Source organism: Pituophis catenifer, unplaced genomic scaffold (assembly GCF_029215685.1).
Source record: "Pituophis catenifer annectens isolate HBS135680 unplaced genomic scaffold, rPitCat1.0.hap2 SCAF_6, whole genome shotgun sequence".
Classification (NCBI taxonomy): domain Eukaryota; kingdom Metazoa; phylum Chordata; class Lepidosauria; order Squamata; family Colubridae; genus Pituophis; species Pituophis catenifer.
In genome coordinates this window covers 54,310,562-54,444,743 of record NW_027256886.1, presented here as the reverse complement: position 1 = coordinate 54,444,743, position 134,182 = coordinate 54,310,562, and the positions used below count along the sequence as shown (strand labels likewise).

Here is a 134,182-nt window from a genome sequence, read left to right as displayed (position 1 = left end):
TTTCATTAACCCTAGAGGCTATAGGGAGAGCAACAGATATTTACAATATATAAAAATGTGATATGCTAGAAGTAGTCAATGAACACATGTTTTTAAGCAAGAACAACCCCCAAAAAAGATATACAAGCGTAATGGCTTTGAAAAAAAAATCCAATGTTACTTCCATTGTGCTGTAGTATGCAACAGCATGTAATTACTTATGGCAATTCCCATACTACGGTAGTTTTCATGCCAGTATGGGACTTAAATCTATGGTAAAACCTAGTAAAGTCACTGGAACTAATGGAAGGGAGTTGGAGGGTATCTTTTTCTGATACTTTGTAAGATGATTGAAGTCCCAAGTAGGAGCAAAATGAAGTAAAAGTTTCCCATGGTTAACAATAAATCTAAGATACAAGTATTGGCACTTCAGGAAAAATAATTGGTTGCTGTCTCCAAATTTCCACAGTTTTAGATTCCCTAAATAACTCTTATTTTGAGGAAAACATATTACATTTCAGTGGCAGCAGCAGCAGGCAATTAAGTCTCTCTGGTAAAACAACTCGTTCAAAGATCAGGGATTATAGAGTAAACCATTAGTACTCAAGGGCTTGAGCAGATGTATTAATTAGGCAATGATGCCATATATTATATTTTAACACAGTTCATTTGGAATACACTTGCAGATGGGTCATGATCAAGATTAATTGTGTAGCATCTGCCCTATAAATAATAATACATAATTTTCTCTTGACAATTAGATCAAATTATAGTTTGAATATTTAAAATCCAGTTATTTTCCTTTTCATCTGGTTAAAGTTACAGTGAAGGCCAGCAGAAACAGATGAAAAGGATTTGGGACAACACACAGGGATGACAATGTGAATTATGTCTGAATCAGGGGTGGCTTTACTACCGGTTCACATCACACCCACTTCTACGCATGCGCAGATCACCTATGATGATGTCTGGTTCAGTGGGCGGAGCCTTCCGCTGGTTTTACTACCGGTTCTTGCGAACTGGTCCAAACCGGGGGCAAACCACCACTGGTCTGAATGGGTAGTACCCTGTTCAAATATTAGTATCTCCATTTTAGAACAAATGCACACAACAGAAGCCAACAGAACAAGGAAACAGGCTATCATGATATAATCCGACTGTGGACTACAAATTCCACAGTTTTAATAAACTGGAGCAAAACTTCTGAGAATGATAAGAACTGTAATCCAAGTTATTTTAATATTTGTTACTTTATCAGTATTTAAAATGTATTAATGCTGTCTTAGTTTAAGATATGTATTTTTAATGTGGCAAGCCACTTTGATGGTCAGATATAGTGATAATAAATAATACATCCAATAATAATATATTTAGAGAGTGCCAGCTAGAGAAGAACATGAGAAAATCCAGAATGGATAAAAGATAAAGAATAAACATGGTTGCCACAATCTGGATGACCATGAGATTAGTTTTCTACTCCTTTCCTGTCATCTAGTGGTTGTCCAGATTTTTGCATCCCTAGAACTGGTGGTGTTATATATATTTTGTAGTATTGAATCTAAATATTCGTTCCTAGGCCTTTTTTGAGAAAACATGTCTTAGAAAGGGGGCATAGCACTAATGTGAATGTGATAAAAGCAGTCCTCTAGGACTGAATTGCAAAGATGTGCAATTTCCATTAGCCAGAGGGATGCAGCTGGCTTTGTGTGGCACGCTGAGGAGCAAATTTAAAACAGGCTGGTTCAGTACCCATTTTGGAAGGAAGGTTAGGAAGTTAAAGGGATGAAAGAACTGCATTAAGCATCTGCAAATCTAAAGGTACCAAAAACAGCTAATATTTTTAACACCATTCTTCTGGGGCTACAAAAGGAATGCTTGGAGGCTGCATTTTTTTGTACTGCATATCAGATATAATGAAACCAGAACATGCCAACACTTCCATTTATTTGCTTGTTAAGTAATTCCCACCAGGTTTCCTTTTAACTAGATGGTACATAAAGCGGAGATGAGTCAAACTGTAGAACTTTTATGTGCTAAAGTAAAATGTGTGCACTTTACTTTTGTTAAATTAATTCCAACGCTTATTGAAAAACATTCCCAAGAGTTTTGGGGATAATTTACCATTAATAGCTTCAGAAATGCTTAAATAAATCTGGCTGACAGCTGATGCAAAAGCATAAAATATTCCATACGACAGGGTGTATCTGTTTTGAACCATTATCTCACATCGCCCACAAGAATTTCCAGAATTATTTTTTTTTTCCAAAAAAACCCTTTAGTTTTATGTTAGACTTTTTCTTTGGGAAATTTTGTTCTGAAGTATTACAAGAGATCTACAAAGTTAACTTCTGAATTAAAGAATATAAATCATCTAGGTCTCTCTCCCTCACTAAGCATCAAATGGCTGCTTTGAGAATGTTTTTGCATAACATCACTAAACATTTTTCTTATTTTCAAAAGGGAGAACAGAAAGATTAAAGGAAAGCAGCTCCCTCTGAAATAATTTCACTTACTCTCCAAATTGGAATCGCTAAACACTATCATTTTTAATAATTTAAAAATATTTACCCCAGTCATTTATTATATATAGCCATGTCCATAACCTTGGCAGAGGGATAGATATACCTTTGCAATTATCCGAAAGGATTTAGCAACCGAAAAAATCCGGCAGTATGTTCCTCCTGACAATGTGACCTTGAGTGTTATTTTTGCTGTCACAGAAGTATAATAAATGAGTTCTTTTCAAAGCACCCTTGGCTTTTATCCTTCCTTTCACTCTTGAATTCTCAGTAAGAATACTGGGCTACCTCTCCCAAATTGGTGCATTTCTCTTTCCTTCTATCATCCACACTGCATCATATAGCAGCTAATGGATAAGTGCAAAGACATAGCATAAGGGTCACCCACAGTTTTATGCAATTAAATCATGGAATGATGGTTGATTAGGGAAGCCCTGTACAATTGTCCTTCAGTCTTTGGGCAAAGACTGTAATTAGAAATAATAAGTGATGATCCTAGCAAGATAGAGATAATATGAAGTCTCTTACATTTAAGAAAGGGGCATAAGAATTTGCCAGTTTCTTCTTTCTATATTCTGTAACATAACCATTCATTTCTCACCTTAATAACAATGTAAAAAAAAACCAAGGATGGGACAAATAGATCAATCGCTCTTGCTTTAAATACTTCAATGATGGCATAAGAGAGAAAGGCAGAGCAGCCTGTGTTTTTTGGCAGTTAGCCATCCACAAAATATGAAGACAACCTTCATATTTTGCATAGGAAAGTAGCATTTCTTCTCTTTAAAGTAAAACTGCAGCTAAAAAGATTTCTTAAGAGTTTTAGTTTAGTCAGTTTTAACAGTTTCTATTTAAAAAGCACAATTCAAGACCTTTGTCTTTCTCCAGCTACTGATTTATCCACTGCTGATTTCCAGAAGTTAACAGCTGGTATGCCCTAGGCAGGAATGCCCAATATTGTATGAAACAAAGTACAGTTTATGGGAAGGTCAATATATATACCTATGCCTTTTAGAGCAAATTGTATGTTTTTAATCTGTTGGATTTTATTACCTTTTTATTTTTATGTTTTTATAAACCACCTAAAATTGTGAAGTTTGGATAACTTGTATATTCATGTTATTTTTAAACAAATAAAATAATAAATATGTAAGATGAAATAATTTAGGTTCTATGATCTTTAGCTTAGCTGAGTTTGATCAGGATTTTTCATTTTGAAATGATTTTATGGTAACAAAAACAAATCTCTTTCCATCCTAAATTAAGTGACTAAATTGAAGTAGGTTTCAAAAGATAAAATAGATACGAGTAAAATAATGTATTTATGAACTTCAATTTAACTTTATTAATTTAAATCTAGAAGCCACAAAAATAATACTTCTCCTCATACTTCCAAATTAATTAATACTTGGTTCATAAATTTATTTTGTCAAGCATAAAAGTAAAGGTAAAAGTATAAACATAATTTGAATACATGAAAAGAGTAAGTAAAAAGGAATATTAGGACAGGGACAGTAGGCACGCTGGTGCACTTATGCACGCCCCTTACTGACCTCTTAGGAATGGGGTGAGGTCAACAGTAGACAGTTTAAGGTTAACGTTTTTGGGGTTTGGGGAAGAAACTACAGAGTCAGGTAGTGCATTCCAGGCATTGACCACTCTGTTACTGAAGCCATATTTTCTGCAATCGAGTTTGAAACGGTTTACCTTGAGTTTGTATCTATTATTTGCTCGTGTATTGTTGTGGTTGAAGCTGAAGTAGTCATTGACAGGAAGTACATTGTGGCAGATAATTTTATGTACTATGCTTAGGTCAGACTGAAGTCGCCATAGTTCTAAGTTGTCTAAGCCCAAAATTTGAAGTTTGGTGGCATAAGGTATTTTATTGCGGTTAGAGGAATGGAGGACTCTTCTCGTAAAATATCTCTGGACTCTCTCGATTGTATTTATGTCTGATATGCAGTGCGAGTTCCAGACAGATGAGCTGTATTCAAGAATTGGTCTAGCATACAAAAGTCATCCTTTGTAGTCTTGGGCAGTTGTGATATATTTATATAATTGCCATCTCTGGTTAGGAATCATTACTTCCAGGCCCAGTAATTATATCAATTGGAAGTTAAATTCAGTCCATGTCCTATTCCAAAGCGGGAGACAAACACAGCAAAGGAAACATAAGTTTGAGGCAGGCTGCAAATGGAAAGGAGGTTTATTGGCCCAGTAACAGTGACAACAGCAACAGTTTATTGGCCCAACAGTGACAGCAGCAAGCATTTCTGGGGCACCTAGCAAACTGGTCTGGTGAGTAGATGAATTTTTATATGTTTGGGGTGCTTTGTAATTGAGATGTTTGGGTCTGTGTGTCCTTTATTATTTAACTGTGTTGCAAGATTTCTATTATGGTCTGCAAAGCCCTAAAGATAAAGAAGAAATGCAAATCCTAGGTATTTGTCTCCCTGATCTAATCCTGTCAGCCAAATCTTGTAAATTTCAGCTCCTGGTCTATTCTGCCATCTATTTGGAGATTGCTTTAGCCAAATCCGGTTATACAATGTTTGTATATATTATTTTATGAATGAAACTTAATTTCCTTAAGCTTTGCTTGCAGGCTGTTTTAGTGGAAGAAAGACTAGGGCTGCTTTCTGCCTTTGTTAAAGGAGACTTTTCTCTTCCTTTAGGGGGAAATATTGTATTCTGCTTCTTTTCGTATTCTGTGGAATATTTCATTCTGGGGAGGGGCGGCCTTCCTACATATCCAATACTAGTAACCAGTTTTGAGTCTATTTATGTATTTGTGATCTGCTTAAACCAGGTAGTTGGGTTGTAACACCGTGCATAGGTCTGAAGTATGAGGCCTAAGAGTTTGAATGTTCTTAGGGTGATTGTTGATTCTAAATGCAAACAAAAAAGTAAGCCCATGAGTTATCTCATTTTTTAAAAGTCTATTTGAAAGAACACAGAAAGGATCTGGATATATAAGGGAACTGTCTGTTTCCAATTATCTCTGCCTGTCCCACAAAATCCAGCAGGGTTGGCATGTTCTGGGTCCTATCAATTAATGTCATCTGATGTAATCCAAAAGACATGGTTTCTTGTTCCACCACCTGTCCTTGGTAACAGTATCTCCTGACTTCACCTGTTGTTGAAAAGACTGTGAAGACCTGTATCTCCCCCAAGCACTGAGCCAGACTGAAATATGTGAATACGAGGATTTTTGTTCTTGATGCAGTGTGTGACTCGTTTTTCTATCGTTATCTTGTAGGGTGAGGTTTTTAAATCCCATTAGCTGCCAGGATGGCTCTGCAAGTGAACTATGAATTGGATGAATGGGCAGACAGACAGATAGTTAGATATTGGCTTGCCATATGACGCAGAGTGGCAGAGAAGAGAGATGATATTCAAATTGTACAAGCTAAAGACTAACTTGGGCACAGTAGTGGGAAAAAAAGGTTCTACCCATTAACCTTGTATTATGGTTTTTCAGTTTATGTGTTCTGACAGATCACTACAAAAAAGAACAACTCAAAATTCATAATTGCATAATCACTTGTAATTTTTCTCTCAGTAGAACATAATTGTTTTTGTAACCAGCAAATCCTACACACACAAACATAACACAAACATCGTTTATGACACACTTTTCTCAGACTTATTTCACAATGCATGATTCTGGATATCCTAGCATTCTAAACAATCAAATAACTTATTCAACTTGTGATTTTTGTGGTAAAAGATTCAGATTTTAATAATGTATTCCTTTTCATAGAAAACCCCCAAAGTTAATAATTTAGAGACTTCTTTGGAGTTGTGCTGGGCATTATCACTTTTAATTTCTAAAACAGATTTCATAAATCTGTCTATTCACAGTACAGATATGACTGTACAACTTCAAGATACAACTGTTCTATTGCTTCTCAGATCTTTTTTCAGATCTTTATGCTAAACAGACTGAACTGGGAAAGTTAATTGCTTTGCACTTTTGAGATGTTAGAGTAAATAATGCTTCTATTCATTTTTTCTGTTCAAATGCTCCTTAAACTCTGTCGATGTGTGTGTATGTTTTTGTTTTTCCCTCTGACATTTTATAACTAAATTATAATATATTTAATATTTGCCTTCATTATTACATCTTAAATGTGACAGTGTTTAATAGTTCCCATGCAGTGATTTAGTGGTTGACAGCATTTAAAAGCAGGCTAACAGCTGTATTTAACAATTCAGGTGTTAACCTTTATTTCAAATTAAAGTTGCAGCCACTAAGACCTTACATTATTTATTTTGAATTCAACAGTTGGGTTCAAATATTTGAACTCGAGGTTCCCTTTTTGAGAGGAATCCTTTTTAATCAGAATGTTCTAAATAAATTGTTAGTAAGTGATCGTCCTGCCTCGGTGCCTTATTGGAGTCTGGGAATATCGGGGCCAGAGTCTAAGTCATATTTGGCGAACACCAGAGTGACTTTGATAGAAACTGGTATTCTGCATTAGACTGCAAAGGATATAACTTTGAAAGAGAGAAGAAAATTACATGAAATGCTTTTCTCCTGTTTGTAAATTGTTTGCTGAAATTTTGCTGCAGGATATTTTCATAGATAAATAGTTATAATGTTGACTAGCCTGCAAGAAACTCTTATTACAGTTTGGAAGACAGAGAAGCAGAAAGGAGCAAGGAGAAGTGAAGGTTTAATTCACTTACATACATGGTGGAGAAATGCCCTCTGCTGGCAAAGGCAGTGAAAGATTCATTTTTGGTTAAAGAGCAGCTGCACCCAATTCATAACTACAATCCCATTATTTGAGGATTGCAACTTCCCATCCATGTTGTGGGAGTTTTAGCCCTAGCCCACTTGGAGCTACAAATGGGGAAGGTTGTTTTGTCTAATAAAAGGATTGTACTTGGAAAAATTTTGCTTGAATTCAAAAGACCATGACCTTCGCCACCACATAATGGGCAGATTAAGCCATCCTATGCTGTTTCGTTGTGAAGTTGGTTCTGGGAAATGTAAATGAAGAACTCTGGGAAGAACGCTAAGAGGCTACACTTCCAGTAGGATCACCTAGACATGAAGCTCATTGCAGCTGGTCAGCTAAAGCAAGTCAGCATCTATAATAAATTGGGTAGCAGCAATATAGGAAGATGCAAGAGGCAGACAATCAGGAGATGAGCAAGAGAAGGCAGTGGTAAATCTTTCTGTATTTTACCAAGAAAACCCCATGGATAAACAATGTATAATTATTTATGAAATTGTGCCAGATGAAGTGCTTCTCTAGTTGTCTGGCATTCAACATGTTGCAATCACCATTATGACAAATAAACACATCTTATGATTCTAAGATTATTTTTATTTTCCCATAGCAACGTTAACCACAACAGTCAGGTTCATAATGGATAAAAGGTATAATCCCGACTGTTTTAAATACAGGGAAGAGGTGGAAGCAAAAACAGCTATCTTGTCTAGCAGGTCGGTTTACCACACAAGGTCTGGGATCATATATACATCAGAGCAAGCTGCGCTATATGGAGGCTTCTTAGTTTGAGGATTCCTCTGTTTTGTAAACCTAGGCATTATTTAAAAACAACAACAACATGATTTATGGCTTGGCATGTTGGGTGAACTAAGCTAAAACATAGCAAAGTAAACCACAATATGTAAATCAATTTATGAAGCACTGTGTTTTTGCTTTTGTTGTTGGATGGATGAGTCAGTGACCAACAATGCTTGTGTGCATTTGCTGAAACTTTGTGAAAATCCCTAGACACTGCGGATGGGATTTCAAAAGCAATTTATTTCTTGTGAAATTCTAAAAGGTTGCTTGCTCATTTGGAAATGAACAACATCAAAGTCAGAATATTCCATTCAATTGTTTCATGAAATATATCTTAATATTTTTCTTGCAGCAGGTATTAATTTTATAAAATACTTACTGTGTAATATGAATATGCACGCTATAGCAGCAGCACTCAAGTTCTGGCACTAGATTAGAAGGGCCAAAAGGAAACAGTTTGACCTGTTTTTCTGCACTAGCAAGTTTGCTGCTACATACATTTATATGACAAACTGATAAAATTGAGATTGACATTGATAAGACTGAAACTCAGGACTCTGATTATTATACTAAAGTACAGCTAATATTCTGAATTATTTTTAATTTATTATGTTTATGTTAACTATCAGTACATGTGAATAACGATTGTCTTGGTTGTTCTGTATAATGGAGAAATGAATATTACATGAAATTTATTTTTCTAACAGCTGGCAGAAAAGAATGCTTTGGCTTTACAGTATTAATGGGCTAATTATTGATGTAATGTAATGTAATATCATATCATATATCATATCATATATAAATATAGCTGGTACTGTCATTTTTATGATACAATTATACAATATTAAAATTTAAGAGAAATCTAAAACAGTCAGGTTTCTTTGTTTATATATAATGTCCTCTAAATATATTTCATAAATCTATGAGTATAGTATCTAGACTTTAGCATTTATTTTTCCAATATCATTTAATTTTTTAACTATTAAAAATACAATATTTGTAAAGTTCTGCCAAGACATAAAATTTATAGCATTATTCCATTTTTCTGTATGTACAGCAATGGAAAAATATATATTATAGTGCCTCTCAATTGGCTACTCCAGCCTGCTTCATGAAATTTTCAGTTGGGCAGCATCCATGTGGGTGTGGGTGTGTGGAGGGGCAATAGAGATCAGACTCACAAAAATAGTGTCACAGCAGTTTATGCCAAGCCAGCCCTTTTCTGTATCACAACATCTCAGGCATGGCCAAAGGAGCAGAACTTGAAGCACAATATAGCAATATTGCTTCCATCATTCTGACAAAAGCAAGAAAGTCAGATAATCATTTCACTTGTGATCCCTAGTTGTTTTGTCTGCCTAAATGCTGCCAAAAACCAATTTAGGAAGCTTGATTTGTGTTTTGAAAATCCTTTCCCATCTATTATAACACTGAATAGCAATCATCTCAATATATCTTAGTATCGGATTACATTCGGTTTACTTGTAACTCATATCTACTTCTTGGGAAATTTTGACACACTAAATGATACCCTTGGATCATATCTTTATACTGGTGTCAAGTTCTTCACAAATTTTAAAAATGGGTTGGTTATGACTTTCCTTTAATGACTTTAGTTCCATTAGTGATCCTTCTTCACTTGACATAAATTTCCAGCTTGAACTTTTCCAGATGTGTAGGTGTGTGCATGTATACATATACATACATACATACATGTGTGTGTGTGTGTGTGTATCCTTCATCTTTTTGCACACTTCTCCCCTAAATGTCCCTGTAACTGTGTCAGATTAATATGCAACCATATATAGGCCCACCTATAAGTCAGGTCCCCACTGAAAACAGTGCAACTTTATTCACAGGTGCCTATGTGTAGAATTGCATTTTCTATACACCTCCACAGACTAGTTGATGCACTATATCCCCACCACCTACACAACTAGTTTCCTACTTTTGAATTTATTAAAAACAAGCATCACCAATTGTGCTATTTCATAAAAGTATTCTTCTAAACTGCCAGAGTTTATCACCCATTTTACCATAACAGAGATTTGTATCTATATCATACATGCTATATGACACGCTAGTACATTGTGTCTTTTAAATTTCTTAATGGGTGGACATTGTTAGTGGACGTTTTCAATGGCACTTCTATTTTGGGACTTAAGATACGTCTGTTTAGTGTCAACCTTCTGTTATATGTCAAGGAATGCAAAAAAGCCATAGTCTTGTTTTTTAGAACAAAAGGGCAATGAAGGTAATATGATCACATAAACCAACCATACAAGATTTTCCCAATCAGCCATAAAAAGAAAAAAGTAAGGAGAAACCCTCACCTTTTAACTGGGTAATCTTGTTTTCTCTCTTGAGGAAATGAAAGCTTTCTGTAGAAAACAATGGAGAAATCTGAGATTTTACAGTATTATAATGTAAACTGCAGAAACTGCTTAAGCTGGTCTAGTGTTACACATCAAAATGATTTTGAAAAAACATCTTAAGGTTGCAGCAAATTTAATTTGCTGAAAATGCCCTCTCTGACTTCCACCCTCATCCAAATCCAGAACTTATCTACTTATGGGATTCTGAAGGCAGATTTGGTGCATTTTTAAAACCTAAAAACCTTTGTTAGAAGAATTATCCTTCTGGGTTCAGCTCCAAGTGGGGAAAAGGACATTGGAAACATGGAGACTGCTTGGAAATATGGTTTAATGGTGGAGAGGATCACATGGTTTGAGTTCCTGAACAGAAAAGGGGTGAGATGCTGTGAGTCCCCAGGTTGTATGCCCTCTTTGGCTTTGAACTTCCTGGGACCCAGAAAGAGTATCCTGATTGGTTGTCAGATTCCCAGAGGGTGAGGGTCTTAGCTAGCCTTGCTGGCTGATGTAATCTTCCCTGGTGCCATGTGGTGAGTTTCTGTTGCTAGATGGGTTCTATTGTGTTAGTTTCTATTGCTAGATGGGTCCTATCGTGTTGTAGATGATGATCCGTTGATAAAGATGGGAGGGAATTGAGTTTCTGCTTCTGGTCAATTGACAAAGGGTCGGGGGCAGGAAGATGGGAGCTGCTTCGTCTTTAAAATATGCTCTTCCATTTCTCATCCAGGGAAACATAATATTCTGCCTTTTTAATATTTCCCAAAATATTTCATTCCTCTAGGAAAGGGATGGGTGCTAATTTCCTACACCTTGAAGTAGAAATGTAAAAAAAAAAAAAAAAAAAGCCACAAGGCTTTACAAAATATGATTCAAAATAAACACTGGATTCTTTTTATGGCTTATATTTGAGGAAACTATCAGTTATTGTAAAACTTGGATTTCAGATTTATCTTAAAGATTTAAAAATGGCCTTTGGTTTGGTTAATCAACATTTCTGTACCCACTAGTTATGGGGGGGGGGGTTTGTATAATTTATTTAAAAAAACCAAAATACTCCATCTGCTGTTGCTATTTGGCCTTTAAAGTTATATGGAACCCAAGATTTAACAATGATGTATTATAGAAAAGCGATAGTCTATATTTTACAGCTTTCTGGTTATTGCTACTATTATACCTGTAGCTGAAATCAACTTTTAGAAACTAGAAATACTACATAATATAAACGCCAAGAATAGGTTTCTTTACACAGTGCATGGTATAAACTTACTAAAAAAATGTTGGTTCCAAATTGTAGTAATAAAAGCTGAGCTGATTAGAATTGTGGTGTGGCGCAAGCACTCCTGCAAATATCATTCTTGCTTAAAGAATTATCCAGGATGCAAGGGATCAACCTAAATACCATCTCGTTAAGCAATGGGTTACCTTTTGTTTTTGGAGGTTCAACAACGGCACACCCGCCATCATCTTGTTGAAACAGGACTCGCCCAACACCAGCAGCAGTGTATACTGTAAATGATTATCTAAATAGACTTGATCTTCATCTTGCCCTGGCTTGTGGAAATTAGCCAGGGGTAGGTAGTGTAGGCATTCAGACCAATAGATTATATACTGGAAGTTCATTTTTCTCTCATCTCAGACTCATTCAGCATTTCACGGGCAAAATTCTATATTTCTACCTGATTCTTGTCTTTTTCAACTCTGATTTAAAGCAGGACTATCAATTATTGGCTAGGAAATTGAATTGAAGTCTGGGCAAAACAATATTATGTAGCCAGACTAGCTAAGTGAATGTCAAAGAAAAGGCAGTATCGTTTTTTAAAAATAAAAAGATTGTAAAGCAGGAAGGTCCACGAGTATATAGAACCTGCAGACTATTATTATTGATTAGTTGCTCTGCGTTTCTCTGTAATGTCCGTCGAGAGGAATAAAATATGCATTCCATCTTATCATGTGGTTGTTAGAATATTTACTTACTGGTATTTGATTTTTATCCTGCTTTTATTTCAGTACTAGGGTGCTCCTCTGCATGAATTAATTTCCCTATCCCAACTCCCTCCATTTGCAAGCCCTTTCAGAACAGAGTAAACTTCCTGATATTCATCTCATCAAACTATCTTTCAAGAATTTGCTGGGAGGCAGGGAAGAAGCTTATCCAGTTCTAAAGCTCTGCACTTTGAGTCATCCTTTCAGCCTTCTTCTGACACATGCATGCATAGACAAGAATGGGTGTTACACATGGTTATAATTTTGATTTCTTTTCTCAGTGTGAAACTCAAAACGCATTTCAGATGACATTTAAAAAAGTTCACCTGGGAAAGGAAGGGAGGAAGGTTTACTGGATTGATTTACTTCCAGGAAAAGGAGAATATCAATAATATTCTTGTGCTACATTCATGTATTAGCTGTAATTGAAGGAGGATACATTTTAAGATAGACAGGGCATAATATTATGGAAGTGGCACAAATACTAAGAAGCTCAATGCTTCCCAGCAGAAAAACAGAACAATTTAAAGATATCATAAGCTTTCTTCTAGTCTTTAAACCTAGAAATGTTTCTAAGCGACTGCTATCATAGTTTCAAAAATAGGATAAAACACCCTACATTTCTGCTACTCTAAGCAGCCTTTTGTCCACTCACTACCTCCTTAAATGAATTAAAGCATGCATTGCTTAGTGCCTAGTAAGTAAATGTATTTTAATTGGATTTGTTCCAACCAGGAAAAGCAATCAGGAAAACAGGAAAGTCTTTTAATTACAGCACAAGAACTTCTGCAAAGTATTTAACCCTGATAGTTTTTAAACAAGTTCAGCACCTATCTACATGAAAAATGCCTTTTTTTCCCCTTTCAAAAATGTACCTGCTAAAAGCATTTCAGTACATGCCATGACATAAACTGTGAGTTACAACATTCCTACATGTTCTTACAACATTCTAACTGGTATAGAAAATATCCTAATCAGGAAGCTAAATGAAGTTTTTTTTTAAATTCCAAAATAATAAAAATAACAAGTGAATAACAAATCCATGAAGTGAAATCCAATGTCATCTATAGTGCCCATACCTCTCACATTTTCTTCTTCTTCTTCTTCTTTTTGGTAGTTCAGATAGGGAATTATGGTCTTTCACTGAAACTGATCAATATGCCTTAATTGTCTAAACCAGTGGTCCCCAACCCCCGGTCCGCGGACCGGTGCCGGGCCGTGGAGTACCTGGCACCGGGCCGCACAGCGGCCGGGGGACATGAACGCTGCAGCGCAAAGGCTCCTGGGCCGTGCGCAAAAGCTCCTGGGCCGTGCGCAAAAGCTCCTGGGCCGTGCGCAAAGGCTCCAGGGAAGAGAGCCCCGCGCAGGTACGCACGTGTGGCCCAAAGTCCCCACCCCTGCGCGCGCTCAGCGGGCCACGGTAAAATGATCAAAGGCTGATTGGTCCGCGGCGATAAAAAGGTTGGGGACCACTGGTCTAAACTATCTAATAGATATAATTTACTAGGTAATCAATGGCCTGTTGGGTCATTGTTTCAGAGATATTTCCTTACCAGATTCCTCAGTGTTTGATACCTTCAACAATGGCAGAGCTTCTAATGTATTGGAAAAGTGCTTAAAATTCCAGCAGATATCCACAGATGTATCTTCCTTGAAAGTAGCTCATGTTGAACTACATAGCGTAGTCAAAGATCAGCAGCTGATCTCAGTAAATGTTTTATGATATTTATAATTTTTATGTCATAAAATGTTTTATAACATTTGCCAAATCCACAGGTCCTGGATTTTGGAGGCATCCTGTAAGAGTCCATTTGAGGTACCTTGGTTGAAAAGCTTTTGTCCTATGATGCACTGTTTTGTAACCAATTAAAGGTTACAGAGACAAGAGTTTTAATAATATAAACCATAGATTTACAAAACGTTTGATTGTTGATAAGGAATCATGTTCTCATGGGCCCAAATCTTACCATTTTCCACTTAAATGTATTATGGGTTTCTAGGTTGGTGTCTGATTCTACTATTGAACTTTTGAGAGGCTATTGTTTAAAAATGGACCATGTTATGATGTTACTAATCCCCCCCACATATCCTTTACAACTTGAGAAACTAGGGAAGGTCTCTTCTGAGCCTCTTGCCCTGCCTTCTAGCCGGTTGCGAGTGTACTGTCTCTTATCTGACTGTTCCACTGGCAGCCTCTCTTTGCCCAGTGATATTATCCACATCATACATATTAGTGGTATAGACCAAGATACCGTTAAATTAAGAAACATAATAAAATTTGTAATTAACTATTATAGAGCACTAATATATATTTTAGCTTGATCAAATTGCATCAGAAATTAGTAAAAGAATAAGTAATTATCTCTATATGGAGAACTTGATACTAGTGAAAAATCATTAGTAACGAAGCTTTGATTAAAACTCAAATAAATTTGCTGTTTCTTACCACCTTTAGTGTCTTGTGTTTTCAATTAGTTTGCCTCAATGTTTTAAGTATTTCAGTAGTTTGTACTATAACCTTTCACAGTACAAAAATACTTTTTTAAATTAATAAAATATAACATTCCCCCTTTTTAGATAATCTTTAGAATAACAATAATGAAATCAGCAATAGTCCTCCTAGTACATATTTGTTTCTTTAAAAAATGCTTTAGCAGATTGCCATTTTAGAACTAAGATGAAAACATTCTTCCAGAATATATTTAAATGAATGTATGGAGAGAGGAGGAATAGGTGAACAAGCAAGCAAGCAAGTTTGCACCTTTCCGCAATATTATTATGGCTGACACCCCCATTTTAACTATACTGTCAATTGTCTGATATAAGCTCTAAGTCCTCAGCCAAAATGGAATCTGCAAGAGAATTATGTGATTGACTTCATACAAAAATTATTCAGGGACATACACTATTCATTAGACCACATATGTATAAACTCCAGTAATTAAATTAAATAATTAACGTTAAAAAACCTGATTAATTCTTAAAGTGAAACTATAATAAATTATTTTGTTCTGTGGATTGACAAGTACTCTAAACTTTAGGTATAAGACCCTCCAAGTTTTCCATTGACTGTACATCTTTTTACTGATTTCCTCACATATGTAATCATTTGAAGATTGCACCAGACTTTTTTCTTTTCTGGTATAATTATGTTCAAGCCAGAATTTACATGGGCTAATTTTCTTTAAGGTTTGTACACAAAGTCTCTTGATCCAAAATCATATAACAATCTCCATAGCAGGAATGTTTTCAGAACCCCTGGACGACATCTTTTAGTATTGTTGGAATTGAGGGCTATAAAAGAAACAAACATCACTGGAGGAATTGAGATGGAATTTGGAGAGATTTTTTATTTCTTGAGTTGAGAAGGGAGTTACTACTAATCTACAATTTTGTTACTTTGGCTAGAAAACTGTCTATGTGACAAGAAAACTCTTACGTGTAAAAACTGTCAGTTGGGATGCATAATTCCTCCAGCAGTGCCAATTATCTTATCAAAATGCCTATTATGTGTTGTTTTGGTACGCAACTGAGCAAAACATAGAATTAAAATGTGTAATTTGTATGGGGTGGACATGAAAAACCAATTGCCGCAAAGTGTTGATTAATAGACACAAGTTTTAGCATTTCTCGCTTTTCCTTCCTTCATATTATCACCCTATATCCGTGATGGCGAACCTATGGCATGCGTGCCACAGGTGGCACGCAGAGCCCTCTCTGCAGGCACACTAGCCACCACCCCAGCCCAGTTCCACCGCGCATGTGTGCACACCCTCTACTGGCCAGCTGGTCTTTGGATCTCTACTGCACATGTGCAGGGGGCAGGACGCATGCAGGGATGTGCGTGCACATGTGTGGTGGACGTGGCACATGCGCCGGGGGCAGTTTGGTGCAGAAAGCTTTCCGGGCCCCAAATGGGGCATGGGGAACCTCACACGGCACCCCTGCGCGCTGTTTTGAGTCTTGAAAGGCTCCTGCACCAACCTGGAAGCCAAAATGGGGGGGCAAGGGGCATGCGTGGGGGGTGCTCGCATTGCATTTGGGGGGTTCAGGCACGTACACACAATTTGGGTACTCAGCACCGAAAAGGTTAACCATCACTACCCTATATCTTTCCAACCCAGTTAGGAGTGAAATATTTTACATAGAAAACACACAAAAAAAGCAGAATCAGCAGGTATCAACTGATAATAGGAAGTATCTAAACAGGCAGGGGAAAAACCTCATCAGCTTTCTTTGGGTATTTCTGACAAGTTATATTTACTGGGACTGCCTTTTTGTGAACAGGTAGCTAGTAGAAACCTGTGAGTATCAATACGTACAATATTGTAATGTACCTTGTGGTCCAAAAATATTGCCTCAGTGCAAAGAATTGTCAATAAAAGTTAGCTTTATCTACAAACTTTTCACAATGGAGACCTGCTAATCAATCAATTCATTTCTCTGAAGTCTTTACTATATTTTTCATTGTTTCAAAATTGCATAGATAAATGACTGAAGTCCTTGATGCTCTCTGAGCTTGATTATTTGCTTGGAGACATTTCTGTACCCAACTAGGTAAAATCATAAGTGGCAGTGCGAGTAAGTATGGGATTTATTCCATTTATATACAGTAGTTTACCCTGCCAGGTTTGATGGGATGTGTGTGGTTTTCTCCTTAGTAGTTCCTTGATTATTGTTTTCTGCTTGTTTTCTTGGTATTAATCCCTGCTTACCTGGCTTCTGCTGGACATTTTGTTTCCTTAACTTTTTCATTGTCTCTTTTGAAAAGTGTGCAAATATGGTTTATTTCAATGTGTCTATTGATGGCGGATTTGTCTGAATGTCAAGCTTCCAGTTTTCCTTTTTTTGGATTTAACTCGGCCTAAAATGGTTCCCCAGTTAAAACTATGGTTGAGTCTGCCATGTGTTGCAAGATTAAGTTTTCATTGTATCTTCCAACTACTACTTAAATGTTCATGGATGCATTCTGCTAGTCTTCTGCCTGTCTGTCCTGCATAGTGGCTGTTAACAGTCCTTACACTGTATGATACAGATGATTCCTGTTTTGAATTCTTGGGTTACTAGGTCTTTTCATTTACCTAAGATTTTTGGAGGGCTTTAGTTTGTTTGTGTGCTACAGTGATGCTGTATGGTTGCAACAGCCTGTTTGTTGTTTTCAAGTTTTTTTATGTATGGCACATGTTCTCCTTTTCATAACTTACGTTGGTTGTGCTGTAGTTGGTACATTTAGTGTGGGATTTGTGTGTGTGTGTGTGTGTAGACTTTCATTTCTAATTTGCCATTTTTTCCTCTGTTAAAGAGGATTCCAGGAAGGACAATGTCTTGTTTTCTTCTTCCCTTGTGAATTTTATTCCTTTCAAGATGTTGATTTGTTTCATGTGTTTTTTCTAATAGTTCCTTTTTATGATGATAAAGGTGTTATCTACATATCGGAACCATACTTTTGGTTGCATGTGTGGGAATGCTATAGTTTCCAGCTGCTGTATTATGGTCTGCACTATGAGTTCTGAGAGTAATAATCTCATGGATGTTCTTCTGATTTATTGGTTTATTGTCCATGAAACTGGAAGTAGGAATGGGGCATCAGTTGATGGGGTCCATGGTTCTGGGAATTGTAATGTGTTTGGCTAGGTAGGGTGTGTTATGTAGTACTGCTGCCATGGATTTGTTCACTAGTTCTGGATCTAGGGACACAGAGTGCCGTGACATTAATAGGTACATAGAAATAAACCATATTTACACACCATTCAAAAATGACAGTAAAATAACTAAGGAAGAAACAAAAAGACCAGAACAAATCCTCTCATAACGAACATCCAGATAACAGGGATCACTCATATTGAAAGGATTAGCCAGTGACATTACTGTTGCCCGGGAGACGCCCAGTTGGGGGCTCCTTTCATGTCCCGGTCAGGAGCTGGAGCAAAGGATGGGAGCTCACTCTGCCCCACAGCAGTACCTGTGTCTCAAACGTGGATTTGCTAACTTCAAACCTGGCATCCTAACTATATGAGCCACTGTGCTCCTTGGAGAGCAGAGATTTACAGCAGGAAAACAATCAAGCAGAAAACAAAACTCTAATCAAGGAACTACCAATGAGAAAACCATACCTTCTACCACCAAAACTGGAAGAGCAAGCTATTGTATATAAACAGGGAACAAACTCACACACTCACTCACACAGATGATATTGCCTAGTTGGGTAAATTTGAAAGGAAACAACAAGCTAAGAGCACCAAGGATTCCAGAGTTTAACCCTAAACTACATATATTCTATTCTACTGAGGTAAAAGTAGGCAATATTCCAGTTTCGAATACTTTTTCTCCTCATTTACCATATTTAATTAGGCTGGGTATAATTTGGCTGAAATATGATTCAACCTATTGAATGGAAAAGTAGTTCCATACTATATTTCTGTATTTTTAGTGCAACTGATGTTGAGATTGTTGAATATTTTACATGTCCACTTGAACCTTTCAAGAAATTCAGGATTCACTATATGTAAATTTGAAAAATCATAAACTTACTAGAGAGCCCTTGTAAGTATTCATTTACAAAGGAATATTTATTTTAGAAGCAAACAAATAATATACAGCCATCTTTCTCATTTATTAACCACACAGGTTCATCAGGCTTCTACAGTCTGTTTTATTTCTTTTCTCATTTAAAATATAGCACTGAAGTTCTCAATACAGTACATATAAATATCCCTATAGTTTCTTAACACACTTTCCAGACATCATTAAAGTGTCTAATAATGAAAACATTTTCCCTAAGAGTGTCTGTTTTTAAAAAGGATGTCTTTAGATGTACATAGGTAATGATTTTATGAAAGTAATTCTAACTGAAATTGACAAAACATTTTTCACTCATTGTGTTGAATTGAAAGCAATCATTTTACAAGATATTTTTCAAACACATTATTTGAGCAAGATACAGAATATAAGCTAAACATTATTTTTATGCACCCATTTCTGCCCCCCAACTGTTTTCCGTGATCCAAGCTGTTGATTAAAAACCAACTGGTGCAAAGCTCTGGAAATGCATGCAAGTTAAAATTTGCTTAACACACATTTAATTTAAGGAGTCCAAGGACTAAGTGTTGCCTGTCTTTATGGTTCAGCCAGAGTTTTAGCTGTGCAACTTTCTTTAGCAAGATTTGAGACTATGTCTTCTTTAGATCCAGGTTGTTCCATTTCTATTTTGGTTTGCTCCTTGACATTTTCATTATCTATATCCTTAGCAAGATTTTCCACCATAGGATCAATCTCCATTTTTTCCAGTGACAGTGGACTACTTTCATGGAAAGATGACTGAAATCCATCTCCTTGAGAGGTCTCTGGAACTTCCTCTGCTTTCTGTTCAAGGCTTTCCAATATATTCTGGACTTTTCTTACACCATCTCTCCTGGCCTGCCGAACATCTGCACGACCCTCAGGGTCCACAGAGTCCAAGGCTAACAGCTCTTTGGTCAAGTATTCTTCTATCCACAGGTACTTTTTGTCATTTTTCTTTCCTTGAAAGGAATCAACTTCATGCTGTAGGATCTGTACCCTATTTAGAATAGCTTCAACCTTCAAGACCCCTGGGTGTTTCTGAGGCTCTTCTGCTTCTGAAGTCTTCTCTGACTCATGTTCTTCTGGTAAAGCTGTCTCTTCTATTGGAACAGCTTTAACAGGGCACGGAATCTTGTTATCAACATGTTCTACTGTAGGAAATGGTACCTGTTGGGGTGGCTTAGTATCTACATCTGGACGTATGACTTGGATGGGAGAAAATGGTACCTGCTGGGGTGGCTTAGTATCCACCTCTGCACGTATGACTTGAATGGGGATACTTTGAACAGGACTTTCTGTTGTAGGTGAACCAGCCTTGTTTTTAAGCTTGGTATCAGGTGGCAGAGGTGGCGGTGCTTCTTCAGTTGGCACTTGTTGCTAAGGAGGAGGAGAACAAGCTGCTTATTATTAGGAAATGCAAATTAAGAAAATGTACAGGGACTGATACATCAGAAATAATTATAATGCTGAGTTCAACATTTCCAGAAACTTGGAAATTATTCAGTATGTGGTGCTATGTATATATACATTGAGAATCAAAGTAACAAGTCAGAATTCTGAGAATAACATTCTATGATGAAAAACAAACAAGAGAAAAGGCAACAGAAAAAAAATCCTGTTGCTGAAAAATAATTAGAACAAAACAAACTATGAGAAAAGCTGTAGTAAATAGAATATTAGAAATATGTGTCCTATATTGGAAATCTTCAAATACTAGTTACTACTTAACAGAGTTTATTATATCAAATCAAATGCTTTATATCAGAAGAGTTTTAAGTTCAATTATGTCTATGTAGCGTTAGGAAAATGCTACCAATCAGGATTGATAATTATCAATACAGACCAAGTAGTCTGGCTCAGTATAAGATGGTTTTCATAATCCTAGGCCTCAATAATAAAAGATTATCATTACAACTTTCAAAAGGTTCTCCTGAACAGAGAGAAGTAACCACAAATATTCTCTTTATTATTCCTATTCTTATTCCCCTCTCTTTTCCAAAGCCAGGATGCAAAAGTTTGCAGAAATGAAAAGACTCAGAAAATGATTATGGTACACAGTTGAGATAATCATAAATTTCAATACAAATGGAATTTTAATTTTTAATGTAAACTCCTTAGTCAAGAGATGATTATGGCCTTTGTCACTACTCTTTAATATTATATATGAGTAATGACTTCAACATAGTAACTAAAAAGGGGCTTACAGAAGTTAACTATACTTACTTGAGGTTTGACTGACTGTAATCTGATTGGTGTTGGTGACTGGATTCTTCCGGGTGAAGTTTCACGACTTGTTGAGCCTCTCTGTGTCACTCTGAATGGGGACTGTGCCCGCTGTGGCTTCTGATCCAAATCATCAACTTGAATTTTATGGTACACTGGCTGATGAGGTTGGTAGTCGCTGGGCTGGGCTGGGCAAGGCATCTTCTGTGCCTGATGATAGACTTGTGATGGCTGCCTTGGGACATTTCCCTCATGGATCACAGGGATGGGAATATATCCTCGAGGGAGCTGATGACTTCCTGAACTATGCCTGCTGGAAGACTGAGGGGAAATTGTTGGCGATTCTGAAGATGGAGGCTGCTGGAGGAAAAGCGATTATCAGATTTAGTTGCCATGTTCCAAGAAACAAACATTTCAGATAAGATTGTTAGTTTCTAACCACATTGCTAAGCCCAACCTATTTACTAATAGCTATATATACTGTTTTAAAAAGTTTAAACCATTGCCTCTGTGGTTTAATATTATTTAAAAGTTAGCTATGTTGAAGCAATTTACTTAACATTGTATTTTAATCACTAAAAAACGTCATTAAGAAAAATATTCCTACTGTTTATACCCAATTTGTTAAGTGGTTAATAAAGTTGGAAGTAATTTAACACCATCGACTGAGAACATTTTGATTCAGCAGATTGCATTGCTTTAAGTACGGAATAGCTTATAGCATCAGAAACCAATTTAATGTTTGACAGAATTTAGCAAACTGTTCACTCAAACTTTGTCCCTCATGGCTTCTTATGAGAAGCAGGGTGGGGAGGTCCTGTTGGATCTAGTAGGTAACAAATTCCTTTCTCCTGAAATACTGACTCCAGCCTTATAAAAAAAGGCCTCAGTGAAATTAATTATGAAAAAGTAATATCAGTGGATCCAGAAAATTGGAACAGGTTTGTAATCTGTTTTGTGGATCCATTTTGTGAGCAAGATCCTTAAGAAAGTAGTGCTTGAACACACCAGACATTCCTTGACAAAACAAATTTTAAAAATCTATTTTAACCAGGGGTTTTAAGACCTGGTTTGAATAATGAAGCTGCCTTGGTTACACTGTGAACAGGAGAAAGATACAGGGTTATGTTCCTACTGATTCTTTGGATTTCTTAGATGTTTCTGACATGATTGACTATGGTATCTTTCTGCAGAGGATATCTCAACTAAAAGTAGCTATGACAGTTTTGCCATGGTTGCATTCATTCCTGGAAGGTCATCACCAGAAAGTGGTGAGTATAATTCTGCTCAATCTCTTGTTTAATCATGGGATTTAACAGCATTCTACTGTATCTTCTACACAAACATCTATATAAACATTTGTATATTTAAAACAAGTGTATATTTAAAAGCATCATCCGCATGCTGATGATAGTGCAGCTCCTTATTATCAGATACAGATAGTCCCCACTTACCAAATGCAGTTAGAGAAGACCCATAAGTCTGCCACTAAGCAAAGCAATGTAAAATGAAAAACTCATGACTTATTATGTCAGTTCATCACTTCTAGCTGTGACTGTTAAGTTAATCACTGCAGATCATTAAGTCCAACATCATGTAATTGGGACTTGCAATTTCCTGCTGGCTTCCCCATTGACTTTCCTTGTCAGAAGCCAGCTTTGAAGCTTGCAAACGGCAATTACGTGACCACAGGACACTGTGTCCATTGTAAATGTGCATTATTGCCAAGAGCCAGATTGTGATCGTGTAACATGGGGGCATTGCAACAGACACAACTTTGAGGAACAGTTGCAAGTCACCTTGTTCAACACTGTCTTAACTTGAAAGGCTGCTGAACAAGTAGTTGGTAAGCAGTACCTGGATAGAGGCGGCAGATGAAATATTAAAATATTATATCTCTAGATGAGATGGGTGGCACACAAATTTAATAAATAAATACATAAATAAAACAATCTTTTTATTTATTAATCATTAATAAATGAGTATTTTTGTCACCCATATAAATCTAATAAATAATAGCAACAAAGTGAACCTGGTCTAAATAAGACCAAAATGCTGTCTGCAGATGCTTTAACTGTCAAAGTGAGTGTTCAAACTAATCTGGAAAGGGATCTCCCAAAGGACCACATCTATAACTTGGGAAAAGTGTGATTCTGTTGTATTTATAATAATGTGCAATGCTCTTCCTTCAAAAGTGATCCAAATGCAACACCTATTAACAAAAGCCTTTGCATAAAAGTACTTATAATTCAATATGCAGGAGAATAAATAGGGTCATTATATTATCATTCTCATAATGCAACAATTCTAACATAAAACCTGCCAAAGCACTTCTGTAAACTCACCTCAGATCCTGAGGACTGGATTTGGATTGGGGTTGCTGCTGGTTGTGCACATGGCTTATCTGTCTGGGCAGCTTCTGCAAACCCTCTAGCAGGAGACTGTGAACGGATAAAGCTTCCTCTTGGAGATGATGGGGCCCGAACTTGGGTAGGAATGGTTTCTGCCTTGACACGTTGAATGCCAGGCTGATAGCCAGAATTGTATGAGTAATGCTGTCTGTTTTCTTCACCTTCGTGTACAACTGGAATTGGAATATAACCAGCCCGAAGCTTTGGATATCCCACGTTGCCATCTCGGATTTGGGCTTGATTCACGCTAGTTCGAGATGGGCCATTTGCTGACGCACTTTCCTAGATAAACAGATTATACAGTGTAGATTTAGAAATTAAGATTTTTAAAATTCAAGACATACCATTTCTAAGTTGTGCAATTCCAGCAGGAGACTAAACAGTGTGTTTGTTCATTGGTTTAATTTATGGCCTCGGAAGCTCAAGGTAGCATGTACAGTGCTCCTTATTTTTTCAGCAACAAAAAGCCCAGTGGAATCAGTTGGACTGAGAGAGGCCAGCTCAAAGTCATCCAATCAGCTTCTAGACAAAGGGTGGATTTTTTAAAATTATACTCAAGAAACAAAATCTTGCATAGAAAGGTTCTAGAAATAATTTTTTGAATCTCCAAGCCAAGCTAGAACATATCTGAATTGCTATCTCTGTCAGAAATCACTAAGTTAAATGGGCCAGAAATCTGAGCAGCAGCAGCTTCCAATAATCCTAAAATAAATCTCTGTGTTTTACCAGCCAAGGGGCAACAGGAGATTGTTTGTTTCGCTCTGAACTGAAGCCCCTTCCAACACTCATTTCTCAAGTATGGGCTCGAAATTACAGCATTACAAGATATCAAGGGGGCATACAGGAAACTACAGGAACCTTCTGTTTTAATTTGCAGATGAAATGAATTACCCTGAGAGCTGTTGTGCATTTAAAATACAGGAAACATTTGTTACATCCCAACATTAACTCAAAATTGCATGTTCTCCTCTGGCTTGTGAAAAAGTCTGAAGTTGCAATTGCACTAAGGCAGCATTTATTACTGCAAGTGCACTGGGCTTTGGAAGCTCCATCTAACTGTAGCAATAATTTCATTTTTCACTTGAATATGAAGATTGACCCAAACTTTTGCCAAAACATGGACAAAGACTGAAACAAAGAGAAAGGCAAAGTCCTGACAAACAACAGTAGCCCAAAATGGTTGACTCACACATACTACAGGTAGTCCTCAACTTACGACTGCAATTGAGCCCAACATTTCTGTTGCTAAATGAAACATTCATTGATTTTTGCCCCATTTTACGAACTTTCTTGCCAGAGTTGTTAAGTGAATCACTGCATTTGTTAAGTTAATAACACGGTTAAGTGAATCTGGCTTCCCCATTGGCTTTGTTCATCAGAAGGTCACAAAAGGTGATCACATGACTTCAGGATACTGCAATTGTCATAAATATGAGTCAGTTGCCGAACATCTGAATTTTGATCATGTGATATGAAAGTGCTGCAATGGTCATAAGTGTGAAAAACAGTTATAAGTCACTTTTTTCAGTGCCATTGTAACATTGAACAGTCACTAAATGAATAGTTATAAGTCAAGGACTACCTATATCCTCCTACCTAGACCATTATTAAAGGATGCAGTCTCCTTTCCAATAAACCAGTAAATTATACTCTTCTGGATTAATTGTAACTGATTTTCATCAGTGAGTATATTCACAAAGAACGAAACAAATCTCTGTTAGACTGGAAGCAAAAAATCCTCAGAAGTTTTTTTTTCCCCAAAGAACCAGAAAAGTAGAGGGAGGGAAGGAGAATGGATCAGATGGAAGAATACTAGAAACATTACAAAACAGTGGTAGCACTGATAGTTGACTACAACAAATTGTTACTAATTGATTGCTTAATGTAGGGGTATCAAACTCGATCGTGTCACGGGACGTATCATGACGTATTGTGATGCTTTTTGCCTTTGCAGAGCTGGGATGGGCGTGGCCTGCATGTGATTTATCTGGGCTGCGGGCTGCCAGTTTGACAGGCCTGGCTTAATGCTTTCGACATTAGTTTAAAAGCATTAGATACAATCTAGTTTTAAGCATTTAAACTAACATAGTCTTCTCCAACTTAATTACATTCAGATCAAGACTAACATTTGTGTTTGCTAAGGATTATGGAAGACAGTAACAAATTCAGTAAAAAAATGAAATAACAGTTTTGTTTAATAGAAGGTAAAAATAATTGTATTCACTAGGGATTTGGAAGACAATAACAAATCTAACAAATCTGTAGGGTACTGGTCTGGAAGACAGGCCAACATTAAACACAGTTAAAATTTCTGCATATTCACTTCACTAAACATAAGCCATAGTTGAAGCAAACATTTACATGAATATTTGGGGAATCGACAGGTAAATGAACACAAAATTATTAATCCTCCCTTCTGAAGAATTTTCATTTCTGGTACCATTATATTTTCATACGTTCAAACAGATATGGGAAGATATGGAAAGAAAAACCAAACAAAAACTTGCAAAAATCAGGAAAAATTTAAAAAATATATATCTTTTATCTGTCATATTTGAAAAAGGAAAATTGGCTATAATAGTCCTTGATAAAATTAACAGCATAAAAATATTTCAAACACCAAAATGAACAGGACATAAACAGGGGACAATGTTCTTTTTAATGCTATTTAAAGAATGTCATTGGCAAAGGAAACAGATGGATCCATTTAATATCAAAGTAAGGATTTATCAGCTGCAGTAATGTGAAAGTGTGCGGTGAAGTTTGGAAGGAAGGGTGGGTAGATCAAAAGAAAAAAGAAGTCAGAAAGAATGGAAGATAAATGCTACAAGCTTAAGTATGTTTGTAATATGATATTTAGACTGTGAACAGGATAGAAACAGAACTTTATGCAAGAGATTCCCCTCCTAAGTCCTCTAATGAAGCTCTTTCTGCAGTGGTAATTCTATTTTGGGAATCACATTCTAAATAAATCTTCCAGTGAGATCAGATAGCAACTACTGCTCTTGCTCACAAAATATCATTCAATAATGCAAAGTTTAAATAAATAAATAAATAAAATAAATACCATATAAGCAAATTTATATGGCTGCCCAACTAGCACACAGGTAGACGTCCGGCAGCTTTCGATATTAAAAACCCTCAAAATAAAAACCCATAGCCCCCACCCCCATGGCAACAGCAATAATATCAATCCAAAATCTTCCTCATAATATCAACCAATTACTATGAATTTACAATATATGGAAATGCAGCAAACCTGCCTTTTAAAGTGACAATTGTGCCATCACATTATATAATTTGATATCATGTCAAGCTTTATTATTATTATATAGCATTTTCACATTTTGATGCTGCTGAATATTTAAGAAAAAAAGTTTCCATAAAGCATTTAGCACAGTTTTGCTCTTCTCACAATTACCCTTATCTAACAGCTCATTTCAGTAAGTGAAAAGATAATAAGCAATCTAGGATATCTGAAAAGGTTGAATTGGCATTTTTTCCATTGACTTAAACAGAATGTGATCTAATTTAAATGTTTAACTTCTATGTAGTAAATTGAAACACTTTTCTGGTTGGTTTAGTCACAATTCTGATTTTTACAAAATTCAAAATTGGAAACCAGCTAAGTGATACTTTATTAGTGTACATGATGAGAAAAAAATCTAACATTATTAGATATCCAATAGTAATTGTTTATAATAACTATTACCAATGCTGTTAGATTTAAGAAGTAGCAGCAAAGGTAATAACATTGCAGAATCCAATCCAAGTGTCTCTGGTCATGGTGACCAACCGAGCTTGGATCTTGCAACATTATCCTGGGACACAGTTATCTGCCTTCATTCGTAAAATGCTTTAGCTGTCATATTTTATGAAACAATGCATTGAGGAAAATATTCCTAACAAAAGCTGAACATTGTACTATACGGGACTAACAAGCCCACATTAAAGCTATATTGCACAAAAAAATAAATTTAACAGTGGAAATATTAATATCACCTTGAAATGTCAACAGTTATTCTTTAGTTCACAATTTTTTTCTTACAACTATTTGGATTTACAAACGCACATAACGGGGATTCTATTTATGTCTCTATTCGTTACTAATCAGTGAAGTTTATAAGAGAGAGAGAGAGAGAGAGGAGAGAGAGAGAGAGACTATGCACTCATACACACAAAACAGAAAAGCATATATACTTCTCATTTAGCAATCACAAATCAACCACAAATCAAAAGCTACATGGTCGCTAAGCAAACACATGAAAAGAGAAACACGAAGATTGCTGGTTGCTGCGTCTCATTTATATAAAGTTCTCCCAGAGGGCAAACTAGGCATTACTATCACTCTGGTATGTGCTGTTTGTCAGGCACAGAAATTTGGGCCTAAGTGTGTACATTGATCAGAAAATCCTGTTTAAAAAAAACTAACCCTCATATTTGTGGATGGTTGCTAAACATGGCATCTACTAAACAAAAAGTAGCTGTACGCTATAAATAAATATAACCTCACTTATAAGGTATCACTTTCTCAGCATGTCTCAAAACATTTATACATCTAACAGTTGTAACAGACTATTCCAACTCAGGAAAAGATATTATAATTTAGATAACGATAAGCATAAGCATTTGGGATCTTGGAAAAAAATCCATTGAGTTATTCTGATTTCTTTGCAATTTGTTGCCTTCCAGATGTTTTGGAATACAACTCCCATCGGCTTGTGTATGAGCAAATATTGCTGTGGGCCAGGAGGGCAGCTGCTGTACAGTAGCTACCATATGTAACTCTGTAGAGGAGTTGGCAGCACAAGACAGCAGTCTGCACTGAAGCAGACAAATAGTAGCAAATCGGGGGGGGGGGGTGTTGTGTCATTTTGCCACAAAGATCTGGGAAACAGCAAGGACTTGTACACTATAATTTCTTGTTCTCTTCTAGCTTTTCTTTTCATGAAAGAAATATTGTAATTGATGTGAGAATGAAAGGAGCCTGGAATATAATATGGCATACTTTACATACGTACACTACGACTATTTCCAGTGACGGGCTTACCCAGCTTACTACTTGCCAATGTCTAACATGGTTTACACAGCAAGAATGGCTCAGTAAGCTAATTTATTAATTTATTATTAAGAGTCCTGGTGGCGCAGCAGACTAAAGCATTGTTATTAACACCAGCTGCCTGCAATTACTGCAAGTTCAAATCTCACCAGGCTCAAGGTTGACTCAGCCTTCCATCCTTTCTAAGGTAGGTAAAATGAGGACCCAGATTGTGGGGGCAATAAGCTGACTTTGTATAAAATATACAAAAGTATGAAGGCTATTGCTTAACGCATTGTAAGCCGCCCTGAGTCTCCAGAGAAGGGCGGCATATAAATCAATTTTTTTTAAAAAAAGTACAAATTATTTTTAAAAATAGGATTGCAAAAATGAATAATAGGCATTCATCAGACAACATGAAATAATTTTGGCAAAAAAATTGCCAAAATCAAAGTATATTAGAAATTTGGCATTAGAGAGCAATTAAAGAACAACCAAACATATTCAAAAGCCAGTCTGTTGTAGTGGGCTAGAGACTAAGAGATAGTAAATCTTAGTCCTCCCTTAGGAATGCAAACTGGCTGATAGTATAGTATAGCCTTTATTGTCGTTGTACATCATGTATACAACAAAATTGGTTTTAGCCTCACTGGTGCAATCCATGGCAAAAAATACAAATAACATAAATAGTATAAAGATTAATCCCTATGCAAGTAATTTGGGGGGGGGGGGAGAAATAGAAAGAAAAAGAAAAACTAGTCATACGTTTCCACGTGTGCATGGAGTGATTGTGGTTGTGTTTAAGAGTCTGATAGCCCAAGGACAGAAACTATTTTTAAACCGATTTGTTCAGCTGGCTATGCTTCAATGTCTTCTGCCCAATAGTAGAAGTGCAAAGAGACACTGACCAGGATGTGAATCATTTCTGAGTATCTTTCTTAAGTCTGTTAAAGCAGCGAGACCTGGCAATGTCATCCAGTGGTGTTAGAGGACAACCAATGGTTTCTTGTGCCGAATTGAGTCCGCAGCAGTTAAACCAACGTACCATACTGTAATGCAGTATGTGAGGACACTTTCTATCGTGGACAGATAGAAAGAGGTCATCAGCCGTTGTTCCATCTGATTTTTTCGCAGGACTCTAAGGAAATGAAGTCTCTGTTGGGCCTTGCCAATCACCAGGGATGTGTTGTTTTTCCAGGTGAGATCTTGACTAACACTCTCAAGAATTTAATAGGAAACCCTCTCCACAAAGCCCCCCTCAATATACAGTGGGCAGGTTCCTCTCTGTGCTTTCGGAAAACTAGCACCATCTCCTTTGTCTTACTAGTATTTAGATGTAAGTTGTTTTTTGAGCATCATGCGGATACCTTCTGGACTTCTTCTCTGTATGTAGTGTTGAGACCCAGCACCGTTGTCTCATCTGTGAACTTTATTATGATGTTGGATGGATCAGAGGATATGCAGTCATGTGTATTCAGCGAGTACAGGTAAGGGCTGAACACACAGCCCTGAGGAGAGCCTGTGCTGAGTTTCAGGGTGGAAGATGTAAAGGAATCAACCCTTACTGTTGTGGATGATCTGTCAGGAAGTCTTTGATCCAGTCACAAGTGAGGGGAGGGAAATTCAGGGCAGTCAGTTTTTCAATGAGAATGCCTGGTAAGATGGTATTAAAGGCCGAGCTATAGTCTATAAAAAGCATTCTGACATAATTCCCAGATTTCTCAAGGTGGCTCAGTGCAATATGTAGAGCAGTGGTGATGGCATCCCCTGTTGCCATGTTGCTTCTTTAAGCAAACTGGTGTTGATAGAAATTTGGTGGAAGACAGGACCTGAGGTGTTGTAGGAACAGTCTCTCAAAGCACTTCATCACTTTAGACGTTAGTGCAATAGGTCAATAGTCATTCAGGCTGTTTATGGCTGCTTTCTTCGGAACTGGGATAATTGTGGCTGCTTTCAAGCATGATGGGACTCTAGCCTGTTGCAGGGAGATGTTAAAAATCCTTGTCAGGACTCGTTAATTGGCCAGCACAGGTTTTTACCACTTTCCCCAGCACCCCATCTGGACCTACAGCTTTGTTGGGATTTACAGCCTTCAGCACAGCTCTCACTTGATGTTCATCCAGGCTGAGTGGCTGGAGGTTAGAGGGCCTTTGGGATAGAGGCACAGAGACAGATCTTTTGACCTCAAAGCGGGCGAAGAAGCTATTTAGCCCCTCCGCCAGCAGGGCATCAGCATTGGCTATTTTTTTCCTATTGCCCTTATAGTTAGTTAGGTGTTGTAGCCCCTGCCACACCTGTCTTGAGTTATTATCTTCCAGATGCTTCTCTACCTTTTGTTTGTATTTCTGTTTAGCCACCTTAATGCCTCTCCTCAAGTTTGCCCTGGCCTCGTTGTATTCGTCTTCATTTTCTGCCTTGAAGGTGGAGTTTCGGGCTCTCAGAAGTGACTGTACCTCTGCTGACATCAAGAGTTTACTATTACTGTAAACTCTGGTGCGTTTATTCACTGTAACATTGTCTGTGCGTGTTTTAACGTAAGAGAGTACAGCATCAGTGGATTCTTGCAGTTCAAAATGTTCAAATATACTCTGCTCGGTAGTCTCAAAGCAGTCCTGCAACTGGCAGTGTTCCCTCCGGCCAGATTTTGACAATTTTCCTGATTAGCCGTATCCTTTTCCTAAGAGGAATATACTTTGGGCATAGTAGCAGAGAGATATGGTCAGACGTACCCAGATGGGAGAGGGGGATTGCTCTATGTCTTAAGATTCAGTACATATGGTCTAGAGTGTTCTTACCTCTGGTGGTACACTGCACATACGACACAAACTTAGGGAGAACAGACTTTAGACAAGCTTGATTAAAAACCCCAGCCATGACAAAAGCGCATAACATTCGGCCAATTACTCTCACCCCAACAACCCACCACATGGGGTTGTTGTCATGGGGAAAGGAGGCAACAGCATTATGTAGACTGCTTTGAGTTGTACAAAATGAAGGAAGGATATTATTACTGCTATCAAATCTCCTGCCAATCTCTCAGCATCTCCTTTACAGCCTGAGACACTAGGGAAGGGCCCTTCTACACTTCTTTCTCCACCCATTATGCAGAAGACTTCCAAGGGCCCTTCCAACTCTGTTATTCTATTCTATTCTCTAGTGTGATAGTGGGAGGGTCCAAGATTAGGATACAATGATGTCCTTTCTGCCCAGACTGAGAGATAAATTGAAGCCACGCCCAGGTCCCTTTTCCTCTGGCTCAGTTTTCAACTCAGTCTTGCCCAAGAGAGACGTTTTGGACAGTATGGAAAACATCAGTGAAACCATTCTTGGACTTCTTCTAGACAAAGTACCATTGGCTTTTGAAAAAGCACTTTTGGGACAACCATGAATTGGATGACTGAGAATCTCCATAGACATCTTTATCTACCCATTATGCAACTCGGGCTATGCCCTTTTTTACCTAATGATCCCTAGACAGCATTTCTTTGCCCTGACTCTCAAGGTTTTCACATATCACTACAGAACCCATAAAATCACATATTTCATACTTTGATCTCTTATAATTTGTAGCACATTCTTTTTCCAATCTTCTGATGCTACTTTATTCAATTTGATGTTATCACCATATTTAGCTTCTTTTGAATGTAAATCTATTTACACTGGAATTGCGGGGAAGCTAGAATACAACACATTTAATATATTCCTTATGTGTGATTACCTTGGGCTTTGTCACCTTTTCATTGGTACAATACAGGCCTGAGCATAGTTAATTAACCTTGGAAATAATCAGGCCTCACAAATACAGGTAATCTGAGGCATGGGAATAGGGCATGTGTGTGTTTTGTGTGTGTGTGATAATTCCTTTTTGGCAATTTTGAAAATTCCTCTGCTCCCCAAAATCAGTAGTACAGTTTCTTGTCATTCTTAAGTATAACTGTAAATGTAAATCCAAAGAAGTTTAAAAAAGAAATTATCAAAGTTATTGGTAATAGACAAATATTCCAGGCCTGCTCACATGTGTGACAAAGCCTTATTCACTTTGTAGCCTTGCCCTCATCCTCTTTGGTTCTTAGCCACTCCCCAAAATATAAAAGTATCACCTTCACCAAAAGTTTGTTTTAAGAATTTGTTAGGACTCCCTCCCACCTTCCAGCATCTCTGTGCATTTTGTATACATAAAGGAAGAGTTAGCATTAAGTCTACCTTTAATAAAGATGCATGTTAGATAAATAGAATATGCTAGAAGACTTGCTAGAGCAGAATTACAAGAAATATCTTGTTAAAAAAGATATAGGGTTGCTTTTGTGAAGTCATCAGTACTGTAGATAAACAAAGTGCTTCGCGCACAAATTATGCAACGGAGAAAGAAAAATCCTTCATATGATTTCACAAGAAGTTGTAAAATAGATATGAAAATAAAAACTCTATTTGAATTTATGACAGTGCTGAAAACAGTGAATTAAACTAGTCCCTGAAGTTAATGGCCATTTTTTTTTTTTAATTTGATTTATATGCCGCCCTTCTCCGGAGACTCAGGGCGGCTTACAGTGCGTTAAGCAATAGCCTTCATACTTTTGTATATTTATACAAAGTCAGCTTATTGCCCCCACAAACTGGGTCCTCATTTAACCTACCTTAGAAAGGATGGAAGGCTGAGTCAACCTTGAGCCTTGGAGAGATTCGAACCAGCAGTAAATTGCAGGCAGCTGTGTTAATAACAGGGTGCTTTAAACCACTGTAGTACCAAGGCTCTTTACAGAACCCCCACTGTCACATGATCAAGATTCAAATACTTGGCAACACGCCCACACTTATGACTGCAGCAGCATTTCAGTATCCACCACCTGCTTATCTTCCCTACATCTATGTCCTTCTGGCTACCCTGGCTTGTAGGTGGCACACGTCGGCAACAGCAGCAGGGCTGGCGTTGAAGTAGAGACCCTTCAGCAAGCTCAGCCAACTGCCACTGCCTCCAAGCCTCTACTTCAACCCTAGGGCCACCACTGCCACTGAGAAATGCCACCTCAAGTCCCACATCACAGCCAGCCAGCCCAGCCTCACAATGTAAAAACCCAGGTGTTCCTGCCACCCTGCACTCCACAGGCCCTGCTGTGCTCAGCTGACCTTTGCCATCTTTATCCCATTTGACGAGGCATGCCCGGCCTGACCCTATGCAAGGAAGCTGCTGGCTGCACCAGGCTTTCTTCTGTAGGCCTCTCACTGTGTTCTCCAAATCTCACACAGAATTCTCCAAATAGCATGCCCCATTCTTTTGATGCTTGGAAAGCCTTCAGAGAGCTTTGAAAGTCTTCCGAAGCATCGTGAGAATGGAGGGCCTACCATCCTCAACGGTATGCCCATTCTCACAACACCTAGAGAAGATACCTCATTTGGCCAGAAGCTGTGTCATGAAAGAGCTGGGACAGAAAAGCCCCATCAGCAGAAAAAGCAAGAAGATGATGAACATCAGTTGGGGTGAAGGAATACAGGACAGTGAGGGGCAGGCTGTGCTGGGCTGCAACTTTGTGCCATGCTGTTTATGTTCCCGGACTATGGCAGATTTGTGCCGCATTGTCAATACATTCTTTGGCATGGTGGGTTTGTGTGGCAGTTCCTGGGGTCTACAGTGTAAAGCTGTTGGCCTAGGCTGGGGCAGCTAAGACTTATAGGCATGGCTATGGCTTTGTGCTGTACTACTGCAACTCAGGGGCTTCTTGCAGCCCCAGAGCTGCGACGCATCAAGAAGCCCTCGAGTCATAGCATATTCTTTTCCCAGCACTCCTGTGCTCACACACCTGCACCCCGCACCCTTTCCCTGACCTCCATGAGCTTGCATCACACACTGCAACAGCCCCCAACTCACATGTAATCGGTGATGGACTTCCCCCATTCCCCACTGCGGCACCTCTGTGCTCTTACCTGGGACTCCCTCTGCTTCCTGCTTAACAATCCATGTGTCTGGATAACAAGGAGTACCAAGATTGCCATCACTAAGCAATGCAGTCACATGGCATCCTGCTTTATGATCTCATCACTTAGCAACAGAAATTCTGGTCTCAGTTGTGGTTGTAAGTTGAGGCCTCTCCCTCTCCCTCTCTCTCTCTGTGTATGTATGTGTATATATATATATAAAAAGCACAGCGCTGAGAATACTGAGAGTGCAGATTACAGAATACCAATTATTCAAACATGTGTACCTTGAAAAGCTGAGGATTTCTGAGCTGAACCATCCCAATGTTACAGCAATATCTAGGCCCGTTTTTGTCTCATCCCATTGCCTCATGCACTAAAAATTTTCCTGGCTAGGGTTTTGTTTGTATAAACAAATGGAACAGATAACCAGAACAGAAGGAGAGGAAGAAATGATAGTGCAACTCCCAGCTGACCTAGTAGCAGGTGTAACCTGGCATAACCTGCTTTTCTCTCCTAGTAGGAACTATTCAGCTTGTTTAAATTTTGTTTTTGGTACTTTCAGTTCTGATTTCTGGTTACTTGTTTTATTATGGCTAAGCTGTTAATTTATAATTGTCTTGCCACATTTACATGCTTAAATATGCTGATTGGAGAATTCAATCAATTTTTTTTAAACCACTTCAACAAACTCAATTTGATTTATTAATCATCTGATTTCATGCTATTATCTTTATGGAATCCTTTCTGCATCCCTTCTATTTAAATCCATTAATTTTGTATCCAGCTGAACTTACACAAATTAGTGATTCCCCCCCCCCTTTAAAAACTGGCAATGAGTGCATTCTGGCAAGGACAGGACGAAGCGGCAAGAAATTCTGAAAAACTGTGCACTTTCCTCTGATTAATTTCATTTAAATAATCAAAACAGAATTCAACTCTGCAGGGTGATAAGATCCTACTAGCACTGGCCCTGAACTTTCTAAAGCATGTGAAGCCATACACCCTCCATGCCTATAAATGGAAACTGGACTCAAAGAATGCATCAGAAGGTGATGAAAGCTGCAATAAAGAGTACTTGCATCGTTGCTTGATCTTACTAAACTTAAAAGCAAGTTGTTTAAAAAAATCTATTAAAGAGTACCACAAAGAATTTTTCAGCTGAAGAGATACACAAATGTGCATTATTTATGAAACTTGTAAATAAAGATGCATCATGTATACTCTTGAAAGCAAAACAATAGGTCTATATATAATTTTAATGTTATATGGATCACAATACAGGCAGTCCTCGACTTACAGCAGTTTGTTTAGTGTCGGTTCACAGTTACATCATCACTGAAAATAGTTTTTTAACACTTATAACCATTATAGCATCCCCATGGTCATGTGATCAAAATTCTGACGCTTGGCAACTGACTCATATTTATGAGAGCTGCAGTGTCCCAGGGTCATGTGATCACCTTTTGGGACCTTCTCGATAAGCAAAGTTAATGGGGAAGCCAGGTTCACTTAACAACTGTGTTATTAATTTAACAAGTGCGGTGATTCACTTAACAGCTGTGGCAAGAAAAGTCATAAAATGGGGCAAAACTCACTTAACAAATGTCTCACTTAGCAACAGAAATTTTAGGCTCAATTGTGATCGTAAGTCGAGGACTACCTGTAATAATCTTATAATGTCAGAGTGCAAATTGATTACCGATAGTCCTCGATTTACAACCATTCATTTAGTGACCATTTGAAGTTACAATGGCACTGAAAAATGTGTCTCATGACCATTTTTCACACTTATGATTATTGCAACATCCCCATGGTCATGTGATCACATTTCAGAGTCTTGGCAACTCGGATTTATTTATGACAGTTGCACTGTCTCAGGTTCACATGATCACCATTTGTAACCTTACAAGCCGGCCTCCAATAAGTAAAGTCAATGGGGAAGTCAGATTTGCTTAACAACTGCATGATTCACTTAGCAGCTGTGGTAAAAAAAAAAAGGGGGGGGGGTTGTAAAAGGAAGGAAACTCATTTAACAACTGCCTTCCTTAGCAACAGAATATTTGGAACATAAATGTGGTTGCAACTTTTTTTTTTTTAATTTGATTTATATGCCGCCCTTCTCCGGAGACTCAAGGCAACTTACAATGCGTTAAGCAATAACCTTCATACTTTTGTATATTTATACAAAGTCAGCTTATTGCCCCCACAAACTGGGTCCTCAATTTACCTACCTTAGAAAGGATGGAAGGCTGAGTCAACCTTGAGCCTGGTGAGATTCGAACTTACAGTAATTGGAGACAGCTGGTGTTAATCACAATGCTATCAGTCTGCTGAGCCACCAGGCCCAAGTTGAGGACTACCTGTAGCTCAAAACATCTCTTCCCAAGGGTGTTTATTAATTTATGTTCCACCTTTCTTCCAAGAGCTGTAGGGAAAATATAGAATACTCCTCCAATTTTATCTCTATTAACAATCGTATGTGAGGCAGGTTGGACAGAGAAAGAATAACTGGCTCAAACTTAATAACTTACTCAGTACCGTAAGCTTCCATTCTGAGATCTCGATCTCCCAAAATCTATCCTAACGTCTAAACTTTACACATCAGCATAATATAGTGTAAAGTGTAGTTTTAAATCTCATCATAAAGAGTTGTGAAGAAACAAACTTTTGAATAATATCCAACAGAATGCAATATGCTGAAAGGCTTTTCTCTAGAAGATCTAGATACATATTTAAAAAAAAACAAAAATAAAATAAAAGTTACTATTTCATCTAATTTAGTAAGGTGAGTTTATCTGAATTTTTGTATTATAAGAGATGTATACACTCCTCTTTTTCTAACACATATAACTTAAATTCGTAGACAAACATTCAGACATGTTTGGTCTAAGCAAGGAACTGTACAAAGCGATGGGCAGAGGGAGGGAACACAATTATTGAACACAGTGGTTTTAGTTAAATTGGATGCACAGCATTTTCTACTGATGTGCTGGGTGAACTCAATGCCACTTTATCCCATATTCTTCTGACAATCTATCAATTACAAGTCAATGCAAGAAACAACCCAACCAACTGGTCAGATGAACAAAATGCCACTATGTGTGCAATATGTTACTAAACAAACTTGAAAAGTGGCTAAACCCTCAATCCCTGGCACTAATCTATCAGGTTCGCCTGATACGCCAGTTGCGCCCCTTTCTGGATCGGGACTCCCTATGCACGGTCACTCATGCCCTCGTTACTTCCCGCCTCGACTACTGTAACGCTCTCTACATGGGGCTCCCCTTGAGGAGCACTCGGAGGCTCCAACTGGTGCAGAATGCGGCCGCGCGGGTACTTATGGGGGCGACATGGCGCTCCCACGTGACACCTCTCCTGCGCGGGCTGCATTGGCTTCCAGTGGTCTTCCGAGTGCGCTTCAAGGTGTTGGTTCTCATCTTCAAAGCGCTCCATGGCTTAGGACCCAGTTATTTACGAGACCACCTTCTGCCTCCGATAACCTCCCACCGGCCAACACGCTCCCACAGAGAGGGTCTCCTCAGGGTGCCGTCTGTCAGGCAATGTCGGCTGGCGACCCCCCGGGGAAGAGCCTTCTCTGTGGGGGCACCCGCCCTCTGGAATGAGCTACCCCCAGGGATACGACTAATCCCGGACCTCCGGACCTTCCGCTGGGCCCTGAAGACTTTTTATTTCAGCAAGCCGGGCTGGGTTAAAATTTTGATTGGGTGAATTTTATGGGTAACGGGGTTTTAAATTGGAGAAGCCTAAGATAATTTAATTTTGTTTTAATATATTTTAATATTTGTATTGTGTGTTTTTAATTCTGGCTGTTCACCGCCCCGAGTCCTTCGGGAGAGGGGGCGGTATAAAAATTTAATAAATAAATAAATAAAAAAATAAAAAATTTACCTCTCCCTTATTCCTCCTACATTAAGCAGAGTACTCTGTTGATTTTCATGCTAGCTGCTGACTTTCAGTGAGAGGAGAAATAAAGCTGGAGAACCTACTAATGCATTATACCTTAACTTGTCTTGAATTAAAAGTTTCTTGAATCTTTAGACTAAAATAAACTATTTAATTATTTATTTAAGGAGTGTAAAGACAGTGACACACATACACCGTCCAAAGGTTCAACCATCGGGGCAGAGCAATTTATCCTACATACTCAATTCAAGGGCTGGAGGATCTTCTATAAATGTGGCTGCAAGGGATCTTTTACAATGTGCTGCTTTTGACACTTTTCATATTTTAGGACCAGTCCACATTATACTTTGGGAAACAATGTGAGACTACTGCTAAATAGAACCATTACATGTGACTTGGTTTCAATTGATAGGTGACCATTTGAGTTAAATTAGATTACATGATATGCAATGATAGCTGTGATAACCTCAAAAAAAAAAAAAAAGTCAAAATCACAACTTCCCACAACTAAAATTTTTGTAATGCTGCCAAAAATGTTGCTAGTTTTCAAATTTTTACAAAAGATTCTTCAGGCAAAATAGTTAATGCCAGAATGCAGAAGGTGCAGGAATAGTTCTTATAAATTGTGCAATTCCACACAAACGTTTTTCATGGCTTTAACATTTTTGCCTGAGGAATAATTTTTTAAAATTCAAAAACTTGAAATTGACGTTTTGATTAACCTAATAAAAGTATTACATCTATAACATTTTTTTAATTAGGAAAAAAGCCCAATTTTTATCATGTTTTATCATGTTAACATCTTTTTAACGTTTGTTTTAAATAAATTAAGATTTATATCACTTAAACTATAGCTAATTTGCAATTTAACAGCAATTTTAATGTACCACCAACAGACTACTACAACCATATGGAATCAGCGTAGCACGCAAGCCATCTAAAGCCCTTCAAAACATCTTAAGTAAATAAAAAACCCAGCAGCCCCAGAAGAAAAAACAGAATCATCTACAACATACAGTGTAATGACTGCAACAAGCATTACATAGGCAGAACACTGGCAGAACACATCCATGATCACCAACTGGCAAGTCAGAAGACATGTTCAAAACTCTTTCATTTCATAATATATGGACAGACTTAACCATAGTTTCAGTTGGGAAATCGTGACAGTCCTAGACCAAGCCAAACCCAAAAATTTTATTGCTAGGGAATTTCTAAAAGTCTGGCACGCTGACAAATTAGCCATCGATAGACGTAAACAATATTTATAAACTATGCCAAAAAGGGAACAAAAAGACCTAAGCACCTTTCCACCAGCTATTAGCACCGAAATGAGCATAGATTAACTTCAACATCAGACCAACAATCTAGAAAACAATATTCCAAACCAGGATCTGCCAAACAAGCCAAAAGTAAACAGCCCAAAGAACCTCTAAAACCTCTCCCACCAGCAATGTGGGGCAAGCCACTAGAATATAAACTGAGAGCAAACCTCACTCCTCACTAGCACTGATAAAGTTACTTAGTTTAGGTAATGAAACGTCTGCAAGAAAACAACCAAGCTCAGAGAGCACCAAGGAGCCCATTTAGAAAGTGACAGTCATCTAAATTATTTTAAAGAATAATGGTTATTTTTTGCTATTCTATTTTATATCTTTCCAACTATCAACACTGTGCTACATTTAATATTCAGGCAGGAAGCTGTTTTCCAGAAGATCTAGAATCTTTCTTTGCAACTAAAGTTATTAGCTGTCAGTTTAGTTCAGGCAAGTCATTTAAGTATCTTTAATTAAAATTTTGAGGATCTGCCAGGGCCAACCCTACCATTAGGGAGATGAGGATGTTTCCCTCAGGCAAGATGCTGAAGAGGGAATAGCTGTTTGTCTTGAATTCTAAACTATTTGACATTTGTTGAAACAATTCTTTGTATTACAGGACTTCATTTAGGTCCCCTAAATCAGATAGGAAAAAGATGCCTAATGCAGCAGCCCCCAATCTTTTGAGCGCCAGGGACCAATTCTGCAGAAGGCAGTTTTTCTGCGGACCAGGAGGGCATGGTTTCTCATGCTACCTGGATCCTGCACATTGACAAAGGGGCTTTGCTCGCTTGCATGGCCCGGTTCCACTGGCGGGCCACAGACCAGTGGGGATTGGGGACCCCCGCCTAATATATAGTTGACAGAAACCTATGTTTGCATAAATTGTGTTTCCCCCGTTGCTACTTCCTATTCTGTCCTTATGAAGATATGAAGACAAAGATGTTATCCTTCTGTACTCAGAACAAGACAAGTCAAAGAATGAGATTCCCCAAATTCCACTTCTCCCCTATTCACCAGTGGAAAATAGCCACCTATCACTCTTACTAATGTGGGGTGGGGCAAGTCTAGACAGATGCTTAGAATGGCAGGTTTCGCCACTGTTAAATTACCAGGGTGGATGGGTGCATGGGACGAAGTGGAAGATAGTATTTTCAGTGCTTGTGTTTTGTGTGACCCGTCTTCTATCAAGTTATTTCTCAACACGGTCCACATCTTCTGACAGAGCACTAAACTCATGCCCACAAATGCCCTGAGAGATGTCATAGAGAAGTAGTATGAGGTAAAGGGAGAAGTAACAATGGAATGACAGTGCTTGAAGAATGTGACCAAGGAAACTAGTTCTAATCTTGTGGCAGCACCCAGAAGTATCAAGTACAAAGCCACAGAGTGCATATAATGATACCAAAAGCAATAAAAAAGTAGGAGCACGTAAACTCTCTCCCTCTCCCTCTCTCTGTCAAACACACACACAAATATGTGGCCAGACCTCTGTGTTTTTGAGGAGTTTTTTTTTGAAGGAACATAAAACCGGTGATGAACCTAATGGAGATAGAACTAGCGTACCCAACTGGCAGAATTAAGTTTAAATTTATTTTATGGATTACAAGCACTAAATCCTTGCTTTAAAAAAAAAAAAGGCCCATCACTTTCTCAGAATAAGTAGATGCCTCCTGGAAATTAAGGATCTGGTCTCTCTAGCACCCCAAGACAAATGGCCATGAAAAGCAGGTCCCAGGGTTTAAAAGAACGGCGACTATGCCAATAGCAGTCTATAGGAGTGAACTGGGTAGTTTCCAACTCCTAACTATTTCAGCAACCATTATCACTTTATAGTACGTCAGACCATATACAAAGCCAAAACTGTATTGGAAAAAAGGGTTACAACTAGAACAGCTCAAGTCTCATGAGCTATCATGAGGACCTGGAAGAAAAATGCAGTTACAAGGCATGCTGATGAGGGAGTGAGGAAGAAACTTCAATTAAACTACTTTATATGGAATAGTGAGAATGCCATATTTTCAGCAAAATATTTTGGGATAGGAAAGCCTATCAAGATTCTACAGAATACCAAAATATAATATTAGGAATGTTTTCTCCAAAAGAACTATAGATGAACTATGCAAAATATGTTACTTCTAAAGCAGTGATGGAAAACCTTTTGGGCTCAGCATGTCAAACATTCAGAAAATGCCTAGCTTGATATTCTGGCATGTCACAGCCCCTCTCCCCCCCAACAGAGGAGAAGTAATTCTTTAAACTTAAAATATATATATACATATATACATACATACATACATACATATATATATAGTGTCCAATCATGTGGTGCTGCATATTATACAAAAAAAATTCCAATAATTACAAAAATGAAATACAAGTAGAACAAAGACATTTTTGCAGTTGTGCTTTTGACAGTCCTACTTGGGTATTGGTGCCTGCTGGCGTGTCACCCAAAATGGTGTGGTGTGTCATCTTGGACACATGCGTCATAAATTCACCATCACTGCTTTAAAATGAACACAAGCAATTATTTTAAAATCTAATCATTATTTTGCATTAGGTCGTTGATTTTCTCCTTCATCTAATCATTGGATTGTTATATAACCAATAAGCATTTTGGCAGAAATGGAACTAAAGTACTAATTTATGTTCCTAAAAACAATAATAAAAAAAAACAACAAGAATTTTAAAGAAGGGTGCAACCTCATGAAGTATTTTAATAAGTATCTTTCCTTTCCTTTCTACCTTTAAAAAAGAAATCTCTGTAGGTAAGGAAACTTTCCTCTGGATGTCTTAGAATCCATTTCATAAAAACCACTTGAAAAACCGATTATCAACAAAAAATTTACATTAAGGATAGCAACCTAAATCGAGCCCTCATTATACACCAAGACAAGTCTATGAAAATCGTACTGTTGGGAGGTGGGTGAACTTTCGTCGTCTTTGTAATTAGCCAGGCTAATTACGTTCGCCTCTTTACAGTTCGAGGCGGACTTCGCCAACTTTAAATAAACGTCGCAACGGCGAAGTATCAAATGATTTAGCGCACAAAAACGGGGGGGAAAACGACTGCAGTGCGTCAGAGACAAAAGCCAGCTCTTAGCCTCACTGCATAGCCATGTAGTCGGGGGGGGGGGGGTTGGAAAGGCAGCGAGGACAGACTTTTCCTGGCACTGCCCCGCTGCATCTTATTGCTCCTAGCGCCCCAGGGAAGTACTCGGCTCCCGTCCTTCAAGCGGCGCCATCCGGGAGTTGCAGGCAGAGCAGAGCCCACCCACTCACCCACCCCCGACGTTCCCACCTCCCCCGTTTCCCCTGCCGTCCACTGAAGGCCTTTCAACTTTATCTCTGGAGTCACCACAACAATGCCATATACTGAGGAAAACTCTCGCGGCCGACACGGGCCGTCCCCTCTGGGCCGCTCGACAAGAGGAACGTCCCTCCTCACGTACACACACCCAAGTCTGGAGAGCGGAAATAGTGCGCGTTGTCCTTTAGCTCCAGCGCTGGGCGTCCGAAAGAAGACTCGGCTTTCCACTTGACCTCCCCAAAGCTACGTTGCAGGGAACACGCGTCCCTTCCCCTTCCCACCAGAAACTACCGTGTCCTGTGAAATCTTCCCTCTTGTCCCCAACATGCATGCGAGCTATGGAGCGCAGCAAGCGGGACAAACTATTAAAAGTCATGGGAAGGACGTCTATGGAGATTCTCAGTCACGGGAAGGACAGAAGCCCGAATTGCCCAACCTCCGTCCCTTAGGCTCCGTCCCTTAACGAGACGGCAGGAGAGGAGCCTAATAGCGTCCCCAGTCAATCCCCCTCCACTCCACGGTCCCAACTAACGCCGGCTTTCCCACGGCAGGAAAAATCAACGTAACCCGTGGCGGTACCTTCAGGCGATCCTCCTGTAGGCGCGGGTCGTTCCAGGTGGTGGTGCGGCTGTTATGATCCACAAAAAAAGGCCAGCCGGTCTGAGGGTCTATCTTCACCTCCCAGCCCGGAGGCAAAGGCTCCCGCTCGCCGCCTCCGGCCTCCACCTGCATCCGCGTGGGAGACTGAGCAGCTGCGCTCATTGCTGTGCGCAAGAGAGAGGGAGGCGAGGCGCAAAAAGGCTGGAGGAAGGAGGCAAAGCGGGAAGAAATTGCCAGCCGCCGCTTAGGTCATCCGCTGGAGTTAAGCGAGGCAGCTCTTGCCGGCCGGGCACCTTTATCCAGAGGGAGGAGACATAGAAGGGGGTGGAAGAATCTGGAAATAGCAGCTCCGCGCCAAAGAGGAGGGGAAGGTGGAGGGGCAGGAGACGGAGGAGGAGAGACGCGGGGCAGCTGCCTGGCTGGAAACTTCTGGGCGCCTCCAGAGCCTTTGGATAGCCAGGGCGGGAGCTCCTCGTTTGAGTCACTCTTCCTCGCCGTCATTATTCAGCAGTATATCAGTTAGGATCTTCGCTCCGCCTGCTGGGCGGCGAGTTGAAAATCGTTTTCATTCTGAAAAATTACGTTCCCCTAAGTGAGCTGTTTCTGAAATTCAAGGTGGGTTTCTCTACCCTGAGAGCACATTTGTTGGAAGAGGCAACTGGACTTTCTTGGTTAAAAAAAAAAACGTTTCGCTTCTCTTCCAAGAAGCTTCTTCAGTTCTTCAGAAATGAAGAAATTTCTTGGATGAGAAGTGAAACAAGAAAACAACCGAGAAAGTCCAATTGCCTTTTGGAAAAGCACCTTTGGGACAGCCGTGACCTGGGTGATTGAGGATCTCCATATTACGTTTCTTAAGAGAGGTACGGGCCTGGAAAAACAAGGGAGTCTGCTTTATTACTACTGGCTTTTTAAAAATAGTTCAAAATAGCTCGGAAGGCTAAACCTCTGGTCTTGGTGACCGACCCAGATTGGAACCTGCAAATAGTTTATATTACAATTATGGCCTGGCAGCATAGCTGCCCATGTGAAAGGATGAAGTAACTTGCAACAAGTGTTTCAGAATAATGGCTGCTGCTTAGATTAGAAATGCTGCAATCCTAAAAATATTTTCATTGGATTAAACTGAAATGGTGGTATCCAGTTTCGGGTATCTTCATTTTCATCAGTGGCACTTACACTGTGCAAAGTTCTGTACAGAGTTTTTCGATTATTGAAATAGTATAGTCTTACCAACCCATACCAGTACTGCATTATACTAGCCCTACAGAGCAAAGCTACATTTCTGCCCTTATATTGCAAAAAGAAATAATAAATGCATGTCACAGACTATATTGCCTAGCTCAGATTTTGGGCAAGAAGCCACGATGACTGACTCAACAAAACAGCTGCAGTAGCATTAGGAAAGGCCTTGCCTTAATGAGAAGGAAAATTTGCTTTCTTCTCTAGACAAAGTATTGCATCCTCCATGTCCCAAAGTAATCAGAGAATGATGACATCATAAATCTAACTACTTTTCCACTATAACTACATGTTTTAATATTGTCAGGCATTTTTAGTGAGTGGAACAGTTCCTTTTCCATTTTTCCTTACTATACGTTTTAAAAAATGAAGTAGCCCATCTGAATGCAAGAGATCATCACTCTTCATAACATACCCAGCATATGAACTCTTCCTAAATTTAGGTGTAGAATAGATAACTGGTGGGTGGTTTTGAGCTGGTATTTTTATATGACATGTCCTTACTATGTTCATGTCATTCCCAGCCCACTGTGGAGGCAGTTTAAAGATTTCTTGACCTATTTCTGTTTGAAGTTATTCTGGCTGTCACACAATACCTTGCTGTCTTGTGCTGGACAGGTAGCCCTCAACTTACAACGGCTTGTTTAGTGACCATTCAGAGTTACAACGGCACTGAAAAAAAGTGATTTATGCCCATTTTTCACCCTTACGACTATTGAGCATTCCAAAAGTCATGTGATCAAAATTCAGTTGCTGTGTTCCAAGGTCACTTGATCTCCTTTTGCGATCTTCTGACAAGCAAAGTCAATGGGGAAGCCAGATTCACTTAACAATCAAGTGACTAACTTATCAACTGTGCTGATTCACTTAAACATTGAGGCAAGACAGGTCATAAAATGAGGCAAAACTCATTTAACAAATGTCATTTGAATGTCAAAACTCATTTAACAACAAATTTTGGCCTCAATTGTGGTCGTATGTTGAGGATTTCCTGTATCTTGCTGGACCTCTTGCTCTGTTTCATACTCCCATCACTTTGTCTCTTGTTCTCCTCTTTGCTCTGTCTCCTGCCCACTTCACCTCCATTTTCCTCTTCTTTGCCTGCATTACTATCAGCTATGCTATTTTTGGACATGGATTCAGTGTTCCTGAAAAGAGTGTTAGATTGCCTGTTCAGAAATTACATAGGTCACAGGCAAAAAGAGCCTTAGTCAGGGCAATGTTTCTTAAAACCTTTTCTATGTCGCTTATCTCTTGTTAGGCTATTTCTGAACCCAAGTCCTTTTAACTAACTAACTAACAAACAAACATACCTAAATCCACATCCATACTTAGCCCAATTGAGAGGTCACAAATGCAGGATGATAGAAGAGAAAGTTCTTTCTCCAATTCTGTGCTCTATATCACTTGTTCTTGATTCTCTCTTTCTCTTTCTCTCTCTCTCTCTCCTTCTCTCTGTCTCTGTCTCTCTCTGTCTTTGTCTCTCATCACATTACCTGGTAGACCTGATCCAAAGAGCTAAACAGTGAAATAATTGCATTGTAGCTAAAGCACTGAGTAAAAATTTGTGCCACTAATTAATTAAACTAACTAAACTACTCACGGACTTTGGGCTGCGTGCAAGCAAAATGGGCATGGCCAATGCAGCACTACATTATGAGTTTATTGAAACTTGCAAGATTGATGTCTGGATTTCAAGGTAGACCAGACTAGAAAACCAAAGTTATGAATGGTAATACTATTTTTATTATAAGGCTACATTAACCAACTTGCAAGTCTGAATACACTTTCCTCTTCCCTCCCTTTATCTTTATGAGAGCTAGGGAGAGTCCAGGCTGAAATGCTTTCTCAAATTACATTTCTGTCCTAGATTCAGATTTCTTTTGTCTTGATTGCAGCTCTTTCTCTTATTCCTCAAGGTTATTCCTTTTTCCTATTACAGTCTGACCTCTCCATCCAGATCCTAATAGCTTCAAGACATCACGCATCCCCCCATTCAGTCTGGAGTGGTGATATAAAACTGGGTATGTTCCATAAATGTATGATATCTCACTGCAAATCAGGATAGAGCCTCTCCTAGTAGTTTCATGTAGATGTTAATCAAGATGAGGAAAAGACCCAAATCCCAGACAGGCAATAATAAAGTGTACGCAGTCCAGATCTCTGTCCAATGCAACCACTGATTAGATATTTCTAGATATTATGCCCATGAATCATGTGTATGCTGCATATTTTATTTATAGTCAGATCAAATTTTTAAATAATATAAAAATGCATACAGAACAAGTAAAATAAGTTAATGAAACACAAAATTAAATATCAGATGTGTATAAATCTAAACAGTAAAATAATAAAAAGTGATAAGCAATAAGGTAGTAACAGGTTAGAATGGTACAGTTTTGGTTTCCTAAACAATGGTAATATCACCTTCAAATCTACTTTTGAAAGTTCATCACTGTTCCCCAGTACTTAAAGGATCACCTTTCAATCAGACGGGGGTAGAGCAGAGGTCCCCAAACCTCGATATGTGGATCGCTACTGATCCGTGGCCTTCTGGAAACCAGGCCATGCAAGCAGTGGGCAAGCACACAAAGCTCCATATGTGCATCCTCCCCCCCCTCCCACACTGCCACCACCCACTGCTGCTGACACTGGTCCCCAGAGCCAGAAAGGTTAGAGACTACTGGGGTAGAGGAATTTTGATTATCTAGCACCAAAACATGTGTTTCACAGCTAAGTCATACAATACAGTTTTCTTCCCAATAGTACAAAAGTGTTTTCCCTTATTCCACATTTGAAGTTGAATACTTTCTTCTGAGTAAATTGGCTTCTTTCAACACTGTAGAGCCCTGCCAATACTCACCCTGTAGTGGAGTACTATTAGTTTCACCCCTTTCCTTTTAATCAAACAAGCAAGGTATCCTTGGCAGGAGCTCCTTCACCTGGTAGTATTGTTTTCAGGGCCATTGGAACTATTAAACCCTTTCATTATGTCAAAGTAGTAATCCCTTGGCACAGAAGCCAAACAAACAAATCAAATAATTATGAATAAATGTACTCTGTGATATTAAAAGTTTTACACAAATAACATATTTCTTTTAAATAAATAACAAACAGGATCATTGTTCCTTCACTAAAACAAAATCATAAACATTCTCAAAAGAAATGACACTAGAATCTTAAAATTCCTTCTTGCTACCGGTAAGTAGTATTGTGTATTCCATATTCTCCGTTTTTTACATGGCACTGTAGCAGTTTGGTCTACTATGGAACTAAGATTTATGAATTGTTACTAACTCAAGTTGCTTTTAATAGATAACAGCTCAGACCTGGCGATTAGAATACGTAGTTACTTAATACCTTTATAGTTTGCTTCCATTCTGGAACTCAAGACAATATTTGTGGGCTTTCTAGAAGGTTACCTCACTCCATTCCTGCCCAATACTTTTCAGATTCAAGCTATGTTGTTATCTCACAAAAAAGTAAGTATGCTCTAATACAATCCAGCTCTTAATTAGCTGTGATCCTAACTGCTCTATTGGTGAAGTTAAACTCTGTTTGTATTAGCATAGTTCAGTCTATGAATGATATTTAATCATTTAGTAAAATACAAAATTCAGTCACTTCAAGTCAAAATTTCTGTAATATATATTAATAACAATAACATAGAAGCCAATCCACAATAAGCAAACATAAACCATAAAAATCATCTACCAAGTGCCCAATTCAATAATATAACCCTCACTTGCTTACAAAATTCTAGCAGTAAAGGTGCAAAACTTAGAGATCTGCTGAACAGATTGGCTAGTAGAAATGATTGAAGGAAAAAGAAATAAAACTAATTTAGAGAAGACCTTGTGTTACAATGCCCCTCTCCTTTTTTCCATCCTTTCAAAATCCTGTGACAAACCCATATGCCTATTTGCTTTTACATTTATTCCAACAGCGCCATCACAGACCCCAACTAATAGACACAGGAAAGTAAGAGTGCCTTCAATGCTCTTTCTCTAATGTAATATGTGCCATCATCTGTCAGTAGCGCCTCTCTGGATTCTATATAGGCCAAACAGGCCAAACTTTGCCCAAGACAATTGGGATAAGCCTAACATCAAGACTCAAAACAAGGACAAAGTAATATCAGAGGTTTTTAATCTCTAATCTCTAATATTTGATTACACAGATTTCAAAGTTACTCTTTTGGAACAAAGAAACTACACCAGGATTATTAGAACAAGAGACTGCCAAAATCACAGATATTGAACTGCATGAGGGTATCTCAGAAGATTGTAATTGCTAATCGAGGATATAGTTCTAATTTGCCTCCCCTGTAATCTGCATAACTGCCTTTTCTTCCCCACTTTGCCTGATCTCTGTTTAAATTGTAACTACTCCATGCATTTGATGAAGCTTCAGTTCACAAAAGTTTAGTCCATTTAATAAAATTCGTTACTCTGAAAAGGTGTTATTATATTCCTCTTATTAATGCATTACAGTAAAATGAGTACACACACCCCAGTAGATTCTATACTGACTTTTAAAAACTTAATATGCAGTTATTATAGCTGTTGCAATATAAACAACCACAAAAACAACTCCTTATTCTGGCAACACTTGTCAGAATATTTCAGAGGTCTCTCTTTTGTAACCCTATCCACCAAAAGAGCTGGCTAACTATATTTTTAGCTCGTCTTAGGCAAAAATACTGTCAGGAGAAACCAATGGAAGAGAAACAATACAATGCCGAACTCTGATATGGTCACCTTCCACAGCTTTTAAAGCAGGTTTTTATCAGCCAGGATACTTGGTTATCTGCCATAAATTATTTTTTTGATAATTTTATGTATTTGTTTCAAAAGTTAAAATCCAAAAAGAAAAGAACCAAAGACAAAAAATGTGTATAAAACAAAATATCAAACATACAAATAAAATGGGTTTATTATTCAACCCCCCCATGGGTTGAATACTGGTAAATATATTTCAACGATATATTTTTTTTGTCTTGCAAATGGGTCCACAATTTATAAATGTATTCATCTAAATTTGCTATATTACTATATAACAAAAATATTACAAATATCAATCAGCCAATTTGACCTACCATTTATTTACTGTAAGCAGCCAGTAATCCCCAAAATGCTAAGCCTTCAAAGCCCTCTGTTAATGATCTATTATTGTATTTAACTCGCAGAAAGTCCACAAATAGCTTCTAATCTCCCATAAACCTACTGCAACCATTATCTCTGATCCGTCTAGGATCAAATACCATCGATTGATACTTAACAGTAAAAATAACTTCTTCCATTGATCGTCTTTACTTTTCTTTAAAATTATAACTGTGATCTTTCCAAACAACTCTATCTCACTCCTCAAAATCATACGTCTCCGTTGAGAATATCTCCGCATCGCTTGTTGTTTAGTAGATTGTCCTACAAATTGGAACTCAGTATCTCTCAACAATTGTTTTTTGGTTGCATATAGTAAGTCTATTCTGCAAACTCCATCCATTTTCCTAAAAAGGTCCAGTTCATTACTCATCCATTCAATCATGTCTGTAATAATTGAATCTTTTGAGTTAATGCCCCCTTCAACTTCCTCTAGCAAGCCTCCAATTCTCAAACACACCTCCTTTTCTTTCAAATCTGTTACCAACAAATTAGTTTCTGGCCCACCTGGTTGTGTGTCCGATTTAACTGATGTTATCTGTGCCTGGATGTCTTCTTTAGGTTGAATTAAGATTGTTATTAATTCATCAAATCTTTTATTTAATTTTTCATTTAGAATTTGTAAATTGAAGTTCAGTGCACTATTTTCTGGAGTACCCTCTGCCATAAATTATTTTTCTAAGACTAAGGAGCAAAGCTTAACAAAAGTAGGCTTACTCCATCAGATTACTGGGAAATTTATGGGTCAATTGGCTAATAACAGTATTTACAACCCAGAAACTCTTAACTTTGCTTTATTTGCAAGGAAAAAAACAAGAAGATGAAAAATTATTTCAACTTTTATCAATTAGAGTCATATCTCCATATAAGAATATCATTATTTATTATATATTCAGCCATTACTGTGATGCAGTTCTACCAAACTTAACGCTTACATGATACAGTAAATGGTTTTCTTTCAGATGAGAAAGGAAGACTATTTATCCTTCCATTTAAGCCTTTGCTCCAGGCATTCTTTTCTCCAAGGTCTATGATAGTTTATTTATATTCAGTGGTAATCATGCTGTAAATCTTTCCTAAAGTTTAGCATCAAATCACAAAGCAAAATAAAGTAGAAAACCTTGATTTATGAAGTTTTATCCACACGAATGCTTATTGCATATTTCATATGCCTTATTAATTTCATTTTTATTCTGATTCTGTAAATAAAGATAGAAAAAATTCATTGAAATTGTATCTCTTTCGTAGATGGGTCATCAATAATTTGCTAAAATGAATGCCTGCAAAGGGCTAGAAACAGGAAGCTATTATATTTGCCTACAGGAAAGAAAGTTTTCCCTTCCTTCCCACTCCTTAAGTTAACTGTGAATAAGGGAAAGGTTTATTTTACATTCACTGATGAGAACAAAAGCTGTACAAGGACTTGATAGAAGAGTCAAATGACAGGAGAGGCACTGCTGAAAATCTACCATGTCTATGAAGATGAGAGACTAATTGCTTTTTGTTTGATAAATTTAATCCTTTCTTACAGGATTAAATGAAACAGGATTTCTCCGAAGACTCAGGGCGGCTTACAATGCACTTATAACAATAGCCTTCATTCTTTTGTATATACCTGCTTATTAGGGCTTTTGGCCCCCCATAAGCGGTGTTTCTATAAAGTCAGTTTATTGCCCCCACAATCCGGGTCCTCAATTATATGTATGTAGTATAAGACTGGTTTGTGAATGAGACAATAGTTGATATATGCAGATAGAAAATCAATTATATAAATTATGTACCTTATTTTAAAGACAATTTTAATTGGTTAATATAAATATTACTTCAAGCCCTGGCCACAGATACAAAATTTTGTAAACGTATTTTTTTGCAGCTTGGTTTTTTAAGAAACAGCAAATTTATAGAAAAATGAAATACATATTTAATAATGTTTACACCTTTACCCAGCTAAGTTTATTCTCTCTGGTATTTTAAAAACAGTCAGTGCCTAGTCAAGAGTACTGTAGAACCACTCTATATAAAAAATCAGCAAAAGAGAAGTTCATAAGAAAATTAGGCAGTAAACCCTTTTTCCTTTGCTGGTGAATATAGCAGCTTCTCCAAGGGCAGAAATACATCTTGCATTTTATTTATGAGCTGATTCTTTTCTTTCCCCTTTATATACAGGATAGAGTACTGATACTCTAAATTAAAATATTTAGATTACAAATATTAAACATTGTGAAATAAGAAAAAATATGTGTACCTTGTTTTATTGCATTTATTCTTCATTTAAAGAAAATCATTGAGTTATTTTACTCTTTTCAAAATTATTAAACATTTTTAATTTTTGAAACCAAATTAAAGATTGAGAATAAAATAGCATTTACTGATTTGTTTTTTCTAACCCTCCCCTTTCCCAGTCCTCCCCTTTTTGGAGTGTGGCTTCTAGAAATTATTATGGGGGGTGGTGCACACCCCCACATGCACAGACATTCCCCCACACAAAGTACAAATACACTGTATAAACACATCCACCACTCAGACTTACTAATGAGGATTCTTATGCTTGGTTTTAACTGGAGTTAAGAAATAGGAGAATTTGTATATTATTCAAGACTTTTCTCCATCTATTCTTCCTTTGGAATGGAGGGTCTTAAATTCAGGATCATTTTTCTTTCAGACATATTCCATAATACCGATACTTGGTAGATAGGAGACAGACACATGAAGAAAAAAATGAAACAGGAAATGAAACAACAAAATGAAACAGAAAACAACAAGAGACAAGAAAGCAGAACATTAGGAAAGTACTGAAATATATGACTCAAGGCTTGAAGAGAGGAACAGCTGTATGTTTCTGGCAGTAAGAGCTGGAAAGAAGTAGGATACTTGGCAGGCAGGAAAGACTATGCCAGGCTTATGAAGGAAGCCAAGCAATGGCTCTCGGGAAGCAGGTTGCAGACTGGCTGAAGAAGCTGAATGCAAAGCATTAAGTTGAGAAACAAATGCTCAGGAGAAACTTTGGAAAAAGCATAGGCATAAGCAGTACTACTGGAAAGTAAGGAACAGCTAAGGAAGGGCATTTTTGTAGTTTGATTATCTATGGAAGTAGCAATATATAAAATTCATGTACTGAAATGACTAAATCATTCAAATTTTTTATCAGTAGTGTTGTAGTATTTATCATAGTAACAGAACCTGCATTTATGTGGTGATATTTGTAGAAGACATTATCTGCCAATGCCATATGGACAACGAATATGATTGCTTTGCTGCTTTGGCAGAAACAGGATGATGGTGTGGGTAGATCTTTGCTCTGAACCAACATGCTCAGTATCATAGAATGACTCAGATTAAAAAAAGAACACAAGCATTCTATCAATGATTTCTTCTTTAGAATCACTCCAGGCATTCATTCACGATGCATAAAAGTTAATTTTGTACTACTGTACTGTAATAAAATAATATTTTACCACTTCTTTAATAAAAGGATGTTGCATGCCGGACTGGGAAAGCAAAACACATAGCTTGAAAGTTATGTTTAAAAGAAAAGGTAAATAAGAATGTGAACATTCATAAAGTAATAGATCCTTGCTTCAAGGATAGGCTACTTATTTATTTATTTTTTTTAAGAAAAGCCGTGTGACAGTTCTTCCAGTTAAATGATCAACAGAAAAGAACAGTAAGCTTTTAATGAGAAATAGAAGCAATAAATACAATTTCACAAAATGGCAAACAGATGCTAATTGCAATTGGATTGCTAGATGAAATGCTAGTTTTAAAGTAACAAAATATTACAGCTTGGGAAGTGGAGGAACAATAATTTTTATTTAGAAAAATATCATTTTGGAAGGCTTTTTTTGCCCATTAAGCGGAGCAAGAAATGCCTATTTATTGAATGAATATCTATTGTCATAATGGTTCTTAAAATCCTATTTAATATGCAATTTGGCCAATACTCAGTTACTGAAATTAGTATGACAATATTTCAGCTGCTATGGCTAGGTGCCTGCTTAGATAATTTGTAAAGGAAATCATGTTCCAATGCAATATTCTGAATCACTTTGACTAGTTAAAAAATAAAGAGACCATCATTCTAATTCTTCTATCATCTGACAATTACAGAGGGAATGTAAGCTATTATTTAAATGCACACATACAATATATGGACAATTTGCAAGACCCAGAAATTTCCCTTTAGTTACCACAAAAGGAACAGATACACTGTCTATTACCACAACTCACTGATAAGACTTTTGGAAGACATGTTTTCATTTTGTTACCTGCAAAACAAATTACATTGTTGTTATAAAAGGTCAACACCTCAATTTCAAGGATAACTGCTTTCATTTATACTGTATAATTTGGAACTGAAGCATTGTTAAAAAATACAAGTAGTCCTCAACTTAGGATCATAATTGAGCCCAAAATTGGTGTTCCTAAGTGATCACATGACTCCAGGACACTGCAACTGTCATAAATATGAGTCAGTTGTCAAGCATCCAAATGTAAATCATGTGGCCATGGGGAGGCTGCAACAGTCATAAGTGTGAAAAATGGTCATGTCACTTTTCAGTGATGATGTAACTTTGAACGGTCAATAAATGAACTGCTGTAAGTCGAGAATTATCTGTAGTCTTTATTTAAACAGAGAAGGGCAAACAGTTCAATGTTTTCTTTGCATATATCCTGTTTCCCCAAAAATAAGACATCCCCTGTTAATAAGCCCAATCGAGCTTTTGAGCGTATGCGCTAAAATAAGCCTCCCCTCGAAAATATTTAAATGCAGAGCTGGAAATCAGGTAAGACGGCAAGAGGAGCCCCATCTTGCTCCATGTGCTACAATATAATAAGACCTCCCCCAAAATAAGGACTAGCGCTTATTTCGGGCTTCAAAAAAATATAAGACAGGGACTTATTTTCGGGAAAACATGGTACAAGGTCTAGATCAGACCTGCACATCTTGTGGAAGAGAAAAGGTCATATTGATACATTAAAAATCATAGCAAGTTGCAAAGCAATACCTGGTGCCCCAATCAGCTGTTTGACAGCACAAGAGTTCGCAGGGGTGAAGCTTGGAGGCACTCAGCAGCTTGTGTTTTGGAAGCAGCAGCAGTGTATTACATTTTTTAAAATGCTGGTTGGACCTGAAAATATATTCCATAGGTATTGTTAGGAAGTAAAAATACCAAGAGATTGTAATCCAATGACTTGATCTGCATAGAGATCATCTACCAGCTTTCCTATTGGCTTTGAAAGAAGCCAGCCAAGGTTACACATAACCATGACTGGGATGTTGCAATGTTGTAATCATGAGCCGAGTGCTTGGCGGCCAGATCATAATCGTATGTCTGCAGGGATGCTGCAATGGCTGAAAATTTAAGGACCAGTCGTAAGCACCCATTGTTTAGCATTGTCACAAGTTTCAACGGTTGCTGAACAAGTGATCATTAAGAGCAGGGGTCCTCAAACTTTTTAAATGGGGCCAATTTGCGGTCCCTCAGACTTAGGGGTCCGGACCAGCTGGACGGGCATGGCTAGGTGGTAGTGTGACTGGGTGGGCATGGCCAATTTAGCAGTCCATTAAACAATGCACACAAATTAAAGTTTAATTTGTTATGCTCCTGGAGGTGTTTTATTTGCTTTTGTTTGCATGTTGCTCTTTTGGTTGACTTTTCTTTTTACTAGATCATTTTTTCAGTTGTTTAGGAGTCTAGTGGTCCACTTCAGGAAACTTCAGTTTTGCAGCAATTCTTCTCAGCCCCAAGGAGCTTACAATCAACAAGTCTGTGTGTGTGTGTCTTGTCTGTCTGTCCGTCTGTGTGTGTCTAGTCTCTTTCATCTGTCTGTCTCTCTGTGTGTCTTGTCTCTTTCCCTCCCTCTTTCTCTCTCTCTGTATGTCTCTTGTGACTGTCTCTATCTCTCTCTGCCTGTTCTTGTCTCTTTTTCCCTCCCTCTGTGTCTTTCTCTCTCTGTCTTGTCTCTTTCTTTCTCTTTCTCTTTTCTCTTTCTCTATCTTTCTGTCTCTCTCTTTCTCTTTCTCTATCTTCTGGAGACTGGGGAGGTAAAAAATGGGGCTCGCGGATGCCCAGGGAGACTTCCGTGCACCCCGTTTTTGGCCTGCAGAGTGCTACTGGAGGCGGGGGAGGCCAAAAACAGGCACATTTTTGGCCTCTAGGGGCATCCACACACCCCATTTTTTACCCCCCCACCTACAGAAGCATTCTGCAGGCCTAAAATAGGCCCATTTTTGGCCTCCCAGGGCATCCGTGCATCCCGTTTTTCACCTCCGCCGCCTCCAGCAGCACTCTGCAGGCCAAATATGTTGAGCTTATCTTCCAGTTCCAGCCTGCAGGGCTTGCGAAGATAAGTTCTGCACTCAGCCAAAAAGTAGGAGCCAGTGGGTGGGCGGGGTAATGTGAGCGGGGCAGCCTCATGGTCCTGCACGGGCAGGATTAATGGCTTCAGCAGGCCATATGCAGTCTGTGGGCCGTAGTTTGAGGACCCCTGATTAAGAAAATATCACCTGTACTGGACACCAACCATTATCAGTTTGCTTTGGTAAACGTGTGCTTTGCATTTCCATAAAATGTTTCAAAACTCAGCTGTTTGACAGCACTAGAGTTCACAGTGGTGAAACTCATAATGGGATAATCGATCCCTCCAAATAGCTGAAGAGCTCACATTTAAATGAAGCCCAATAAAGTTATTCTAAGCAGGTAATTGATTCAGTTATGTTATACAGCTAGGTCATAATTAGGGTGGTTAATGAATCCCATGAAATAATCATAATACTTGAGTTTGCACTGTTTGAAGTGATATTTCCATGGGGAAAAAATAATTGGTTCCAGAGCCAAAGAAATAGCCAAAGAACATTTTTAAAGTTAACCTTTTTATATCTTTTCAACAAAAAACTATGTAACAGTAAACGAGCATAAAGCGTACCTGTATATTAATCTGTATTCTGTGCTAGTTCTTCCAATTGAGCCTATTCTTTTTTTTTAACTTTTCTCTAACTGAACCTTCCTTTTCTCCATTTTGCACAAAAATGTTTAGCATTTAAAACCCCAGCTGTAGTTAGGCATGCACCACCTTCAATTATGCATGCATGCTAAGTTAGCCACACATCTGTAATTTGCGTTAAATTGAATATTTTACTATTTGAACTTGCTCGAATTGTGACCTACCTGTACATATTTTTAAAGTGATGGGATTTAGATTTTAATGATTACTAAAATAGAGCCTTGAAAGGTGAATTTAAAATTCTTAAGTCTATTCCATGCAGGAATACAAATTAAAATATCCCGAAGAGATGTTTCTCTTTGAACTAATTCATGAAATGTGGCTCATTACCACTTCCCTCGGTAATTGATTCAACTATCAAAATATTCTTCCTGCTAGAAATCTCTTCCTAAAATTCAGCTGTAGTTTAGAAAAAATCATTCAATGCCTTGTAGCCCAGGATGGCAGAGAGAAACCTGATTATGGCCAAGGTAACTTTTCAGATGCTTAAAAAGTACCGTATTTTCCGGCGTATAAGACGACTTTTTAACACATGAAAATCTTCTCAAAAGTCGGGGGTCGTCTTATACGCCGGGTGTCGTTCTCCTGTAACCAGGCTCCTGTAACCAAAAGACTCTGACGAGCCTTAAATGGCTCTGGCGATCGAAGCTCTGACGATCCCAGCTTTGCTTGCTAATCAGGCAACTCAGCTGGGATGCCAGAGCCATGTTAAAGGAAAAAACTTTTTTCTTTTTACATGGCTCTGCAAGCTCTGACGATCCCAGCTGAGTTGCCTGCCGATCAGACAACGCAGCTGGGATCGCCAGAGCCATGGATCCAAGCTCTGACGATCCCAGCTGCGTTGCCTGCTAATCAGGCAACTCAGCTGGGATCGCCAGAGCCCAGAGCCCTGTAAAAGAAAAAGTTTTCCCCCTCCAGCTTGCTTACCTTAGCTGCTAATCGCAACGCTTGCCTTGCTTCGCTTGCCTGAATCCATTCCATCAGCAAGCCACTCCCTGCCTGCAATCATGCAGGCAGGAGTTGTGGACTTCAACTCCCAGAATTCCTCAGCCAGCAAAACAAAGCTGGCTGAGGAATTCTGGGAGTTGAAGTCTACAAGTCTTAAAGTTGCCAAGGTTGGAGATCCCTGTTCTATTGGGTAAGTTTTTTTCCCCTTTGGGAGCTTTAAAAAAAATAGTCAATTGGGGTTTTTTTTAGTTCTTCTTTTTTAGACCTAGCCATTTAAAGCTTAGGAAGTTTTAAATTTAGCTTTCATATAAAAATAAAAATAAAATAAAATAAAGTAATATATGTGCAGCTTTCTGAGATTTAGTGTGTTTCTGTAGTGTTTCACTCTAACTACACAAACACACAAAATCTCACAAAGCTGTATGTGGAATTTTGTGTGTGTAAAGTGTGAAAGTTGGTTTTTTGGGCTTTTTGTGGCTGTGTGAGGTTCCTGCTTGTTGCAGGGGCCATTTTGGGTCTAGCACAGCTGCTTTTACATTGTGGGTGAGCCAGTTGTGTTGTGTTGTGTTGTGTTGTGTTGTGTTGTGTTGTGTTGTGTGTGTGTAAAGTGTGAAAGTAGTTTTTTGGGGGGCTTTTTGTGGCTGTGTGAGGTTCCTGCTTGTTTCAGGGGCCATTTTGGGTCTAGCACAGCTGTTTTTACATTGTGGGTGAGCCAGTTGATGTTTTTTAATTTTTATTTGGTGTGCGTTGGAAGAGGGGCAGTCTTATATGGCGAGTATAGTCCAAACCCTATATTTTAACAGGAAAAGTCAGGGGTCGTCTTATACGCCCAGTCGTCTTATACGCCGGAAAATACGGTATGTTGGTATATACTGCTTAGTTTTCTCTACTCAGGGTTAAATATACTCAGCTTCATTTTTTTCTCAGATAATTTTGTTTCCAGTCCTAAATTCTTAATCATATTTGCTTCCCTCTGAATCTATTTGAGGCAACGCCCTCTGAACATATTCCAATTTGCCCAAGTGTAGCACCGAGAGTTAGACACAGTATTCCATATTTAATACATCTCAAACTGAATTGACCTTTTCTGTACTCATCTCATATTCTTGACTATTTAGACTCAGATTGAAAAGAATCCTGGAAATGTATTCAAATACTATCATCAAACTAGATGCTGCTTATGTGTGCCTCTGGATCTGACTTGCATTTGTGGGAGCCATCCTTCCCATGTTTGCATTATCTATAATGGTTCTTAAAAAAATAATATAATCTTATTGTCCTTCTCCCACTGGAACTTAATTTCTGTTTTTATAATACAAGCAATTGCCCTTAGATCACATGAAACCAATAGCCAGATCCACATCCCCAATAATATCCATGATAATCTGATTGCAGTTTAACCAGAACAAAACAAAAAGATTGTTTTCATAGTCCAAATCATACATTTCTCAAATTTAAATATACCCGTAATCTTTTGAAAATGTATTATGTATACATGCATATTACAATAGGCCTGATTGAATATACTCAACCATTAAAATTGTCATGTTAAAGAATTTAACTATTTGTTATTAAAGCAAAACACTCTTATAGTTCCAAATTATTGCTAGAAGAATAAAATTGTTCTAGCCTAGAGAATGCCATAGTTGATAATTCCCGTATTACAATATTAGCAATTGTTTATATTAACTTTAAACAGAATTAAAGTTCTGTATTGTGAGAACATTTCTTTCTTTATAAAAGCTATTTAAAAGATAAATGCAGATTACTTTGCACTACATTCAAAATGTGTATTGGACTATTAAATCATTTATTTTTGAACAGCATATTCTTGTAATAGTGAAAAATCTAAGACATTATCCATTAATATACCATGATTGTGAGTGGTATATAAGTCTAAGTGCAATTGCTACTTCAGAAGAGATAGTATATTGGGCTAAATATAACTTCAGATTCAGACATTTTTAAAGCCATCCAAATCTGCTACTTAGTGATTTGTTGAGAAAGTGTGCAAGATAAGCAGTAAATAGAGCCACCTTGTGGCATCTAGGCAAAATATTGTTTCTGTCAAAACAGATTTTTGCTCTTGTATTGAGTATAAACTGCTCTAACAAAATTTATTATCCTTTTTCGTCTACATTTTTTATGCAAACCTGCTACACCTCACATCTCTTATTGGTTCAAATAAGAATATTACATGAGGCCACATATCTTGTAATAATTTGGTTGTTGTAATTTGATAATGAATTATCTAAATTGCTTTTTTTCCTTATTTCCATAATGAAGAACAACCATTACTGAATGACACCTCATTAGAACTTCTCAGACAGAAGCAGTCCTGATCATAGGCAATAATTTTTTTTAAAAAAATTACAAAAATATCAGTGTAAGAAAAACAGCTGAAGTGATGATCTTTTTATACATTGTGATTCTCTACTTTAGATTATTGTGTAATTTAACAGCAAGATAAACTCTTCTTATATTAATGAAGTCACAGCTGTTCATGAAAAATACAGATAAATTCATGCCTTTATTATTGCAGGGATTAAAGCTTAAAATAACAAAGGTATGCCTTAGCACTGAATGCTGAGAGGTAAGACTTTGATAAAGTACAATTGTCCTGAAAACATTTATTGAAGTCAAGGACAGCAATTAGCCTTAAAATAAATATTGAAGGAAGAATTTGAAGTTGACATTTTATTCATATTGGAGTGAATGGGAGATTGATTTAATAGGAAAATGACTAACAATACCACATAAATATATTTCACTCATAAAACAATTAGATTATAAATGTAAAAAAGCTAAATGATACAAAATTATAAAAACAAAATAAAAAATTAGATTGAAAATAAAAGCTTGGGATTTTCAGGAATCCAACTGTTGTGCAATCACTGAAAATCTGTCTCCCTTTGCAACTCACCTCTTCTACCTACACCCCCTCCCCCCAAACACATATACACACTTGTATTTTTATATGCAGGAAACACATTATGGAAAAAGTCAACATCTCCATGGCTATATATTATCCATACAGTCTATACATCAGTACACATTTAAGATTCTTCTCTGCTGACTTCATAGCTATGCTCCCAACATGGAAAAGGAGGGGCATGGAAAAGGAGGGGCGGCAGGGAGAGGATATGGTGTGGTCAGATATTTTCCATGCATCTAATTCAAGTCCCTGCTTGATGTAGAACATACAACAAAAGCATCAAGTATTAACCTCTATTTGGAGATCTCCCACAAAAAACCAGCATCCATTTCTTTTTTAAAAAAATGGCTTTACTATGAAAGGTCTTGTCCAATTAATCCTTAAACTTTTATGTGACAGTCATTCAGATATTTGAAGGATATAGTACTATCCTATTATAGTCCTTCCGTAAACAACTCCAGACTAAGGAATTCTTCAAGCTATTTTCATTGGATTTGTTTTATTACCTTGGATGCTTTCCTCTGAACATTTTGATCAATAATCTCGGCAGGCAAAATTATCCATAGTACTCCCAGTCTGCATCTAATATATAATTAATGTTCCTTATTACAAGTGAGGATCAGAAGAAGGGAAGTATTTTGGGTTAGGGTAAACATTTAGAGAACTGATCTATGCTTACTCAGCGGAAGACTATGAGTAAACATAATAACCTGGATACAGATTTCAAGGGAAACTATTTCGTGAACAATTGACCACACGTGTTTTAAGGAAGGCTACAATAAACTCTAAACGAAACACTGGGAAAATAAGTGTAAGACCTAGTATGGAAAAAGTTTGGTTCCTTCCTTCCCCTGACTCCGCCTGAGCGCCGATTCTCTTTCCCCATCCCTGGCATGAACCAGGAAGCAAAACGCTTGTGTTTAACTCCAACGCAACGTGCCTCGGAGACCTTACCAACTTTCAAGTACGTGGACTTCAACTCCCAGAATGCCCCTCCGAGCCAGCCGGAAATTCTGGGAGTTGAAGTCCACATAGCTGAAAGCCGTCCAAGTTAAGAAACGCGGCTCCAACATTCCCTTTCTATCGTGACGCCGAGGAAGGTGGGAGAGAGAGAGAGAGAGAGAAAGAGAGACAGAGAGATGGGTTGCGCTGCGCTTGCGCATTGCACGATTTCCTGAGTGGTTGGCGACCGCGGCCATTTTGTGGACCCTTTGGTTCAACGCCCCCCCCTTCCCCCCCTCAGCGTTCTATTGACTCCTACCTTGGGGGCTGCCGAGGCCTAAGAAAAAACGAGAGGCCTGGAGCGGCTCGGTTGTTTTTGTGTTTTGTTTTAATCGTGTCTTGGAGTCTCCCTACGCTTCCCCGCCCCCTCCGGTGCAGCATCCTGGCTCTGCCTGGGAGCAGCTTTCCTGTAGCATGATGGAAGACGACGGACAACCCAAGACCCTGTGAGTGGGACGGGGAATGGGTTGGCCGCTCGGTAGGTGGGTCAAGAAGCGATGACAGGAGGGGGATCTGCAGGGAGGATTCTCTGAAGGAGCGTTTGGAGGGAGAGAGGGGTGAAGAAAGCGGGACCCAGGGTATGGAGGGGAATCGCGGCACGAGAAGGAAATACATACCTCGCCTCAGTTTACAGGAAAGGCACAGTTGATAGAGGAGTTGGAGGTTCCCCACAAAATGTCATCAGGGCGGGTGATGAATTGTGCAGGACATAAACCCAGAGTAGACTTGGAGGGTGGGGTGATCTTGGTAGCGGGGGAGGTTTGTGGAAAGTTTTTTATTTTTATTTTTTAATGAAATGCGTAGGTCAGTAGCTTAGTATATTCAAATTGCACCGGCCATTTGATAAATGTTGGCGTGTCTGAAACCTAGAAAGCCTTTTCTGTGGGATGGTTACCAGGAGGGCCATTGCCTTTTGCCAATTGGCAGGGCTTGTGGCATAGATGTGGCATTCCCTCCGGCAGTAGAAAAGTTTTGGAAAGTAACCCTGAGGGACCTCCATAAGGTAGGAAACCCCTCGCAATGAGGGACCTCCATAAGGTAGGAAACACAGTAAAAGAAAGCTGGGAAAGACCAGAGGAAAATTGATGTATGTTTGAGTAGGTATGTAACTTAAAGATTTATAAGGCTGCTTAACTCAGACAGTGTGACTCTGGGCAGTGTCACGTACAACAAAACACATGGTCATCATACAACCAACACCTACTATATAAATACACAATCTAAAAATGTGAAATATGACAACCAAGCACCACAGACCATAATAAACCTTAGAGGGGAGCTCCCACTCAAATGACCCTAAATGCCTGAGGAAGAGCCAGGTCTTAAGAGCTTTCCTAAAGACGAGGAGAGTCGGAGGCCTGGCTTCTACAGGTAGTCCTCAACATATTACCATAAAGGAACCCAAAATTTATATTGCTAAGTGAGACATTTGTTAAGTTTTACAACCTTTCCTGCCACAGTTGTTAAGTGAATCACTGCAAGTTGTTAAGATAGTTACATGTTTTTTAAGTGAATCTGGCTTCCCCATTGACTTTGCTTGTTGAAAGGCCACAAAAGGTAATCACGAGCTTGGATCCGTGCAACTGTCATAAATGTAAGTCACTTGCCCAGTGTCTGAATTTTGATCACATGACCTTGAGTATACTGCACCAGTCGTAAGTCACTTTGAATGCTTTGAATGGTCATTAAACAAACTGTCGTAAGTTGAGGACTACCTGTATTGTGGGGGTGGATCATTCCAGAGGTCAGGGGCAACTAGAGAAAAAGCATGCTTTAGGTCCCATAAAGTGACAGTTTAAAAGAAGAAATCTGGAGCATTCCCTCCCTGTGGGAACATGTGGGAGAGGGAGAGGGAGAAGGTAATCCCTCAAGTAATGTTAGTAAAATATAATATTTAATAATGACATATTAAGAAATTGCAAGGTTTGGAACTCAGAAAGTTTGAAGAATATAGCAAGTAAAAGGAATATAACTTAGAGGTTGTTTGCAAAACAAACCACTTTGCAATTGAAAATTGGAGGGTCTTAGTTGAAGGAGGTTATGCTCAAAAAAAATATTAGTATGCAAAAAGCATTCCAGAAGTCAGAACAGTACAACATGATAGTAGTGATGCTTTATCACAAGAAAAAAAAATCAAAATCCTAAGGGGCCATTTTGTAAGGCCAATTGAAGATTTACAAAATAATGAAAGCTTTTGCATTTTATTGGCTTAGATAGGAAGAACTAGGAAAAAGAGGGAAGTATGTAATTGATTTTGAAGTCATTTTTGTTCTGAGTTACATGCTCAGACGAAGCAGCGATCAGCCTCCAGACAAAGTCAGATGCAGAAAAGCATTAGGTTAAGCTTGGGGAGAAATGTATAAAAATTTGTCAGTTTGCTGTTTAAGAAAGCATACTTTAGCTGTTAAACTTAGAATTGTTTTACATTTTATGTGACCTACACAGATTCTTAGCTGATGAGAGACAGAGAACCTAGCTTGATAATATTATTAACAAAACTGATAAAAATGTATCTGTTACTAAGTTTGTGTTGTTGAAAATGAGTAAAGAGCACATTTTAGTGGAGAAAAAATAGTGAAAATGTTAATTTAAGGGTTCTTGAGAGTAAAGAGTAAAAAGAAAAAAAAGTGCAGAGAAAAAAGAAAAAATATTTTAAAGAAAAGAGATAATTATAAGGAAATAACTTCCTCCTCATCATGACAAGAACAAAAAATTTCAGTAATTTATCACCTTGGAGATTACCTTGCTACAAAAGATCTCTTCTTCCCATAATCTCATCTCTTATCTATAGACTAATTTTAAAGTCTTTTCATTCAGCCCTAATCAGCAAAAGTCACCTAAGGGTTACCAGAAACAACATAGTTTAACCTTGATCGGATAAACTAGCTTCATATTTTCCCTTTGCTTTTAATAATCTTGATATCCCTTTAAATAATATCCTATAACTTAATTTTTTCCATTTTCTCTTTGTCTCTTCTCAGAGATTACGTCATTGTCTCTTTGTCTCTTCTCAGAAATTACTTCAAAACTTTAACATGTAAATCCAAAATAGGAAAGTTATCCAACTTGCTCTTCTGGTTTGTTTTTTGTACATCACTTTTAATTGTTAAGACATTAGCTGGTTTCATTTCTATAGCCAATGTAACATGCAACATTAACTCAAATATCAGTTTCAGATGTTTTATTCTGTTACGATTCAAAATTACCAAGAGCCTTGGTAGTACAGGGGTTTAAGGCACCCTGTTATTAAGCTGGTTATTAAGACCAGCTGCCTGCAATTACTGCAGGGTTCGAATCTCGCCAAGGCTCAAGGTTGACTCAGCCTTCCATCCTTTCTAAGGTAGGTGAAATGAGGACCCAGTTTGTGGAGGCAATAAGCTGACTTTGTATAAATATACAAAAGGATGAAGGCTATTGCTGAGCACATTGTAAGCTGCCCTGAGTCTTCGGAGAAGGGCGGCATATAAATCAAATTTAAAAAAAAAAATGCAGCTTTTCCACATAGAAAAAGCATTTTGCATATTCCATTCTGTTTCAGCTGCTGTAAATGTCTTGTTTCTTAGATTTGGGATATTTTCAGTTGTTCTAGTGTCAGAATCAGTATAGGAGGAGGACTAATGGTATTCCTATTGCTGCAGAGGGAAGGATATGGGGGAGGGATTTGGAATAAAGCAGTAGGCATTTAAGGAGCTAATGTCACAGTGAGCCATTTTGAATGTAACTACCAATAGAAAAAGACTAACTGGAATCTTGAAAGCAAATTGGACTCCTCAGCTGATACTTGATGCTTCTGCAGGTGATGACTGCTGATAAGTAATTGGTTGTCTGCTGGTATCTGAGATAACCTCCACAGCTTATTCCAGTTTAGTTTCAAATTTGATTCACTAGTAGTCTGATGTTGATTTTAGTTAGAAACAGAAAGGCATCCCCCCAGTCCTTGCTTTTCAAAACAGACCTCTTTTAAATTAAAAAGAACTTAATTAATATTCCAGAGCAGATTATATAGTACCCCCCCCCCCATTACTGCTGCTTGGACATTGAAATGGTGCAACAACTTTTCTCTCTTTTAAATAATAGTCTGCTTCCCCGATAGACTTTCTCAACCTGTAACTAGGGAATGCCAGATTTCCCCAACCTGTAACTAGAGGATGTCTTTTTATTTCAATCTCCATACCTTTGGCAGAAACTCATCTACTGCCCAGAAATGGCCAGTGTTTATAAAATATTGCTTAACGCACTGTAAGCCGCCCTGAGTCTCCGGAGAAGGGCGGCATATAAATCAAATTAAAAAAAAAAAAAAAAATATTAAGAAACTTGGGTTACATTCAATGCATTCATATGTTGAAGAAGTCATAGTGCAACTAGTCCATGGCTCAGTTCCTGAGAGGCTACACATGGGCTTATTTAGTCTCTATGCACTTGAATTTCAGTAGAATTCATCCATCAGTCCTCCAATGGCTTCCCACCCATCCTCAATCCAACTGACTCAACCTATTTTATGCATGGCCAGTCATAATGTTCCTGGATCCAGTGTCTGACGCAGCTGGGTCAAATGGTGTACTCTCTGAAAAGCTTCTGGACTCATCACACATATAGCATGGAGGTGATATTATGGCCAGCAAGCTATATAGAAGAAAAAGATTATATTCATAATGCCATTACCTGAATGATAACTATTAACTTTTTTGTAGGAAAGTTGGATTTTGTGTTGATGTGTTAATGAGTGTGGAGTTCATAAATAAATTTAAATAAAAATAGATGGAATGCCAGAGGTGTGTGCTTATGAATGTACTTTCATCACTTTGCTTAAGTTCACAAACAAGTGATGTAACTAGAAAAAGTACACATTGCTTTGATCTGCTGTTTAAGGGTATGTACTCAATGCAGTGTATATGCATTTGACTCCTGATGGTGATGTGATTCAGGTTATTTGTTTAGAACGTTTTCATCTTCAAAATCATTCTAAAAACTTCACTGTCAACAAAAACATGTAGAAAGTACACATACCTAAATAAATTCAATAGGTCAGTGTTTTTTACCAACAAATTCTATGCTGATGGCATACTTTCATTGTTGGTACTTTTATATTTTTTGATTGAATGCATTTGAAAAGCAAAGGCTATCTGCTAAGTTGGAAAGTAGAGTTTTTGCATTAGTGTTACGGTATCATTCATACTCATTGTGCTGCATTGCATTATCTTGTGTCTTTTTATGGAGAGTTCAGAGTGCATTTTAGTATGCAAAAAAAAATTAGCCAGTTAACTTGCTAAGCTTAGATGAACATGCTTGCATTAACAGCATACAGTCCATGCTATTAATGCAAGGCATAGTATATTTGCAATTTTGTTGCAAAGGTATTTTTGAATTTATTGATTTTGACCTATTTGCTTTAGATTTTTTTAACCACTTCAAGCATAAAAGAATGCTGAAAAGAGTGCATGACCCATTAGTAATCTTTTATTGTGTTGAATGTTGTAAATGTAATGCACTACAATGTATTTATAGAATGTATACATTATAGACTTATTTATAGAATGTAAATGCTATATGCTGGATATTTTGTGCTTCTCAAAGTGAAGCCCCAAGGAAAAAACGATAAAGCTTTTTTAGAAACAGTCCATGTTCCTGCCAGACTTAACTTTGGTATAACAATAGAAATTTGGAAGGGGAAGTATATTTAAACCATTTTAAAAAATAATCTTTAATTGATTGGCGTTAATTTAGTACTTTTATGCTAAGGTGTCCATCTGTCCTGGATGAGTTAATTAATTGAAAGGTTATATGTTATGTGAGAGATCAAAAGCACAGAGCCATCCTCCTCATGCTCCTTTCAGTTAAAATACTAATATCCCTCTGGCAAATGCTGCTCTAGATTTCAAGGAAGGTTATGCCATATTTGGGCTAAAATGTAGATGCTCACTAGTTGATAGCAAAAATTAAAGTAACCAGATAAGGCTGAATAAATATTCATTACAGCTGTTTGATTGTGGTAATGCATATGAACCACACATTTCAAATCCTTATGATAGCTACAAGGCACGTACATGTATGTATTTACAGCCAGAGAGCAGTACACAAAATAACTTCAAGAGCTTGGAAAAAGGTATGGCTGCTTATCTCTAGTAAGATTAGTACTTCTAACCTTCCATCTATTTATTACTTTTAAAATATGTATCCCTTTATTTCTACTTCTAACTTTTAATCATTATATTAAAGAAAGAAGGGAAGAAAAAACCAAGAAGTAATATTTCCTTTCTATCCATCATCTCTTGCCTGTTTTAATATTTCAATTCTTATTTGTTTTTTGGCATACCTTCCATACTCTTCTCTTAGATCTTTGTCTCTATCTATCTCTGCATTTTTACTGTTTAGTATTAAGTATTCCTGCCATCTCTATCTTCTTATGCTGCCAAGGCTCCAGGGTATCTGCCCAAACGCCTATCTCTTTTTCAATGGTATCTTCCCATTCCATTTTTAAATCTCTTAAAATACTTCCCCCCTGATTTGTTTCATTAATCATTATGGTCTTTATTATCTTCTCTCCTTGTTTTGCTTGTTGATTTATCTGTTCTGTATTTTCCTTAATTCTTTCCATTGTCTCCCCCCTCCCCTGGGCATCTTGGTCTTTATTCATTGTACCTTGTAGAATATTTTCTATTTTCCCACCTATGCTTTGCATTAAATTGTTTATCTCCCTAAAGTTCTTTGTCATAGAGTCCTTAATGCTTTTGAACATCAACAATATTTCTTTTGAACTTCCACTCATTTCCCCCATATGGATCATCTTGTCTTATTTTAATAAAGTCCACTTTTACTCAAAAGTTCAACAATCATATGTTCAGACCCAGGGTGGATAAAAATCAATGATTTTTTTAAAAAAATCAAAAAAATCAGATTTTTTTTATTTAAATCGGATTTTTTTTATTTTTATCGGATTTTTTTGATTTTTATCGAATTTATTTTAATAAAAAACTTTTGCGGTAAAAATCTATCGTAAGATAGTTTTCTATTTAAGATACATAAATAATTTAGTTTATTCAGCATGAAATGGAACTTAGTTATGTAGCATGAGGCTGTATATTCTGCAACACTGGGACTATCGGTGAGTCAACAGTGGGTCAAAGGAGTAGCAGAGATGACAGTTGCTCTTTAAAAATTATGATTTAAATCAAGTTAATTTAAATCAAGCCTTTTTACTAGTGATTTAAATCAACTCGATTTAAATCAAATCCACCCTGTTCAGACCTAATGTTGCTCCTCAAAGAATACTATAGTCACAGTTCTTTTATATCCCAGGGTTATTCAATCAGTTCAGGTAGTTCAGGAAACTCTCCAAATATCTCATGTCCCCTCTATATGTTTAATAGCATTCAAAAATTGCTTTACTTAGATATCTTCCTTGTTCTCACCTTTGAACCTCCCATAGTCATAAGGTAGATAGGTATAGAGCAGTAAATATCACCACAGTTCTCCAAATAAATGTTTATTTTTCTAATCAATAAATTTCCCATGGTGGTAGTGTAAGGTATATTTTCCTTTATAAGTAGATGGTGCTCTCAGCTTAGGTTTCAGCGTGGTCTCAGTTCTAACAGCTATTAAATACAATTTAAATTCGATTTATAAGAGCAAAGTCAATTATTAAAGTAGATGAATCTAGCATTATGAAATGCCTTTCCAAACTAATGCCTACCCACTTAGCCATCCAATTTTCTGTGCTTTGAAATTTTTAACTTTTTCTTTCTTAGTTCTTTCTTTCAGGTCTGTAGTTTTTCTCTATATGATTCTTCGCCGCTTTAATAGATAATTAAGAGTCTCTTTCGAATTTTTCCCCTCTTTTCTTTTTAAGGTTAAGTTTTGAGTAAAAAAGGAATAATCTTACCCAGTTCCATTCACTGTTCATTTACATCGCTCCTGCACTTTCTTTGTTGCCTCGCTTGTCATGGCAGCTATTTTTGGCTGTCTCTTTTCTTCGTCGTGAAGGAGACGGAAACAAAATCCTGGAACAAGCGGGAGAGATTGCGACTTTTCACGACCTGCAGAGTGCCCCTCTTTTCTTCACCACCCCTCCAGGGTGGCTTTAGCTCCTTTCAGAGCCTTCTAACATGGAGAACTTGGCTTGGGAGCGCAGAGACCCCTCCTCATGTCCAATATCGCTGCAATGTCAGCCGGAAGTTTTCCAGGAAAGGATCATTTTTAATGGTGCATCTGGAAAGTATTTCCAAACAGTGATGGGGCCAGAATTTAATAATTCTCCCCTTCTGTGTCATTAAAATTTGACAAATGGAAGAAACTTTTATATAAGGGTTGTATGGCATACCGCTTAAGGCAGGGGTCCTCAAACTTTTTAAACAGGGGACCAATTCATGGTCCCTCAGACTGTTGGGGGGCTGGACCGGCTGGGTAGGCATGGCTAGATGGCCATGTGACTGGATGGGTGTGGCTTTCCTCCTTCCCCTCCTCCTCTTGTGACCCCCTGGCTGGCTGTGGCGGGCGGATGCACATGAGAGGAGGGGGAGGGGGGAGGAGGAGGGAAGCCTCTTTGCTCATTCCTCAGCAAGCCCGGATTTCCGAAAGGAATAAAGAAAACCTGGTAGCAAAAAGCCCCAAGGAAAGCATGCAGGGCTTTCCGAGTGAGAAGAGACAGAGAGACAGGGAGCGAGAGAGAGAGAGATTAAGACACACACACACACAGAGGGAAACTGGATGATGGGTGAGCGTCTTTGGCGAGGGCCAAATCAAGCTGAATCTGTCTCTCCCCTCCCCTCCCCTCCCCTGCCTGACTGGCGGAAACAGCGGGCGGCTACTTCCCAGTTTGCTCTCCGCCGAGAGAGAGAGAGAGCACTTCCAGGGACAAGTGGAGCAGGGAATGGGCTCCCAGAGGAGGAGGGGATCCAGTCTCACCCATTGTGAAGTGTGCTAGCTTTCGTTGTGCTGCGCAAGGCACTGCAAGAGCAGCAGGCAGGCATGGAGGGGGTATTGGGTCTTCCCCCTACCCCACTCCAAAGGAAAGACAGCCGGGCTTCTCCTTCCTTCCTACCCTTCCTCCTTCCCCCTTTCCCCTGCTCCCTTCCACTCAATCCTACGGCTGGGAAGGGCCGGGTTTAATCACCACTGTGCACGGGCTGGATAGATTGTGTCAGTGGGCCGTATCTGTCCCACGGGCCATAGTTTGAGGATGCCTGGCTTAGGGTATCAGGCTTGAAAGTAGAAGACCATGAATTCTTGACCTATGTTAGGCACATAGCCAGCTGGGTGACCTTGGGCCAGTCACTCTTTATGAGTCTTAGAAGCAGGTAATGGCAAACCACTTCTGAAATCTTGCCAAGAAAATTGCAAGGACTTGTCCAGGCAAGTTGCAGTAACCAACATTGACCCAAAGGCACACAGACAAAAGAAACCTTTATGGAAACTTTGAGACTGTATCCAAGACACACAGATTGACACATTGGACATTCTTGTTTTATACCTTAATTCGTTAACTGCAGTGGCAGTTTTGCAGTGGCAGTATTTAGTGTTTTGGTAAATTGTAATGAAAAACTTCAGAATTAAAATGTTTTTGATTAACAGACTGTTTGTAATGTATAAGTATTATGGCATGTTTATAAAATGGATTTTTAATACCTGCAGAATATCTTGGTAAGACATAAATTAATGACATTAATATTACCTTTTCTTTTCTATATCTAGCTATGTAGGAAATCTTTCCAGAGATGTGACCGAAGTCCTTATACTTCAATTATTCAGCCAAATTGGACCTTGCAAAAGCTGTAAAATGATAACAGAGGTAATATATTCTCACAATCTAATTTATATGAAATACCTTAGCATTTCACATAATGACAGTTTAAATGTTTAATTAAGGAGGACTCCTATGCTAGCATTGACTAGCATTATAGCCTTAGTTAATTGATTTAACTGACAAATTTTGATTAGAAAAGGTACTTGTATATCTTAAAGTATATGCTTATTGACTCTTCTCAGCCCCTCAGAAAGATTGCTTCGGTCTCTAGTAATATATATGTTTAGTTTAACTACAACTATACTCTTTTGAATGAAGGCTGAAAGAAATACTCTCTACAAAATAATTTGGGCTGTATATATTATTTAAAGATTACTTCGATTGCAACATTTTCTTTGTAACAGAAAAAAGCTAAAGAATCTAAGCAATTTCTTATTAGGACTCCTATGAATATTAGTCATTACATAGAAAAGTAGTTGGGTTGCAACTATGGTTTTTATGTATTTTTATTTGAATAATTTATATTCCGTTAATACTTTAAGATGAACATCAGAATAAAACATGTTTTATTAGGATTTAGCCTTGCTTTTTTACAGTTATGGATGACCAAAATATTTCCTTTTAGAAAGGATAGAACTTCAGAAACAGAGAACCAATATTGTGTATTGGACTATTGAAATTGACCTGACTGTTGGATTCATTTAGTGATTTTCTACAAGTTATATCTTTCATTATTAAAAAATAAAACTATCAAATATCTACATAAATGATAGAAATTAGTATTTTCAATACGAAAGATTTACAATCTTTTTTTCTTTCCATTTTCATTAAATAGAGATTTTGTAGTAATATATGACTGTTTGAAATTTGGTTCTTTTTAGGGCTTTAAAGCCTGGAAGAATATTCCTCCTTTTTGATTTTAATAGCTCCAGGGAAGGGATCTATTGCAAGTACCAGAACCTTGTTTAATCCTGAAGGTCTATTTCTAAATGGGTTGAAATGGATTGAAATTAAACAGATACTGTCCAATACTGGAATTTGCAATTTTGAAAATAATCATTTTGACCAAACTTCACTAGTTTATAGCCATTGGCTGGTTCTCATATCAACTGAAATCATAATGTTCACTTTTAGCTAAGTGTGATGTAACTTTTATCACAGTTGTCTCAGTATTGATAACGATCTGTTTTGTGTACATGGTATATCAAAGGAAATATATTCCTGATCTTAATTCCAAATTCATATTCTGATTTTTTTTAATGGCAGTTTCAAGGGACTTCTTATATACAGTATTATCAATAAAACAAAATGGCACAATAGATAGGTCATTAGAAATTTAGATCAAAATACTTTTGTTGGTACATGAATTGTGTTGTTTCCCAGATTAGTGAAAATTGTTGTGTGTAACATTTCTCTGGAGGTTGGGTATATGGATTGTAACATTGTTTTTTGTGTTTTAAATATTAAATATTTTAAATATTAAGGATTTATTTCTTTCTTAGCAACCACCCATAGGTAACTGGTAACATTTATTTTGCATTTTATTATTTATATATTAAATGTAATACATCTACATATATAACCTGATTCATTAAAATATGAAGCTAAAAATCAAATAATTTTAAATTATTTACTGCATTTTGCTGTAATTTTCTAACCTACATTCTTGCTTTTAATGCTTGTGAAATCTGAAACGATCACACACATCCTCCCAAATCTGGGCTTTGAAATTGGTAAGTATTTGGAGCTGAACATGTTTCCAAAGGAAATAGCTCCAGTTATCAATAAGCCCCTTTTTCCTTCAAAACTTACATAAAAATTTACAGGGAGTGAACCATTTTAGAAGCACAACATAGTAGATGTAATCTTATCCCAAGTGTGTTCTGGATCCAGTTCGATAGAAGCTGGCAGCATTAGTTTTGACAAGTTCAGAGGCTAATTTTGTTGATAATTAATTCCAGTTAGGACCACAAGCTGCCGTTAAAACTTCTTGATTCTAAGTGTGTAATCCATCATGTCATCTAAACAGTGTGACAAATTTTCAAGAAAGGCTGTTCTGAATTGAACCTGCACTTTCATACATGATGACCTCTAGATGTACTTTTGTGAATGCTATAATTTGAGATATTCTTTTGACAGAATAGACAACAATTCTTACAGCTACTTTGTAAGCACTTATGGTAATATTTTCTTTTCTAGCTTTAAGTAATATATTTTCCTGGATTTTCTTCTCAGCAACCCGATAGCAGAAGAGTCAACTCTTCTGTTGGATTTTCTGTTTTGCAGCATACAAGCAATGACCCTTATTGCTTTGTGGAATTTTATGAACACAGGGATGCAGCTGCTGCATTAGCTGCTATGAATGGGAGAAAAATTTTGGGAAAGGTACGTTGCAAAAGAAAAAAAGAATGGCATGTAGCAAATTAAGTAAATAGGTTATGATTCATGGCAAGGATTTTGTTGGCATGATCCTGTACATCCTCTTCATTGACATAAGAATTATGTCTGAATTATTATTATTACTGATATTTTTTTTCATTATTTTTAGGAAGTAAAAGTTAACTGGGCAACAACACCAAGTAGCCAAAAAAAAGATACTTCAAGTAAGTAAGTGTTCTGAAGCAACACTACCTAAGCCATGTATTCAATTGGATTGTATTCATTGCTTTACTTTGGCAGTATAAGAAAGCTAAACTTTTTGCGTATAGCAGCAATGCATTTCTATTTTTTTCCTCCAGATCATTTTCATGTGTTTGTGGGAGATTTAAGTCCAGAAATAACAACAGAAGATATTAAGTCAGCATTTGCTCCTTTTGGTAAAATATCGTAAGTACTATACTTTTTGCCTTAAATCATTAATACAAACAGAATTAAAATGCTAGATTGTTCTTCTCTTAAGTCACTGTCGTTTATTAGTCATAGAATTATTTACATAATGGCATGTGAATGGTGTAGAATTATCTTGTCCATTTATTGTATTATATTATTCCACACAAGTATGAACATGGTTTCTGCCTCAGTTCTGTTTAAAGTTGTGTGGTTTTCACACTTGCAAATCCAAATGCGTTTTTATGAGCTGGGGTGTGTTGTGGGGAAATGAAAGCAAACCTGTTGATTCTTGTGGCTTATAGAGCATTGTCTGATAGAAGCTGGAAGTGTCTGATAATTATAGACAGTAGGTAATGTTGGACTCTGTGTAAGTCATAGCCAGTTGTAAAACTTCATTTCCTGCATTTTTGAAATGTAGCACTACATTTAGGATTTTTAAATTTGAAAATTAAAATTCATATCTTTTGATAAACTTTTAAGTAAAGAAGTCTTGTTTTAAGGATATGTTAATTATGCCAGTCAAAAGTATATCTCTGTTGACAGTAGAACTTTGGGACTAAATTTCCAAGTATCTATAGCTTTGTAAATGAACATTTTAATCTTTGCAAGTGTTCCTTCAAGTGCTATAGTATGTGTGTTTGTTTTATTATTTAATCTAATTTCTTGAAAAACTTTCTCCTATTGTTTTCTTTGTCTTTTTTACAACATCAGAACAAAACCTGAACATCTTGTGTTACTTTACAGGAATGTATTTCTGCTATAAAGCATATTTTCTCTATGTTTTCTCTTATTTTCAAATGCAACCAAATCTTATTTTGTCTGTTTGATTTACTTTGCTTTTTATCTCAGTGTGGTAAGTACTGGTACTGTTTGCAAGCCAATATTAAAAGATTTAATACAGGTTGCTATTTCTCAATTTTGATTTATACCTGAGACCTGCAGTTTTTCTAAAGTCCAAGTCACAATTAAAAGTAATAGCATTCTGATTATTTTGCAGAATTGCTCATAAGAATGGACAGGATCTTGAAGCTAACTGCAAGGAACTGTGCACACTGGAACTCAGTTGTAGATTTTTTTCTCATTTCTATTTATTCTTATTATACATTATTTATATATACATATCTTAGTATTTACATTTTAACATTCTATATTCAGTGCAGTTCTATATTTCCAATCATTTTAACTTACTCACTAAAAATTATGTGTAAAATTTGTTGTCTTCATATTGGTGAACTTAGCATTGTTGTTAGTTATATTCGCCTTTCTTAAATTTCTGAAAATGTCAATTTTTCAAAATTTACAGCTGCCCAAACTCCAAAATGATGGTAGAGAATTGACCAAGAAAAATAAAGAAATCTGTTAACAGGCCATGTATGCCTTTTAATTCCTATTTTTTTCCTCTTTTTCAATTTTTTAATATTTCATATTTTATATCACTAGGCAGAGGGCATTTATTTAGAAAATGCATGGTAAACATAGTTAGAAATGTTAAGTAATTTATAGTTCAGTAAACCTTAGAAGACCCTAGTCAATAGATAATTAGAAAAGGAAATACTGTTCCTTTTAAAATTTCAAATTTGAACGATTTAGTTGTAGAAAGTGCAGGATATATTGATAGGTTGCATGTTTATTACATGTTATTTTATATTTTTGTCCTACTGCTTTTTTCTAACAGGTAAAGAAGTATTAGGCAGCATTAGGAATGGTTATAGTTAGGAGTTACTGAGTTTATAATAGGGAAAACTATGCTCACAATACAGTGTGTGTGGTTCCTTTTAGTTTTTATTTTGAATATCTATAATATTTCCTCATATAACTGTGCTTCTCTTCCCAGGGATGCACGGGTAGTTAAAGATATGACAACAGGGAAATCAAAAGGATATGGTTTTGTATCATTTTATAATAAATTGGTGAGTACATTGAACAATACAAATCATTGCTTCATGCTTTGTGAGTTTAATTTATAAAGGATGCAATACAAGCAGGCAGACATTTGTAGGATGCTAGTTCATAGCCCACTTTTATAACCCGTTGATTATGTGAAAGGCAGAACTTTTTATAGCTATAAGTATGTGGTTGAGTAATGTTATATCAGTCTTTTAGACAAGAGATAAAAATATGCCTATTTTTAACTTTACTAGTAATAGAGTAAAGATATCTTTTGCAGGACAGTTACTTCTTATGGAAATAAGGAGAGCTGTAGTGGGATCTACATGGTATATTGTCAATCTCTACCTAAAAGTGTCTTAAATGTATTAAATGTGAGGTGGAATATTTGTGGCCTTCCAGATGTTGAACTAAAATTCTCAGCAGCCCAACCAATATGGCCAATAGTAAGAACTATTGGAAACTCAAATTCAGCAGCATCTGGAAGCCACAGGGTCTATCTTCTTCATTCAGTGTATTAATTCCCTTACATTAATTTTTTGGAAAAGCTATTAGTACCTAAATTGGTCAATTTTATATTTTCTGAGCAAAAGACAAAGCACAAAATAGAATGTATGTTTTAATTCTCTTATTTCAAATTTATGATTAATTTTTGTCTCTGTGGTTTTTTTAAAAAAAATTAGGATGCAGAAAATGCAATTGTGCATATGGGAGGCCAGTGGTTAGGAGGTCGTCAGATCAGAACTAATTGGGCAACACGAAAGCCACCTGCTCCTAAAACTGTACAAGAAAGTAAGTGAATTTCGGCAATAATGAAATTATATTTTTAATTATATTAACAGAGTGATTTCTGATAGATTACCTCTGTCTATATAAATATCTGATAGCAATACTGAATATGGATATTTAATATTTTGCATCTCTTCTTGATATTACAAATGTATGTACAGTACCATAAATAGTTTTGGTAATATTTGCTTTTGTGCATATATTGTTTCATTATTTATATGCTTTTCTATCTTGTTATTGTGAGTTTGGACAGATAACCTGAAATTAAAACTAGGAAACAATTAAAGAATTGCAATCATTGTCAATTAATATATCATGTGGTAGAAATCCAAACATATTTTCACTTGCAATCAATAAGAAACAAAAAATAAACAATCCATAGGACTCATTCCAGCCCAAACACCTGAGGAACAACCAGGTGCTTCCCTTAGCTCTATGCTTTACAAAAGGCCATCTAGATATCTGTATGTTGGTGGAGAATGTGTGTGGATGCTCTTGCACAGGTCTTATGCTAGGACAGGAGATATCCATAAAATGGCAATACAATTAAAAGGACCCCAAGAATGCCCACACCTTGTTGATTTTGGCAGGCACTGAGAAACAAAAACAAGTGGTCCAATCCATCTATGTAATAACAGCATCTTGAATTGCAACCAGAAGTTAGCATGAGTAGATCCTCCTAAATCAGCAGTGGTCAAAATTGGTGCACAAGATAAACCTATGCAAAGACTAATCCAGTCTTTGTTCCTTAAGTAGGAGTTACTATCCATGAGGATCTCTGAGTTGCACTCCGACTGTGGGGAATGCAACCCCATTCAGAGTTAAAGACGAAAAGTATCCTGATCTGACAGGCTTCAAAATTTCAGCCATTCTTTTTTGCCAGGGTTAAGCCAATCCAGGATCCCCCACCAACCTTCAAACACCAAGAGATTACCTTGATATTATCACTTGGTTAATGTTAGACAAATTGGTTATTATAAGCATACTAATGATACTTACTATATGTTGACGGATGACTTCATCCAGCAGCTTCATGTATATGTCAGATAGGAGCAAGAAGTATCGCACAAAATAGAAATATTGGTTGATCTCTCTGCCACTGATTGGAACCAGTTCTGGAGAAAGGGAACCATACCTTCTACTCTCAATCCTGGAGTTGTTCAGAAATGTACTGAGAGATCAAGGAAGGCCAGAATCAATGTACTGTCTCCAACCTAGGATTGCCAAACTCACCAACAGATGTGTTTGGTGCTATGTGACTGCTATAACCAGATCTGAACCCCAGCTAAAAAGGTCCAAATAATCCATTTCTTCCAGAGCTCTGAACCACAAGCTGGTCATCTTTTCAGTGACCTTCCCTAAAGAAGGAAAGATGGAGGCTGTATAAAAAAAATTATCAGTTCCATTGGGTCTAGTGGTAGCTTCTTGAGAGAATGAACACTTTCTTTCACAATAGGTGTTAACCAGTGGTTCCTAACCTTTTTTTGGGCATGCCCCACCTAAGCATCTCTAAAATCCTGACACACAACCTCCCATGACAGATAAATCTTACTTTACTCAAAAAGTGAACTCCACTCACACGGAGGAAGCCTAAAAGTCCATTAACTTGGCTTAAACATTAAAAATCAAATTGCCCCCCTGTGGGGCATGGGCCCCATGTTGGGAACCACTGATGTAAACCATTCTTGCATTAACTACTGCTTGGACTCAACTGCCTCACTTTCTGGAGGCCTGGACCAAGTAAATGAATTATGAATCAGAAATACAGATGGACTCATCTTATAGCTTTGAGGACCCAGGCCATTTCATCAGGATTAAGAGATTCAAACTACTCTCAAATAACTAGGCAAGACCATACTCAAGCAGCTCCATAGACCTCTATAGCTAGAGGCCAAGCAAAACCAAGCAAACAACCAATCTGGCAGATGCCTAGAATAGTTTTCATAGTGATCCTGCAAATATTCTTATTGTTCTTCCTTAACAAAGAGAAACTGGCTTACCTTAAATACAGCTGTCAGTCAGCCCTTCATCTACATGATAAGGGCACTTCCCTGCCCAATATTTTGCCACTGTTATTGCTATGAAATAATGCTTAAGAAAGATTCTTGCTCAGCAAAATTTTGATTTTGTTCCTTATGTCATCTTTAAACATTTTCAGTGTTTCGTTAATAAATATATTAAAGATGATATTACTTATGAAAATTGAATGAACTACCAAATCATGATTTGATGACTTGAAAAGTGTTGAATTTAGGGCCTTTCTAATTTACAAATATGGTAGGTTGCAATATTGTGACATATTGTATGTTCATTAATGGAAATAACAGAAAAAAGTTGTATCTTGCAGATAACACAAAACAATTGAGATTTGAGGATGTAGTAAATCAGTCAAGCCCCAAAAACTGTACTGTCTATTGTGGAGGAATTGCCTCTGGATTAACAGGTGAGAGTCACATTGATCTTTACAAAATTTTTAGTGACCTACTGAATACACACATGACTAACACAAATGTTAATGTTTTTAGATCAGTTGATGAGACAGACATTCTCCCCTTTTGGGCAAATTGTGGAAACCAGAGCTTTTCCAGTTAAAGGCTATTCTTTTGTAAGGTAGGAGAATTATCATTATTTGCTCTGAATTTAACATAGTACCATGTTGGCAACAAGCAAACATATAACTATATTTTAGCTATTACATCTGAATTACTTTCATTGTATTTCTATAATGTAGTCCTTGATTTATGACCATAAAGACCCATGGTAGTACAGTGGTTAGAATGCAGTACTGCAGGCTACTTCTGCTGACTGCCAGCTGACTGCAGTTCAGCAGTTCGATTCTTACTGGCCTTCCATCCTTCCGAGGTCAGTAAAATGAGGACCCAGATTGTTGGCAATATGCTGAGTCTGTAAACCACTTAGAGAGGGCTGTGAAGCACTGTGAAGCGATATATAAGTCTAACTGCTATTGCTATTGCTGTAATAGGCACCAGAATGTTGGTTGCTGAGTGAAGTAGACATTTAAGGTGTCGTGACCACTTCACTCAACTACCGCAATTCCAGGTCCTCTGGTTGCAGTGGTGAAGTAACCTCACGGGTTGTTAAACAGGGATAATCCAAGATAATGAGCACGGGTTAATTAATTAGGGAAAGTTTCACATGATTTGGAGAATGACACTTCTGAATATCACCATGAGTATGGAGCCTGCTTGGACAGTGGCACGAGGAGACCTCAGTAGGAGAGTTACACCTTCAGTACTGGAGAAAAACAAAAGGTGTAAGTGGGATTCTTGCATGCGTTAGTGGAGTAGAAAACAGGCTGAAGCCCCCTGGGCTTAGTTATCAAAGGAGCGGGCTAGGACTCCTGGGCCTGGTTAGCCAGGGACCAGATGGAGATCCTACAAGCCATGGCAGTTTGAAATGGGGGGAGACACAGGCAGACAAGGGCATTTGCAGCACTCCTGTGGTCATAAATGTGCATTTTTCAGCATGTCACCATAAGGGTGTTGCAACAGCCATAGCTTTGGGCATATGTTGCAAATCCCTTTGTTCAGGACTGTTGTAATTTCGAACAAAGTCAATGACTATGTTTAACATCAATAATTATGTCAGGTTTCTTGGGGTTGGGGTGGTGGCACATGTCTGTGCTCCATTAAGATTGCGTCTTCGTAAGGTATGAGTTTAAGGCCAGGAATTGTCCCATTTTGTTCATCTGTAAACCATATTTTTGTAAAATATTTACAAAAGGAAAAACAGAAAATATCCAATATCATATATGTTAAAAAGAAATGGAGCCTTAAATATTATGGAATTATATTAAGTTGTCAAAGTCAATGGCACACCTAATTATTTTTTTAAGAATTTAAATACATTGGTTCCTACATTGGAACCTAATCTCCATGGATGATTACCGGCAGATAACTACATACACCGAAGCAATAACTTCTACACTGTTGAAATGTACTTGGTATATTCTTTAAAAAAAGACATGTTGCTGTTAAGTTCCATGAATATTGATGGTACATATGCCAGGTTTAGTGATAAACAATTGGCTGATAGCCTTTTAACTGTACTATATCTTCTGAAAAAGTAAACTATTTATAAATGAACTATTCTTGTTAAACCAGTCCTACAAGGTTAGAGCAGGATAATATAGTAACATTTTATTTCATACCATTTTTTTGGCCTCAGGTTTTCAACTCATGAAAGTGCAGCACATGCTATTGTTTCAGTCAATGGAACTACAATTGAAGGCCATGTTGTTAAATGCTACTGGGGCAAAGAAACACCGGATACAACAAAAGACTTCCAGCAGGTAATTGGTAGACTAGCAATAAAGTGTTGTATTTTCTATATCCTCTGTTGTGTGCATTTGTCCAAATCATTGCATGGAATTTTATGCATTAAAATCCCACATGGAATTTACCTTTAGACATAGAACTTATACTACTTTTGGCTTTTTCTCCATTTTTTTCATAAGCACATATTACTTAATTTTCTACCTTTTTGTTTATATAACACAAATTGTTTAAATCCATAGGTGGAGTACAGTCAATGGGGGCAGTGGAGTCAAGTTTATGGGAATCCACAGCAATATGGGCAGTATATGACAAACGGATGGCAAGTGCCATCTTACGGAATGTATGGTCAAGCATGGAATCAACAAGGGTTTGGCGTTGAGTAAGTACTTCTGCTTAGAAATTGATGCTTGCATATATCATTTTCCTGGGATGGGAACTCTTGATATTCGCTTGTGCAAAGACAAATGTTTTTGTTTCTAAAGTAATAGTTTGCTATTTTTTTATTATTTTTAAAATAATAGAAAAAAGCAAAAGGAACAAAACACAAAAATAATATAGATTATAAAAAGTTCATAACTGCTTAAAAATAAGTGAACAATGCAACAAATAAATAGAGTATAATATGTTATTAGAACAATAAACATTTACAATTCTATATAATTATCTTAATAAATTCATACACAAAGAGACTTTTATGATTCTCATGCTTTTTTAAGGTAGTGTAATTTATATAAATCAGTTTCTTTATATATGTGTATATATTCATGCAGTCTACATCTATAGGCAGTCCATTCACAAGTAGCAAGTGTAATCGGATCTTCAATCTACTGAGTATGTGGATTTATCTGTCCAAGATTCAATATCAGTCTTTTAACTATAATAAGGACAGAGAATCCATTTATGTTATCCAATTGTGAAATTTCATGTACTAAGTATGTAAATCAAGAGAATATCCCTTGAAAATTTTAGCTTTTGTTACTCAGTCACATTTATTTAGTCCACTACTTTTCCCAAACTTTAATAATTAAAAAACAGTAAAAAATGTCTAAATTTTACATTATAAAAACATGTATTTAAAGAAGCTTCAATCTTATTGCATCTCCAACAAAATGCAGTCCTAACGATACTTTTCTATACAAGTGCAGTAGATAAATTTGATATATTACTTTTTGTTGTATAAATTGTAGGTTAAGGTCCATTGCCACTCTAGATAAAGAAGTTAAGACAATATTTGTCTCGGCAATATAGGAACCTCTAATTCTTTATTCTACTCATAGTAGAATAAATAATAAATAATAAAACTCTTACTATTTTCACATCAAATTGATTTATTGATAGCAAACATCAGTATAAACTAATAATAGATTTTTTTTTTAGTTTTAAAAGATTTAACCAGTTGTTGTAGTATTTTGTGTGTCTCAGAAGTTGAAAATGCTGCTGGTCCAAACAGTGCTGTTAACAGATGTAACTATAATATTGCCACTGAGTTACATCTGATAGATATTTGTCTCTTAGCACAGTGTATATTAAAATTCATCTGTATCATGTTTCTAAAGTTAAAGTATTAATTTTCATCTAAGAATGCATTTCTGGAGGGAGACTGATTAATTACAATGCTATGTGAGTGAGCAGCAGTGAACCATAGATTTGCACAAGCAAAATCATTATGCAACCATAACCTAAACAAAATGGGTTGCACTAGCTTAATACACACATTTTTTTGAATAAATTCAGTGAGTTCTGTTCTATTCAGTTGAATCAAAGATGTAAATGCAAATCAGGACCGCTGAGCGTATCTGATTGCCAAAGCTTAATGTGGCTATTAATAATTTGAATTTTCATAACTAAATTTGTAATAATGAAGTAAACACTTTTGAGTTGCAATTTATCCCACTCTACCTTGAATTGAATGCAAATCTATACGTTATCCAGTACACCAGTCTACCTTTCAATTGCTATTCTGAATAAATTGTTTACCAAAGACAATAGAACAAATTTTGCTAATTAGTTTGTTTTGCAAAGTAGTTCTGGGGAATGCTGTATATATTTATTAATGCAAGTAATATGTCTGTCATGATTAAAGGATTACAAGGGGTTAATTTTCATCATCTAGTAATGGGTATTATTGTGGTTAAAATTGAAACAGATGAGAATAATTACAATTTTCTTTTCCTCTTAAACTAGTCAAACACCACCTGCAACCTGGATGAGTGGATTTGCTGCTCAGCCTGCCCAGGGACAAGCTGCTCCGGTAATACCTAATCAGGCTGGCTATGGTATGGCAAGTTACCAAACACAGTGAGCTTAGAACTCTGCTTAGAAGTGTGATTTCAAGACAGGTTTCATTTTCCAGTGATTTTTCTGAAGCCTGAAATACAGACACAGGGGAGAAGAGGGAAAGGAGGCAAAACAGGAAGGGGCCGAGACAGAGAAAGAAACAAAGAATATTTATTTTGAAGAATGAAAATGTTTGGACCTTTAACACAGCATTTGCTTTGATGAAGGACACAAATATCTTCAATTTATGCCTTTTTAAGTTTTGTTCATGATGGATATGAACAGGTTTTCTTTATGTACAAAATTTAAAATAAAGTCATTAAAAACAATTCTGACTGCACAATTTGGTATGTTGGAAAGAAATGCTTAACATTGTGGTTCTTAGATCCATTCCATTTTCTTTTGTCTTCAGCATTTTATATCAGGTTTTGGAAAAAAAATACATTAAAGATGCTTTTAATTGAACATTAATTCCTGATGTTTTTCTGTGGACCAAAGATTGCATCAAAGGCAACAATATATTCTTCGTTAATTTCAGAGCTATCATTCAGAAGAAATATTCATGGAAATATTTTTTTAAATTAATTTTGAAATATTTGAAGAAATTTAAATCTGGTGTAAATATTTTGGTTTGGTTTGGTCTGATCAACATTGTTATCTGTAGTACTATCAGATACTTCTGTTCACATTCAGAAGCAAACTAAAGCTTTTCAAATTTAATTTACCTGAAGCACAAATTTGCTTTTACTTTAGAGGTGCCTTTTTAATTTTGTTTCTTAAGCATCATATATGCCCCTTTATATTACTACCTGCAGTGCTTAGTATGCTCTGAAATAGAAGGAGCAATTTTATACAGAAAGTTATTACATTCTGCTGTTTTTTTTGCAATGGAGTAAAATAAACGAACCATACACTTTCAAAACTAGCTACTACATAGAGTGAAAAAAATATTCAGAAAGCCTTATTTTTAAATTGATAAATAACTCATTTTGTCACGAGAAAACAGATTATTTTACTTTATGCTACTTACTATATAAATAATAAGTACCTGAATGTTTTAAAAATGACAGTTTTTTTTTTAAATGTAGGCATATTTAACCAAAATATTTTTAATTAGATTGAGGAATTTTTAAAGTAAGGCATTTTAATAATGTCATATATGTTTAACAGAACTGCGTTTGGAATAATGAACAATTTGAAGTATGAATTAAGTGTATTTGTTTTTTAAATATTTTGGCTTGCATTTCACAAATTTGTATTGAAGCTAGGTTATTTGTGGATTAAATATTATTGGGATAAATAATGAAGTTGGTAAAATGTTACATAGGGTTACTTTTTACTTTGTGGATACACTGATACATACATTTTAAGTTCAAAGTGAATGCAAGATAGGTTAGACAATAATCTGTGACAGCTAGATCGTGCAAATGACTCATCTTTGAATTTGAACACTTGAGATGAACAATATGTGCCATTAATAGAAAGAGACTTGCATCTTGGTGGACTCTAGGCCAAAATATTTATGAGTATATATGTTTGGTTGGTTTCTGAATAGAAAATATTGTTTAATAGATCATTATTAAATATATACTACATTACAGACCTAGCAGATATTGAAAAAAATGTTTATTCCAAGTGGGAGAAAGGTTGGTTAAACTAATCTCTCTTTCTTTTTGAATAACTGATTATAAAGTTATTCCCACAGATGTTTTTGCTACATGCAATTTATTCATCTATACTTTGGTTAAAATATTTTTAGGAAGTCTGAATTTCTATATTTGTTTTGAGGCTAGGAAGATTAAAATAGTATTCACTGACATCCTACTAAATCTGTATTATGATCTTTGGCAATTTTAACCAAACATTTTTTGTTGAAATACATAAAGTGTTAACGATGTTTTGTTTCAGACTGTGGATAAACCAATCTTTTCCAGGTTGATTAATTTCCCAGTGGAACAAAATTGAATGCGGCTTGAGTATTCTGCATAAAACATAACTCTTAACAGTTTGGTTTCTATATCATATGGGAACAGTGGAAGCCTGGAACAAGATGAGCCTCATTTTTCAGTTGAGGACCCCCATCCTGACTAATTTCTGTTCCGCAACATATAGCAAAGTTGGTCAAAGAGTATTTTTTAAAGAAGGGTTTAAATAAATCAACAATTTAGGATATGTTTCTCCCCCCAATCTGTCAAGCTTAGCAAGAGGTAAAGTCCAGAGCACAGTCGGACAAGGCTATAGACAAAGCACCAGCAGTTATTTTTGGAAAGCAGAGTTTAGAGTAAATTGTGCACGACAAGCTTCATAGCTGTATCATCATAACTCACTTGTGCATTTAATTATTGAGACTAAATGGTATATTTAATTTCAGTTGAATTTAATTTTACTCATTGAGGAATCATAATTCATTTATTTTACCCAGGTCATTGCATCGCAGATTTTGGAAATATTTTACCTAAATATTAAAAAGTAAAATTTATGTCAAATTTACTTTGACTCCTATTAGAGTCATGAGAACAGCCATGTAGTTTTCTTGGCAACATTATAAAGTGACTTGCCGGTTCTTTTTTCCAGGATTTTTAAAATACTTCTTTATCTAGCCTACAGTTCACAGTTGTCCTGATGGATTCCCATTTAAGTACCAACTTTTCAAGATCAACCAAGTTCAGCTTTATTCTGTCAAAACAGCAACAAAAAAACAAAGCATAAGACATACAAATATTTATTTTATTTTTTCATAGCAGTTTTTTTTAAAGGTGTAAATGTACCTATCAGGCAAGAGACTAGCCAAACTTATATGGACAGTAAGTGGGCTATCCTTTTAGGAATCTCAAGAGTCGTCATTTGTCATCCCAAATGCCAAAGCAAAAGTGGCTCAGCTGTTGCCTAGATCTTTGCCTATTAGAATTTTTGGCCCCCAGAAATGAGTTGGTCTAAACTTTTTCTGGTCCTCAGTGTATATGAAAGGCATCATTAGATTTGGAATCTGGGTTAGATACAATTGAGTTTCTAGCTAGGATATATTAATTGCCAGGACAAAATTGATTTTTCCAGTCCCTCTGATAGATGGGTACCAGCAGATAATTTTTACATTGATATTTTATTTTTTTTTTTCATTTTGTTTGAGGAAAAACACCATAATACTCCGTTTCTTAAGTACATGTGTCAATGAAGAATGGGTATGGGTAATGATGAAATGATACAATGTGTTTTCCTTCATCAATCTTACTGTAGAGGTCTTTGATTCACTTTTATCTCTTCTTTGTAAGTAAAAATATATTTGGCAAATTGTATGTGTATATTATCTGATCAAAATTCACTAATCTCTGATAGAGTGGCATAATAAACTAAATTTACCTTCAGTTATTGAAATTCACTGAGTGACTTTGGCCAGTCTTTCTCAATCCAACCGACCTCACAGAATTATTGTTGGGAGAAATTGGAAGAGGAAGTACTAAGCACACTTAAGATCCTGATAACAGATGGAATATAAATCAAATAAATGAATAAATATATGTTACAGTGTATACATACAAGCTACTACCGCTACTTACTAAGCTACTAGGAAAAGTTTTTGCAGGAATTATGTTTCAAACAGCCATCCAAGATTGTTTCTATATGTTTCCTATTTAAATGAAACATTTGTGTCAGGTTCAGCAACAATACCTTCTATTTCTAACCATATAACTACTGTTTTTTCCTGTCCTTCTTGTCACCTCACACCTCAGCCAATGGCAACAGAGAGAGAACCGGTTCTTGAAACTTCATGGCTCTTTTAGATAAAAAAAAGCCAGTCATAGGATTCAAGCCTTATTGAACATTTATTTGTTTGTTTATTTGTTAAATTTATTTGCTCCCTATCTCACCATGGGGCTAAGCAACAGAAATGGCACTATTTTGTGTTTGAATGTGGAATAAAACCAGTATGCTTTGTTCAGAGGTCAAGAGAAAATTTTAAACAAGGGAATGTTGTCAACTTGAAAAACACAGTTTGTGTTTGAAGCTTAACATGGTTTATATATCCCTAGCAGTTGCTTTGAAAAACTTAAAAATATTTGCTTTTATTTTTCAAATCGAATATAGCAATAAACTAAAAATATTTATTTTATTAGACATATGGTTCCATCCTGACTCTGAGAGGCATATAATATCAGAAATGTTCCATTAAACATTTTTTTCCGACTGTTTTAGTATGACACTATTTTATATTTTCAGCTAAGACCCTGTTAACTATTTTTTTAGAAATCTCTTCAAATTCAGAATAATTTCTTCAAGTTTTCTTATTGTACAGTTTACTTGATAGGTTTGTAGGATGCACTGTGCTACAGGACACTGAGAAAAAGGGGAAGCTTACTGAAAATGAGATCATGTCATTTGTGAGCAGAGCAAAAAAATAATACATATTTCTCTCTTTCTTCCCATGTGCAATCAATTTACCTTAACTCTGCAAGGCTTATTTTCAGGGCTACTTAGAGACTGAAAGGAAGCAAAAAGAAAAGGGAGTGAGGTAATCTACTGCCATCTTCTTCCATAACTAGGTTCTTTAAACCCTGTAAAAAAAATGTATAATGTTCTTGGATTTTAATTTAATTTTTAGTTTCAGAAGTTTCAGAGGCAGAAAAAAAAAGCAAGGCACAGAGTTCACAACCAAGGAACCTGTTGCTAAAATTCACCTATAGGAACAGCTGATTGGTATTCCAGGAGGCGATCAACCTGCCAATCAGCTTTTTTCTTATTTTCGTTCCCAAAAACTAAGGTGTGTCTTATACTCCGGTGTGTCTTATACTCCAAAAAATACAGTACTCTTATTTTATACCATGAGAGTGTAGTAGTATGGTGATGAAAACATGTTCATAGGATTCATGGATCAACTGGAGCTAAAATTGCAATCAACATTCATAGAAAATGTCTTAATCAAGCAAATACAATTTCATCAATTTTCTGCATTCCATATAATTTACAGATTACTTTTCAGTATGTTAAACACAAAGTATAGTTCTTTCGGCAATTTTAAACATTTACGTTCCATATTTATGTCATTATTCGCCTGGAGTATATTAACCAAGACAGGAGTATTTTGTTTTTTATTCAGATGATATACAGTTTTTAAATCCAATTTTTTTGCTAAATTCTCCATTTTTACTCAAAGAAAAAGGTATCTAATTACATGGTAAGTACCATAGGATACATATAAAGAAGTAATGTTTTGCAAGTGTTCATATAAAGATTATATGTTTCAAATAAAGAACATAGATCTGCTGCAAGCAGATGGTTTCACATTAAGCAAGAATGCTATAACAATTCATATTTAAGTACAATTTATGGACAGCTATCTACAATGGTACTTTTTAATAAGTTTGGAACTAACAGAATTCTGCTATAGAAATATGAATTGTAAAGACATAATTAAAATACATAAAATAATAGCTAATATACTGCCCATCTGTTATTTATTTAAAAAAATGCCTTTGCTGCCCTAAGTATATCAAAATTTTCATATGAACTCTTTGTAATCTTCATTGTTCTTCTTTGTGTATGTTATAGTAAAAGATAAAAATGAAGGTTTTATAATTTTACATCTGGATATGTTTTATTTAGCGTTATTGAAATGTACCCTCCATTCAGGTGATCTACAGTTTATCGGTCGCAATCCAGCTTAGTTCTTAAATTGTGGAACAAGCTATAAACAATCCATGCAAACTGCTTGGTGCAAAGTGAATATAGAAACTTCCTCACAAGAAGTGCTCAGTGATATTTAATTGTAAAGTCCAGGAATAATGAAGCATTGCTATGCTGCTGTTTCATCTCATGTGGGAAATACACTGTTTTCCTTGCTGATCTCTGGAGGGATTGTGAATATCTTATTTCCCTTCTAATGTAATTATTGAGTTAGGATAGCTACTTATAAAATGCATGTATATATAGAGCTGCATGGAAAGCCTTTATGTGTTTCACCCCAGACCAAGTCTTGGGCTGACAATGGCAAAAAAAAAACAAACCTTCAATTAGAAAAGGTCCTTAATTCATGTAGTTTAATCAATACTAAGCTGGCAGCATTTCAGATTGAGGTCTAATTTCTAGCATCCTGTGTCCAGAATTAGATACTTCTGAACATTTGACTTTCATGTCCCCATAACACATTGGGATCTAAAGAATTCCTAAAAAGTCCATCAGAACTAATCTGACCATTTTGTATCAGGATATAATATCATAGCCATAATATGAAAAGCTATGAAATGTGTTGTATCCAATATTTTTTTTCTTGAATATCTTCCCTTCCTGAGTTGTGTGGCTAATTCATTTGAAGTTGGGAACTGTTTTCAAAAGCCGTTGATGAGAAAACATCGGAAGAAAAGTAGACTGTCAACTTAGCTCCTGCTTCTTGTATGAACTAAGCTGGTTCCAAGGAGAAGGAAGTATCGGCAGGAGAGGCCATTTTACAAACTAAGTTTTATTTAGCAATAGCACTTAGTCTTATATGCTGCCACATAGTGCTTTACAGCACCCTCTGAGCAGTTATAATGTTAGCCTATTGCCCCCAACAATCTGGGTCCTCATTTTACTGACTTCGGAAGAATGAAGGCTGAAATCAACCTTGAGCACCATCAGGATTGTACTCCAGGCTGTGGGCAGAGTTTGCCTGCAATACTGCATTTAACCACTGTGCCACCAAGGCTCTTTAACCTATCAAGTTACAATACTTATCTAATAAAACTCTGTTTTACAGTGAATCACAGCAAAATACCATCTTCAGCATCTTAGGCCCACACTATCTCACTAGATACCATGGGGAGCCAACTTGGATAAATACATCTTAATCTTGGATACATCTTGGATACATCTTAAATAGGAGATAGCTGAAGTAAAATATGTTAATAAAATAATGAATGATTAAATTGTCAAGATGGCTTGATTTTAATTCTTCCAAAAGGTAAATAGATATCTTACTTTCAGCCTGCTCTGACTATGCCCACCCTGCTGCATATTGGCAAAGATTGTTAATTGCAGAAATAGTTACAAATACTGTCTAGCTGAATCATCTCAGAAAAACAGTTAATATTCTATAAAATAATCCAAATAGTGACTAGAATTTGGATTAGATTTTTCCATATTATATTTCATTGTCACAAGTATTTTAAATAGTAAGGATGGTTATTGCAAATTATTATAGAACTCCAGTTTATTTGCAGCTAATAAATGCAGATAATCCCTGGTTTCTGCAAAAATGTTTATGGCATGCTTTTTATACACCTTCAGAATTTGAACAGTTCACTAACTGACTAGCTTTTTATAGTAACAAATACTTAAAAGAGTTTCTTAAATGGACATATTTGGAGTTTCGTTTTCATGCTAAAGAGAAACCCAAATATAATATATTTCTAGTTTTCAGTATCTGGAGCACTACAATTTTAATTTTGCTTTAAGAGCCAGATACAGATCCTGGTTGGCAATGAAGCTCAGTCAGTCTTGGTAATTATTTATTACACGCTCATTAGGATAAAATTTGAGAAAAACAGCCATATACAGTAGTGGCCAAAATTGTGGAAACCTTTTGGGAAAAGGGTATTTTTGAGGTTTGATGGCTAATAATACCACTTTTTTTGGGGGGGGGGAGTTTTAAGATAATCATATTCCACTGCTGGAATGGCCTAGGTTAAGGTCATTAACCCAAGGTTATTGGATTAATGACCTTAACCCAATTGAAAATCTATGGAGCTGACTAAAGAAACTTGTTAGTCAGAAGTGACCCAGCAATAAAACCCAGTTAATAGAAGCAATCGTTCAATCTTGGTTTTACATTATAACAGCTGCAGAACTAAATGACTTGGTTCACTATATGGGAAGACTTTGTAAGGCCATAATTCATACTAAAGGTTACCCAACTAAGTATTAACTGATATGGTGATAATTTTTGTATATATCTTTTTTTCTAAGTGTTTCACTTTTATTCATTATACTGTAACTGCTATTCTAATAGCAAATCCTTCATAAAAGTTATTGCATTATATTCTTGATTAAATTATCTTTCCATTGATAAATAATTTTATGATGCTACTAAAAAAAAAGTGTTATTAGCTAGTTTTAGAAAATACACTTTTTCCAAAAGGTTTCCACAATTTTGGTCACTACTGTAGGTGTCTTTGGTATGGATAGAATAATAGAGTTGGAAGGAACCTCAGATGTCTTCTAGTCCAACCCTCTGCTTGAGCAGGAGACCCATATTTCAGACAAATGGTTGTCCAGTCTCTTTGAAAGTCTCCAGTGAAAGAGCACCCACAACTTACGAAGGCAAGCTATTCCATTGGTTGATTGCTCTAGCCATTAGGAAAGTTCTCCTTAGTGCATTTTTCAAAGAGCATCGAATCTTTACGACTGTTCCATGAATGCTAAGTATTAAGATGATTATTGCAAATATTGTCATCAGTGCTCTCTCTAAATATTGCAGCGTGGAATAAAGATTTGATTACTATATACTTTGAATAGGAGACTGCAGAAAAATCCAAATCCAAGAATCCAAAACCACAAGACTTAGTGGTGGATAAAACATTTCAAAATGCTTTGAACTGGAAAGAGATTTGGAATATGTGAATTTTGTGTCTTAGGATAATGTTGCAGGATCCAATCTGGGACCAGAGGTTTTGTCTTCCAAGCTTTCAGATTCATGCTGGAGCCCATCTTCAGGGAACTTTTCTCTAGTTCCAGCACAAGTCCAAAAGCTCGGAAGACGAAACCTCTGGTCCAGGTGTCTGACCCAGATTTGATCCTGCATTTTCCTTTGTATGCCCAAACTAAGGTATGACTGGAAAGTAGTAATGCTTTCCCTCACTGGTGGTCTTTTCTAGTACTTAAATTGGAGCTTTGGCAAGTGCATATTTTCCTGCTAGGTAGATATATAATTGTTCTCAAAATGACAGGAAATATTCTCTATTCCAAACAGAAAAACTGTACCAGCCAGTTACTAATACAAAAAAGATATCATAGAAATATAAAGTTTCCTGGGTTTTTTATATATATATATATATATATATAGAATTCGCATTTTTATAGAATTGCAGAAGCTAGTCTGTATGAGTTGAAAACTACAGTTCCATCTTGAAAGGAGATGACATGGAATGGAATGGTGAAAAGCAAGACCTGAGATATTGAGGGCCTAAGAAAGCAGCTGACAGTATCCTGAAGAAAAGTTAAAACAAAGGAAGCAACAGATACTGAAATGGGATTGGGATTGTGAAGCTACCTAATAATTCACCAGTTTGAAATAGATATTTTAGAAAAGTGGAGTATTGGTCAAGAGCTGGCAACCTAAAAGATTGTATAAATTGACAAAGTGAAGCGATTTAGAGCAAGTGAAGCGATTTAAGTCTTTCATCAGCACCAGAAGATGTATCAAGAATACCCTGTTTTCCCCAAAATAAGACATCCCCTGCTAATAAGCCAAATCGGGCTTTTGAGCGCATGGCAATAAGGCCAAGTGTTTATTTCAGGGTTCAAAAAAATATAAGACAGGGTCTTATTTTCGGGGAAACACGGTATTAGGAGGTTGCATAATAGTTTGATTCAGTACACAAAGCTACAAAAATCTTAACAGAGGCCTATAAATAAGAGAATTGGAAAAATCTGAGGAGCAAATACTAGAATAAATTAAGCATAAAAATAGGAAATGATTAGGTTTAAGTGAAACTAAAAGTCTGCTTGTGTTTCTATTAAGCTATATATAAACCCTCCAGGGATGAAACTTCATTCCCACTCATTGTCCTGCTTCCCACCTGAAACTGACAATGCCCACAATGTCTGGAAGAAAGTTAAACCACTTCTAATAATTTCGCTCAGACAGGTTCAGATTTGAAAATGTTGAATATTATTAAATTGTTTCTATCATAATATGAGAAAGTGGATTGCCAATAAATTAATAGCAGCTTTTGTTAGCTATGGATTCAACTGGGTTAGCTAATTAGTATTTAAGCACTAGTAGTCATTTGTCCTTTAGATGTTTTGAAGGGAAAATATTAACATTTTAAATAGTGTATTTGTTAATAATTGCATTATAAAACTCAGTTATTCAAACCAAATATCTTGTACATTTAATCATAAAATTGAAAGAGATTTTAATGAAATCATAAAGATCTTAGATACATTAATTCTTTCTAAAGCTCACCAAAATGTACCCAAAGATTGGGTTTAAAATTAATTATGCTTAGAGTGGATTTATTAAATTTAATGAGACAAAATCAACAAAATCACTACACTTTGTTGATTTCAGTGAAATAAATTGAAATAAGACAATGAATTTACTAGTCATCACCTTTGCTAAACAATTGGGAGTATGCATAATTCTTGCTTTTTCCAATGTAATGTAATGTTAATACTTCTGTAATCAATTTAACACTACTTCCTGTGTTAAATGTAATTATGAAAAAGTTAATGTGGTTCATACAATGAGGCTTGAAGGGGAAAAAGAGATGCAGCTGTATAAATCAGAGAAAGTTTTCCCTATGTATCAAAAAAAAATCCTGCGCATCCACATGAGTTTGAGGGAAGATGGAAAGAGAGAAGTAGGTCAGCATTGTTAGAAAGGAATTAAATTTCATCATCTCTGGGAAGCTCAAAATAAGCAAAACAAGACAAACTCCAATTTTTGTTCTTAATCATTTAGACATAACTGACATATATAAATACATCATGTATGTTTTTACTATACAAAATGCAGAAATTATACTGTAGTGAATTCTAAGTCATTGCCACTGGAAAAATAATAATGATGGGTTCACTTACTTTACTGGTGAACTTGCCAGATTTTATCCCACAAGCTGATTTACAATTCTTAGAACCACATGTGGTAACACAATCTTATTTCAAGTAAAACTTTTATTCTGTTCACTTAACAATCCTATTTACAATTTGGTCTTTGTTTTCCTCTACAATACAGGACTCAAGGACCCAACATTCAACAAGCTGAGTTGCATAGGATGTGGCCTTTCTATTTTAATATTTCTCACTTGCAGTTTCCTTTCCAAGAAATATCAAAAGTGGCTTTAAAAAACAGACACAATCAATTACATTAGAAACTATTCCTAATCAATTAAAACAAATTTTAATCAGTTAAAAAAAATTCTAATCAATTATATTAAAAGCAAATCCTTATCAAATTACATTAAAAACAATGGATTTAGACTTTGGATTTAGTCAACATCATTCTGAACTTACCAAATGTAGCAACTTCCCATGGAGAAAGATTTCCTTTTAAGGTTACATTTATGAGATAATAGAAAACATTAAAAATGCATGACTGTAAAAATAACTTAAAATTTCCCTTTTTTAAAATGTAAATTTTTACTTAAATGTTGGTAATGGGTTTATAGGATTTTACCTTGTTAGATGTAAATATTTGACCAAAAAAAGGCTTTGGGTATGAATTATTACTGTGTTTTGCTACAGGGCATCAAGTTTTGACACATTCTTTTTTCTGAGGTTTTCCAGGAAGATCCATGCTATACTATATAAAAAGTCCATTTTAAAGTCCAAAGCTTTACAAAATATTTAGAATAAGAAGTTATTCTCAGTTTACAGATATAAAACACTGATGGATCTTCACTGGCCAAGTGCCATTATGCATGAGTTCAGTGTTTATACTTCAGTTCAGCTGTTTTTAAATCTGTAAGCACTTACATGGGAGTAAGCCCAGTTGAATTCTTTAAGATTTATTTCTAAGTACAGGAATCAGTCTTAGAAGTACAGGCTGCATGTTACCAAATAGATTATCTATGAATTCTTTGAAGAACAAGCCAAGCACAAAGAAATCACTGTCCATGTGCTCTTGAGTTTGATGATTAATATCTCCTTTTTTCTTTATAAAATATAATTTGTCCAGAAAATGCAATGAAACCCACTTTTGCAGGCAAGCAATTTAGCAAGTTTATCTACCTATCTATCTACAATTATATCCACTACCCTTCCAATCCTGCAGGATGCCTGGTGCTTAAATATAGTGCATGATCTTTCAACTACCATAACTTGTTTTGCAATATGGTCCCTTCCCAAAGTAAAGGAACCTGAAAAATAATTTGATTAGCTTATATAATTTTTACAATATGAATTTGTTGAGATGAACAACTTGCTCAAACTGAGTTATAATTAAAGCTCCAGTTGCTGGAAAAGGATTAAAATAAATAAACAGCAGTACAGTATGTCTAATATGAGCATTTGTTATTTGCAAGAATTCTGTTACACAGTGTTGGAATAGTTTATTTTATTTTATTTTATTTTATTTATTTATTTATTTAGTCAAGCATATATAAGATAACAGGTAAAAGTATAAACATAATTTGAATACATGAAAAGAGTAAGTAAAAAGGAATATTAGGACAGGGACGGTAGGCATGTTGGTGCACTTATGCACAGGGGTGAAATGTTCCCGGTTCGGGCGAGTAGGTAGCGATGGCGGCGGCAGTTCGGAGAACTGGTAGCAAAAATCCCTCCCCCTCCCCCCCAGCTTGCTTACTTTAGCTGTTGGTCACAATGCCTTGCTGTAATCCCTGCAATAGATTGCATCAGCAAGCAACTGAATCTCCCTGCCTGCAATCAAGGAGGCAGGGAGTTGTGGACTTCAACTCCCAGAATTCCTCAGCCAGCAAACCAGATAGCTGAGGAATTCTGGGAGTTGAAGTCTACAAGTCTTAAAGTTGCCAAGGTTGGAGACCCCGTTCTATTTTTTCCCCTTTGGGAGCTTTAAAAAAAAAGTTAATTTGGGGGTTTTTTAGTTGTTCTTTTTTTAGACCTAGCCATTTAAAGTTTAGGAAGTTTTAAATTTAGCTGCTTTTATATAAAAATAAAATAAATATTTGTGCAGCTTTGTGAGATTTAGTGTGTTACTGTAGTATTTCACTCTAACTACACAAACACACAAAATCTCACAAAGCTGTATGTGGAATTTTGTGTGTGTAAAGTGTGAAAGTGGTTTTTTGGGCTTTTTGTGGCTGTGTGAGGTTCCTCCTTGTTGCAGGGGGCATTTTGGGTCTAGCACAGCTGCTTTTATATTGTGGGTGAGCCAGTTGTGTGGTGTTGTGTTTTGTAGGTTAAAAAAGGGCAAAAAAGTGACATTGACTTGGCCACGCCCACCTGACCAACAAGCCATGTCCTCCCAGTCACCTTACCACCTTGCCCCACCCACTAATTAAGCCACGCCCACAGAACCGGTAGCAAAAAAATTAGATTTCACCCCTGCTTATGCATGCCCCTTACAGACCTCTTAGGAATGGGGTGAGGTCAACAGTAGACAGTTTAAGTTTTGGGGGTTTGGGGAAGAAACTACAGAGTCAGGTAGTGCATTCCAGGCGTTATTTATGTATTCAAATTCTATAACTGCGCATCTCAATCAATGACTCTGAATGGCTTACAGTTCCAAAGGTAAAATAACAAAATAATAAAAAGCCATTTTAAAAACAGTAAAAACATTCAAAATAAAAATACATAGCAGCTGAGATACTTGACCAGTTAAGAGTAAAGCCAAGAAACAGGGTTTTTAACACCTCAGGCGTGGGAACACAGCCAGGTTTTTAAACCCTTATGAAAGGACAACAGGATTGGGGCCATTCTAATCTCAAGTGGAGGATATTCCACAAAGCAGGGGCTACTGCAGAAAAGGTCCATCTTCTAGTCCCTGCCATCTGAAGGGATCTGTAGCACACTAGATTGGATGGTAGAAACTCGGGAGTGGCGGTCCCTCAGGTAATCACTGAGTTATTAATATGGGATAAACCTTTAAACCTTTTCATGTGAAGGATGGAGAGGTTCTGGAAAATAGTGGAATACCAAGTCCTGGGAAATGAACCAGGAAGTGTGCACTATGCAGAATGTGGAGGCACCCAATAAGGAACTCATATGCCCATATTGGAACTTGGATTTATCTATGTAACTCAAGGATTCCAGCATCTCTACAAATACACAGAGTATGGAGAAGAGATAAGAAGTCTAAATCTGATGGGACAACTCACAAGTGGAATATAAGCACTGAAAGGTATAGCTAATTCCTCAAGTGAAAACGGATGCTGAGAAAACTTTATCCAACAGCTTGAATAAGGTTACTGATAAAAACCTTTTTTCAAAAATACAAAACCAATGTCTGAATTGTTCCAATTGTGATTGCTAAATGAGGACTGCTAACAGTTTCTGATTATTTGCATTGAGGTCATCAACCAGGCTCTGGGACCAGTTTTATTTATATCGGTTTGGGAAGAATTCTAGCCCTCAATGCTTGCTTTTTGTGATACTTCAGAGCTCTAATATCCCTCCTGTCCCATTTAACATTCATATGAAATGGCTGAGTGAGGCCACCCATCAACACAAGGTTAGATATGACAGTATGCTGATGATACCCCATTGCACAGGGTCACCCAAGTAATTTCACTGAGTTTTTCCACCCAATTTCTGAAGGCTATGTGGATCTGAATGAGGAAGTAAAGGCTTTGGCTCCACTCTGGCAAATGGAGAGCCTCTGGAGATCTGGGAACTCAAGGAAAGTTATTATATTTTTGGAGGGATTTGTTTAATTAGTTTTTTGTTTTAAAGACTTAACTTCTGGTCCAGATAAACTAAGGAAATGAGATCAGTATGATTCAAAACTTTTAAAACTGAAGCCAATGCAATCCAGCTTTCTCCAGTTTTTTTCCCCTCGTTGCTGAATTGGTTTGGCGCTCAGTCAGTTGCCTTGGCCCTCTTTCAGAGGTGGGCCACAGGAACACTTCCTGCCCCCTCACAAGAATTTTGATTCAAAGCCTATATCAGCAAACTGAAGCATGTCAGAGCATCTGGAAAATTAAATACAAATTTGATTTGTGTGTCTGTGTGGTTGCTTCCATTCTGCTTGCATCATATTGTGAGGTTTTCAGGATTATCGGTAAAATGTATCTTAATTATGTCCATGAAGATGTTGCATATTATCTTTTAAATATATAAATAAAATTTGTAATTTATACATAAACTATTATGGTACAAAACACTTTGTCTTTATTAGTCAGAAGTTATTTTAAATGTAAAATAAACATTATCCTTGACATACACCTGTTCTTCTCATGTAGGCATCACCCATCTTTGGCAAAGCTTCTTTCCTTGCAACTCTCCATACATTATTTTTACCAACTATGGAACTGCATTTGTTGCCCCAAAGAAATAGTGTACAGTCAACTTGTAAGTTTAAACAAGCCAACAAGCCCTAAAATGCTATATAATATTCTTGTTTTTCCTTGCTAGCATTAAACATATCAATTGACTTGTATTTTAGTAAATCACCAGTTTGTTTGTTTGTTTGTTTGTTTTTTGTCTCCTAAGCAGCTGTTACACTTTCTTACAGTAAAGTATAATTTAATCTTCACTACAGGTAGTCTTCCACTTACAGCCACAATTGAGCCCAAAATTTCTGTTGCTAAACAAGACAGTTGTTAAATGAATTTTACCCCATTTTACAACTTTCTTTCTACAGTTATTAAATAAATCAGTGCAGTTGTTAAATTAAATAAATTGTGGTGTTGCTTGTTAAATAAACTTGGCTTCCCGATTGATTTTGCTTGCTGGAAGTCTGCAAAAGGTGATCACATGATCCCAGGACTGTCATAAATACAGTCCAGTTGCCATGTGTCCAAATTTTAATCATATGACTATGGGGATGCAGCAACGGTCGTAAGTGTGAAAAATGGTCATAAGTCACTTTTTTCAATGCCGTTGTAACTTCAAACAGTTACTAAACAAATGTTTGTAATTGTTTGAGGATTACCTGTACTAGGATGCAAAGTGGCTCTAGGCAGCATTTGAGAAAGTCTCTATTCCAGTGTGATGTTTAGGTGTTGTTGCCACATCATAAACACAAGGTTCCTTGTAGCTAATACTGCATTTCTCTTTCCTGTACAGGTAGTCCTTGATTTAAACCATTCGCTTAGTGATCTTAGAAGTTACAAAGACACTGAAAAAAGTGATTTATGACTGGATTTCATATTTACGACTGTTGCAGCATGGTCGCATGATTAAAATTTAGGCACTGGCGTGTATTTATAACAATCACTGTCCCAGAGTCATATGATCACCATTTGTAACCCTTCCCAGTGGCTTCCAACAAGCAAAATCAAGGTGGGACACTAGATTTGCTTCATGACCATGTGGTTCACTTGACTCTTGCAATGATTTGCTTAACAACTGTGGCAAAAAGGTTGTAAAACGAGATAACACTCACTTAACAACTGTCTTGCTTAGCAATGGAAATTGTGGGTTCAGCTATGGTGTAACTCAAGGACTACCTGTATTCCTAACTGCTCAATAACTGGGGTCAGAACTTCCAGTATAATACAATACCTCAACTATTCAAATATTCTTGAATGTTCAAATGTTACAATTAATTTATGTAGCTCAACATTCTCAAGGGGAAGAACCATCCCAATTCTTCAAGATCTGCCAGAAAAGAGTATAAATGATACTAGTTTCATGATTCATTCAGATATACAAGAAAGCTTTAAAAAGGATTGTTCAAGGATAATATAGCATGGGATTCCAACATAATGAAAATTATCGCAAATGATCTCCAATCACATTTTGACTGTGACTATAGTTGTTTCGTACTATTAAAATGGTGCCAAAAATAAAATTGTGCTTGTCCTTGCTTTTGGTTCTTGCAGTTTTTTTATGTAGATTCTTACTGACATAAATTCTTTTGTTTCTCACCAAAATTCTTTTAATAGACCTTTTGTAGCAATGTTCTCATAGTTTTCTTTACGTTGTATGTTCACACACTCATTAAATACCAAGTTAAGTTCCAGTTAAAAAGAGAAGTCAACACAGGTTTTAAAAAGTAATCTTTGTATATTTAGTGCAAAATCTTGAGAATAACATTCAGTGTTTTCTATGCAAACATAGGAAGTGCCTTTTAATTAAAACATGTAATCCATTTAAAAGAAAGATTACATTTTATTTGCCATTGCATTTACACAGTTTGGTCTGCAATCATAAATGGCACAATGAACAAGAAATAAAGAAAAAATAATCTTCTGATCGTTATACCCATATTTTCTATAATTAAAGTTCTTAATTTTGGGTTCCTCCACCAAGGAATAGCTCTAACTTTATTTTATGAGACATGCTTCTGAGTACAGACTTCAGGACTATTTGATCTATTTCTTTTTATAAAAATTCTAAACATTTTTAACAGTTGCTTTCATATCACAGTAAAAACAAATCTATAAAAATTGTGAACAATAGGACTGCGGATTTTTCCTGCTGTATTACTTCATGTATAGAGGGCTTGGAATATTTAAATAGGACTCATGAACACAGGATATTTTTCTCAAAATCCCTCATTTTCCAAATACTATTTCACACTATTAGTACTTCTTTGAAAAAAACAAACAAACGGGCTTTTCCCCAAGGCTGTATTATAATGCTTTCCAGAGCTGGCTTTACACTATGGTGGAGTGGGCATTGGCTTGGGGTGCCAAAGTTAGTGGGCACTAATAATAATAATAATAATAATAATTTTATTTCTATACCGCCCTTCTCCCGAAGGACTCAGGGCGGTGTACAGCCTATTTAAAAACACAGACAAAACAATGATATAAAATTTAAAATAATTAAATAAGTGGCTCAAATTTAAAACCCCAATAAATTTAAATACCCCAATTTAAAACTATTGTGTTGATATAATGTTGCCCCTCCTTCTGAATCATTCTAAAAATGAAGATGTTCACATTTGTGGGAGGTGGCACCATCCAATGTGGCCTAGGGGTGCCAAATATTTTGAGCTGGCACTGGTGCTCTGCACCATTTAGAGTCAGCATAAAACTTTATCACACAAAATTTGTTGCCCCGGGCCAATCCTTATTCCCTTTTTGTTGACACTAATCCCAAACATAGCAGTTATCTACTTCATTTTAAGGCAACAGTGGCAAAGGCAAAAAAATGTTATATATCTGGTTTCCCTTGCATGCTTTCAGAGAAAGGGAAAAAAACTGCTGGAAATAAGGGTGGTCCAATGAAGGATAATTAAGCCCCTTTCACTCATGAGCTGGGGATAAGATTATGGGAACATAGGAAAAAAAAGGTGCTCTCAAGTCCATGGTCATGGTTAAGATAAATGTGGGGACCCATTATTCTCCTTGCATGACTCTAATCAATCTGTATTTTAATATTTTCAATGATTTGCTTCTGTATGTTCTGCTAGGTTTACATATTTACAGGAAATGATTGAAGAACCTTGGAAGAAAATGAGTCTGAAGCAGGATGAAGTTGCTCATCAAGATCTCTCAACATACCCTCCAAATTCCTGCCCTAATTTTATTGCTTAAAAAGCAAATTTAGGAGAGACTGCATGTTACAAAATCACATGCACTAAAACCATTGTTTTAAGATAAAAAGTTGAATCTTTGTAATATATCATCTTCCCTAGGGGAAAAAAATAAATATAAATCGAGGGCACTGAATTAATTGGAGGGGACTGGAGAGTAGTCTTACTATTTTATCCTTTGAAAATGCATTTGTGACTGATGGCTACAATTGGCAATTATTAGTAAATCAGGAAAAGATCACCCAATGTCTGTCAGCTGTCTAGGAAGTATTTTTAAACATAGTTTAATACTCTTTCAGAAAACCACTAGACTGATAAAAGCAACTGATAGGGTGGCAGTTGCAAGATAATGGTGAGAAGGAGCTCTGAGTCTACCCTTGGGTCTACCCTTCAACCAAAACCCAGCCCACATTAAGGAGAACGATTGGAGGGTTTTTTTTCTGTTAGCAGGAAAAATCACATTCCTTAACTTATTCTACATTAACCAGTCACCAGCCTCTTCACTCAAGTTGAATAGAGCTTGGAAGTCAGTGCAGAGCTGGCAAACCTTTCTACCAGCTCAAAATCTGAAGGAATTCATCTTATCCAAAGCATGAATCAGTTGGGAGTGTTGCTATTGTATCAGCCTCTGTGTAGCAACCTCCCTGCCTGAGTTGTTCTCCATCTCAGGGTTGGCAATGGAAACCCCTAGGTTTATGGTCCTCGAGGATTTCAATCTGCCTTCCTTGGGAGCAGGGTCTGATGTGGCTCTTCATGTCTTCCAGGAAAACCATAGACTTATTCCAGGTCACCTAGAGCCAAAACCAGGAATGTGGTTATATACCTGATCTAATTTTCTGTTGGAGTAGAAGCAGAGTGGCTGGAATTGGGGGAGCTTTCTGTAACCCCTGTCATAGTCAGATCATGGCCTGGTAACCATGAGATTCTCTGGCATTGACCTCCCCCCTGCTACAGGGAGATAGGACCTCTTAGATTGGTACACCGCCAGTGACTAATGAGAGCTGGAAGGGTTCCAGAGGGAGTTATGGGTTTTTCTTGATGGTCTGATGCATGGTCCAATTGAGTCTTTAGTCACTACTTGGACTAAGGTGCATGCAACTTCTCTTTTTCCTATGGATCCTGTTGTTCTGTGCAGTTTATGGAAGAGCTGAGGAAGATGGGAGATATCTAGAGCATTGATGAAAGTTAATGAAGCATGAACTTGACTGAACATGGGTAAGAGTCACTATTAAGGCCTTTGTGGAGTAAGGACAGTGAAATGAAATTATTTATCCTTATTGTGTACACAGATTGCTGTTTGGCGGCTTTGTTTTGGGTGGCCCAACCCAAGCCATTGTGGGTAAGGAGAAACTTGCAATTCACCTGTAAGACTGGATGGGGTAATTTTCTTAGTGTCTATTGAACAAAATCACTCAAAATTTGTTCCATTAGATGCCAGTTACAGTGCGGGTCCAGTGGAAATGCCTGAGGTTCAGTCTTGCCTGTTACAAGAATGGTTTGAATTGAATTTGTTGGGTCAGCTTCCTTATGACTGCAAGCTCGTTCACCTCCTCCTTAGACTAGGCCCTTTCTGGTTAGCTAAGACTTCTCGGGATGGACATGTTGGTTGGTTCTGATAGTAGTTAATTCATCTTTGAAAGGGGGGATTATTCCTTTGCCTCTCAAAGAGGCATTGGTTCACTCCTTCCTCAGAAAACCATTACTGGATCCCACCATACTAGACAATCTTTGTCCAATGTCCAAGTTGCTTTTTGGGGGAAAGGTTGTAGAGAAGATTATTGTACAATAACTTCACCAGATCCTTAATTAAACGAATTATAAGGATACTTTTCAGAGTTCAGGCCTGGACATGGGATAAGAATGCCATTGGTCATGCTTTTGGAAGATCTATGGCATCAGCAGGATAGGGGTAGTGCATCTATCCTGGTTCTACATGGTCTCTCAGTGACTTTCAATACCATCAACCCAGTGGTGGGATTCAGCCAGTTCGCATCACTTCGGGAAAACCGGTTGTTAACTTTCTGAGCAGTTTGGCAAACTGGTTGTTGGAAGAAATCATTAGGACAGAGAACCGGTTGTTAAATTACTTGAATCCCACCACTACATCAACCATATCATTTTGGATCAACTCCAAGGATTGGAATTGAGTGGCACAATATTGGAAGATTTTCTTCTTTCCTTAGGGGCAGTGTTCAGTGCAGTCAGTGTTCATTGTACTTGTTTGATTAGGGTTTTTTTTTTGCTTTTTGTTTTAGTTTTTATTATATTTGTATACTGCCCTTCTCCCGAAGGACTCAGGGTAGTGAACAGCCATGATAAAACAACATATAAGACAAAATTTAAAAAACATATTAAAAAATTCAATCTTTGGCCAAAATTAAAACTTCCAATTAAAACCATTTTAAACCACTTTTAAAACCCAATTTAAAATCATTTATCCCGTCAGACCGGCTTGCTGAAATAATAGGGTCTTCAGAGCACGACGGAAGGCGCGGAGGTCGGGGATCCTTCGTATGTCCGGGGGCAATTCATTCCATAGGTCAGGAGCCCCCACAGAGAAGGCTCTCCCCCGGGGGTCGCCAATCGACATTGTTTGGCCGACGGCACTCTGAGGAGGCCCTCTCTGTGGGACCGTGTCGGTCGGTGGGAGGAAAACGGTGGCAGAATGCGGTCCTGTAAGTAACCAGGTCCTAAGCCATGGAGCGCTTTAAAGGTGGTAACCAACACCTTGAAGCACACCCGGAAGACCACCGGGAGCCAGTGCAGCTCGCACAAGAGGGGTGTTACATGGGAGCGACGAGTCACCCCCATTATCACTTGTGCGACCGCATACTAGACAAGTTGGAGCCTCCTGGTGCTCCTCAAGGGGAGCCCCATGTAGAGAGCATTACAATAGTCCAGACGGGAGTGACTGGCGTGAGTGACTGTGCGCAAGGCGTCCCGATCCAGAAAGGGACGCAACTGGTAAATCAGGCGAACCTGATAAAAAGCCCCCCTGGCCACGGCCTTCATATGATCGTCTAAAGACAGCCATGAGTCCAGGAGGATGCCCAAGTTACGAGCCCTCTCTGAGGGGGGTAAGATCTCATCCCCAATAGCCAACGATGGTGTTAGCTGGCTATATTAGACAAAACAGCTGTTCTGTGGATATGTGTGTTGTACATAAAATCAATGCACCTTTATCAGATGAAAAAAAGACAGAAGTTCTTAGATCTTAGTTCTAAGATCTTTTTCCCTTTTACTTTTCCATCAATATTTGTTCATTTCTGGGGACTTTTTAACTATTAAAGTGGGCTCTTCAGTAAGAAAGGACACTTGGATGTTATGAGAGCTACTGTGTTATTTTAAAAATCTCATGTTTTTGTTTTTAATCTTGCTTCAAAAGGAGCAACTTAGTATGAATATTTTATCTCATATTATAAGCAATCATACTGCCAACATTTATTCATCTTAAATTCTGGTTAGCTGCAGGAAAGTAGGAGGTAATCATAGATTTCCATTACATTTAATGCTTGCAGTATCTTTTAGTTTTACCACAGATGTAAGCAACATACCACTCATAAAATGCAGCCATCTAAATTAGCTAGCAGAACGTTGCTGCAATGATATATCTTTCCCGTCTGTGATTGCTTAAATGAGCACGCTTAATTGTCTTCGGGGCAATTTTAATTTACGACGGGCAGTTTCGTTTACTTTTATTTCGCAACTCAAGTTTACAGTTCCGTATGACGTTCATGAAGGCGATGCGACTTCTAAGAAGAAGACGGAGAACATAGAAGAAACGTGCATCATTTCGGCATATCGTCTCGACCTGCCATTGACACGCACCGTGAACCCTTCAGCCGGTAAGACGCGTGTTCAAAGAGAGTCGCGTGCAGACGTTTCACGCTTTCATAAACTCTCCATAAGCGGTGGAGAAGACCCGCCAGATCTATCGAAGGGTGGAATCAAAGAGGCGCCTCTAAAAGTTCAACGCGGCCCGGAACGCTACCGAACCGAGCCCGAAGAGCGCTCTTTCCCGCCAAATATAAGGCGGGCTGAGGTTTCCACTCCGCCGCGACTCCCTCCGAGCCCGTCTTCTTCAACCCGCGGAGATGAGAGCGGGCGTGACGCGCGCCAGAGACGATTGCGCTCCAAGGACCGCGCCAGGCGCCTCCCATAAGTGGCGAGGCGGGTGGAGGGCGCCTGCCGAGAGCGCGCTTCAGCCGGGAGGGGATACGCCTCCTTTCCCCGGACTCTCCGTCGAGGTGTTCGCCGCCGGCGATGTTCACCAGGGCGGTGAGCAGACTCAGCAGAAAGCGGCCTCCGTCAGGTATAAGGGGCCGATAGGGCGGGTGGAGAATTGCTGCTGTGCCCCGGATACTGAGAGAGCTGTGGTAATGGATTAGAAAGAAACGCGACAGTCCCAGCCTTGCAGCGTGAACTGTTTGCTAGTTTTCTTGCAAGGGGAGAGTTCGGACCAGGGTGGCTTTGCGGTTTGCAAACTGGCTTTTTTCTGTGTCTGAAGGAGGTGGCTCTCGGGCTTGGCTCGCCGGCTGTTAAGTTTGATCTTTTGGTTCATTATATTGCTATTTTTCTAGATAGATAGATATGTATGTATTCGCTTTTCAGATTTACAATTGCTGCTAGGTTTTTTTTTTTTCATCCCGCTTTTTTTTCGCTCCCTGAAGTCAGCAAACGCAAGGGGAAGTCTTGCACCCGAAAGAGGAAGGCTGAGGAGGCTGGCTTGCCATTTGGCAGGGTGGGATTTTCAGACAGACCGGTACGAACGAGTCAGAAAAAAAGGAAGAGGGAAAGAGACAGCCACGCTCTTCGGAGCTGCTCGTCTTGCCCCTGAAATGGTTTCAGGGGCATGCAAGAAATGCAAGATAAAAATGAGACGCTATCCTTTTCTTTGTGAATCAAACAGTTGGATTGTTCCTACAGACAGGGGGAAATATCCCATTAATGTTACATGTCTCTGAATAGTCAGCACGAATCAGAAAGGCTATACAAAATAACACACAGAAAGCAGACGCTGCCTCCTGTTGAGCCAACTTCAGTTCATTTTTATTTTTGTTCAAATCCTGGAGTTCCATCTTTTTATGGAAATCAGTATGAAAATATTTAGAGATGAAGGAATTTCTCCAAGAACGATGGAATAATGTTCTACATCCCGTATACAGAATAGTACTGTCCTAGATGGAAACTAATATGTTTCATATCCCAGAGTGAAAAGTCCAGCCATTCACAAGATTGGATCATAAGGATTCTATTGAACTTTGTAAAAAATTGAATGCATAGTTTTGTTTTGAATAGCTTGAAACAATGAACCTTTAACAATGATATTGTATATTGGAAGTTAGATTCAGTATTTACTGAATATCTGCTCAGCCTGGTTTTCATATTTTTGTTTATAAACTATTGTATTTTTCATGCACATGGCGGAAGTGATTCATGATTTGATTTTAGCATGATGTTCTGTTCTAGGATCCCTGAATATGATCACTGTACCAAAAAAAAAAAGTAATCTTGGCTGGGAAGTGGTTACTTGGAAAGTATTTATATACACCATTAGCAATATAGATTTATTAATCTCACTTTTAAGCTAAAGTTTAAGCTAATCAGGTTAAACTTTGTTTGCTATGCTTTGGATGACAGCAACAGGAAATCTCCAGGCTATAGTTTGGACTGCAAATAAAAAAAAGCTTCCTAAAAGAAGACAACGTCAAGCTACTTCTTTATTGCTGCAAAACATTACCTATGACCCTAAATTATCACCAGAAATCACTCAGTTTGATGGAGACTTTACCTTTTGCCTCTGAAAAGTTACTGCCGTTACTGAACTTTTTAATATGCAGGACATTTCTTCATTTTTGTCTGTTGAGCATATATCAGTGGAAGTGACCTTAACTCCATTCTTATTTGGATTTTCAGAAATAACTTTTCTGAGTTATGAAAATGGATATTACTTCTACAAAAATTTTTTCCTAGTCTTGGTGAGGCACAGCCTCTCCTTATTTCAAATACTTCTGATTGCGGTTCTCTGAATCTTTTTCCACTTACTAGAGTTTTTACATCCAGATTGGATTTCCTGTTCTCAAATACTAAACTTAGATACAAAACATCTTTTTTGGAAATAATTGAAATTCCATAATTTACCCATAATTCAGTGATATGACAAATTATTTAGTTTAGTTTAGTCAAGTTAAATTCTAGCAATGCAGTAGCTTATAAGTAACACTTGGGCTGTTAGAGTTGAAAAGTATTGAAGATGAATCATAATGCCTCAGTATTGCTTTGTGAAAGAACCATGTAATTTTAACCTGGTTTATTTCTTGTAAAACAAAGGCTTCACGCCTGATAATGTTCCTGTCTACTGTGTACATACATAACATCTACATTTCTGTACATTTTTAGTTAAAAGTTGAAACCTATGATTCCAAAGAAAATGTTTGGATTAGTAATTTCAGCAAATCTACAGATTTAAAACACAAGTTATGGAAACATGTACTTTAGAAGAAACTATGGGTAGACATCAACTTATCAGCAGCTGCGTAATAACCATTCAAAATTACCACAGCCTAGAAAGGGTGCTTTTTGCCTCATAAAGCACTTTTGCTAAGAAATGTGCTAACCCCCTATGGTAGGATGCTGCATTTTGGGAGTTTGGCTAAAGGATCACCTTTATGAAGGTTTGTGGTATCCTGTGATCACATGACTACAATTGCAGTATTTTTGCAGTTTCCAATATTTTTTGTCATTTGGAAGAATGTGTTTGCCCTTATGACCACCACGTTCATTCAACCACACAGCAGAATTGCTTAAAATTGTCCCCCCAAAATTATAAGATTGGGTCCATGTGGTTCAGTGGTGGGTTGCTACCAGTTCCCAACGGATCAGGCGAACCGGTAGCGGTTGCGGGAGACTCCGCACCTGCCCAGAAGCATTGCGTATGCAACCGTGCACAAGTCCACGAGCAAACCAGTAGTGATGGGATTTGAAACCCGCTACTGATGTGGTTGCCTTTACTTAACAACCAGAATGACTTATGATTGGAAATCCATTCCAGAATGACTTATGACTGGAAATCCACAATTGGGATTGGAAATCCAATCCCAATTGTGGTCATAAATCAAGGGTTGTCTGTACTACTAAAAAAATGTGTGTGAAACCTGACCATGGAAAGTAAAGTTTCTTTGTTTCTTAGCCATGGAAGTATTTTCATCTGGGATTGTTACTTTCAAGCTTCAGTTTATTTCAAGCAATAAAATGCGTTTCTATGATTGTAAATTGATGTTACATATAAGAAATTAGTTTTGGATAAGTATATATCATATGTTGGTACAATGTTAACACTTTTCTGCAAATTGCAGATATAGTTGTAAATAGAGAGTGAAATAATGTGCAAGTTATGTTAGCAGCGATATAATAAAGGTTGTAGCTAGTCTGTTTTATAACTTAAATAAAGTAAATGTCTTATTTAGACAGTAGAAGTAACGGGACAAAGCTGTTTGTGTTAATTGAATAGGATCTATATTTCATTTCCACTGAAAGCAGTGGGACAAATTCATCTGATTAGGGATTTAACAAGTAGTATTTACTAATTGTCTGTTTGTTTTGCTTGTTAATTGATGTTGCAGAGGAAAAAATGAGAGAAGATAGGCTAAAACTGCTTTCAGATGAGGTTTTTATTGTATAATTATCCTGTCTTAAACCTAGAATTTAATAGGACACTCAGATGACATCTTCCATTTGGAACTCGCCCATGTTTTTGCACTGCTTCTTTTATTTCTTACCACAAAACGGGTGGGGAGGGGGAGAAAAGATAGGCAGAAAAACTGCAGAGTGCCTTTCAATTAACAGAGAAGCAACCAAAATGTACCTTAAATATTTAAATAGTTCACCGAGCTGAAAGCTCTGGGATTCTTATCCAGGGTTCTAAAAGTTTTAGATTCAGTTGTATCTAGAAATAACCATAATTCACTGAACAAGAGTACATCAGGATTTCCTTGTTATTGTATTATATTAATTCTTTGGACTTTACTCTGATTATGAGCTACTAAGAATCTGGCTTAATAAGGCAGCAGAGGAATCTAATTGATTAATTTATGATAGATTCTCTCCCTTCCCCCACCAAAATTAGATTAGCACATCCCTTTTGACATTCTCAGAGGCCTTCAAGATCTGGTTGTCCATCTTGAATATATATCAGAAAGAGAAAGCTTGAGAGTTCACAAGGTTGATACTATATGGAACAAAACTGTGACCGAATCCGGATGTTCTGTTTTGGATACCACAAAGATTCCTCTCAGAAGGTAACAAGGAAAACCAGTCGTAAAGCCCAAATACAAACCAAACATTTGTCATTTTAGTAAAAACAAGCTAATGTACATCTAGTAAAATGTTCTTTCCCATAGTTATGGCTGAAGTTTTTTCCTAAATAATTGCTAGCTTCCAAAAAAAGGATTTTTTTCTGAGATTAAACAAAAACTGGACAATTCCTCAGAAACTGAACAATGGATGTTTCCCTCAGAAAATCGAAAGCTAGATCTAGATAAAAACATGAACCATTTCATTGAATTACAGTTCTTGGCATTCAGTAACTGTTCAATAGAAAAGCAAAGGAAATAATCAGGAGGTCTTAAACAGGGTTGCCAGAAAGCTATCCAGGATGCAATAAGAATGGAAAAGCATTGATGCTTTTCGTATCTCTTTGCTGCCATTTAATGATTATCCAGATTTTTTTTCAGTTCTGTTGTGGTAGCCCAAGCCTTACAAGTGTTAGATATGGCTAGTCATCTTTGACAAGAATATTTCAGTTCATGATTGTCTCAAAGGTGTTTTCTCAGAAGGCAACTGGAGTTTCTTGGCTGGATGAGAAGCGAAACATTTTAAGGAAAAAAACCAAGAAAATCCAGTTGCCTTTTGAAAAAGCACTTTGGGGGTTTCAGTTCTGTATTAACAGAATCACAGAATTGGGAGGAACATAGAGTTGGCTGGAGCTGGCTAGGGTCTTCTTCATAGTGACATCAAACTCTGGAATTCCCTTTTGTTGGAACTACTGTTGATTAGTTGATTGACTTTTAGCCAAAGCATGCATTCTATATGGTCACGAAGAGTCAACACCAACTTGATCGCACATAGTATTAAAGATCTAGGGTAGTACAAAAATAGCCACAGAAATGCATTCTGAAAATGTCAGAGGTTATTCATAATAGTCAAATGAAGTCTGAGAATGAACAGTTATTTCAAAATGTTCAAGGAAAATGGGAAGGGAAAAGTCATGCTGGGAAGTTGTAATTGTAAAAATTATGATATTGTATTTTTTTGGTTTGACCCAATTTAGTAGTTATCTCTACAACATTCAAATAAAAACAAAATATAAGAATTTTTGTTTTGTTTTCAAATATTTTTAACCCAGTAAATTCTAGAATGATAACAAGAAAACAGTCTGTTTTTCCTTTAATTTGAAACTTTTTACATATTTTAGTGTGCAAATTTCTTTAAAATTCAGTATTTTAATATAAAATATGTTTTCTTCCAAATAGATAACATATTTAAAACATATGGATGTTATTTGTGTAGCTATTCTGGTATGCAATTCTCTTTTAGGAAATATTCCAACTTGTTTACAAGCAAATATTTAATATCTAACACTATTGCCTTTTTAAAGCTCCTTGAAAAAGTTCTACCTACTTTATAAACTTGGAAAAAAAATGATATCTTAGCCACATTCAATAAAGTCATGATCTTTTATATATTCCATCTAAGCATGTTTACCCATTTGGATAGGATTTTAGTATATTATATAGTGTTGCTTTATAGCTTTTCTATGGGTAATATAAAACAGAGGAACATGATTAGTCACAGAAATATAAAACATTACCTTATATTAAGTAAGATTATATTCATATTATATTTCATTTTTCTACTCTTTGAACTTGAATCCTGAGATTTGTAGTTAATTGTGGATTAAATGACATTGACATCAAAATATATTTGTTTCTTGGTTCTCATCGTCTTCAAAACTTCAAATTAATTGAAAGCCTTTTAACAGAGATAGAAACAGTTCTGCAGCTGTAAATTTAAATACACAAACATAATTAATTTTCTTTTTCAGAAATAACTGACAACGACAGCAAGCCATGTAGTAGCCATCAGACCCTCAGTGGAACCACAAGATGGGCTGAGTCACTAGAAAGTTTGCTGGAAGATCGAGAAGGTGTAAAGAAATTTATGGTTGGTATCTTAAGTATTATTTACCGCATAAACCTAAATACAACTCCCAACCAATTAGAGCTGTTTTGTCATCATTACATGAATCAACAATATGCAAGTTATTTATTTTGAGAGTCTTGAGTGTATTTAATGGCACTGACATCTAGGGAAAGATGTGTGAAGTTCATATTCATAATAGTTGAGGTGTTAAGTGTACAAGCTTATGTAAACAGTGTGAAGCCTTTGCCTGAAAGCCATTACCTAATTCTAATACTCTTCTCAAGATTGCATGAAAATGACTACAAAAAGTTGTACTGCAAAGTTATACTATAATTTATAATATAAGTTTTTAGGATCCAGGTACAGAACTCTTTGGGGCAACATCAGCACCTGACCTTTGAATAACAATGAGGGTTGCACTCCAAAGAAAAGTGGAGGAAGAAGGAGAGCATCCTGCCACTTCCTTGTTTTAAATCTTGTCCTCTTATGAGACAGAAGACATATACAGGAAGTCCTCCACATACAGCCATTCATTTAGTGACTGTTCAAAGTTGCAATGTCACTGGAAAAAATTGACTGATAACCGTTTTTCACATGACCATTACAGCATCCCTGTGGTCATGTGATCTAAATTTGGATACTTGGCAGCTGTTTCATATTTATTTTATTTTATTTTATTATTTTATTTTATTTTATTTTATTATTTTATTTTATTTTATTTTATTTTATTTTATTTTATTATTTTTATTTTATTTTATTTTATTATTTTATTTTATTTTATTTTATTTTATTTTATTTTATTTTATTTTATTTTATTTTATTTTATTTTATTTTATTTTATTTTATTTTATTTTATTTTATTTTATTTTATTTTATTATTTTATTTTATTTTATTTTATTTTATTTTATTTTATTTTATTTTATTTTATTATTTTATTTTATTATTTTATTTTATTTTATTTTATTTTATTTTATTTTATTTTATTTTATTTTATTTTATTTTATTTTATTTTATTTTATTTTATTTTATTTTATTTTATTTTATTTTATTTTATTTTATTTTATTTTATTTTATTTTATTTTATTTTATTTTATTTTATTTTATTTTATTATTATTTTATTTTATTTTATTTTATTTTATTTTATTTTATTTTATTTGTATACCGCCCTTCTCCAACAGGACTCGGGGGTGAACAGCCACGGTAAAAACACAACATATAAAGTTTAGAAACAATTTAAAAACATTAAATAATTTTGGCCATCAATTTAAAATAACCCAATTAAAACCAATTATAAATTTAAAACCGCAAAGATGGGTCAAGCCAGCCCGGCTAGATGGAATAGATGTGTTTTCAGGGCCCGACGAAAAGTCCGTAGGTCTGGTATCGTGCGTATCTCTGGGGGTAGGTTGTTCCAGAGGGCAGGTGCCGCCACAGAGAAGGCTCCCCCTGGGGGTCGCCAGCCGACATTGTCTGGCCGACGGCACCCTGAGGAGGCCCTCTCTGTGTGAGCGAAGTGGCCGGTGGGAGGCTATTGGCGGCAGAAGGCAGTCTCGTATGACGGTTGCAGTGATCCAGGATCATGTGATCACCTTTTGCAACCTTCTGACAAGCAATCAATAGCGAAGCCAGTTTCAGTTAACAACTAACTTGCTAACTTGATTATGATTCACTTAACAACTCTAGCAAGAATGGTCGTAAAATGGGTCAAAATTCATTTAACAACTGTCTCGCTTAGCAGCAGAAATTTTAGACGCAGTTGTGGTTATTAGTTTAGAACTACCTATACTTTTTTTTTTTAAATTGTCCTTGTTTTCTGGAAAGATTTATCCTCTGATATAGTATGGCCCTAACTCTGCTCACTTTTAGGAAAGCTATTAATATATGACATTTTCCTTAGGCATTAGAGGCCAAGCGAATGCTTTCCCCTTCGATTGTTTTATTAAGTGCTTGGTCACCATTTTTCTATTTTCTATTTATATATTGTATACATTTTAATGTCTTTACATTTTGGCTCAATTGTTTTTTGTTGTTATATGCCACCTAGATCTGATATTGCGTAATTTTGGCAGCCTTATAAATATGGTTATGAATAATAATAAAGTTTAAATAAAGGAAGGTGTTCCAGAACAAAATAAATTGTTAATATGAATACTCTCTCTTCATTCCATTTTCCCCAGTAATGCTATATTAACAATTGCAATTTGGTAGCAACCTTTGAAGAGGCTCTGAGAATTGTAGCCAGGTATTCAGGAAGACAGCATGTTGCTTCAAACATGCATTTTGTACACAGTTGTTTAAGAGTTTGCAATTTAATTTGCAAGGAAAATCCTTTTGTTCTTTATGTGAAGATGTTAAATGAAATTAATAAAGGTTGGCTACTAGTTTATGGTACTTTATTTTAAAAGCTTCCTTTTTCCCCATCAGGACTTTTTAAAGAGAGAATTTAGTGAAGAAAATGTTTTATTCTGGCAAGCTTGCGAAGACTTTAAGAAGATACAAGATGAAAAACAGGTATTGACTCAAAAATCAAGCAGAACGCAGATAAGCTTCACTTGATATGAATATATGTAGAAAACAATGCAATCTACATCTATTATAGTTACAGCACACAAAATTGATTTAGGTGGGAAGTGATCAAGAAATCCCAAAAACGTATTAATGATTATTGAGATTATGGTGGTTCATTAAGGATTTTTTTCTTTGTTACTTGTTTACTGGATTACATGTTAAAATGACTTTAAAACTATGTTTTTCTAGAATTTTCTTACTATTTTTTTCCTTCTCTTTTGGCCAATGCTGTCTGATTTAAGAAGAGGATAGGTAAACTCAATTTTATCTTATATTTCCCTGAAAAATAAACTGAAATATAAAGTATTGATTTCATGTTTTTGCCAATTCAGTTTTTACTTTATAACCCTATAAAAAAACAAGTGTAAGTTGTTTTTAAAATAAAATAAAAAAATCATTACTTTGGAAATGCTGCCTAAAGTAGGGTTTAAGATGTGTGGGTTTCAGTTCAGTTTCCAACATGCTGAAAGTTGAAGCGCACATATCTTAACATTGCCAAGGTTAAGAAACGTGGCCTAGATGAATGAGGTGTAAATGTCTTGGTACCAGCGAGCAGCGACATGAAATGTGTTGAAGTATACACTAGTTTTCTAGAAACTAGCATGTGATGGCTTGCATAACAAGATGGTCTCATAAAAGATGAAGATGTATGATAAGAGTAGGAAGAGTAGGAATATAAAGAACAGCAATCCGGTTCTTCAAGTTGTAGATAAAGTGCTGATTTCAGAACTGCACATATCAAGAAGCAAGATGAATGTTAATCTGATTCCATAATTACCCCATACCACTACATATTCAACTTCTGTTGCCATTGTTTTTTGTTAACTCTACAAAGGACAATTATGAGTCATGTGGATTCCAATAGGATACAAAATTTGACTTGCTACTTTAGTCCTTATGTTTTTCTTACCATGTAATAATCTTTGTTGAAACAAAAGCTATTTGATGAATCAGCTGCAATCCTTTTTAGTCAAGGAATCAGCTATACACAACAATTAAGACTGTTTCAAATGACTTTTCTGAATGCAAAGATAGATCATAATAAATGTGGAACTTGGCTTACAAGATTCATAAACCCCAGCCATCACAGCCTATAATTAGTGTTGTAGAATATAACAATGATTACAGTAATTTATTGATTATGTTGGCTGTTCATAGTTAGGTTTATTTCCAGAATAGTGTTCTAAACATAGAATACAGTTCTCTTTTCTACACTTTTCCTGTAGGTTCATCCTCTCTTTAATATTGGAAAGACTATCTGAAACAGGATGTGTGTGGGACAGGGAGATTTCAGGAGGAAAATTAGGATTTCTTCTCTTGCTTAAGTGCAATAATATTCAGTTAATACAAGATGTTTTTAAGATTGGCAATATTGGGAAATGACATCTGTGCTTAGTGAAGATGTCCTTCTCTTCACAGATGAAAGCAAAGGCAAATGAAATTTACAAACATTTCTTGTCAAATAAAGCTTCTTATCAAGTTAATGTAGAAGGACAATCACGATTGGATGAATCAATACTGGAAAAACCTCACCCTCTGATGTTTCAGAAACTTCAAGATCAGGTAAACTTCTGAAACTTCCTTAATTATCTTGTGAAAGATGAACAACTAACTCCTGGTTGCAGGACAGGATTATATTACAATAGAGTTAGAAAAAGCTCCAGGATCAATGTTTTTTGCTGAACAGATTACCTAACATTTAAGAAAACAAATTGATAAGTGAAAAATGCTTAGGAAAGAATATATTTATGATTTCAATGGAGTTAACATTTGGTCTAGTGGTTAAGGCAAGAGACCATGAGTTGAGCTTCCACCCTAGCCATGAAAACCAGCTGGGTGACCTTGGGCCAGTCACTCTTTCTTAGCCCAACTCACCTCATAGGTTGGTTGTTGTGTGGAAAATAGGAAGAGGAAGGTGTGTATGTTTGTCACCTTGAGTTATTTGTAATAATAATAAAGGCAGGATACAAATGGCCAAATAAATAAATAACTCAGAAATAATTTGAAATTAATTCATGCTTACTTTGTAAAGTATATTTTTCTTTTATTTCAAACTCTATATTTGATGACATAATACACTGAATAATTTGTTTGAATTTGTGTTTATTTTTTATTTTTAATAATTGTTGTTTAGGCATGGCAAAAATATATTCTAGATAGATAGCTTATTAACTGATTAATCCTACAACCATATTAAAAAATACAACAAAAATCAGATACAAGATCTAATTCCAGGATAAAATAGATAAAAGAAAATACAGCAATAAAATACACATTTTGTAAATACAAAGAATCAACATTCAGATAAAGATATCACCTTTACAGAATACCCCAATCTGTTCGATATAATGGATTTTTATCTCAGCTGCCTTAACATAGCAGTTCTGCTATGATGTATACATCAGAGCTCAGAAACCAGTGGGTTGTTCTTTCAAGTAGGGATGTTAAATATTTAAATGCAAGAAGGGCATGTTCTTAACAGTCAAACAAAATATGAGCAATATTTTCAATGGCTGGGGCAGTGCATATACACAATGAATATTCAAAAGTTGCTGTCCTATCTCTTAAAACTTTGATGCTTTTCCTTTTGGAAGAATCTGGCTGACACTGCTTTCTATTTATTTGTGCATTTAATATATAAATATATATAAATTTTAACTATCTCCGGCTCCAGTCCCAAGGAGGGGAATGTCCGCCCTGCCTGCTGAGGGCTTTTTCGCCCTCCAGAATATCAGGGCAGGGCGGGACTCGCTGTTTGAAGCCGCCGCGGTAGATGGGGCGACGGCCTGCTGAAACAGCTGTTTCCGGCTTGTCAGCGCCGGAAGAAGTGGAGGCCGGAGCGTTCGGCGGCGGTCGGCGTTTCTGTGCGGTGGTGGCGGCTTGGAGGTGCCCTTCATCCCCCTCGCCCCACAGGGATCTCTGGGACGCTCTCTAGACATTTTTCGGGGGTCCTGGGGGAGCCCAGGGTACCGGTTGCGAGCTGGCGACGACGGCGGTGGCGGCAGAAGGCAATGGCTGCCACGGATCATCCGGCTGAGGAAAGAGCTTGCAGTAGGTGGCTGGGGGGAACACGGACAGCCTTGCCCTCAGGATTACCATCTGCTCTTTTTTGGGCTATGACCCCTATTATTCGGGGTTTTTGTCATCAGAGCTGAGACTGGGGATTTGGGGCAGGAGAGGCGGGAGGCTGACCAGGGCTCTATTGGTCGCCTCGGGTGGCTTCTCCCCCCCTTCTTCCCCCAGGTATGGGTGGGTGTTGGCCTTTGATGGCCACCCACCCTTGGACTTGGACTGGGTTCTTTGTCTGCTATCCCTATTCTCACCCCAGGGAAGAACTTGTGCCTGTGGAATTATCGCCATTGTCTTTAATAACTTTACAAACTGCTGGCTTCTTGTGTGACCCCAAACTGGAGGAGAACTGGGCAAAACGGTGTGCAGGTGCTGAGGGGGCTGTTTGTCATCCGCCAGATGAAAGGATGGACTATTGTGACTTATTGTCGGTGTCATCTGGCCCAGTCACTGTGAGTGGGTGACTGGGATAATTACCCTCCGGATGTGGGGGGATGCCACTGGCCCCTTTCACTGCCGTGAGAGGGCAGTGAACCAGCTCCTGATATGAAGATCTACTTTGACCCAGTATTATTGGACGATCTGGTGAAGCCCTGACCAGTTGACTCTCCACCTCTGTTTTGTGCGATGTTTATGGCTGTTGACCTGCTTGCGCTGCGAGACTCCCCCCTCTCGCAGTTTTGGCCCTCCTCACTATCGAGGGCCTACCTTGATGACGGATTTTGGAATCCCGAGAGGTGGCATGCGGTGAGGAGGGGGTTGTGGAGTTTTTTGGGGAAATTTTTAGATAAGGTTTTAAAGGTTTCTGGGAGGGGGGTGGGCTCTGTGGGTTTGGGGGAGAACCTGTCGGGGAGGAGGCCAGAGCCGGACGAAGAGCGCCGCACAAGAGGTGCGGGAACCGGGCTCAAGGAGGGGGTTAGAGCTTGTGTTGTGGATGGACATTACATCAGTACTGTGGGTGAGAGGGGCAGATATGGCGGGAGCAGGGGTCCACATCAGGTTGTGGGAGCGCGCGCCCGCTGGCTCCAAGCGGTGGCGCACTCCGGCCTCCAATGCTCCTCTCGTTCCCCAGGTTGCACAGACCCTCAGGCCCCGGGCCTTCGGCTGATGCTGTGCAACGCCCGGTCTGTGGTAAATAAAGCCCCTCTCATTTGTGATCTTGTTCAGGAGGGGGGAGTGGACCTGGTGGGTATTACGGAGACCTGGTTGGGCCAGGAGGGGGGGTCCCCTCATTGAGATGTGCCCACCCGGTTTCTGCGCATTCCATCAGCCGAGGACACAGGAGGGGCGGGGGGATGGCGGTTGTCATTAGAGAAGGTCTTGGTCCGAGGGAGGCCACTGTTCCTCAGACGGCTGGATGTGAGTCCCTCCTTGTGAAGTGGCGTCATGGGGTGCAGATGGGCGTGCTGGTTACGTACCTGGCTCCCTGCCACGTGACGGCAGCTCTGCCCGAACTGCTCAACGTTATAGCCGCGGTGGCGGTTGACACCCCCAGGCTTATGGTCATGGGGGATTTTAACCTGCCATCCGTCGGTGAGGTGTCTGAGGTGGCTCGGGAGTTCATGGCTTCCATGACGGCCATGGACCTGACCCAGTTAGTTCATGGCCCTACTCACATGGGGGGAAACACGCTAGACCTTGTTTTTGTCTCTGGTCAGTGGTTGAGTGATCTTGAGATAGGGGATATAGTGATCGAGCCCTTGTCATGGTCAGATCACTCCCTCCTTCGCTTTGACCTTCGAACCGCCACACCCCGCCGCAGGGAGGTGGAACCATTGAGGTGGTACCGCCCCAGGCGCCTGATGGATCCAGATAGGTTCCAGATGGAGCTTGGGCCATTTCCTGAGTCTCTGGCACACGGCTCGACTGAGGAGCTGGTGGCCGCCTGGGATAGGGTGGCCACTGGAGCTTTGGATCGGGTCGTGCCTTTGCGGCTTCTGACCTGGCACCGATCTCGCCTGGCTCCTTGGTTCACTGAGGAGCTGAAGGAGATGAAGTGCCGGAAAAGACGCCTGGAGAGTGGTTGGAGGGCCAGCCATTCTGAATCTGACCGAACACTGGTAAGGTCTCATATTAAGACCTACCTGGTGGCGATAAAAGCGGCGAAGTATAACTATTTTGCCGCTCTTATTGCGTCATCAGATAAGCCGCCCGCTTAGGGTGACCCGCTCCCTGCTCCACCAGGAAGCGCGGGAGGACCCCTTGGAGGGTAGAGCCAAGGATTTTGTACAGTATCTGTATGACAAAATCGCTCAGATTCGGGAACATCTGGACTCTGACTGGGTAGATTCAGGGGGGAGGACAGAGGCAGGTCTTGTGAGTATTATCTGGGAAGAGTTTGATTCTGTGACGCCCGAAGATGTGGACAGGATACTGGGCAGACTGAGCGCAGCCACATGTTTACTGGACCCGTGTCCCTCCTGGTTGGTGCTGGCCTCTTGGGAGGTTACACGAGGCTGGCTCCAGGGGATTGTAAATGCTTCTTTGAGTGAGGGTGTCTTCCCTGCCGCCTTGAAAGATGCGGTAGTGAGGCCTCTCCTCAAGAAGCCTTCCCTGGACCCGGCAGTGTTGGCAAATTATCGTCCAGTCTCCAACCTTCGCTTCATTGCGAAGGTTGTTGAGAGTGTGGTAGCGCGACAGCTCCCCCAGTACCTGGATGAATCGTCGTATTTGGATCCGTTCCAGTCGGGCTTCAGGCCTGGGTACAGCACGGAAACGGCATTGGTTGCGTTGGTTGATGATCTCTGGAGGGCTCGGACAGGGGTTGTTCCTCTGTCCTAGTCCTATTAGACCTCTCAGCGGCTTTTGATACCATCGACCATGGTATCATGCTGCACCGGCTAGAGGAGTTAGGGGTGGGGGGCACCGTCTTACGGTGGTTCTTCTCCTTTCTCTCTGACCGGTCGCAGTCCGTGTTGACGGGGCAGAGGTCGACCCCGAGGCCCTTTGTATGTGGGGTGCCACAAGGGTCGGTCTTCTCACCCCTTCTGTTCAACATTTATGTGAAGCCGCTGGGTGAGATCATCTGTGGTTTCGGGGTGAAGTACCATCAGTACGCTGACGATACTCAGCTGTACATCTCTACCCCGGACCATCCCAATGATGCCCTTGAAGTGATGTCCCGGTGCCTGGAGGCCGTGCGGATCTGGATGGGGAGAAACAGACTCAGGCTCAACCCATCCAAGACCGAGTGGCTGTGGTTTCTGACATAGTCAGTTGGTGCCATCACTGACTATTGGGGGTGAGTCATTGGCCCCCACGGAGAGGGTTCGCAACTTGGTGTCCTCCTGGACTCATGGCTGTCTTTGGAAGAGCACATGACGGCTGTGGCCAGGGGGACTTTTTATCAGGTCCGCCTGATTCGCCAGTTGCGTCCCTTTCTGGATCAGGACTCGTTAAATACGGTCACTCATGCTCTCGTTACTTCCCGCCTGGACTACTGCAATGCTCTCTACATAGGGCTCCCCTTGAGGAGCACCCAGAGGCTCCAGCTGGTCCAGAATGCGGCCGCGCGGGTGGTTATGGGAGCGACGTGGCGGTCCCATGTGACCCCCCTCCTGCGCGAGCTGCACTGGCTCCCGGTGGTCTTCCGGGTGCGCTTCAAGGTTTTGGTTACCACCTTTAGAGCGCTCCATGGCATCGGACCGGGGTATTTATGAGGCCACCTTCTGCTACCAATAGCCTCTTACCGACCAGTACGCTCCCATAGAGAGACAGCACTCTCAGGGTGCCGTCGGCCAAACATTGTCGACTGGCGGCCCCCAGGGGTAGAGCCTTCTCTGTGGGGGCACCTACCATCTGGAACGAGCTTCCCCCAGAGATACGGAGGATCCCGGACCTGCGCACGTTTCGTCGTGCTCTCAAAACTTTTTTATTTCAGCAGGCTGGCCTGGCCTAACTCTCCTCTTTTAAATTTTTTAATTTGTGTGATTTTATAAATTGGGTGTTTTAATCTGTGTTTTGGCCAAAATATTTAATAATTTTAAGGGATTTTTTAAATATTTATATTATCTGTATTTTATCTTGGCTGTTCACCACCCTGAGTCCTTCGGGAGTAGGGCGGTATAGAAATTTGATTAATAATAATAATAATAAATTACTGCAGTCCTATTTTTGGTCACATGATACTTTGTTGAACGCATATTATCACTGTGTACAAATTAATGTTTCTGCTGACTCAAAAATATCACCGCACTTCTTCCACACTGTCCCATCTTTTCTTTCTCCAAATCTAGATCTATTCTGCTTCAGATATTTAGATATGGGTATTATTCTATCCTGTCCTCCCTCCCCTCCCCCCTCCTTCTCTCTCTCTCACACACTCCATTATATCTTGTCACAGTCTGTTTATCAATAACACTTCAATGCATTCAACATCTTATGGGCAGAGAAAAAGAGCAAGCCTAGGTAATTTTACAGGTAACTGTGAGAACCTATCTGGCCTAGTAGTTAAGGCACTAGACTAGAAACCAGGAAATCTCAAGTTCTAGTCCAGGGGTCAGCAACCTGCAGCTCCGGAGCCGCATGCGGATCTTTGGGACCTCTGCTGTGGCTCCCTCTCAGGTGATCCCACCACTGTCTGGCCCCACCGCTCGCCCTCTCCTCCCAGTCACTCCTCGCCTGGCCTGAGAAAGTAAGGGTGATGGCAGGGGATGGAGAAGCGGCCAGGGCAGAGACAGAGAGATACAGAGAGAGCGGGAGAGGGGGGTGGAGAGAGGGAGGGAGGGAGGGGAGAGAGAGATATGTCAAAAGGATTTTTTGGTTCCCGGTGTTTTTTAACAACTGGTTCTCTGTCCTAATGACCAGCTGGGTAGGCGTGGCTAGGGGGCATCATGTGACTGGTGGAAGTGAGTGACATCGAGTTGACCACGCCCATCCAGGTTTTGTGGCTCTCAATATTTTCTTTTCTGTGGGAAATGGGTCCAAATGGCTCATTGAGTATTTAAGGTTGCAGACCCCTGTTCTAGTCCAACCTTAACATGAAAGCTGGCTGGGTGATTTTGTGAATCTCTCAATTGGACTGAGAGAAAATGACTGTCCCAAAATCATTCAGCGGTTTTCATGTTTAAGATGGGACTTGAACTTACCATCTCCTGGTTTCCAACCCGGAGCCGCCTTTTGGGGAAAATAGGAAGAAGGAATATTATATGTGTTTGCCACCTTCAGTTATTTCTAAAAGTGGGAAACAAACAAACATACTTGGCAGGCCACTAATGAGCATGTGAAAGAATTCTACTTCCTGTCTTGGCACAGTCTTAGTAATAGGAAAAACTAATGTGTGGTATGTTTTTAAAATGACCAATTACATTATATCCAAATCCTAAATCATAATGATGCATGCCTAATGGTGGATTTTAAATGTATACCAATAAATAAATAAACAGCCTGCTGATGGTGTCAGGCCACTCAGTTTGAAGGGCTCATAATTTGGATATTCTCTTGCATTACTGGTGTATAATATTCTTTATATAGGAAATTCTTTACAGTAGAAGACTATTTAAAAACAAAATTTTACTATTTCACAAATACTTTTAACGTATGATTTTGCCGAATATACCACAATGGTTGTATTCTGAAATAACTCTATCCATGACTTTTTGAAGAAGCCATAATGGCTTCTTATTTTGTATACAATTCTTACTTAATATAGGTGCATTCATATACTACTGTAATCAAAAGGCAAACAAATTATAATAGAGATAGTTTATGTCAAAGCCAGCCCTATATTAACACCAGGTGTCTGCTACATATGTTTTATGTCCTGTTAATGTCTTAAAATTAATCATTTGAACTGCAAAATGTTATATAGATGAATATAATCGTTTAATTTCCTCAGCATATTTGATATTTTTGTGGTAGGTCAGAAATTTAAGGTTCGGAACTGGATGGTGGAAATTACAGGATATAATATAGAGCTGAAACCAGAGATTTTTTTATTAGGAATGAAACCAGACAAAATAACTAAGGAAAAATTGTACTTGATCCTCCACATCACTACTGCAGCTAGGATACTATACGTGCAAGAATGGAAAAACAAATTAATACCCACAGAAAATAAATTGATTTGGAAAATTACAGAATGCACAGTTAACGAAATTACTTAGGAACCAAAAAGATTCTGATTATTACAAATGTTGGAATTCATGGTATAATTGGGTGAGAGAAAAGAGAGGGAAATGAAATGGATTATATTAGTGGTATAGGCGTGTATTTGTGTAAGTTAGTTGCAATAACTTTGTATGTATATATGTAAAGTATTGTATTTTTAAAAATGAAAATAAACTTTGTAAAATAAAAAAATAGAAATGTAATGCTTCCTTTAAACTAAATTAAACTTAGGCACAAGTTTATGATTTGAAAACAAACATCATTAAGTTTCTAACCTGGTAATCGTATTTTTTACACACACACAAAGCACAATGTGTACTAATTTAAAACTTGTTAACAAAATGTTTTGAATTCTGAGTTTTTATAACTGGGTAAAAAAGAGATAGTGACTTACATTAAAAAGAAAAGAAACAACCAAAGCACTTTGTGTCTCTTAAAGGATCCTCTAATCAGTTGAAAAAAAAAAACCTTTTGCAGCTACCTATATGAGGCCTATTATTGATGAAGTAAAAGCAAAAGTCCTGAGAGTATATTATGCAAAACACTTTGCCAGCTGGTTTAAGATTTAAGTTGTGTTTTCTTGCTTTGAACGGGTCTTGTACTGAAGGAGGACCTCAGCCAGCTAACCCCCCTCCTTCCTTTCTCTCCATCTGCCCCAGGGGTAAAATGCTCCCGGTTCGGATCAGATCGCCTGATCCGGTAACGATGGCGGCGGGTGGTTCGGAGAACTGGTAGCAAAAATCCTGCCCCCGCCCATGCCCAGCTGAGCCGCACAATCATCAGAGGCTTTTTTTTTACTTTAAAAAAAATGCTTTTAAAAGGTAAAAAAAGCCTCTGACAATCACAGCTGAGCAGCGCGATCGTCAGAGGCTTTTTTTTTACTTTTAAAAGCAAGTCTTTTAAAAGTAAAAAAAAGATTGCGCGCCACAGCTGATCACCCCCCCTTGCACGCTGTTCTACTTACCGCATGCTTCCTTTTGGCATGCACTGCGCCCGTGCACCTCACATGTGGTGCACACTGGCATGCCAGCCAGCGAACCGGTAGTAAACCGGTTCAGATTTCACTACTGATCTGGCTCCCAAAGTAGCATCTGATTATCTTAGCTGGTCATCAGTTTCTCAAATTAGAATTATATCCAAGTAAAGAGGCCATGGGATCTGCAAAACTCAATTGGTCTATTAAAAATTTCAGCACTTCTGCTGAAATAATAAATGCTGCTTTGACAAAAAGTTGTGTACTTTCAAAATAACTGAAACTGATTCAAAAAATTTAGATAATAAACAAATGAACTATTTTTTGTATTTTTCAGTACACCCAGGCTTGTACAGGGTATATCAGAAGTCAGGCCCCATAGGCCTATAGCAGTATGTTCCATTAATTAATATTGTTTTTCAAAGAATATTATTGCAAGGTCCTTGGTGCTCTCTAAGCTTGCTTGTTTTCTTGCAGACTTCATTTCCGAACTAGGTAACTGCATCAGTGCTAAAAGGGAGTGGGGTTACTCTCTGTGTATATACTAATGGTTTGCTCTGTCAGCATTTGTGGCAGAACCTCACAGTACTTCTCTGAGTTACAAATATTCTCTTCTAAAAGATTATTGTTCAAGAATGTTCAAATATCATGCATCAAATGAGTAAGGAAATATTTAGAATAAAATGATAAGCTCTTCAAACATTTAATATAATTTGCATACTAAATTATCTGTGGGCCTTGATTTTTGATGCATCTTGTTCATCACTCACAGATTTTGACTTTCCAGTAGGTTGCATTAATGTTGTCAGTTGCTCATAGGTCAGACATTCCTGGATACAACAGTGTGCTAAGATTGAGATCTAAGAACAATTAGATGCTAAACATAACAAAGTTAGTAGATTTACTGTGAGTTTAAATCCACTGATTATGTGCTAATAAAATAAAATGTCCATTTGACTTATCTTGTCTATAAATAATTCTATTTAGGAATACATTGAAGGAATACATTGGAATTGAAGGAAGACCAAAAAAGTGACAGGCAGAATTGATGACATCCTTTTAAAAAGTATTGTAAGAAAATGGAAGAACAAATGTTTGTTAATAAACTGGAGGGTTTACATGGTTAGAAAAGTAGCCTGTCATGTAATTTTTTGACACATCCTTCAACTATCATTTTATTTGCCATGTTTGAAAAGCATAACCCAAAACTGTCTTGCTTGCTTTTAAATTCCACAAGTTCTGTGGATTTCAACTCCCAGGATTCTTTGTAGAGTTAATGGTAGATATGAATTCTGGAAAATCAATTTCAGATACCTGAAGGGAATCACTAATTGGGGAAAGCCTGCTAGGGCAACAGAAAATTTTCTTTTTAGCATTTTTTAAACAAATTTATTGTTGACTAATTGGGGAGCTCATTTGCAAAACATTTCTTCTTGTTTGATGCTTAGTTTCAAATAGATTGCATTTGTTCCTTTTCCATACAGATTTTCAACCTCATGAAATATGACAGCTACAACCGCTTCTTGAAATCAGATATATTTCTTAAATTGAAGGAAACTGAAGAACAGGAAGAAAATTCACCTGATCCTCAGACTGCAGCAAAAAGAGCTTCTAGAATTTATAATACATGATTGTATCCACAACAATCCATAGATCATATTGAGACTACAATCAAAGTACTCAGGAATAATCTTTGTGGTTAACATAGATGCATTTAGAGGCTTGAATAGTATAGAATCCTCTTAGATTAAATTTACCTTTGGTTGCTTCAGTGAATTGTTTCTTGCCAGTGCTTGCTTCTAGATACAATGATCAAGGATACGACAGCCCTTGAAAGACTGAACAATATGTAAGTTCTTGCAAATTGCCTCTAATTTTTTAAAAAATATATATTTACTTGTAAGTCATTTGGTAGGGGTGTGTGACAAATGTAGCATTAAAAAGTAAAGCAAGTTTGAAAGTAGAGATAATAAAAGGCAAAAGTTTCCCCTATCCACTCGTGTCTGCCTCTAGGGGGCAGTACTCATGTCCATTTCTTAGCCATGGGAGCCAGTGTTGTCTGAAGACATTTCCATGGTCATGTGGTCAGCATGACTATATGCCAAGGCGCATGGAACACTGTTACTGCCCCACTAAAGGGGTACCTATTTATCTACTTGCATTTGCATTCTTTGCAAGTGCTCGGTAGGGCAAGTAATGGGAGCTCACCCTGTTGTGCAGTGCTTGGGTCTTGAAACTGGGCCATCAGCTTTCCAGCTAACATGCTCGTCTTTAACCGCTGATCCATTGCTCCCCAGACTTTGAAACCTACATCTTTAAAAATACCTAAATCTTTTAAAAAATTCTCAGTAATAAAACAATATGGACAAATCTCGCAACAATTCAACACTGAGATTATGCTACACATGCCATTTTTGTCTTGGCTATCTTGAAAATATTTTTTTGCAGAATTATGAATATGGAAATACACTGGTAGAAATATGGAGTTAATGGAAATATGTGGGCTGTGTATGAGGTTAAAGAGCAGTTTATGGCAAGAAAGAAATGTCAAACATTTAGAAAGAAATTGTGCTTCATTTTGCTGTCCTGTTTTTTAAGATCACATTTCAAATACTGATAATGCCAATGAAATGGTATATGTTAGTATGTGTGAGAGTATTTTATACTTGATTATGCTTGGGGCATTCCTTCTTCATGCTTGAGACTGAAGCATAGTTTGTTAATGTTTTGTCATCTATTGAAAATTGAAGTACAAAAATAATAATGATGATAATATGATTGCAAACCTCAACCAAAAGCCTTACTCTCTGTTTTTCAGCTGTAATAGCTGAGGCAAAGAATCTATTTTTAGTTTAATTATTTTTGTTTTAATATTCATTTCACAAAAAATAATTGCAATGCTGTTAAACATGAGGAAACAAATTGGGTTGCACACTTCATTTACAAGTCCTGCATGTGAAATGTAATTCTGGCTCACCAACTATTTGCTTTTTTATCTTTGTATGAACTACTTTATTGTTCAGTTTAACTCTTTAAATATTTGTAAGTTTTGTTTATTTGGGCAAGTAGCACACACTTAATTTTTCTTTCTAGCTTTCTTCTCTAGAAGTCTGAGTCATAATGTAATATATTAGGAAGAGATAAGATGCTTGGGTCAAATTTCAGAACTGACTATATATACAATAAATGATAGCAGCTATATTCTGCTTTCATCTTAACACAGAGATGAACCAGCAATGAGTTGCTGGCTTATTTAATTCTCCCTGAAATCACTGTATAATCAAGTGCAAATCTACATTTGTAGATGTAGGCAGTAATCTCCTGTAACTTCAATTCAAAAATGTCAACAATTTCTTCGCCACAGACATATCCTGAATGCCTTATTAATTTAATTGTCTTTCTCTTATACTAAAGGGCAAAGTGATTAGGAGAAAACTTCTGTAGATTATATATATTTTACAAAGGTAATCATGTCTGCAGAAGATAAGGGTTTCAAGGATGATTCAGGAAACAGGGAAAATGCCATTGTTTTTTCTATTTCCATGAACTGCATTGAGACTAGTTTTACTGTTCATGATAAGCCATTATTTGTTTGTTTTAATCATCTTTAATATATTTAAATGAAAGGATATATACATCATACTAAGCTATAAAAGTTGGATTCACACGTTCACTGTATGCCAAAAACAAATATTAATATCAAATGGTATGCTGTGTGAACCATCCTAGAAGGAAGGAAAAAATACCCTGGATAAGTATTGAGGCTGAAGTTAACAAAGGTTGGAAGCAAGAGCCTGAGATAAGATAGGATCACTATAAGATTGCAGGTATCTTTAACATCCAAAGCTTAATAAGTGAATGGCAAGAAATCTGTTACCATGTAAGGGTGAGAGAGATTTAGGATTTAAACCCTATTTCTATCTCCTTGCTGTGGATTTTTTTTAATTGAGTAGCTTAATTTTTTTAATATTTCAAAGTTCTGCTTACCTTTGGACCTGTAGTGCACTAACTATTAAATATGACCATATTGTTATACACTGCAATAGCTGATAATCTTCAGAAACAGAGCTTCTTTGATACTTATTTTAAAGTCAGCTTCCCTTTCTGAGCTGTAAATTCCTAAGTGAGGCTTAAAACTGAGAGGTTTATTTCAATATTCAAGGTGAATCTCTGACAGCAAGATCACTTATTCCTTGTGCCAACTCTATGGAAGGATAAAAGGTACTCATGAGTTAAGGAGAAAACTATGGCTACCAACCTTCCTACAAACTGGTGCTTTATTTGACAATTTTGTGTTGGTTATTTATATTGATGGTAGAAATAATGAATGAAACTGAGAAATACCATACGTTAATTTGAAGCGTGCATGGACAGAGACCTAATGGGAGTTTGCTAGTAGATTTTAAGAGGGGTACCTCACCAATTTTCTTTTTAAGTCAACAGTATATGCCTACCATGAATCTAAAAAAGCAGTAAGAGGATATTCTGTGTCTTTATACTAGCTATTTCTAAGTGTCAGCCTTTTGAGGTAGTTTAGTCAAGAAGTACAGACCATAACTATTAACACTACTTTATGGTAAGTTTAGAGTCACAAAATGTCACTAGTCTGAAAATACATATGGATTGTCTTTACAATCCAAGAAACTAGAAAGGGTTTTTGAGCTGGCACCCTCCCATCTGTGAGCTCAGTTGCTTTTTATCAGACTCTTCATGGCACCTCTTCCTCTTGTCTCTCAAAGACATTCTAACAGATAATTACATTACAAAGTTTGTGATATGTATCTGTATCCAGCTTCAGAACAACTGGCATATATTTGCATCTTATGGTAGTCTTTAAAGGAGAGAACAGCAAGATTCCATAGTTTAGTGAGCAAGAGAAGATAAAACTTTTTATCAATTGAAATGGCTGCACTGCAACAGCAACAGATCATGGAAATAATTTTCCTGAAAGAAGACAACCAAGGAACAAATGCAGAATAATAACCAGAAGGAAGAGACAAAATATATTCTAAACTATTGGAGCTGCTTGGATATAAGGAAACAATATAAGACACTATAAAATACATTAGAGCAGATAATGCAACTGTGTCCCACAAGAAGTCATAGACTAAGAAATGATACCTTATAATGATGAATCATAACAAATATGTACTGACTAAATCTACCACCATTTAAAATAAGATGTATTTCAGGATAAAAGAAATGACAATTTGAAAGATTGATTAAGCCACTAACAATTAGCTAATGAACAAATTATGCTGTAAAAATAACAGCTACAGTTATACCACTACAGAGTTTGAGGAATTAAGACAGAACCTCAAGAATTCTCAACTATTGTTCTCGTCTATTGAAGACAACCAAAAAGGAGGGAAATAATGTAAATTAATGAAAGACCTCAAATAATGTACAAAAGACCTGTGAGGCCAAGTATTGTATCCTTCAGTTTCTATACTCCAGTTTGTTCAAAAGGAATAGAAGCAATATAAAAAGAGTTTGTATGGTATATTAAAATATCCACTCTTGCTGAGAAATTCAAACAAGGACAGAGGTGTGGAGAGCTTTAAATTAAATAAGTGAAGAAACAACAGAATTTTCTTCAGACCATTTTGTCCAAGTGCTACTCAATGGGAAGGACTTAGTTGAGCAAGTAGAAATAATACAAATTTTAGTGGTTATGCAATGTTTGTTCTTTTATTTTAAGGGAATTGAGCTTAGCTAACTGCTTACTAGAACATTTGATAAACTCAGAAACTGCAAATGAAAATTCTGTGGCAGGAGAAGCTTAAAAAATAATAATGGATGGAAGTTTTTAAAATGGAAATATGAAAGCACAATTTAGACAATTCTAATATGGCACATAAGCCAATACAGTTCAAAAAGCTTAACAAAGATCATAGAACAAAAAAAATCATGTCAGAAATGGAAACAAGGAAAGCAAGTATACTAGTGCATCATATAATTAATCTGGGCTCCATACCACATTCAACATTCTGCCTCCATGATAATCATAGTCACATTGGATATTCGTGCCTATAAGCAAGCTGATTAAATTGTCTGTTTTGTCTTGTGCTGGGTAAGCTATTCTTGTTCAAAAAATTAAAAATTAATATAGACCTGGATGCAAAATGTTGGGATACAGACATTTAGACAAAATATGTAGGTGCAGATCCCTATGAATTAACATGTAACAGCTGGGTACTACAGATTGAGAGATTTGACTAAGCCTCTAAGTTTTGGACAAATGCAAGTACATCAGTGGAAGGTTTAGTAGCTAAACTCAAATAACTTAGATGGCTTCTTAGAAGCGAATAGGCGTTTCTCTGCTTTCTCGAATCTAATGCCTACCAGATTTTCAGTCTACGTATTTTGGAAACTATAATCCTACAACATTTGCAGGATGTCAGATTGGGATAAATTGATCTAAGGGCTGTTTATGCCTCCATTTAATAAAAATTGCCTATATTCTAGGCAATATCTTTCTAAAAAAATGCGTGTGACAGACAATAGGAGTTACTATGTATATCAATTTGAAATATTTTGCAAAGGTACTTGGAACATTTGGATATAAATAATTACTCCCTGATATTTGGTGTAATCCATCTTGACAGTTTTGATTTGAATATTTCAATGCTAGTTGTACCTACCATATTTAATTTCTTTTTAGCCAGTTAAATAATGTATATGATACGTTCATGAATGCCTATTGAAATATTCATGTTTTGATAATCTGAACATGTTAAATTTGTGCACTTTATACAGGTAGTCCTTGATTTACAATCCCAGTTGAGCCTATAATTTCTGTTGCTAAGTGAGACTTAATTTCTTGTTAAGTGAGTTTTGCTCCATTTTATAACCATTCTTGCCATAGTTAAGTGAATCCCTGCAGGTGTTAAGTTAGTAACATGGTTGTAAAGTGAATCTGGCTTCCTTATTGACTTTGTCAGAAGGTCACAAAAGTTGATTAATTGACACTGCAACTGTCATAAATTTGAGCCAGTTGCTAAATTTCCAAATTGTGAATATGTGGTCAAAAGGATGCTACAATGGCCGTAAGTGTGAAAAGTGGTCATAAGTTCCCTTTTTTTAGTGCTGTTGTAACTTTGAACAGTCACTAAACAAATGGTTGTAAGTCAATGACTACCTTTCCTACTATGTGGAAAGTAATATGATAATCTGTTCTTCAAATTGCAAGATTCATTTCGTCTTCCCTAATCAAGTCTAAAATGATGGAGAATCACATTCACATTAATAAATAAATATGTAGTAGCATGGCTGTCAATTAAGATGTGTTGCGTCAAATTAATCAGATATTTTAGTTGATTAAACAATCGATGAATCAGAATGACAAGGTTACAATTACTTCAATGATTGTATTTGTATAAATTTTAAGAAATCTGAAACCTAAACCATAATTAGAATAAGTAGAAAATAATAATAATAATAATAATAATAATAATAATAATAATAATAATAATAATAATAATAATAATACACATAGGAATGCTTTGCCAAATTGAGCAGCACCCTCTATTGATAATGTAAAGAATTAAAAGCACTTCAGCATTAATAGGTGAAACTTTAAGTTTATGATTTGCATTTTTTCACTTTGCGCTCACACAACTTTAAGACTGTTTTGGGAAGCTCAAAAAGTTGAGGTCGAAGTAACACGGCAAGAAGCTACATTAACAGACATTAAATACAAGAAAACATTCAGATTTACCTCCATTGTTAATTGTCTTTGAGAGCAGCTTATATTGAAGTTTAATCACTATTGTCTTTTATTAACACAGAGGCCAGTAATAAGGGAAGCTAAATTCCCTGTGTGTCAAGAAGTTACAGTAAATAGTTTCTACATGTAAACGTGTTGGTATATCATCAATAATAAAATTACAACTTTCCTATTAAAAATAGGATGTTCAATAAAAAGGTGGCAACCAACAATTATAAATTATTATAAAAGGAATTATTATTATAATTATTATAAAAGGATTTATTATTATAAAACAAAGCACATCTCTAGAGAACCAGAATTATTTTCAGTAGTTAAAAATAGGTAAATCTGGTAATTCAATGATTTTCTCAGTTAAAAAATGGTTAAGCTCTAAGGTTGAAAGTTTTTTTTTTAAAAAAATAAGATATTTATTAGGAAAAGATAGATAAGAGTGATGAACCCGGTTTTGAATTCCCAGTTTCTGGGAAAGGGTTGCTGCACATCAGTTTCCTATGTCCAAGCAGCCTGCAAAGATTCAATGGTAAGAGAGTTACATGCTGATGCATTCCATATGCATTATACTGTCTATATTCACTTCTATGGGAAGAACAGCATTCCCAAGGAAGGTAAGGGCAAGCTCTGGAGATTGGTCATTTTTATATTCATTTTATAGGTGGAAAACTTGTTTCCGAGGAAACAGCTATTTCAAATTCTAGTGAGCAAAACTGGCTTTTGGATCTGGAGCTCAGTTTTTCCTTCAACTCAGCTCATTTTCTTTGTCATTCCCTTATTCATTTTTTCTTCTATGTTCTGTCTCGGTTTGCAGATAACAGTTTTGTTTTTAAATGTAAACCTATCTAGGAAATTTATAAATCGGACTTGGATATAATGCTGTAAATAATAATTTTAAAAATTACAAGTAAATTGTATAATTGCAAAACACCACTTTGTTCATTCTATTATCTCAAAGGAGGGTTCTTCACCCACTAATTTATTTCCTAAATAAACCAATAATCTTGGACACAAGCCATGCACAATTGTTAAATCAACAAAAATGTATACAGAGAAACTATTGCTCTGACATTTCCAGGAAATGTATGTCAATGGGTCGCTTATACAACTGCAGCAAGTAAATAATAACTAAAGACTACTCTCTTATAGAAATGAAGCCAAACTCTATAAGGAAGATACCATTCCTGTGGTTATTTTGCTGATTTGTATGGGAGATAAATATTCCTGGGTTCAGAAGTGGTGTTCAGATCTTTTATCTAGAAATCAGATGACTTTCTTTTGTTCAACCGAGTAGGAAGAAAACCAGAAAGGAAATTATGGTTTGGAACTGTTCCACTTAGGCTACAAACTTCAACCCCCGCTTCCCATTTTCTGGGTCTGAAACTAGCATAAAGCACAATCCAAGGCTTGCAAAG

At 37.2% G+C, this 134,182-nt stretch overlaps 3 protein-coding genes and 1 long non-coding RNA gene across 10 annotated transcripts; 2 read left to right on the top strand and 2 right to left on the bottom strand.

Annotated features, from left to right (window-relative positions):
- Positions 1–18,946: 18,946 nt before the first annotated feature.
- BAG3 (BAG cochaperone 3) lies at positions 18,947–44,147 on the bottom strand. Of its 2 annotated transcripts, none has more exons than XM_070945372.1 (4): positions 43,675–44,147; positions 23,526–23,873; positions 21,181–21,537; positions 18,947–20,334 (listed from the first exon to the last, which is right to left on the bottom strand). In XM_070945372.1, exons 1-4 carry the CDS (start codon positions 43,855–43,857, stop codon positions 19,513–19,515), a joined length of 1,710 nt encoding a protein of 569 aa, XP_070801473.1. In that variant the 5' UTR covers positions 43,858–44,147; the 3' UTR covers positions 18,947–19,512. The 2 variants fall into 2 exon arrangements, with proteins under 2 accessions (XP_070801473.1, XP_070801472.1); XM_070945371.1 differs by having other exon boundaries at positions 21,181–21,540; positions 43,675–44,146.
- Positions 44,148–54,089: 9,942 nt separating this feature from the next.
- On the bottom strand, positions 54,090–62,696 carry LOC139318884 (uncharacterized). Its single transcript, XR_011600540.1, has 3 exons — positions 62,604–62,696; positions 55,103–55,225; positions 54,090–54,361 (listed from the first exon to the last, which is right to left on the bottom strand). It is a non-coding gene; the product is annotated as an uncharacterized lncRNA (long non-coding RNA).
- Positions 62,069–84,134, top strand: TIAL1 (TIA1 cytotoxic granule associated RNA binding protein like 1). 6 transcript variants are annotated; one of them, XM_070946564.1, is made up of 12 exons: positions 62,069–62,084; positions 71,674–71,770; positions 73,961–74,110; positions 74,274–74,328; positions 74,464–74,551; positions 76,389–76,464; positions 77,125–77,233; positions 79,578–79,673; positions 79,756–79,840; positions 81,419–81,542; positions 81,768–81,907; positions 83,713–84,134. In XM_070946564.1, the coding sequence occupies exons 2-12, from the start codon at positions 71,759–71,761 to the stop codon at positions 83,828–83,830; spliced, it is 1,053 nt and encodes a 350-aa protein (XP_070802665.1). In that variant the 5' UTR covers positions 62,069–62,084; positions 71,674–71,758; the 3' UTR covers positions 83,831–84,134. The 6 variants fall into 6 exon arrangements, with proteins under 6 accessions (XP_070802665.1, XP_070802667.1, XP_070802663.1 ...); XM_070946562.1 differs by lacking the exon at positions 62,069–62,084 and adding an exon at positions 62,121–62,432 and having other exon boundaries at positions 74,012–74,110; XM_070946561.1 differs by lacking the exon at positions 62,069–62,084 and adding an exon at positions 62,121–62,432.
- A 22,217-nt stretch (positions 84,135–106,351) lies between these two features.
- Positions 106,352–126,820, top strand: RGS10 (regulator of G protein signaling 10). The gene is made up of 5 exons (XM_070945918.1): positions 106,352–106,436; positions 112,227–112,345; positions 114,751–114,837; positions 116,314–116,457; positions 126,529–126,820. Exons 1-5 carry the CDS (start codon positions 106,388–106,390, stop codon positions 126,673–126,675), a joined length of 546 nt encoding a protein of 181 aa, XP_070802019.1. The 5' UTR covers positions 106,352–106,387; the 3' UTR covers positions 126,676–126,820.
- The last annotated feature ends 7,362 nt before the right edge of the window (positions 126,821–134,182 follow it).

Bases quoted from the DNA above. Each gene is read 5' to 3' on its own strand.
- RGS10 (XM_070945918.1), top strand. From the start codon at position 106,388: ATGTTCACCAGGGCGGTGAGCAGACTCAGCAGAAAGCGGCCTCCGTCA. The intron at 114,838-116,313 runs GTATTGACTCAA...TTCTCTTCACAG, and splicing joins AGATACAAGATGAAAAACAG to ATGAAAGCAAAGGCAAATGA. The intron at 116,458-126,528 runs GTAAACTTCTGA...TTTTCCATACAG, and splicing joins TTCAGAAACTTCAAGATCAG to ATTTTCAACCTCATGAAATA.
- TIAL1 (XM_070946561.1), top strand. From the start codon at position 62,401: ATGATGGAAGACGACGGACAACCCAAGACCCT. The intron at 62,433-71,673 runs GTGAGTGGGACG...TTCTATATCTAG, and splicing joins GACGGACAACCCAAGACCCT to CTATGTAGGAAATCTTTCCA. The intron at 77,234-79,577 runs GTAAGTGAATTT...TGTATCTTGCAG, and splicing joins TCCTAAAACTGTACAAGAAA to ATAACACAAAACAATTGAGA.
- BAG3 (XM_070945371.1), bottom strand. From the start codon at position 43,857: ATGAGCGCAGCTGCTCAGTCTCCCACGCGGATGCAGGTGGAGGCCGGA. The intron at 23,874-43,674 runs GTACCGCCACGG...CTGTTTATCTAG, and splicing joins TACAGGAGGATCGCCTGAAG to GAAAGTGCGTCAGCAAATGG. The intron at 21,541-23,525 runs GTGAGTTTACAG...CTTTTCCTCCAG, and splicing joins TCCAGTCCTCAGGATCTGAG to CAGCCTCCATCTTCAGAATC.